Source organism: Girardinichthys multiradiatus, chromosome 14, assembly GCF_021462225.1.
Source record: "Girardinichthys multiradiatus isolate DD_20200921_A chromosome 14, DD_fGirMul_XY1, whole genome shotgun sequence".
Classification (NCBI taxonomy): domain Eukaryota; kingdom Metazoa; phylum Chordata; class Actinopteri; order Cyprinodontiformes; family Goodeidae; genus Girardinichthys; species Girardinichthys multiradiatus.
The window spans coordinates 7077864-7219786 of NC_061807.1; the positions used below are offsets into that span (position 1 = coordinate 7077864).

Genomic DNA, 141923 nt, shown 5'->3' on the forward strand with positions numbered 1-141923 from the left:
GAAGCCAAGTTTAAAAAAATCAGGTTTGCTTTGGTTGGAAGTTTGTTCTTCTACTGACTAAACAGTATGATTGTAAACTAGTTTTACACTGGATTTATTTTTCCTGGACTGGGTCTAACGTAGATGCTGAGCGAAGCTTTGAAACTTGTAACTTTGAACAAACAAATCAAGCATAAAATAAATCCTAACTGGGCTTTGAAGAAGCTGTTTCAGGGGAGGCATCCGGATCAGAGTCCAGAATCACCTCAACTGACTCCTTTCAATGCGGAGAAGCAGCGGCTCGTCTACTCGTCGGAGGAAACTCATTCTGCTGCGTGCATCTGGGATCTGGTTCTGTCAGCCGTGATCCGGAACACATGGCGATAATCTCAGGAAATGTTATTTTATGAATATTTCAGCAAATACAAAATGAACGCGTCTGATTTCTGTTTCTCCGTGGAGACCAAGTGATGAAAGAGTAGTTTCTTATAAAAGCTTGTGCAGGAACAAAACATGTTCTGTATTTTTCTCTCAGTTCGAGCTTTCAGGATGTTCTGAATTAGAACACGGATTCAACCTCTCCGACCTTCTGCAGAACCATGCAGGTCTTCTACGATTCATCACATAAACATTTATGAAAAAGAGGCCGTAGAAGAGTAGAAATGGACACGCCCAGCATAACGGACAGCTTTGTCCTCGTCTTCTGTTTCTTCTAACATGAGGATGTTCCTGCTCATGTTCTCCCTCAGGATGTTCATCACCTGAAGAGCAGAAACAGGTTCAGCAGCTTGACAGGGTTCCCTGACCTTTGACTTACTGCTGAGTATATTTACCTGAGACTGTGAGGTTGATAACGTGTCTCTGCTCAGAGTGACCTCCTGGGTTCCTGGTTTTAATCAGATGCTCGTATGTTCCTGCATCGTTGGTGCTGACATTCTGCAGAACCACAGAGAAGTCTCCGTCCTTCATAGAAGAAGATCTGATCACCTCCACTCATCCTCTGAGAGACTCATGCTGGTGGTGTTTATAGAAGCTGTTTCCTCTGTAGAAGATCAGTGTCCATCAGGCTGGAGATCAGCTCTTCTCCATAAGAAGCAGCGATTCTGGGCCCAGACGCTGCAGCGAGACATTTTGACCCGGTTTCACCTTCACCTCCTGCTGGTCTGACAGAAACAATAAGGAAAGACACCATTTGTGGAATTTCTGTCCTCAAAGACCACATCCAGCTTCCTGGGAAGGACTACCTACTGCTGCTCATTTGATGAAGATCAATCCGATCTGAAGCAGCGTTTTTCTGGTTCATTCTTCTTGTTTTACTAACATGGTTAGAAACAAGATCATCTTTAGCTTCAGGGTCGTGGTTCTGTGAAAGCTTCCCATGTTCTGCAGAGATCACACAGGCGATGATGATGATGAACGCAACAACAAGACTAAGCTACATATCAGTGGAAACAGCAGAAACCAACAGGAAGACCCGGCTGGATTATCTTCTGGTTCTTCAGGATGACTTCTCTACAGGGCTGTTCTGGGTCATGTTGGACCAGGAGCACTGAAGGTTCTGTGCTTTCATGGAGCCGCCGGAACGGTGCTGAAAAGCTCCTCCCCTAATTGAAGTCAAACAGGAAGTACTTGACAGTCCAGAGAGTGGAGGTTCAGAGGGAAAACAGAGGAGTGCTGCCGGGTCGGACCAGAGCTCAGACATGTCAGAGGAGAAGATGAAACTCAGACATTAATTGATACGACTTCATAATTATGTTTATGTATCAGAAAGTTGATCAGTTTCATTAATTACGTTTATTTTTCTAATTAGTCACTAACCATTCCTTAATCAGCGAGGTTTCTTTAGAGAAGGAACGAATAATTTTATGTCAATTCCTTATTTATAGAATACAATAATTACATTATTATTAACAGAACAAATAATCTTAGCAATAATTAATAAACAAAAAGTAAACAAACCAGAAACTAAATGACTTTATGGGAGATAAAAGGTCAAAGGTAGATACATGTTTCTCTTTCAGCTGAAAACTCAAACGTTCTGCAGAATATAAAGTTCTGAATATCTGATTTAACGTTCAACAGAAAGTCTGGAGAGGAAGAGAAGGACTCATAAGGAGGAAGGCCCCTGAGGTCCAGCAGGTTCTGATGCCACCAGCAGTCTTAAGGAAACACCTTGCTTTTGGTCTGGGTCTGTTGTGTCATTTTAAGCAAGCAGACTGGATCCCTGGACCTGTGGTTCTGAACGTCCTGCTCCTCAGTTCAGCGGGTGGAGAAATCTCAGGGTCGTCTCTCCATGGAAGCAGCGGCTGTTTTTAACTGGATCAGGCTGGTTCCGCTGTGTAAAATTCAGATACCAAAGATTAATCTGACTGGATTCGCTGGGTTGTGGTTCCTACTGTAGCGGATCGGTGGACGTAAATTTAAAGATTCAACACAAAATAAAGCGGTTAAGAAACTGACCTTTACCAAAATCAATCAGGCTTGATAAACTGGACTGGATTTGGACCACTGGGGCTGCCGTCCATTATAGATACGCTGACAACTAAAGTGTTCACTCAGGTAAACACATGGAAGTTTATCTCCTATCCTAAAGTTATCATGGGTTTTGAAAAGGTCTTTACTTCATCAACCACTTTGACATACCTTTTTATTTAACAGTTTATCATAAGAGCGTCTGGGTCATAAATATCCCACGTTCTGCCAGTGTCAGGCTCAATCTGTGGCGTGGAGAAAGTAATTAAACGTGCAAAACACTAAATTCTTTAGCATCCATATCTCTGCAGTTGGAAACTATAGTGAACCGTATTCCTAGACACAGTCCCAGTTCAGCTACACATGTAGGAGAAACAGGTGGATGAAGAATGAAAACACTTTGTTGGTGTTATGAAAGCTTCGTTGTAATGTTTCTGTGGTGGCATCAGCCATCTTCTATGATGTTGGAGCAGCAGCTTATCTACAGCTGAGAAGAAGTGGTTAGATAAGCTCATCAGGAAGGCCATCTCTGTCCTAGGATGCCTCTGTGGACACGGTGCAGATGGTGGGAGACAGAAGGACTCTAGCAAAAATAACATCACTGTTGGACCATGTATCCAACCCAATGCATGAAGCTGTTTCAGAACCGGAGAGGGCCTTCAGTGACAGACTGCTGCACCCTAGGTGCACAAACCAGCATTATCACAGGTCCTTCCTCCCAGCAGCTGTTAGACTGCTCCCAACAAGCTCAATAAATCCACCGCAGGGTAACACACAGGGCAAACAACCATGCACACACCCATTCACATACCTAAGGGGCAATTCATAGAGAAATTCAGAGAAAGGCCCGGCCCCCTTTGACTCCGGGTCTGCCTCCATCCAGGACCTATACAGGTCTAGGGTGAAGAAAAAGGCACCTAAAATCTCTGCAGATCCAACTCATCCTGCACATACACTGTTTAGATGACTTCATGAGGAGGACAAAATTAAGGCACGTGACGTCGCCCGGTACTGTGGAGCCGGGGTTGGCAAACCGCCCGGTGCCTCAGGAGGTGGAAGCAGTGCTTTGCTATCACTGTTTACAGCGGGGGTGGGGAGCTGCTGACCTTGGGGACATTATCGAGCGGTGGAAGTAGTACTTCGAGGACCTCCTCAATCCTGCTGTCACGCATTCTGTAGTTGGAGCAGAAGCTGGGGACTTGAAATCCCACTTATTAAACCTGACAGGGCACACCTGTGAAGAGGTAGTCACCTGAAAACCATTTCAGGTGACTACCTCTTGAAGCTCATCAACAGAATGTCAAGAGTGTGGAGCAGTAATCAAAGTAAAAGGTGGCTACTTTGAAGAACCTAGAATATAAGACATATTTTCAGTTGTTTTCCATTTTTTTGTTCAGTATATAATTCCACATGATTTAATTCATAGTTTTGATGCCTTCAGTGTGAAGCTACAATATCTATAGTCATGAAAATAAAGAGAAAACAGAACCGGGAACCTGCAGCCAGAGACACTTCAGACGGGAGAAAAACTGCTGTCATTTTTCATAGAAGGTTTCCAACTTTAAACAGAACATAACGTCATAAAAACAATGTCAGGTAAAAATGTGGGTCGACTTTATTAATATAAACTGGATAGAAACATAAAATCTGCTTTTTATCTTGAATGATTTTATTTTAGAACAAACGTTGAACCGCTGAATGTAAAAGTCTAAATATCTGCGCTTATAAATAAAATAAGACACAAAGGATTCTGAAATGGAAGATCGGGCTCGTCATCCGTCTAACTTGAGGTCCAGTAAGTCCGCTGACAGAGTAAAGTTCTGATGTGTGGAACTAAAACCACATTTAAACTTCCTGCATCTTCATCATTAACGTTTCTGTAGCTTTAAATCTTTCACTAGATTTATGTCGGTTGTGAATAAATGTTAAACGTCCAGGCAGAATATGGAGAATCTAAATCCCAGAAAGCTCCTGTAACCTTACAGAACCAGTTGGCTCCTACTGGAGCCAGGCCAACACCCGGCCCGCTCCAGCATTGGACTGAAGAGATGAACTTCATCTACTTGGATACAGTCTAGTCCAGAGGTCTGAGGAGATCCAGTTAACAGCAAGGCGGGTCGGACTCGTGTGGTGGTGCCATGGTCGCCTTCAGTAAAGAGTAGACGACGTCTGATTCTGGTTCTGCTGGGTGTTCTGGAGATAAACAGATGAAACAAGGTTTGGATCTTTAGGAATCACCTCCTTGGAGGTAAAATCCTGTTTCCTGGTTTCATCGTTCAGAGATCCAGATAATTAAATGTTTGGTTGTTATTGGCTGCTTGTAACAAACAGCCTAAAGATCCAGTTTTAAACGGGTTCTGTACTGTTTGACCACAGAACACGGGTTGATTCCTTCCCACACAGCAGCATTGTTTTGGCCCACATAGTGGACTCACACCTGGTCCAGATACCACAAGGAATGATGGTCCTTCAGCAGCCCGGGTCCGGATCGCCAGATTCTGCAGCTTTTATATGCATCACTGCTCCAACACATCTGAATCCAATGACTGCCTCAGTACCGGGCTTGGTACCAGGCCTCGGTACCGGGCTTGGTACCAGCCCTCGGTACCGGGCTTGTTACCAGGCCTCGGTACCGGGCTCGGTACCAGGCTTGTTACCAGGCCTCAGTACCGGGCTCGGTACCAGGCCTCGGTACCGGGCTCATTACCAGGCCTCGGTACCGGGCTCGTTACCAGGCCTCAGCACCGGGCTCGTTACCAGGCCTCGGTACCGGGCTCGGTACCGGGCTCGTTACCAGGCCTCGGTACCAGGCTTGTTACCAGGCCTCAGCACCGGGCTCGTTACCAGGCCTCGGTACCGGGCTCGGTACCGGGCTCGTTACCAGGCCTCGGTACCAGGCTTGTTACCAGGCCTCAGTACCGAGCCCGGTACCGAGGCCTGGTAACAAGCCTGGTACCGAGCCCGGTACCGAGGCCTCGGTACCGAGGCCTGGTACCGAGCCCGGTACCGAGCTCGTTACCAGGCCTCTGCAGAGCTGAATGACTGGATGCTGATGAGGGGATTCAGGAGATGGAGGAGAGATGCGTCTAAAAGCTCCAGGATGGTAGCTCTGGACATCTAGACGCCCCTGAATTAATCATCCAAAGCACTGAAAAAAATGAAAATCGACCCGACTTTTAAAAAAATGCAGTTTTTTGTTACATTTAAATGATCGATTTTACTCCAATTATTTTCAGTTTACTGGTTTTTACTTTAACATCACTTGATCTTTGTGAAAACTTCCACTTGTTACTTTTATTTGATCTCCAAGCAGGTTTCAAATGAATTTCCACAAACTGTCTCCAGTTTCTTTAAAGACGAGGTCCTGACCGGGTTCCTGTTCCTCAGCCAGGAAGGAGATGTAACGACAGTCTTATGGACTTCCATATGAACCCAAACTCAGAACTTATTTCTTCTAAAAGGTTGGTGAGAAGTCCCATCAGGCTGATTGCTGAAACTGGGTCACCTCAAGAAAACCAGATCTGGGCCACCAAAAGGGTCAGAATCCGGGACAAGCATGAGTGCGTGGTGTGGGCCAGAGCTGGGCCAGAACAATTCTGCCTTTAAGAGGCTTGAAGGAAGGAGAATGGTCAGGTACTGAACTGAGATGTAGACAGAAAGCCAAGAAGGACCTTCAGAAGGTCTGGAGGACCACAGATCCAGACCAGGTAAAAGTTACAGGAAAGTCCAGAACAAAGGAAGGACAACATATAGTGTCTGGATCAGAACTCAGACAGGATATCAACTTATTTCCAGTTAACACAGTGAATGATCAAATGTTCAGATGGTGGAGAACGTTGAGTAGAAAGGGACGATGTTATTTCTGGTCTGAACCTGTTAAATATTGTATGTTCTACACCTCCACCACACAGAAGCTGCTCTGACTCTGCAGTTAGAACCGATCATCTACAACATGAAGAAGAACGTCACATCTGAGGATTTCTGCTTGAGGTGCAGAGAGTAAACTCACCTCTCCTGCTCTTCATCCTGATGCTGACTGTCCCATACATGATGTCACTGTGTCTCCTCACTGAAGAGTAACCTGATCCTGGATCAGTTCCTGCAAGAGAAAACAGTTTGTCTCAGTTAACTGACTTCCTGTAACATGATGGAGGTTTCTGCTGCTGCTGCTGCTGCTGCTGCTGCTGCTGCTGCTGCTGCTGCTGCTGCTGCTGCTGCTGCTGCTGCTGCTGCTGCTGCTGCTGCTGCTGCTGCTGCTGCTGCTGCTGCTGCTGCTGCTGCTGCTGCTGCTGCTGCTGCTGCTGCTGCTGCTGCTGCTGCTGCTGCTGCTGCTGAACACCAAGCACTAAATCAGGTTTTTAATAACAGGAAACTGGATGACCTCAGAGCTGCTGCTTCAGTTAGAAGCCATGTGAGACTTTCACACGTTGCATCAGGGTGTGAAGAGCTCAGATAACGGGTCAAGGAGAACGTTTTAAAGCTGGGTTGTTGTCAGAGGCAGACGTGTTGCTTCCAGCCAAAGGATAAAAGACTTCTCCGATCATTGGGGGATTTGTTTGGTCCTCCTCAGGTGGCTCCTTTAAATGTGGAGGAGGAACGGCTCTTTTCGTCTTGTTCTGGATGGTACAGCCCGGCCGACCCACAGTGGAAACTTATTTCAGTTGTTTGGGGTCAGGATGTCCTTCCCTGTTATAACATATCTCTATGAGTAATAACAGGGAAGGAGTTGAAGGTTGGAGATGAGATGAAACAGTAAATCAACCTTTATTACTGCAGACAAAGGTCCAATCCATCTGTCCATCTCAGGCTAGGGAGGACATGCTTGAAGCTGAAGCTCCTGTCAGACAGGGATCTGGATCTGGGACCTTCCTGCTGCTAGGCAACAGGGTTACCACCTGCTCCACCTTTGTGAGGGTCATGGACAAATCTTCCCCCAAGGCAGGACTGTCATAATCTGCCTCTGTTAGGTTTTGAGTTTGAGCTTCTTGTCGGTTGTCTCCACTTCTGTTGCTGTTATTTCAGTTCATTCCTGTTTATTAGAGCCATCATTCATTCTTGAGTTTAGATGACATTGTAGGATTGCTGAGTTAAATGTTTTAGTTTGTATTTCCTTCTAGATTTATTCCTCCCTGTTTCATTGTTACTCATTTCTGTTCTCTTAGATGTTTTGTTGTTTCCATGGATTCTCTGCTCACCAGTGCTAATTAGCCTCCCTCCTTCAGTTGCCTTCAGCCTCTCTCTCCACCAGCTGCTCCTGATTCCCCTCTGATTAGCTCCCTGTATTCATTGGTCCATTCTCCACCGTTCCTCAGCATTTATGCTCTCTGGTAGTCTTTGTTCTTCACTGGTTCCTGCTGAAAACAGCCTGGCTCCATGTCTGTTTGTCTACCTGTGTTCCACATCCTGGTCTCCCTGTATGTTTTCTTGATTTATTTAATATCCTCATTTCTCCATTATGCTCTGCATTTGGGTCTTCATCCGCCTTAACATGACAGTAACACTGTGGTGGACATGGGAACCGGATTAAGGAGAACCTTCAGAGTACGTTCCTCTCCAAGCGCCAACCAAACAGTGTCTTGGAGGACCCTCCTTTCCTTATTATTCCTTGTATGATTCGACCAACATTTCTAAGGCAAAGAAAACCACCTTCTCCATAACCTGACTATTGACAAGCAGGCACATGATTAAATGATTAAAACGTTCTTCTGAGGGAGAGAAATATCTGGACTTCATTTGGTTACTGGAAAAGCTAACCTCATAAATTAGCTTATGACCATGAATTCTCATCTTCTCAGGAGACACCTGGGATACAGCGTCCACCATCAGTTTTTGGTTAGAAAAGCCGTGTTACAAAGTAAATGTACCTGCTTCAGGAACATCTGTTCTTCTTCGCATTGATGAATAAAGTGCTGCTGGGTCACTGTCTGCAAAGGGAGACAAAATCATCAGAAACAAAACTTTATTGTCCAGGTTTGTGAACAAGGAACCTGATGTGGGTCTCTATCGCTCACATCGTCTATCACCATCAGTCCAAACAACAACCACAATGTGTAGAAAGACAGAAATAAGGACAAAGAGAAGTGTGTGTTTTAATCTATATATAAGATGGAAGGCAGGTTGTTGGAGTGAAATGTTCTCATTTGTTCCCAGCAGAGGAGCTGAATACTCAGGCTGTGAGGTCTTCATGGTGTCCATCAGAGAAACAGTCTGGAGGAAGAAACTGTCTCTTTGGCTGGTTTTAGCAGACAGCGCTCTGCAGCGCCACCTGAAGGTCAAAGCCTAAATAGTCTGTGTGCAGGGTGTGTGGGGTCTGCAGAGATGTTAGCTGGCCTGTTCCTGACCCTTGACCTGTATAAGTCCTGGATGATTGTTGGTTGCAGTCTGGACCGGTCCTGTTTGGTGGATGATCCAAACCAGACTGAGATGGATGAAGACAGGACACACTGGATGATGGCAGTGGAGAAGATGACCAGCAGCTCCTGGGGAAGGTTGGACTTTTGAGTTGCCTCAGTCTCTGCTGGACCTTCTTCAGAACATTGTCGATGTGTGAGAACCATCTGAGGTCCAGAGAAAGGGAAACTAAAATCCAATGCATTAAACATCCAAACATGCTGAACATTATTAGACACGCAGCTTAAAGCAGAGAAGAACCAGCTGCTCCTCCTCAAAGCTTTCTTCCCAATCCAGTTCCTCCAGGTAAACACGTTACAAGGTCATTGAAGTCCGCCTTGACCTCCACAGAACCTCCAGATGACATTCCTTTCAGGACCCCATCCACAGGCTCAAAGAGGACTGCTGTTTAGTGCAGAAGCTCAGAGAACAATCAGAACCGTTCATCTTGCAACCCACGAGGCACTTAGCCGGGGGTGTATGACTATCTCCACAGCTACATGATCTACTTCAGTGAGGTCTTCAAGGCCCCTGGCCTTGACCACCAGCTTGCATCCTGATCCCGATGTTCCTCTTTACAGGCGTTGGGCCACATGGAGGGAGCTTCTGTTAGCTTCTTCTGCCATTTGTAGGTGTCCCACCAGAATGTGGCAGAGATGAAGTCATTCCCAACTGTTTCTACCAAATAATCTCCCATATAGTTAAATACCTGGTGGAGACCAACTCATCACCCAGGTTTCATCTTGTTTGCCTCCTGGTGACACGGTAGGTCCTCACCTCATAACCAAACAACCGACCCAGAACTATCTGAGCTGGATAAAAAACCTGCTGATGTTGAAGCACTGAAAGATTTGATCATAACCCATATTTGATTGGAAGCTCAAACCACCGTTTTATTGTAGAAAGTCCTCCTAACCTCTGATTGAAGAAAGAAAATGAAAACATCCTGTTTATGAGCAGCTGTCCTTAGGTTACCATAACCAGCTGAGGTGCACAGTAAATGTACCTGTTGCTTCAGTAATGTCTGCTGTTCTTCTCGTTGATGGGCAAAGTGCTGCTGGGTCGCCACCTGCAGATTAAACGTCGTCTGCTCTTAACGTACATATTTATGACATGTTTGAGGATTTCCTGAAACAGACCTACACGCTGTAACATAACGGTGAAGTGGAAACAAACTGGCATGTGGTCTCTTTACAATTAAAAGTGTGAGGTTATGGGTTATTAAATGTTTTACCACAAACATGTTGAAACCCAAAGCTTAGATAAAGCTGTGAAATGATGTTTTGTCCCAGAGGTCTGAGGTTCAAAGTGAAACTAGAACAGAAGACAGGAAACCGAGTGGCAGCAGACCTTCTTCTCATACGTAGACCACAATCTAGCACTAGAACCACTAGAAATACAACTAACATAAAAGAAACATGCAACATGACAGAGAAGAGATGAACATAGAAAGAGTTCGAGAAGCTGAACTAAATAAAAATTACAGAAATACGTTCAACATCGGTTCTGAAACATCAGGTTACCTGCAGCTTTCCTGCAGAGGCGTCTCACCAGAAGAACCAGTAAGAGCAGAAGAACTGAAACACCAACACATGCAAGAGGAAGGATCATGTAGAAATGAGACAGAGAGTCAGGTGGAGGAGAGGTGGATGCAGGTGGAGGAGAGGTGGATGTAGGTGGAGGAGTCATGGTGTTTTTCTCTGAAATGAACCAAAGATAATTATTTAGATCTTGTCTCATAATGAAGGTTGAAGCAGTCAGAGAAGCTGCTGACCTGAGACAGAGATCCAGCTGGATGGAGACTCTCCATGACCACTGATGTTACACTTGTAGAGACCTTCATCAGAGCTGGTCACATGGTGGAGGGTCATGTGACCTGCAGGCTCAGTCCTGATGAGGGAGCCATCTTTAATGAAAGCAGCTGGGAGGTTGGAGGAAGTCTTTGTTTGACAGCTCAGAGTGACGTCATCTCCCTCCATCACAGGGAGGACAGGACTCTGCAGGATCACTGATCCACCTCAACACAGAGACAAACTACAGCATTTCATCCATTTCCACACAGCTTCATCAACACTAACTCCACAGTCTGATCTTACCAGAGACAGTGAGCTGGATGCTGCTGCTGGCTGCTCCCTCTCTGGACTCACACCAGTACACTCCAGTGTCTAATGGGATGGTGCCAGTTAAGGAACAGAAGGAGTTAGCAGCTTGACCCCATTCATCACACTCAGCTCTGGTTTCTCTGGTTGTGTTTCTCCTCACAGTCCATCCAGCAGAGATGTTGTCCTCCTCACAGCTCAGAGACACAGATTCATCTTTAAAGAACTGAGATCTACTGGGACTCACAGTCAGACCAGCTGAAAAGTGTTTAAAATGTTAGGAAATATATCATTAAATTATTCCATGTAACAAAAACAGCACTCTTATTCCAAGACACAAGGGTGTGAGGTATTTGAACTTCAAATGAGACCATGAAGACCAAGAAGTCACTTTAAACATCTGACCTTGAGTATTAAAATGATTTAAATAACTAAGTATTTAGTGTTTATCTGAAGAGGCCTCCGTCTGACCCGTCTGACCCATCCATGTAGGCCGGGTCAGACATGGAGGAGGAGCACTAGACCTGGTTGTGTTTGAGGTCTGACAGGAGTGATTTGGGATGAATTTCCTAACCTTGGTTTGATGTCCAGAGAAGTTCTGATGTCAGCACTAAAAGGATTGATACATTTTATTCAGAAACAGGTCTGGACCACAGTGCCATAGATAACATGGAAGAAGAAGAAGTTTAATCATGCAGTGAACAGAATGTAACACTGAGAAAGACAAAAACTCTTCATATTGTATAAAACAGTAGAATGTTGAGGAAAAACATCAATTTATCATCACATTTAGTCAGAACATAAATATATTCTGCTTCTATCTGCAGCGTCGGTGGTCCAACCATGCACTCATACCTAACACACCAGTTAATCTAACAGTCATGGTTTAGGTCTGTAGGAGAACGCTGTAGTACCCAGAGAGAACCCCTGCATGCACAGGGAGAACATGAAACATTCATGCAGAAAGCCCCAAGCAGGGATTGGAACCCAGGACCTTCTAGCTGCAAGGCAACAGGTCTGCCCTCTCCTCCAAACTATGTGAATCATATTTGCTGATCTGAAGTTCATGATGTGAGCTTAGCTTTATAACAGTCTGGAGATGCTGCATTTTAAAGGCTTAAAACGTCATCAGGTGCTGCTGAACGACCGACTGTTTCCCAGAGCAACAAAAATGAGTCACAACTCAGAAAAAAGGGTTGAATTTTTCATTCTTCCAAATTGAATCTGTTTCCAGGTCTCCTGACGGCTGAGTTGCTACTTTAATGACCACCAATAATACAGTTGAATGAAAATGTTCTCCATCTAGTCTCATCTCAACCAGCCTGCTTTAAATAAAATAGTTCAGATATTAATAATACGTTTTACTCACACAGCAGCCATGTTCCTCTCATTGTTCCTCAGAGTTTCTGTGAAATCAAGATGAAGGTGGGTCCTCCCCTTCCTCTGTCCTGTGGTTAGTTTTTATGCTACTTAAACAGGAAATAAGACCTTCACCTGTTTAGCTCTTCAGCTCAGATTGTTACAACTATGGATTTAAGGTCAAGATCACACAGAAACTCAGGAACTCCTAACCATGAAACGTGGCTTCATTAACCACTTCTGACCATATCTCAGGTTGTAATCTTTTGAACTCATTCTTGGGGCCTCCACTGCCCCGTTGCTGCTCCTCATTTAGAGACATTTATGTAACAAACGTCTGAAATTTTACCCTAAAACACAGAAAAAACCAAATGAAGAATCAAAATGGGCTGGATGAAGGTAGCTAGGAGAAGACTGGAGGTGAAGCAGAAAGTTTGGTCGAGTTTAATTTAAACTTTCTTTTTATTAGGCAATAAATTTAGGATGGAAGGATTAGAGAGAAAGCTTCATTACTTCATGTTGTGCGCCCCCTGCTGACCTAAACAGAACATGACTGACTAGTTTTCCCTCTTAGTGGCCCTGTTTGGGTTTCTGTTTCTGTCAACAAGTGTTTTATTTTCAGCGTTAATAATCTGTGTGTGTTTCGTCCTGTGCTGTAGCGTCAGGGCTGACTAGCTAATATACCTGATGGTCATCGTGGTCTAGGATCCATATATTATTGCCATCGAGGTCTTGCCATACAGGTTGATTCCTTGGTGTTTAGTTTCTTCCTGTCTTCTTGTCTTCTGCTCTCTGGACATTTTAGTTTATTCTCTCATGTTTTTTAGACTTTTTCCTGTTTGATTTGTAGATGTTTTCAATATATCGAGCTGACAGACGCCTTCAGAGACGCTTTGAAGAAATGTTGCTTTTCACCCACAAAGAATATTTCTATTCTATTCTATATAACATGCAGGTTTATATGTCAGATTGTGTCTAAAATGTATTCTTCTGACTCCACCTTGCTGCCGCTAGGGGGCGTGCTGGAGGCGATGACGTGGTTTGTTTACAGCAGATCAACAGTTTCGGTTTCTCAGGTCTTGCAGCTGCTGACTCACTTCTGATGTTTCTGCTGCAGACATGATGTTTCTGCTGCAGACATGATGTTTCTGCTGCAGACATGATGTTTCTGCTGCAGACATGATGTTTCTGCAGTCCTTCGCATGTTTGCCGCTGATCCTGCAGATTTCTGCATCTGAAGGTGAGTTCTGTGGGTTCTGGTCGTTGGTGACGTCAGCATTGAGCTGCCAGTGTGTACAGGTACATCTCAGTATTAAAGTGACCCATGTCTCCTTACAGGAACACAGGAAGAAAATATGAAACATGTTTATTAAATGCCTTATTAGACGTTTTTACTGCTGCTTGCACACAGAATGAGGGTTCTTCAGACCTTCTGACCAGACTGTTGAAACCAGCTAGAACCGCGTCAGGCTTCACCTTTATCCTAATAACATTGTAGGCGTTTGCTCCACTCTCTGTAACGGGTGGAGCCGAGAGTAGGCTTCATTTCAGAAAGTGAAAGTTTATTTTATTGAGATCATTCCACATAGAGTCAAATATTTCCAGCTTTTATTCTTTGTAACAGTGAAGATTATGGCTTATAACCTCTTGTGCTGTCATCATATCTTTGTACTCCTTTTTTAAAAAGAAAATCAGGGCTTTTTCATTTTTCAACTGCTCATTGGGGTTGTAAGGGATTTTGTGGTAAAGATTGTGTTCTTGTCAATGGCAGTTTAGGACTCTAATACCCCTCTCTGTCACGGTGTGGTTTTGGTGTGGACCAAAGTGCAGACAAGGGCTTGGATGCAGCATTTCAAAGCAGTCTTCCGTTTTATTCAAAAGGATTTCAAAAACGTAGCAAAAACATTGCAGGTACAAACATGAGTGAATCCAAAAACGTACATGTGTACTCCTTGCAGGAACGAAGCAAACACAGAACTAAGTCCTGGTGTAGCAAACGGGCAGAACAGAGTGTGAACGAACAGAGGAACCAGCAGGGAACAAAGAGCACAGACCAACTAAAAGATTCCTGAGGCCTTTAAAACTCCCAGCCTGGTTCATCACTCAAAACTCCAATCATGGGTAAGACTGCCGACCTGACTGCTGTCCAGAAGGCCACTATTGACACCCTCAAGCAAGAGGGTAAGACACAGAAAGAAATTTCTGAACGAATAGGCTGTTCCCAGAGTGCTGTATCAAGGCACCTCAGTGGGAAGTCTGTGGGAAGGAAAAAGTGTGGCAGAAAACGCTGCACAACGAGAAGAGGTGACCGGACCCTGAGGAAGATTGTGGAGAAGGGCCGATTCCAGACCTTGGGGGACCTGCGGAAGCAGTGGACTGAGTCTGGAGTAGAAACATCCAGAGCCATCGTGCACAGGCGTGTGCAGGAAATGGGCTACAGGTGCCGCATTCCCCAGGTCAAGCCACTTTTGAACCAGAAACAGCGGCAGAAGCGCCTGACCTGGGCTACAGAGAAGCAGCACTGGACTGTTGCTCAATGGTCCAAAGTACTTTTTTCGGATGAAAGCAAATTCTGCATGTCATTCAGAAATCAAGGTGCCAGAGTCTGGAGGAAGACTGGGGAGAAGGAAATGCCAAAATGCCAGAAGTCCAGTGTCAAGTACCCACAGTCAGTGATGGTCTGGGGTGCCGTGTCAGCTGCTGGTGTTGGTCCACTGTGTTTTATCAAGGGCAGGGTCAATGCAGCTAGCTATCAGGAGATTTTGGAGCACTTCATGCTTCCATCTGCTGAAAAGCTTTATGGAGATGAAGATTTCATTTTTCAGCACGACCTGGCACCTGCTCACAGTGCCAAAACCACTGGTAAATGGTTTACTGACCATGGTATCACTGTGCTCAATTGACCTGCCAACTCTCCTGACCTGAACCCCATAGAGAATCTGTGGGATATTGTGAAGAGAACGTTGAGAGACTCAAGACCCAACACTCTGGATGAGCTAAAGGCCGCTATCGAAGCATCCTGGGCCTCCATAAGACCTCAGCAGTGCCACAGGCTGATTGCCTCCATGCCACGCCGCATTGAAGCAGTCATTTCTGCCAAAGGATTCCCGACCAAGTATTGAGTGCATAACTGTACATGATTATTTGAAGGTTGACGTTTTTTGTATTAAAAACACTTTTCTTTTATTGGTCGGATGAAATATGCTAATTTTGTGAGATAGGAATTTTGGGTTTTCATGAGCTGTATGCCAAAATCATCCGTATTAAGACAATAAAAGACCTGAAATATTTCAGTTAGTGTGCAATGAATCTAAAATATATGAATGTTAAATTTTCATCATTACATTATGGAAAATAATTAACTTTATCACAATATGCTAATATTTTGAGAAGGACCTGTAGGTCTTAGAAAACTAGAATATCACATTCGACCAATCAGAGAAGGAGGTTTGAACCCAAATCCCAGCTTTCTGAAAGTATCTTCATTGGTCCTCTTCTGCATCAATGCAGCGTGTCATGGAGGCGATCAACCTGTGGTTCTGTTGAGGTGTTCTGGAAGCCCAGGTTGCTTTGATAGCTGCCTTCAGGTCATCTGCCTTGTTGGTTCTGGTCTCTCATCTTCCTCTCGATAACAGCCCATAGACCTACTATGGGGTTCTGGGCACGGCCCGTTTGCTGGCCAGTCAAGAACAGGAACACCATGGTCACTGAATCAGCTTCTGGTACCTTTGGCAGTGTGGGCCGGTACCAAGTTCTGCTGGAAAATCAAATCAGCATCTCCATGCAGCTGGTCAGCAGAAAGAAACATGAGGTGCTCTAGAATGTCCATGGCTGCATTGACTGGACTTCAGAAAACCCAGTGGACCAGAACCACCATCACTGACTGTGGAAACACTGGACTTCAAGGTACGTGGATTCTGATCCTCTCCACTCTTCCTCCAGACTCTGGGACCTTGATCTCCAAAGGAAATGCAGAATTTACTCCATCTGAAAACAGGACTCTGGGCCACTCGGCAGCGGCCCAGTTCCTTTTCTCCTCAGCCCAGGTAAGACGGTTCTGACGTTGTCTCTGGTTCAGGAGTGGCTTGACACGAGGAATGTGGCATTTGTAGCCCATGTCTGGTATCCGTCTGTGTGTGGCGGTTCTTGATGTACCAACTCCAGCCTCGGGCCACTTTTTCTGAAGCTACCCCAAATTCTTGAATAGGATTTCGCTGGACAATCCTCTCCAGGCTACGGCTCTCCCTGTTGCTGGTGCACCTTTTCCTACCACACTTCTTCCTTCCACTCACTTTTCTGTTAATATTCTTGGATACAGAACTCTGAACAACCAGCTTCTGCAGCAATGACCTTTTGTAGCTTCCCCTTGTGGAGGGTGTCCATGACTGTATTCTGGACATCTGTCCAGTCAGAGGTCTTCCCCATGATTGTGTGACCTTTGACCCAGAGTGAGAGACCGTTTAAAGGCTCAGGAAACCTTTGCAGGTCTTCTAAGTTAATTAACTGATTAGACGGGGACACCATGAGTGTCCAATAATGGACTTTTTCACAGTATTCTAATTTTCTGAGACACTGACTTTTGGGTTCAACATGTTGTCCCTCAAGCAGCAACAAGCCCAACAGAACCAACAGGAAGCTGCACAGCTCAGGGTGGTGCTTGTTGGACCTGGCTGTACTTAAGACAGCCTGAGCTGATGAGACTTTAACAGGTCTGGACCGGGCTCTCATATTATCTGCAGACTCTTTAATGATCAGGCCTGGTTCTGTTGTTGCAGTGGAGGTGAAACCAGGAGAAGATGCTGTTCTGGAGTGCCGGGCTCCCAGCGGCGCCTCGGCCACGGTACTGGAGTGGACCAAAGCTGATCTGCCAGCAGATGAATGTTTCTTCTTCTACCGTAATGGCCGCTCATATGAAAAGTACCAGCATCCATCTTTCAGAGGTCGGGTTGTTCTACAGAACCCGTCTGGTGTTCAGAATGGAGACGTCTCTGTGGTCCTGAAGAACGTCTCTCTTGAGGACATGGGGACGTATAGGTGTCGGGTTCTGATGAGCAGCACATGGAGCGGGGCGAAGGAACACTCTGAGGTCATCCAGCTGAGAAACATGATGCATTCAGGTACGTTCAGAAAAAAACAGAAAGTTCAGACCCTGGAGGATTCTGTCCTGACCCGTCAGGAAGCTGATGTTAACTGCTGTGTCTGATCTGCAGGAACCGGAGGAGGACAGAGGACATGCTGAGAAAGTAGCTACAGAAGAAGAAACCGACCCGAACATTCCTGTCTGGGTCGGAGTCTTCGTGGCTTGTGTTGCTGTTGGTGGCGTTGGTTTGTTGTTGTTCAGGCGAAATAAAACGTCACGTCATCAACTGGCTGACCGAGCAGCAGAGATTTGAAACATCATGGTGCAGCAGAAACATACCCAACAAATCATTTTACTCCACCTAAAATAATCAGGAAGGATGGATGCGTTTAGATCTGAGATGTCCTGACCTTGTCCTCCTGAGTCCATGAAGACTCCCAGTTGGCTCCCCCCCTTCTTCTCGTTAGCTGGTTTATTTTCACGTTTCTGTTCTTCTGAGAATAAAACCAAAGCTGTTTAGTTGTTTTAGATCAAAGCTCAGAGGGTGGGTCCCCTCCCTATCCTCTGCAGGGCCGTCTTGTCTAACTTATGGCAACTGGACTACAAAAATCAACACTCAACCGCAGATTAGAAGCTAAAACTTAAGCTGACGATCACTTACTGGGAAGAGGGGCGTCCAGGACATGAGACGACCTTTGACCCCTGTTAGTGAGTTTCAGGTAGGTGGTCCAAACCATTTATGGATGCGTCTGTCTGATTTTACATTTAAAACCTCACAATCAGAGCCTCAGACGTGCAGAGCGTATTCACACGTATGTACAGGTGTCATCGGGGCGTGTCCAGGTAGGAGTCTGGTCTTCCCTCATGTCTAATGACGGGCTGCTTGGATCCGAGCCTGAACACAGGTTTAAACTGAAATGTGTTGTTGTTCGCTGTTCATATCAGCCTTTAAATGTTCCATGTGACCCTTTTACAGGTTAAAGGTCTTTGTGGATCCTTCATGAGCTTTGTGAGGGTGTGTAAACTAAACTTCCAGTTTCTGTCTTGATTAGGAGTGACTCAGCGGGTGCCGGCAGACTCGAGCTGCGGCTAAAATGCAACTTTGTGAAAGTTATGTTTGCAGATGCATGAAATGATTCTGTGTTAATGAAAAATGTCTTTATTTGTATGTCTGCATCTCCTTTTCTAATGCTAGTTGCTGTTGTGTTGCTGCACGTTTTCACATGAAACACTGAAGCAAGGACTAAACGCCTGAGTTGGACCCTTTATTGTTCTGATTCTACCACATGGTGGAGCTTCGAACCCAATAAAGGTCAGCAGTGATCAGCTGAAGGCCAGATTAAAAACTTCAGTCTGACCACTCGAGTGGTGATGCTAACAGAAAACGGTTTGCCAAACCACCGGATGTTGCTTTCCCAGGTATTGATGCGTTCATTTTATACGGAGCTGCAGTTAAAAAACAAATGAACATTTTACCAACAAAAATTGAGCATTTTTATTTGATTGGACTTGTGCATTTCTTGTATTTATTCTATATAGTTTTAGGCCAAAATATTTACATTGTGAATAACGTGCCAACTAAAATGTTGTAGGACGGACCCCAGAACCGAGCCAGTCTCGTCAGGTTCTAAAATCTGGCAAGCCTCCAGCTGTGGGGCTACTGGGTCTAGAGCCTGCAATGATGCTATGAATGTTCAAATGTCAACTGGATAACTGTTTAAACACGACTTGTAGCATCTTCAACGCTCACTCTGACTTACCTTTATTAGATTTATTGGATGGCATACAGCTATTTAGAAGAGTTCCAGACTCCTGGTCCAAATGACAGTAAGTGAACCCATATCGGTGTCCTTGTGAGGAGCTGTTTTTTAATCTGGCCTGAAGCAGAGCCTGAGATTAGTGATAAATATTCCTGTATTTATAATGTACTTTCTGATGGAAACGTTACGTTTTAATCCAACTTGTACTTCAACATTTGGGCTGTCCGGGCCCTGCAGGAGGAACCTTCTCCCAGATCAGAAGAGATAAAGTTCTGCTCGGTTCTGTGGAAGCTGCAGCTCCTCTGAGGCGGACAGGAAGCGTCCAGAACCAACAGAGTTTATTGTCCAGCTGCCGTAGTATTTCGGACACGAAGAGGAACCTCACTCTGTAGGAGGCAGAACAGAACCACCATCTGATCAGAACCAAAACCAGGTTTTCTCTGTGGTAGAGATGATTCAGTCCATCAGTAAAGTTAACCTCAGGATCCGTTCTGAACATTAAAGGTTGGGAGTTTTAATCCTTCAGGACACATTTAGTTTCAGCTGGAACTTGGTTCTGGACTCAGAACCAGGCTGTGAAACAACTGTTTCCAAACCATTTTTCTCTATAAAAAGATCTCACAATAACAGTATTTCAGAACAGTTCTGCTGAGAACATCCTGTGTTCAGAACCGAGCTCTCAGGCTGGAATGAGAGTTCCTGTTGATCAACAGTTTGTGCTCCTCTGCAGGATGTGATGTCACTTCCTGAACAACAACGACAGATTCAACAGGAGTGAAAACAGCAGCTCTCTGTTTTATTTACATGAACACTGCTGAAAACAGAACCGGGTCAAAGCTTTATTAAATCTGGAAAACATCTGAAGTTATACACATATTTCCATTGGTTATAAAAACAGCTCATCATCATCGGCTTAACTGGGAGTGAAAGTGAGAACTCACCATTTTCACATCAACGTTCTGCAGCAGACATGAAGGTTATAACATAAAACTAAAGGCTGTTCCTCAGATCCAGATCTGAGACCTCAGAGATTAAAACCAGGTCCCAGAAAACCTTTAAAACGGTTAAAAATGAAGTTAACCTAAAGAGTAGATTTCATTCCTGTTAGGCTGGGCTGGAATACATCGGGTCTGGATCTGATCCAATGGGAGCTACAGGAAAATAATTCATGTTAAAAACCTTTAATCTAAGTCTGGTTCTGACCCTGGTCCTGGTTCGGACCCTGGTCCTGACCCTGGTCCTGGTTCGGACCCTGGTCCTGACCCTGGTCCTGACTCTAGACCTGACCCTGGTTCTATGTCTGGTTTGGACCCTGGTCCTGACTCTAGTCCTGACCCTGGTCCTGACTCTAGTCCTGACCCTGGTTCTGACTCTAGTCCTGACCCTGGTCCTGACTCTAGTCCTGACCCTGGTCCTGACTCTAGTCCTGACCCTGGTCCTGACCCTGGTCCTGGTTCGGACCCTGGTCCTGACTCTAGTCCTGACCCTGGTCCTGACCCTGGTCCTGACCCTGGTTCAGACCCTGGTCCTGACCCTAGTCCTGACCTTGGTTCTGACCCTGGTCCTGGTTCGGACCCTGGTTCAGACCCTGGTCCTGACCCTAGTCCTGACCTTGGTTCTGACCCTGGTCCTGACCCTGGTCCTGGTTCGGACCCTGGTCCTGACCCTGGTCCTGGTTCGGACCCTGGTCCTGACCCTGGTCCTGACTCTAGACCTGACCCTGGTTCTATGTCTGGTTTGGACCCTGGTCCTGACTCTAGTCCTGACCCTGGTCCTGACTCTAGTCCTGACCCTGGTCCTGACCCTGGTCCTGGTTCGGACCCTGGTCCTGGTTCGGACCCTGGTCCTGACTCTAGTCCTGACCCTGGTCCTGACCCTGGTTCAGACCCTGGTCCTGACCCTAGTCCTGACCTTGGTTCTGACCCTGGTCCTGGTTCGGACCCTGGTTCAGACCCTGGTCCTGACCCTAGTCCTGACCTTGGTTCTGACCCTGGTCCTGACCCTGGTCCTGGTTCGGACCCTGGTCCTGACCCTGGTCCTGGTTCGGACCCTGGTTCTGACCCTGGTCCTGACCCTGGTTCTGACCCTGTAACCGTCTGAACCAGGTGAGCAGAGAGATCTAAGACTAGAATGATGGAGGCTTTGCTCCAAGCTACAGTAGAAGGTGCTCCGCGTTCATAAAGCAGCTCTAAATCATAGCAGCAATAAACGTTTCTACATTCAGACCATCGCTTGCTGGGCTTCAGGAGAACGTTTCTCTGAGAAGCTGCCAGATCTGAACCCTGCAGACTTTTTGAGAACCCAACAACCAATAATCAGAAGAACCACGATCAGACAGAATCCAACTCCAGCAAACAGGAACACATCAGTTCCATCGGTCATCCTCTGGTCTCCTCCAGCCTCCTCTCCTCTCTCCTTGGGTTGCTCCTCTTCGTTTCCTGCAGAACAGAAACAAGATGTTCATCTAACATCATGAAGTAGGTTCATCAACTGATCCTAATCCTCCACTCAGAGATGACCTGAAGGATCCCAGTGGATCTATAGTCTCTGTTCACTGGTCTGCAACATTGAACCGTTTTCTCTTCACACCAAGGAGATCTTCTCCGTTATAAAACAAGAACATCTCAGAAATGTTGTTACAACATAAACTAAGAAGGTCGTTTTCACGGCACCCAGATTCAAAGCAGCAGACCCGTCCACACCTGGACCCTCACCTGAGACCGTGAGGTTGATGGAGTTCTGAAACAGTCCATCTTCTCCTCCTGGGTTCCTGGTGACAATCCGACACTCGTAGGTTCCTGCATCCATCCTGCTGAGGTTCTGTAGAACCACTGAGAAGTCTCCATCCTTCAAGGATGAAGAGTGTGTCAGACCCACTCGTCCCCTGAAAGACTGGTGCTGGTGGGACGCGTATGAGCGATTGTTACGGTAGAAAAAAACGTAATCAGGGTCATGACCGTCTTTGGTCCAGGTGAAGACTTTGACGTCTGCATCTGTGGGTCCCCGACACCCCAGGGAGACGTTCTGTCCAAGTTTTCCTCTCACCTCCAGGCGAGCTGGAAGAACCAGATAACAGAACCGAGTTAGAACCTTCCTCTGCAGCTGCTACATACTGGACTACGATCTAACGCCTGAAATATATCTAATCAACGATGCCACCTCAGTCTAGTGCGCCAGAGCAGTCTAAGATTCTGCATGACGAGAGGGTCAGAGGTCACCGAGGTCTGGGAGTTCCAGGTCATCCCCGACTGAAGCAGAATGAAAGCCTTTCAGAGCCGTTTGTACTGAGAATCTCTTCAGAATCTCTTCAGATTCTCTTTCAATTATTTTAGCTTCAAAATGTAAAAATGTTCAATGAAATGGAAAACATGAAGAAGCACGAATAAGTTTAAAGGAAAGAGAAGAAGAAGAAGATGGAGTAGGAGGCCTTTCTGAGCAGCTAAAGGAGACTTTATTAAAACATGAAGAAGTACTAATAAGTTTAAAGGAAAGAGAAGAAGATGGAGTAGGAGGCCTTACTGAGCAGCTAAAGGAGACTTTATTAAAACATGAAGAAGTACTAATAAGTTTAAAGGAAAGAGAAGAAGATGGAGTAGGAGGCCTTACTGAGCAGCTAAAGGAGACTTTATTAAAACATGAAGAAGCACGAATAAGTTTAAAGGAAAGAGAAGAAGATGGAGTAGGAGGCCTTACTGAGCAGCTAAAGGAGACTTTATTAAAACATGAAGAAGTACTAATAAGTTTAAAAGAAAGAGAAGAAGAAGAAGATGGAGTAGGAGGCCTTTCTGAGCAGCTAAAGGAGACTTTATTAAAACATGAAGAAGTACTAATAAGTTTAAAGGAAAGAGAAGAAGAAGAAGATGGAGTAGGAGGCCTTTCTGAGCAGCTAAAGGAGACTTTATTAAAACATGAAGAAGTACTAAGTTTAAAGGAAAGAGAAGAAGAAGAAGATGGAGTAGGAGGCCTTTCTGAGCAGCTAAAGGAGACTTTATTAAAACATGAAGAAGTACTAATAAGTTTAAAAGAAAGAGAAGAAGAAGAAGATGGAGTAGGAGGCCTTTCTGAGCAGCTAAAGGACACTTTATTAAAACATGAAGAAGTACTAATAAGTTTAAAGGAAAGAGAAGAAGATGGAGTAGGAGGCCTTTCTGAGCAGCTAAAGGAGACTTTATTAAAACATGAAGAAGTACTAATAAGTTTAAAGGAAAGAGAAGAAGAAGAAGATGGAGTAGGAGGCCTTTCTGAGCAGCTAAAGGAGACTTTATGAAAACATGAAGAAGTACTAATAAGTTTAAAAGAAAGAGAAGAAGAAGAAGGTGGAGTAGGAGGCCTTTCTGAGCAGCTAAAGGACACTTTATTAAAACATGAAGAAGTACTAATAAGTTTAAAGGAAAGAGAAGAAGAAGAAGATGGAGTAGGAGGCCTTTCTGAGCAGCTAAAGGACACTTTATTAAAACATGAAGAAGTACTAATAAGTTTAAAGGAAAGAGAAGAAGAAGAAGATGGAGTAGGAGGCCTTTCTGAGCAGCTAAAGGACACTTTATTAAAACATGAAGAAGTACTAATAAGTTTAAAAGAAAGAGAAGAAGAAGAAGATGAAGTAGGAGGCCTTACTGAGCAGCTAAAGGAGACTTTATTAAAACATGAAGAAGTACTAATAAGTTTAAAGGAAAGAGAAGAAGAAGAAGATGGAGTAGGAGGCCTTTCTGAGCAGCTAAAGGAGACTTTATGAAAACATGAAGAAGTACTAATAAGTTTAAAGAAAGAGAAGAAGAAGAAGGTGGAGTAGGAGGCCTTTCTGAGCAGCTAAAGGACACTTTATTAAAACATGAAGAAGTACTAATAAGTTTAAAGGAAAGAGAAGAAGAAGAAGATGGAGTAGGAGGCCTTTCTGAGCAGCTAAAGGAGACTTTATTAAAACATGAAGAAGTACTAATAAGTTTAAAGGAAAGAGAAGAAGAAGAAGATGGAGTAGGAGGCCTTTCTGAGCAGCTAAAGGAGACTTTATTAAAACATGAAGAAGTACTAATAAGTTTAAAGGAAAGAGAAGAAGAAGAAGATGGAGTAGGAGGCCTTTCTGAGCAGCTAAAGGAGACTTTATGAAAACATGAAGAAGTACTAATAAGTTTAAAAGAAAGAGAAGAAGAAGAAGGTGGAGTAGGAGGCCTTTCTGAGCAGCTAAAGGACACTTTATTAAAACATGAAGAAGTACTAATAAGTTTAAAGGAAAGAGAAGAAGAAGAAGATGGAGTAGGAGGCCTTTCTGAGCAGCTAAAGGACACTTTATTAAAACATGAAGAAGTACTAATAAGTTTAAAAGAAAGAGAAGAAGAAGAAGATGGAGTAGGAGGCCTTTCTGAGCAGCTAAAGGAGACTTTATGAAAACATGAAGAAGTACTAATAAGTTTAAAAGAAAGAGAAGAAGAAGAAGGTGGAGTAGGAGGCCTTTCTGAGCAGCTAAAGGACACTTTATTAAAACATGAAGAAGTACTAATAAGTTTAAAGGAAAGAGAAGAAGAAGAAGATGGAGTAGGAGGCCTTTCTGAGCAGCTAAAGGAGACTTTATTAAAACATGAAGAAGTACTAAGTTTAAAGGAAAGAGAAGAAGAAGAAGATGGAGTAGGAGGCCTTTCTGAGCAGCTAAAGGAGACTTTATTAAAACATGAAGAAGTACTAATAAGTTTAAAGGAAAGAGAAGAAGAAGAAGATGGAGTAGGAGGCCTTTCTGAGCAGCTAAAGGAGACTTTATTAAAACATGAAGAAGTACTAATAAGTTTAAAAGAAAGAGAAGAAGAAGAAGATGGAGTAGGAGGCCTTACTGAGCAGCTAAAGGAGACTTTATGAAAACATGAAGAAGTACTAATAAGTTTAAAAGAAAGAGAAGAAGAAGAAGGTGGAGTAGGAGGCCTTTCTGAGCAGCTAAAGGAGACTTTATGAAAACATGAAGAAGTACTAATAAGTTTAAAGGAAAGAGAAGAAGAAGAAGATGGAGTAGGAGGCCTTTCTGAGCAGCTAAAGGAGACTTTATTAAAACATGAAGAAGTACTAATAAGTTTAAAAGAAAGAGAAGAAGAAGAAGATGGAGTAGGAGGCCTTTCTGAGCAGCTAAAGGAGACTTTATGAAAACATGAAGAAGTACTAATAAGTTTAAAAGAAAGAGAAGAAGAAGAAGGTGGAGTAGGAGGCCTTTCTGAGCAGCTAAAGGACACTTTATTAAAACATGAAGAAGTACTAATAAGTTTAAAGGAAAGAGAAGAAGAAGAAGATGGAGTAGGAGGCCTTTCTGAGCAGCTAAAGGAGACTTTATGAAAACATGAAGAAGTACTAATAAGTTTAAAAGAAAGAGAAGAAGAAGAAGGTGGAGTAGGAGGCCTTTCTGAGCAGCTAAAGGACACTTTATTAAAACATGAAGAAGTACTAATAAGTTTAAAGGAAAGAGAAGAAGAAGAAGATGGAGTAGGAGGCCTTTCTGAGCAGCTAAAGGACACTTTATTAAAACATGAAGAAGTACTAATAAGTTTAAAAGAAAGAGAAGAAGAAGAAGATGGAGTAGGAGGCCTTTCTGAGCAGCTAAAGGAGACTTTATGAAAACATGAAGAAGTACTAATAAGTTTAAAAGAAAGAGAAGAAGAAGAAGGTGGAGTAGGAGGCCTTTCTGAGCAGCTAAAGGACACTTTATTAAAACATGAAGAAGTACTAATAAGTTTAAAAGAAAGAGAAGAAGAAGAAGATGGAGTAGGAGGCCTTTCTGAGCAGCTAAAGGAGACTTTATGAAAACATGAAGAAGTACTAATAAGTTTAAAAGAAAGAGAAGAAGAAGAAGGTGGAGTAGGAGGCCTTTCTGAGCAGCTAAAGGAGACTTTATTAAAACATGAAGAAGTACTAATAAGTTTAAAGGAAAGAGAAGAAGAAGAAGATGGAGTAGGAGGCCTTTCTGAGCAGCTAAAGGAGACTTTATTAAAACATGAAGAAGTACTAATAAGTTTAAAGGAAAGAGAAGAAGAAGAAGATGGAGTAGGAGGCCTTTCTGAGCAGCTAAAGGAGACTTTATGAAAACATGAAGAAGTACTAATAAGTTTAAAGGAAAGAGAAGAAGAAGAAGATGGAGTAGGAGTCCTTTCTGAGCAGCTAAAGGAGACTTTATTAAAACATGAAGAAGTACTAATAAGTTTAAAGGAAAGAGAAGAAGAAGAAGATGGAGTAGGAGGCCTTTCTGAGCAGCTAAAGGAGACTTTATTAAAACATGAAGAAGTACTAATAAGTTTAAAAGAAAGAGAAGAAGAAGAAGATGGAGTAGGAGGCCTTACTGAGCAGCTAAAGGAGACTTTATTAAAACATGAAGAAGTACTAATAAGTTTAAAGGAAAGAGAAGAAGAAGAAGATGGAGTAGGAGGCCTTTCTGAGCAGCTAAAGGAGACTTTATTAAAACATGAAGAAGTACTAATAAGTTTAAAGGAAAGAGAAGAAGAAGAAGATGGAGTAGGAGGCCTTTCTGAGCAGCTAAAGGAGACTTTATTAAAACATGAAGAAGTACTAATAAGTTTAAAGGAAAGAGAAGAAGAAGAAGATGGAGTAGGAGGCCTTTCTGAGCAGCTAAAGGAGACTTTATTAAAACATGAAGAAGTACTAATAAGTTTAAAGGAAAGAGAAGAAGAAGAAGATGGAGTAGGAGGCCTTTCTGAGCAGCTAAAGGAGACTTTATTAAAACACGAAGAAGTACTAATAAGTTTAAAAGAAAGAGAAGAAGAAGAAGGTGGAGTAGGAGGCCTTACTGAGCAGCTAAAGGACACTTTATTAAAACATGAAGAAGTACTAATAAGTTTAAAGGAAAGAGAAGAAGATGGAGTAGGAGGCCTTTCTGAGCAGCTAAAGGAGACTTTATTAAAACATGAAGAAGTACTAATAAGTTTAAAAGAAAGAGAAGAAGAAGAAGATGGAGTAGGAGGCCTTTCTGAGCAGCTAAAGGAGACTTTATGAAAACATGAAGAAGTACTAATAAGTTTAAAGGAAAGAGAAGAAGAAGAAGATGGAGTAGGAGGCCTTTCTGAGCAGCTAAAGGAGACTTTATTAAAACATGAAGAAGTACTAATAAGTTTAAAGGAAAGAGAAGAAGAAGAAGATGGAGTAGGAGGCCTTTCTGAGCAGCTAAAGGAGACTTTATTAAAACATGAAGAAGTACTAATAAGTTTAAAGGAAAGAGAAGAAGAAGAAGATGGAGTAGGAGGCCTTTCTGAGCAGCTAAAGGAGACTTTATTAAAACATGAAGAAGTACTAATAAGTTTAAAGAAAAGAGAAGAAGAAGATGGAGTAGGAGGCCTTTCTGAGCAGCTAAAGGAGACTTTATTAAAACATGAAGAAGTACTAATAAGTTTAAAGGAAAGAGAAGAAGAAGAAGATGGAGTAGGAGGCCTTTCTGAGCAGCTAAAGGAGACTTTATTAAAACATGAAGAAGTACTAATAAGTTTAAAGGAAAGAGAAGAAGAAGAAGATGGAGTAGGAGGCCTTTCTGAGCAGCTAAAGGAGACTTTATGAAAACATGAAGAAGTACTAATAAGTTTAAAAGAAAGAGAAGAAGAAGAAGATGGAGTAGGAGGCCTTTCTGAGCAGCTAAAGGACACTTTATGAAAACATGAAGAAGTACTAATAAGTTTAAAAGAAAGAGAAGAAGAAGAAGATGGAGTAGGAGGCCTTTCTGAGCAGCTAAAGGAGACTTTATGAAAACATGAAGAAGTACTAATAAGTTTAAAGGAAAGAGAAGAAGAAGAAGATGGAGTAGGAGGCCTTACTGAGCAGCTAAAGGAGACTTTATTAAAACATGAAGAAGTACTAATAAGTTTAAAGGAAAGAGAAGAAGAAGAAGATGGAGTAGGAGGCCTTACTGAGCAGCTAAAGGAGACTTTATTAAAACATGAAGAAGTACTAATAAGTTTAAAAGAAAGAGAAGAAGAAGAAGATGGAGTAGGAGGCCTTTCTGAGCAGCTAAAGGACACTTTATGAAAACATGAAGAAGTACTAATAAGTTTAAAGGAAAGAGAAGAAGAAGAAGATGGAGTAGGAGGCCTTTCTGAGCAGCTAAAGGAGACTTTATTAAAACATGAAGAAGTACTAATAAGTTTAAAAGAAAGAGAAGAAGAAGAAGATGGAGTAGGAGGCCTTTCTGAGCAGCTAAAGGAGACTTTATTAAAACATGAAGAAGTACTAATAAGTTTAAAGGAAAGAGAAGAAGAAGAAGATGGAGTAGGAGGCCTTTCTGAGCAGCTAAAGGAGACTTTATTAAAACATGAAGAAGTACTAATAAGTTTAAAAGAAAGAGAAGAAGAAGAAGATGGAGTAGGAGGCCTTTCTGAGCAGCTAAAGGAGACTTTATTAAAACATGAAGAAGTACTAATAAGTTTAAAGGAAAGAGAAGAAGAAGAAGATGGAGTAGGAGGCCTTTCTGAGCAGCTAAAGGAGACTTTATGAAAACATGAAGAAGTACTAATAAGTTTAAAGGAAAGAGAAGAAGAAGAAGGTGGAGTAGGAGGCCTTTCTGAGCAGCTAAAGGAGACTTTATGAAAACATGAAGAAGTACTAATAAGTTTAAAGGAAAGAGAAGAAGAAAAAGATGGAGTAGGAGGCCTTTCTGAGCAGCTAAAGGAGACTTTATTAAAACATGAAGAAGTACTAATAAGTTTAAAGGAAAGAGAAGAAGAAAAAGATGGAGTAGGAGGCCTTTCTGAGCAGCTAAAGGAGACTTTATTAAAACATGAAGAAGTACTAATAAGTTTAAAGGAAAGAGAAGAAGAAGAAGGTGGAGTAGGAGGCCTTTCTGAGCAGCTAAAGGAGACTTTATGAAAACATGAAGAAGTACTAATAAGTTTAAAGGAAAGAGAAGAAGAAGAAGGTGGAGTAGGAGGCCTTTCTGAGCAGCTAAAGGACACTTTATTAAAACATGAAGAAGTACTAATAAGTTTAAAGGAAAGAGAAGAAGAAGATGATGGAGTAGGAGGCCTTTCTGAGCAGCTAAAGGAGACTTTATTAAAACATGAAGAAGTACTAATAAGTTTAAAGGAAAGAGAAGAAGAAGAAGATGGAGTAGGAGGCCTTTCTGAGCAGCTAAAGGAGACTTTATTAAAACATGAAGAAGTACTAATAAGTTTAAAAGAAAGAGAAGAAGATGGAGTAGGAGGCCTTTCTGAGCAGCTAAAGGAGACTTTATTAAAACATGAAGAAGTACTAATAAGTTTAAAGGAAAGAGAAGAAGAAGAAGATGGAGTAGGAGGCCTTACTGAGCAGCTAAAGGAGACTTTATTAAAACATGAAGAAGTACTAATAAGTTTAAAAGAAAGAGAAGAAGAAGAAGATGGAGTAGGAGGCCTTTCTGAGCAGCTAAAGGACACTTTATTAAAACATGAAGTACTAATAAGTTTAAAGGAAAGAGAAGAAGAAGAAGATGGAGTAGGAGGCCTTTCTGAGCAGCCAAAGGAGACTTTATTAAAACATGAAGAAGTACTAATAAGTTTAAAAGAAAGAGAAGAAGAAGAAGATGGAGTAGGAGGCCTTTCTGAGCAGCTAAAGGACACTTTATGAAAACATGAAGAAGTACTAATAAGTTTAAAAGAAAGAGAAGAAGAAGAAGATGGAGTAGGAGGCCTTTCTGAGCAGCTAAAGGACACTTTATTAAAACATGAAGAAGTACTAATAAGTTTAAAAGAAAGAGAAGAAGAAGAAGATGGAGTAGGAGGCCTTTCTGAGCAGCTAAAGGAGACTTTATTAAAACATGAAGAAGTACTAATAAGTTTAAAAGAAAGAGAAGAAGAAGAAGATGGAGTAGGAGGCCTTTCTGAGCAGCTAAAGGAGACTTTATTAAAACATGAAGAAGTACTAATAAGTTTAAAGGAAAGAGAAGAAGAAGAAGATGGAGTAGGAGGCCTTTCTGAGCAGCTAAAGGAGACTTTATTAAAACATGAAGAAGTACTAATAAGTTTAAAAGAAAGAGAAGAAGAAGAAGATGGAGTAGGAGGCCTTTCTGAGCAGCTAAAGGAGACTTTATTAAAACATGAAGAAGTACTAATAAGTTTAAAGGAAAGAGAAGAAGAAGAAGATGGAGTAGGAGGCCTTTCTGAGCAGCTAAAGGAGACTTTATTAAAACATGAAGAAGTACTAATAAGTTTAAAGGAAAGAGAAGAAGAAGAAGATGGAGTAGGAGGCCTTACTGAGCAGCTAAAGGACACTTTATTAAAACATGAAGAAGTACTAATAAGTTTAAAAGAAAGAGAAGAAGAAGAAGATGGAGTAGGAGGCCTTTCTGAGCAGCTAAAGGAGACTTTATTAAAACATGAAGAAGTACTAATAAGTTTAAAGGAAAGAGAAGAAGAAGAAGATGGAGTAGGAGGCCTTACTGAGCAGCTAAAGGACACTTTATTAAAACATGAAGAAGTACTAATAAGTTTAAAAGAAAGAGAAGAAGAAGAAGATGGAGTAGGAGGCCTTTCTGAGCAGCTAAAGGAGACTTTATTAAAACATGAAGAAGTACTAATAAGTTTAAAAGAAAGAGAAGAAGAAGAAGATGGAGTAGGAGGCCTTTCTGAGCAGCTAAAGGACACTTTATTAAAACATGAAGAAGTACTAATAAGTTTAAAAGAAAGAGAAGAAGAAGAAGATGGAGTAGGAGGCCTTACTGAGCAGCTAAAGGACACTTTATTAAAACATGAAGAAGTACTAATAAGTTTAAAAGAAAGAGAAGAAGAAGAAGATGGAGTAGGAGGCCTTTCTGAGCAGCTAAAGGACACTTTATTAAAACATGAAGAAGTACTAATAAGTTTAAAGGAAAGAGAAGAAGAAGAAGATGGAGTAGGAGGCCTTTCTGAGCAGCTAAAGGACACTTTATTAAAACATGAAGAAGTACTAATAAGTTTAAAAGAAAGAGAAGAAGAAGAAGATGGAGTAGGAGGCCTTTCTGAGCAGCTAAAGGACACTTTATTAAAACATGAAGAAGTACTAATAAGTTTAAAAGAAAGAGAAGAAGAAGAAGATGGAGTAGGAGGCCTTTCTGAGCAGCTAAAGGAGACTTTATTAAAACATGAAGAAGTACTAATAAGTTTAAAGGAAAGAGAAGAAGAAGAAGATGGAGTAGGAGGCCTTTCTGAGCAGCTAAAGGACACTTTATGAAAACATGAAGAAGTACTAATAAGTTTAAAGGAAAGAGAAGAAGAAGAAGATGGAGTAGGAGGCCTTTCTGAGCAGCTAAAGGACACTTTATTAAAACATGAAGAAGTACTAATAAGTTTAAAAGAAAGAGAAGAAGAAGAAGATGGAGTAGGAAGCCTTTCTGAGCAGCTAAAGGACACTTTATTAAAACATGAAGAAGTACTAATAAGTTTAAAGGAAAGAGAAGAAGAAGAAGATGGAGTAGGAGGCCTTTCTGAGCAGCTAAAGGAGACTTTATTAAAACATGGAAGTGAAAAAATGACATGAGACCCTGAACTGCTTCTGGTCGTCTGTAGGAGACGCTCGAGGTCAAGTGGTTCCTACCATCTTTCTACTTTCCTACTATCTTTCTACCACATTGAAATGATTTTTTTCATCCCGCCATCATCCTTTTTCTGATTTGCGCCCCTGATAACTTGGTTTTCTGCTGCTCCATCTTCTTGTCCAGTGCACTACGAGGTAGTCTAAGATTTAAAATAAAAAGACACACCTGAGAGGTTCTCCTGGGGGCATGTCCCCAAGTCACCTGTGTGGGAAGGGAGAGGATAGGAGGGGAGGTGAAGGAGCAGAGGGGCGTCTAATCAGTGCCACTTTGTTATTGATCATTTCATGCTGTTAAATATAGAAAACTAGAAAAACATTTCTTCTATTGGGGGTTCGGACGCCCTCTCTGGTGCAGCCTCTATGTGTTGCAAACAGCGCACACCCACTTTCTGCGCCACTGGGGCAGAAAAACGACATAAACAACCAAGGTTCTGATGGTTCCGAGCGGCTGAACGGTCTTAAAACGAGTCTTTTCCTCCCCCTAAAGAATCGCTCCGGGACTTAAGATCCCAGATGAAACCGGTCCATTTCGAGGAGGAACACCGAACCTGATCTCAAACAGAACCTGATCTCACACAGAACCTGTTCTGACTGCGCAGCATCGGCCTCTTCATGCATGTTTACATTTCAACTGTCATGGAAACCAGCGGACTGGTCCCAGGAGGTTCGGGGTCCATTTTACCTTGCAGCGCGCAGTAAGCTGAAGACAGGAGGACGAGAAAAACCCGGAGAAAAACCCTCATTTCTGCAGCTTCTGGACCTGCAGGCGGCTCGGTTTGTTTGTTTGGGTTTCTTGGTGACGCAATTCTGCCTTTGCACACGGAACTGTTTTATGGGCCGTGTGCAAAACCAGAACCGCTCCAGCAGCGTTCATTTATATGTCCAACGTGTCATAGCAGCTGGTGGTCAATCAGAACCCATTAGATCCATTTCAGGCAGGTCCAGAATGCATCGGTTTGATCAAGAAACACAGAACTGATTCACGTTCAGACCGAACCTGTTCTAGGACGCAGAACCATCACACAGACTCAACATGTTTCCATCTAGAACCCAACATTAAACCCACACAGAAAGAACTGCAGCAACCCGTTGGACGGTACCACACCTCGCTCTGCGCATGTCTGCTTCTTAGACGCTTCTTGGAGCCGCAGCAACTGATGGTTCCGTTTCCAGAGCTGCAGCCGGACCGAGGAAGGTGGACCCGCCCAGAACAGAGTAAACCCGCTATGGACCGAGGAGAACCGAACACCAGTGATGAGTCCAGTGATGAGTCCAGTGATGAGTCCAGTGATGAGTCCAGTGATGAGTCCAGTGATGAGTCCAGTGGACCTATGGTTCGGCGCGTGGGTCCAGGCAGACCTTCTGTGAAGCACGAGCCTCGTGTTAATGACGTATGAGGTGATCTTATTGGCCGGCCCTACCACGTGATTCAGGGTCAAACAGTGACGGCGCTCCGGTGCTGGTTCCCATTCAGCTGAACTGGGCCAATCTGTTACAGCGTCTGGTTCCTTTGGGCCCAGAAAGAAAGAGCTTCAGGAGGCTTCATCTCGCCATCACTGCCGAACACTCTGACCGAACCAGCGCGGGCTTCTTGGATGGAGGTCCGCCTTTTCAGCTTCTGGATTCTCCAAACTTCTAGTTCTTAATTACGGATCGCAAACAACAACCTGATAGATGCACAGCGCCACCTACTGTACATGAGTTTGTTACGTCATAGCCTCCACCTACTGAACTCAGTTTTTAGTGTTAAGAATAAAAACCAAACTTTGTTTCTAATCCTGATGACCTCAAGGTCGTCCTCTGTTCCCAACATTCCTGTTAGGAGAAGCAGAGATGCTGCTGTCTGGATGCTGAAGCTCCAAAGTGTCCCTGAAGAAGTTAACATTTTGGGCTTTTTGAGAAAGTTCTTGTCTCCTCCATGGCAATCAGGACAACCAGGACTTTACAGACCAGAACCATGGACCTAAGACCGCGGTGAAGTTAATTTTAGGTTGGATGTTGGATCTTCGTGCTCTTTGGATTCAGCAGGTCTTCCTCCAGTTTGACCCGATGCAGACAGTCTGATTAGAGGCAGCTGCTCTCTGCCTGCTGCCTCCTCCTGCAGACGCTGGTTCTCTGGAGGACCGTCATTAAATGTCAGAACCAAACCCGCTGGGTCATGCTGGTTTTGTGTGTTTTGGAGGAAATGTTTGTGTGTCTGAACAGCTGATTTTATGTGTGATCAGCTGGTTTAGGATGTTATTAACTACAGCGCCCCCTACCTGCATGTCATTCATTTTCTTTTCTTTCAGCCTGCAGGCTGAATTATGGTCACTAAATGGTTAAATTACATTTGGGTTTGACCCGGTCCAGCCACTGTGGTTCTTAATATTATTGTAGTTGCTCTTAGTTTCATTAACTTCTCCCTGCAGTGACCCCAACGAAAACCTTCTCATGTCTCCTGGACCCACAGCCAATCAGTGAACAGCAGTCTGTTCACGTCACATGTGGTCCGGACCCGGTCTCGGTCGGACCTGCTCAGGAGCAGAGACCAAAATTCTTTGTTACTGTTTTTACATTTGGTATAATTTTCTTCCTTTCTCATCTTTGGTGGTTTTCGGCTGATGATTGCTGCTGGGAACACTGACGGTTGATCCGACAGGGTTGGACATGCGTGTTTGGACCTCTGGGATGTAAAGTTCTGTTCCCACATACTCCTCTGTATTTCTAGAGCCGTCTGTGTCAATTTTAAGACAAGTATAATAAGAATGTCTGTCTGTTTGTCTGTTACTAAAAAGCCAGAAAGTACACCTGACCCAGACATATTTATTCTTGGTGAAAAGATTACAGTTTAAATGCCTGGATTTGTTTTCTACAGATTTAACTTTTAAACATCCCGTTAGGAAGAGAACAGAAACACCTTTTTTCACCTTGAAATTTTAAGGTTTACTGCATGTCTGAATGTTGCAAAAATCCTGATGAATGCTGCGATTTCTTTGCTCACATGTTGAACAAGTTGGGGACAGGCTACCATTCCACCTGAAGCCTGTGGAGATACTGTCCCAACAGATGATAAAGATCAACATGTAAGGAATCATTTCTGGAAGATTTCAACCAGACATCTTCTTCATCTTCATTTGAGTTGGGAGAATAAGATCATGCTTGCCATCTCTGGTCTTTAAAACCTTGAAGCAGAGCTACTGTGAGGGGGGACCTTACCGTACCTTTGAGACGGACTACGTTTGGTCAGTGAAAGCCTCTCATGACTGGAATAAATGACCAGAAAATAGAAGAACATTTGTGTCTCTTAAATCATTCTCCAGTAACTAACTTATAATCAGTTGTGCAGCCACTGGTTATTTGATTCTTATATCTGTTTTAATGTATTGTAATGAATTATTGTTCATGTGTTTCATGTGTTTTTATTTAAACAGATTTATTATTTAAATGGAGCTGCTTTTGTGTGTATTTGAATGCATCAGACGTATATTTACGGTGTTTTATTTGCTCACCTATAGATGAAAACTAGTCTTCATGACTAATTCTTTTTAATAAACATCATTCATTCATTCAGCTCTGCTCCATGAAGTTTCCAGTCTCTTTCATTTCCATGGAGACGCATCTCTGACCCGATTATTGTTGAAGAACTCAGTTTGGGTCTTTCATTTCCTGTCCACTCAAACCCAATCCTTTAAAACTTGGAACATTCTTGTGTGACAGAAGTTATCTGCAGTGGCTTTCAATAATAAAACGGTTGTTTCAGTTTAAATACGTTTGTTGGCTTTCTTGGCACCAATGAAATGGACTTTTATAGATACATTTTGATGGCCCAGTTTATGAACAGTTAGAGGCTGATGGAGCGTCTGCAGCTGACCCCCCCAGTTAAATACTGCATTAATACATATTTCATACATGCTTCCTCTGCAGAGGCTGAAGCTTCACCTGCAGGAGACACACCTGCTGAACCTGATCACCTCATCCAGAACGGAGAGGATGCAGAGGAGGCAGTCGCTACGGAAACCATCAGTAAAGAGGAAGCCGCTGAGAGACTGATGGTAGGACATGAATTAAAAGCTTTATTTCATCTGTAAACTCTGAGCTTTGGAGCTTCTCAGACCTGAAGAATCCTGGTGTCTGTTTCAGGAAACGGAGAAAATCATCGCTGAGCTGAACGAGACCTGGGAGGAGAAACTGAGGAAGACAGAATCCATCCGTCTGGAGAGGTAACATCTCTCACCTCTGGGTTTATCGCCTTTCAGTGGTTCATTTAGTCTCTTTATGAAGAATATGTGGGAAACTGTGTGTGTCCTTCAGAGAGTCGCTGCTGGCAGAGATGGGCGTGTCCATAAAGGAGGATGGAGGAACTCTGGGAGTTTTCTCTCCTAAAGGAGTGAGTTTATCCCTCTAATATCCATCCATTCCCCTCAGTCAGAACCGGTCCTGTTCTTCCAGAGGTGGGCCGTACCAGAACTGGGACTGTTGTGGTGGGATGGAGCTAATAAGATGGACGGCGTTATTCCTGCAACATAATAAGATGATTAATCTTTGCTGCTGGTCATAGAAGACATTCAAACAAAGACAAAGATCTGAACAAGTCATGCTGGGATTGTTGTAAAAAGACCTCATTGCCTCTAGAGTTTGGATCAGAAAGTTCTGCTGATGTTCCTCAGTGGTGAAGGTCTTGTTTCTCTGCAGGTTTAGTCAGATGCAACGATGATGTTTTGGTCCTTAACCTGTTCTCCACAAACTAAGCAGTAAATGAATCAGTAGAAATCCATGAAATATAACAGATTCATTTAATATTAATAAACACATTTTAATCAAGTTCATGAAAAATAAATAGAAGAACATCATTTAACAAAACTAGAGTTATTCTACTAAAACTATGTTTATTAGAGACGAATGATGGGATGGTGTTAATATCTCCTGACCTGTTGACCTCTGCTGACCTTTCATTGTTGTCTGAACCTTTTACTTCTAGAACTTCTTACTTTGTTCCTTTCATTTTAAACAACCTCTGAACAGATTTCTGCAGTCAAGTATTTGAAGTTTTGTACTTTAAGTTTGACTAAAACAGTTGAATAATGAATCCTACCAGCTTAGCGTTGGTTTTCCATATATTCCTTCATACATCCACACCAAGTCCTGTGTGGGACACTTAGAGACGACTAGAACGAGTTTCATGGGTTTTTCTTCTAAAATGTCTGGTTTTATCAACTATTACAGTCGGTTCTACCTCCCAGAAACTTGTTTCAGTCTTTTAACCTGAACATTGTTCATCCCAGAATAATCTCTGTTAAGATTTGATCATTACTGAATATCATGAAATCATTTATGTTCATTTATTCCAGATTAATATCTTGTGCTGCTGCATTGAAACACCTATAGATTAGTGACTTGTTTGATTTCTGCACTGACCTCATTGGGCCAATCTGGGTCGCTTACAGAACCACCTGGGGACCGGTTCTGTGAGTCCCAAGCAGTCAGACTTCTCTGCGGTCTGTAAACGGACTCTGCTGCTTCCTGTCTGGGACATGAAACGGGTCCATGGGACGTTAATAATGAAATGACTTCAGGGCAAATTAAACAGAGAAATGATGAAATAAAGTCATATTCATGTGTTTCAGACGCCTCACCTGGTCAACCTGAATGAAGACCCTCTGATGTCTGAGTGTCTCCTCTACTACATCAAGGAAGGAGTCACCAGGTCAGAGACGTCAGAGCTCGGTCTTTCTACCTGTTGCTGTCTGAATGATAAAGGTCAAAGGTCTCCAGATGAACTGAATATGAACAGTCAGAAGCTCTAAGCTGTAATTCACCTGATCGGTCGTCTTTTAAACTGCCTGTTTTGTTCGAGTGCATCATTGTTGCTCACTGTTTACTGTGTGTGTCTCAGGGTTGGACAGCAGGACGTGGACATCAAACTTTCAGGTCAATTCATTAAAGAGATCCACTGTGTTTTTGTCAGTGAGACCAACGAGCAGGGAGAAGGTGAGACTCCATCTGTCTCTCTGTTTGTCTCAGGGTCAAACCTGATTGGACAGGTTCTCTGTGTGGATCAGTACTAACAGCTCTTTTCTGTGTCGGAGCGCCCTCTGCTGGTTGAACTTTCTCAAAGATTTCATGAATCTCACAGGAACTTGAACTTTTTCATATAGTTTTATGTTAATAGACTTTCATAAAGGTCAGTCATTGTTTCAAAGTATCATTTAAATAAAGTTCTTTATTTGTTTTGATCCTTTCTAGCTCGTGCTTTTTAAATATCCATCATTCTCTCTAAACTTAGCTCCTTATCTGTGACAGCAGCCAAATAAAACTCCTGAAACTCTTCCTTTAGTTTTTTTTTGGTGAGATTATCAGTGGGCCCCATCTGGCCCCCCTCTGAGCCTTCTCTGGCTGTGACCTTGTTGGCTTCAGGATGGAGGTTCTTATATGAAGCCTGGGGCAGGAGCTTCAGTCTGAATCAGTGGGAAAGCTTCTGTGTGTCTGTTTTCACTGGGTGACTCTCTCTTCTTCTCTTTCTGTCAAAGCTGCCTGGAGGTCTGTCAGGTATCGTCTAACAGATAATACAGATAATAATGACCATGTGACCTCTGTACCCCATCACCCGACCCTCGTCATCCTCCCTACTGGGTCCCTGTACCCCTGTCATCCTCAGCTTCCTCTCTCTGCTGCAGCAGCTTCAAACTGCATCCATACGAAAGCAACTGTTTGGGTTTTTTCTTAAATAAATGAAAATAAGAAAGAAGCTCCTGATGTGGAGAAGTTTCCTCATCAGATGTTTCAGCTGCAGATAAACAGTTAGTTTCTCTTCAGGCTGTAACTGGAGCTACTTAACAGGAGGTTTGATCATGTTAGAAAGACATCATTATTGTTGGAGCTCGTGTTTCTTCTCGTTCTGTAAAAGCTTCTTCATTATTGATCTTCAGACGGATGGTTCTGCAGGTTCTGAAACATGTTCTGATGAAACAATCAATCCTGGATATGTTCTCTAATGAACAAAGGTGAACTGGATGTGAAAGCTCTTCTTCTTTCTGCAGTGGAGGTCATTCTGGAGCCGTTAGTGGGAGCTGAGACGTACGTGAACGGGAAGCAGATCACGGAGGCTGTCATTCTGAAGCAAGGTCAGATTTACTGAGCATCAGCATCGGTTTCATGAAACGGCAACATGTTCCACCTGCCTCTGCACACTTCCTGTGTACCTGTACGTTGCTAGGAAACCGCATTGTGATGGGGAAGAATCACGTGTTCAGGTTCAACCATCCGGAGCAGGCGAGGCTGGAGAGGGAGCGCAGCGCCACAGCCGAGCAGCAGGAGGAGCCGGAGGACTGGAACTACGCTCAGAAGGAGCTGCTGGAGAAACAAGGCATCGACATCAAACTGGAGATGGAGAAGAGGTATGGGGAAACCTGAGGTGCAAGGAGAAGGAATGAAGATTTTATTTTCATTGCTTGTCTTGCAGTTTATGAGAGCAAAACAGTTTTTAAATAAGATATCTGAGCTGCATCCTGATACAAATCTGTTCTGAGTGCCTGGTGTGCTGCAGATTACAGGATGTGGAGACTCAGTACCGTAAGGAGAAGGAGGAGGCTGACCTGCTGCTGGAGCAGCACAGACTGGTAGGTTTATCTCAGTTTTTCTCCTAACAAACAGCTGATAATCAGCTCCAGCAGCTCAACTCTGTGGTTCTGTGCTCAGTACGCAGACAGCGACAGCGGAGACGACTCTGACAAACGCTCCTGTGAGGAGAGCTGGAGGCTGATCTCCTCCCTGAGAGAGAAGCTACCAGCCAACAAGGTAGGAGAACACCATCCAGATCAGTCAGTTTAACCGAGGAACGTTTTAACAAAGCAGGTTTGATCCCATCCCATTCCAACTGCATCGTGTTCAGAAAGTCTTTACCATCATCAGAACTCTGCAGGACTGCAGGATGAGACTGATTACTGAGTTTGCAGCTGTATCGATGTGCAGAACAAATGTTCAAAATCAGGCGGGTCACTTAGGGACCACTAACTGTGTGTTTGTGTCCAGGTGCAGACCATCGTGAAGCGCTGTGGTCTCCCCAGCAGCGGGAAGAGGAGGGAACCTCTCCGGGTCTATCAGATCCCGCAGAGGAGGAGGATCAGCAAAGACCCCAAACGGGTCACCATGGAGGATCTGAGGATGCAGGCCGTCAAGGAAATCTGTTACGAGGTCTCAGACACACCACATGATCTCTTCTTCTCAGGAACAAACACATCTTCTCATTATGTGCAAAGCTTGAACCCGTTTCACAGCCTGTGTCTGTGTGTGACGCCCCCCTCAGGTGGCTCTGGGAGACTTCCGTCACTCCCGTCAGGAAATCGAGGCACTGTCCATCGTCAAGATGAAGGAGCTCTGCCGCATGTACGCCAAGAAGGACTCCAACGAGAAGGAGAGCTGGAAGGCCGTGGCCCAGGACGTCTGCGACACCGTGGGCATTGGGGAAGAGAGGAGCCCTCCCACTGAGGAGGGAGGAGGAGAAACGAGCGAGGGAGGACAGAAGGGAAAAGTGTACGACCTGAAGGCTCACATCGATAAGCTGACGGATATCCTGGAGGTAGGTTTTTACTGCAGCTTCATCTGCAGCTGCTGCCTGCTGCAGTGGAGCTAATGAAGAACCTTCTGTGACTCCTGCAGGAGGTGAAGCTCCAGAACAACATGAAGGATGAGGAGATCAAAGCTCTGAGAGACAGAATGATCAAGATGGAGAGCATCATACCGGTTCAGGTTGGTTCCCACCTTCTCAGGTCCCTCTCTGTCAGCAGATCCTCAGCGTTCTAGCTGAATCCTCATTGGTCCGACTCGTTTCCAGGACGACGACATGAATGGGGAAGGAGGCGAGTCTCTGCAGAGAGAGGGAGGAGGTGGTCTTGATGACAGCAATGACCTGCCGGAGGTCAGAGTTCAGCGTCTTATGGAGGAGGACCCAGCTTTCAGGAGAGGGCGCCTCCGCTGGCTGAAGCAGGAACAGCAGCGAATCCAGAACCTCCAGAAGCAGAACATCACCAAGAAACTGAGAGGACAGAACCAGAGCCAAGGTTTGTGAGGGAGGGGGTACGGTACAGTTCTTGATAAAAGTATTCATACCCCTCATACTTCTGTACAGTTTGGTGGTTTATCAGGTTTTTATGTAACAGGAAGATGATGCATGATATTCAACGTTATTGACGAGTCCAATTTAATGTCAGCATACAACTTCTTTAAGGGCGTCAGAGGTAGAGAACATTACAGAACAAACAGCATCATGAAGACCAAGGAACACAGCAGACAGGTCAGGGAGAAAGTTCTGGTTTAGCTTAAGGCAGGGTTAGGTTCTACAACATCCCAAGCTGGGAACATCTCTCAGAAATCCAGCATCTGGACATGGAGAGAACCTTTTGGACTACATTGATGATGTGAAAACCTAACACTGAACATCATGCTAAACACACCACCCCCACAGTGAAACATGGTGGTGGCAGCATCATGCTGTGGGGATCTAGAAGCTGGTAGGAGTTAATGCAAAGATGGATGGAGCTAAATCCAGGACAATCCTGGAGTAAAACCTGTTCGAAGCTGCAGAAGACCTGAGACTAGGGTGGAGGTTCACCTTCCAGCAGGACAACCACCCTAAACATACAGAGACATGATGGGATGGTTTAGACTTGAACAGATGCACGTGTTGGAATGGCTTAGTCAAAGTCTAGACCTAAATTCAACTATGAATCTGTGGCAGGACATTTTTAATTTCCATCCAGTCTTTGAAGTATTTTGCAAAGGAGTTTGAGTCTAGTGATGTTCAAAGCTGGAAGAGACAAAAAACCTTTTTTTTTGTGAAATAAATGACTTTCAGTTTGTGGTTTTAATGTGACAACATGTGAAAATGTCTTGAGGACAGAACATAGTCTGGCGTACTGTGAGCGCGCTGTCTGCGGCCGTTCGAGGCTTCAAAGTTGAGCGTACCAATTTCCTACATACTTTCCCACACTTCCTGCCATGGCGTCCCCAGACGGGAAAGCAGAGCTAATTTTCCTTGTTGATTTGGAAAAACGAGAAGAAAAGGTGGTGTTAAAGTCTTCAAACCAGATTAGGGAGGAAGAAGAGGAAACCGGCTGTCAGTGCGAGGCAGAGAGTGGCCGTGATGCTGCGCGACCAGTGTGTCACATTTTAAACGGTTCGATGTGGAGACTTTTTCCCGCTGAGCAGTTTATTACGTGACACCGCGTACGTGGTTGTGAAAATTGAGCTTTGCGCGGACATGTCCGGTGGACGTCCGTGGAGATAAGGATGTGTTTTTGTACATGATGAGAACCATGCCTGACCTGGGGGGAACGTACTCTACATACATGAAGATTACAACATGTGTGAGGAGCAGAATAAGGTCATAGTGTGCGTCTCCTTCCCTGCAGGTCCGAGCACCCCCATCGTTCCCGTTCATCTTCCTGGGACCGGCCGCTTCATCCCTCCCCAGGAATGCAAACTGAAGTTCCCCTTCAAAAGTAACCCCGCCCACCGGTTGTCATGGGGACCAGCCAGCGAGGCCCTGCAGGCACTGGGTCTGGGAGGAGAGGGAGGAGGAGAAGAAGATGGTGAGGAGCAGGAGAACAGAGGAGGTTCCCTCACACCTCCGCCTCCTCCTCAGGGTCAGCCTCCGCCCCTCCTACCCCTCCCCTTCCCTGCTACACCCCCACGCATGCGCACACCCAGCCCTCATCGTGCTTGGCAACAACGTAACCAAGGCAACCAGGGTGGCTTCCACCTCAACCAGCAGGGTAACAACCAAAACTTCCAGCGGCGTCAACGCCGCAACTCCCTGGACAGCTCCACCCACAACAGTGACCAGCAGTACGGTGGGGGTAACAGCGGTCACCAGGGGCGACTGAGACAGAGGAGGGGGGAGTCCCCTAGTGGAGGCGGGGAGAGGGGAGTGAGAGGAGGAGGAGGAGGGAGCTTCTACTATAATCAGCACCAGCACCATCAGTTCCACCCCCACCCATACTACAACATCCACAATGCACCATTCCAGCCTCACCCCAACTACCACAGCCTGCCTCGCTCCGGACCCCTGCCTCTCCCCCCCGACATGCTTATTGGGGTGGGGCCTCCACCTGCTGGGTGGGGCTTCACCACCCCGCCCAGAATGAGACGGCAGTTCAGCGCCCCGGACCTGAAGAACAACAAGGAGAATAATGTCATGTGACACAGAGGCCTCTGATTGGCTGCGGGATCCTCATGCTGTAAAGAACAGACCGTGTGAGTGTGTGTTTTCAGCACTTTTTCAGCAGAACTAAATGGAAAGTAAGGTCACGCACATCCACAGTCGTCTGTCCTGCTGTGTGTGTTTGAGTTTTAATGGTCGCACAGTTTAGGTTTTTATTTTATTCTCAGTTGTTCGTCGTCTGTCGTTTCATATTCACTTATTTACTTTGATTCATCTGAGATCTGCTGATGTTCTGATCCTGATCAGCTGTTTGTAACCTGGAGCCTTAAAGTCTGCAGGTGAAGATGGTTCATAAAGATGGAGCACGTAGTTCAGTTCACAGGCAGGGTGGTGAGTTTATGGGTCTACTGCAAGTTCAGCCTGAACAGCGCTTCCTAATGTTAGAGCTAAACCTCTCTAATGAGAGCTTATTCATGTCATGTAATTAAGGCACATTTTTAATATTCAGATTTTTCTAATGTGCAAGCTCACAACCTGATCATTGCGCTGAAGAATAGCTGCTAGATTTGCATTCATTTTAAATAAATTCAAACGCAGTCGTCGTTTTTCATTACTGAAGCACCGTTTGAACCTTTCAGCCAGTTTCTCTGAAGACATGAGGCTGATATTTCCTATTTCACCTGAATGCTGCATACTCAACAGCTGCAAACCAAAGAATACGCTCTGTGGCGACTCCTGCAGGCCCCAGAGGGTATGGCATATTTTAGGAGGAGGCGTGTAGGATGTTTTTACCTGACAGGTGAGCATGGTAAAGAGCTGTGTGTATATCTGAAGTTTATCTGTTCTTCTTTATGTTTCAACGGAGATGAATTTAAAAAATATCATTATATGTGCTGACAGTGCCTTCAAAGTTACAGGCAATCATGGGAAAATGAGAGTAAATTGTCTTACATAATGGGAGAGGAAAACAATGGAAGAATCCAGGTAATGTAGGGTTTGTTGGAGGGAATTCTGGGAGATGTAGTGATACATATACAGAAGGCGGTGGATGTGTGATAAATGTGTGTTACGGAGTAATAGTTGATGTTTCGTGGAGTTTAAATCCTGCTGTAAGGATCAGGTCCACTCAGAGCAAAGCATTCTGGGAGAAGACGACAGGAATGCCAAACTGTTTGGAGACTTTAGGGATGTATTCATTTTAAGGAAATGGTTAAACTAACCAATAGGAGCGCTCCCTCCTGCAGGAAGGGGATTGATGATGACACAAACAAAACAGTGTTTTGTTCTGGTAGCTCCATAGAGCATCTAGTTTCTGCCTTAAATCCACCAATCACAGGACAATTCTGAAACCCACTTGTAGCGCCAGGCCTGATGGGAAATGTAGTTTTCTCCTTCGGCCTTTCTAACAGTTTCTGATTATTTCCAGTTTGAGCCTCTGATTGGCTGTTTTACTTCGTGTAGTCATTCGCTTTTTGTGCTGCATATTTTAGCCCCTCCCACATCCTCGGCCAATGGTTAATGATGTCATCATGTATCATGGTTATAATTATTATGAAGCTATAAGTGTCATCATTAATATTTGGTTCTTCTGGATGCTGCTAAAGGAGCTTGGTCGCTGTCTTGTATCTTCCTCTCTGTGTGGATGTGATGGAGGTGTGAGAGTTTCAAGATGAACTCTTTTTATTTTAAATTTGTTTTTATTTCTTTATAAAGCTGATTGTTATTTGCTGTTTGGGAATGATGAGGGGACCCTGATTCCGGAACATTCTTGAATTCTCCTCACGGACTGCCCCGCCCACTCACCCCATACCTTTGCACCAATCACATCCTCTGAGTCTATGATGTCACAGAAGAGGGTGGATGTCATCCAGGATTTAAACATGATATAAACTATATCGTTTTGGCTCAGAGCTCCTCGGGTTTTTTCTGTCTGTCTTGGGTTGTTGTTTCAGGAACCAATCTCAGGATCTACCTGCAGACAACACGATGGCAATAAACTGTCAAGAATCAAAGCAAACCGCCTCCTGTTTCACTGTGTGTGGTTCTTTCAGTGGTATGGTGGCTGAAAGGGATCAATCCTCTGTAAACAGCCATACAGACAAAACAACCAATGCTGCACAGGGGCTTTATTAAAGTACCGACACCATACTGTTACAAATAAACACTTTATTTAAAGTCAAAGTGGCAGAAATGATTTGTTTTCTGTCAGTCTTTCATAGTTATTCACTCAGTAACTCTGAGAAAGATTGTTTTAATATAATTCTTCATAAAAAGTCTGTTTCAGGAAGCAGGGATAACGAACTCTGAGTAGAAAGCACATACCCTGAGTAGACCTACTCAGCTCTGTGATACTCAGGGTTGTCGGTTTCAGAACACGAGGAACAGTTAGGTTACTCAACTCTGAGTCAAATTAACCTTGAGTTCAGCACGAGTAAATAAGAAGTCCTGATCAATGGAAGGCAGATAACACGATTCACCATGGCAACGGGAGGAAATAAGGAAGTACATATTTCTCACAGATGCAATTAGAAATATTGATATGGCATATGGAGAACATCAGCACATATTTAAGCAGAAAATAAATAATGTTGCTGCTGCAAAGTAGCGAGAGTCGGCGAGGCAGAGACCAGGTCAATGCGTGAGTGTTATTTGATGGAGAATTAAAGTTGAATCATCAACACTACACTTATTCAACGTCCAGAAAATTATAAAGTGTGTCTAGGTGCAAACCAGCAGGCACAGGAAGGACGTGGCAGCAAATCAATATGAAATATAAAAACCCAGTTAAATCAGGTCGGGTCCAGTTAGAAGCTAATGTTCTGTTTAACCTTTACCAGCTGAATTACACAGCATTTACTGGATATATTCTATGGAAGCAGATTGTTACCATATTTCAAATGAAAAAGCATTTTCAGAAATGCTTTTTCATTTTAAGAATGTGGCTGCATTATTTGACCCATAAATAAAATTAGTAATCAATCATCCTATTTGCATTTGCATTTTCTTCTTCATGACTGCACATTTTATGCCATAATCAAAAAGAAAACAAAGCAGACATTGCTTTTTCGTTTTCGTGATCTGCCCTCAAAGTACTGCCCAGAACTCGAAAACGAAAAAGCATTCTGAGCTGCGGGCGCAGAAGAGTGACGTCAGCAGCCGCTCTTCCTCAGCTCCCTGCTGACCGAGCTACCCATCTTGTTCGGTAGGGGGCGCTGTGCACGTCTGCAGTGCATTACATTGCAAACGTGCCGAGAAATTGATTGAATTGCAGCAGGACCGAGCTCAGTTTGTAGCAGTGGCAGGAAGAACTGGTAGTTCTGGTGGCAGGAAGAACTGGTAGTTCTGGTGGCAGGAAGAACTGGTAGTTCTGGTGGCAGGAAGAACTGGTAGTTCTGGTGGCAGGAAGAACTGGTAGTTCTGGTGGCAGGAAGAACTGGTAGTTCTGGTGGCAGGAAGAACTGGTAGTTCTGGTGGCAGGAAGAACTGGTAGTTCTGGTGGCAGGAAGAACTGGTAGTTCTGGTGGCAGGAAGAACTGGTAGTTCTGGTGGCAGGAAGAACTGGTAGTTCCGGTGGCAGGAAGAACTGGTAGTTCTGGTGGCAGGAAGAACTGGTAGTTCCGGTGGCAGGAAGAACTGGTAGTTCTGGTGGCAGGAAGAACTGGTAGTTCCGGTGGCAGGAAGAACTGGTAGTTCTGGTGGCAGGAAGAACTGGTAGTTCTGGTGGCAGGAAGAACTGGTAGTTCTGGTGGCAGGAAGAACTGGTAGTTCTGGTGGCAGGAAGAACTGGTAGTTCTGGTGGCAGGAAGAACTGGTAGTTCTGGTGGCAGGAAGAACTGGTAGTTCCGGTGGCAGGAAGAACTGGTAGTTCTGGTGGCAGGAAGAACTGGTAGTTCTGGTGGCAGGAAGAACTGGTAGTTCTGGTGGAAGGAAGAACTGGTAGTTCTGGTGGCATCCTCATGGCCTGAGACATCCAGCGTCTACCGAACAAGATGGGTAGCTCGGTCAGCAGGGAGCTAAGGAAGAGTGGCTGCTGACGTCACTCCGCTGCACCCGCCGTTCAGAATGCTTTTTTGTTTTCGAGTTCTGGGCAGTACTTTGAGGGCAGACCACAAAAACGAAAAAGCAATGTCTGCTTTGTTTTCTTTTTGATTATGGAATAAAATGTGAAGTCATGAAGAAGAAAATGCAAATGCAAATAGGATGATTGATTACTAATTTCATTTATGAGTCAAATAATGCAGCCACATTCTTAAAATGAAAAAGTATTTCTGAAAATAATTTTTCATTTGAAATATGGTAACAATCTGCTTCCATAATATTCAACATGTGCCATTATGTGTAAGAAGTTAAAGGTTAGCTCATGACTTAATATGATAAACAGCAGACATGCAAGTGAAGCTGAGATATTTTCTGTCCCTAAAGCTCCCTGTGAAACAGCTGTACGAGGTGTACTTTCAAGAAAACATAGAAATATGTTTAATCAGAAAGGAAGTCCTAAAAATGTAGCTACAGAAAACACTGAATCCAGCTGCTGGAGCATCAGTTAAAAGTGGGTGAGATCCCCACAGAGGTGGAAGATTTTATTAGTTTAAATAAATATCAATAACTGCTGGATTTCACCTGCAGGGAATAAAGAACACTGAATAAAATGAAAGGACCATCTAGCTGGTGATTGTTAAATCAGACATTATTATAAGATGCTGCATCTCTGCTGCTGGCCAGGTTGAGACCAGGGCCATATATAAACCCAGGATAATGACATTTATTGTTGAACATACTGGGTGGTCATCAACAAGGTGACTCTGATTCATTAAATTAGAGATGCAGCATCAAACTGTGCAATATAATATAAAACAAATCAAATATAATCTCCTTTATTTAGTGAAGCAGCAGTGAATGTAACTGTCATGTATGCAGCCTGGAAACCCAGAAATATATGAATAGATGATGCTTGAGTTTCAAAATGACTGATTTCACTGATACCTGCGGTTCTGATATTCTTCTTTTATTAGTCTTGTGGGTCCATGACTAGAGATCACCACTAAACTGAACAACAGGGGGCAACAGTTTTCAGATTGTGACGTAGAAATGTCCAAGGTGTTTAGATTCAGGTGTTAACAGAAACACAAATGTTCTATATTGAGCCACATTTACCACTAAATACATCTTGCATTCATAAGGACCGTGCACGTCGGTAAGAAAGCTGGTAATATGAACGTTTCTGCAGGTGTAGAAGCAAGCAGGTGTTATCTTGTATTCTCTTCATCCTTCTTTCTTTCCTTCATTCTTTTCTCCTCTCCTCTTTTCCTTTCTGCCACCCTCTCTCTCTTTCATGCTTCTTATTTTTCTTTCCATTTCAGTCTCCATGTTCGTAACAACTGAAATAATCCCAAAGCAGTTTCTAATAAAGTTTCTTTTATAAATATCAAGCAGAGCTTTAAAGCGTTAGCCGTAACGCTCCACTTGTGAAAGTAAATCTGTTGGGCTTTTTCTTGGCACTCAGACAACAGTTCTGAGCTTTACTCTGCCGGACCGGACACGGTTAAAAACAAAAAAGAAATGTCTAAGTCACAAAGATCTGCAGTTTGATGGTGGGGAAGGAGGCTCCTGTCTAAAAGCTCCGTTTTCAAATAAAATGTAACTAACCCTAAACTATTTGTGTCTGATAATAACAGAAAAATAACCAAACTATGATGTCTGTTGGGGGTGGAAGCCCGGTATCCTGCGTGAGAGGCAGCAACAGACCAGTCTGCTATGGAGGACAAACTAACTTTAATAAATGTTTTAGACTGACATCATGGAGCGAAGTGCTGCCATAACATTCCTGACCACCACCAACAGCTGCCTTTGAAGGATTTCCTATGTTCTACACAAATCTGCAGTTATGTTACTGAGATAAATTATTGACTGTGGTGAAACATATTCATCCATGATAAAGCATCTAATCATGGTCTGATCAGCCTCTGCTGAAACATCTCTCCATTTCTAACACTTTCCCTGTTCCAGATCTCAGGTAGAAAGTAGACCAAACCCTGGGTTAGTTCAGTAAAACCCTGATACTGAGCAGGGTTGGTTGATGGAGTGAGCTGCAGGGTAACTTGACTCAGGATAACTGCTACCTGGCTTTCTGAAACCAAAAACTCAAAGTATGTACATACTTACCCCAGAAAGTACTCTGAGTTCTCACTGACAGACCTTAGATATTCTACATGAAAGCAACACCTGTGGACAGGTAAGAAAACGCCCCAGGTCGTATATTATTGAGCTCCATAAACTGGGCTCTTCTTCTAGAACAGCACCAGTGGTACCAGTGGTACCAGTGAGTCTAATGATTTCAACCTGACCGACTGACTGATAGGACAAGTTATTTACCAGTAAAGGAAGTCAGAGTCAAAGTTGAATTAAGTTTTGAGCAACAAAACACCTCAAAAAGATGAATAAGACAAAGACTTTAATATCTGGGAACATATGAGATAGAATATCTGAATAAATTATATTCAATAAATTAGAACATTGTTAAAAAGTTTATTTGAGTAACTCCATCACAAAATGAAACCTAATAAATAGACTAATTTCACACAGACTGATGTTTTCAAGCCTTTATTTCTATTTAATATGATTTTCTGCCTACAGTTACTAAAAACATTCAGATTTAAGCTCAGAATATTACATCAGAGCAATAAAAAACATTTTCATACAGAAATGTGGGATGAATTAAAAGTATGTTTAATACCTGCAGAAAGGATCTTTTTAAAGTTTCTTTTAATCTGACAAACAAGCCTTGTTGGAACACATTTGTTAATTATAAGAGTTTCTTGGAGAGGAGCAGCTGGTGAGCAACATCATCTCAGCTCAGATGGGACCAAGAAAAGTTGCTTCTTTCCTCTTTAGAGAAACGTGTCCAGGAGTCGTCAGCTTCTCCTGTTTGCTGCTCCTGGACCTCCAGTTATGGGTTCTGTGGTGAGAACAGCAGGAAGTTTGGTTCTCCAGATAACTGAGACCAACAACACGCTGATGAAGCTTCTCAGGACAGAAAGTAAATCTATATAAACTCAGCTGAAGACGGGGAGACTTATCTGACTTCCTGCTGTAGCAGCAGCTGTCGCTCAAACTGCTGCTCAGAAATAAGACAGAGACTCTGCTGAGGTTCTCCTCCTTCAGTTCCTCCAGTTCTCCTCAGACTCACAGAGACCTGCTCTCCCTGAGGATCTCATCCAACATGCAGCTCTTCCTCCTGCTCTTCCTCCTGATCCGTGAAGCCGTGGCCTCCTCGGTGCCTGGCTGCCGTGGCGACAGGGATAAGGACCACCGGTCCAGGGAGAACTGCACTGGAGCCGGGTTCACAGACATCCCAGCAGGACTGGAACACAAGACGCAGGTACCATGACCCAGTTCTGGCATTAAGATCTGGACATCTGGAGAAGGAAACATCTTAAAAAACATGTCAGACAGAGATGTTGGTGAGCTAGAACTGGGCCTCTATAAACCATGTTGTTGGCATAACGTTGATTTATGTTCTAATATCTATGGAGGAGCTGCAACCTTTAATGAAATGAAGTTATTTTTAGAATATAGTTTGTTTTAAAGCTTTTAAAGTTTGAACGTTTCTGTGAGTAAAACGTTTGATCTGAGCTGCAGAGTTTTATCTGTAAAAAGACCTCAAACTAACCTTCCTGAGGAGATCTCCATGCTGTCCAAAGTTAAACCATCATGAAACCAACAGGAAGGAGTGTTTCAGCGTTGGGAGGTGATGGCAGATGTTCTGTTTGGGGACGATAACAAGACTGTGCTGCAGAAAACAACCAAAGCTCATGATGTTAATATTTTATAATTATTTTTTCTTTCAGGTTCTGTTGTTTCCATACAACCTGTTCTCCACTCTGTCCTGGACCTCCTTCCAGATCTTTACAGAAATCTATGAGATTGACCTTACGGCCAACAAGGTGTCTGGTTCTGGATGAATATAGTTAAATATTATACCCGAGAGACGTTTTAAGTGATTCATGTCTGGTTCTCCAGGTTCCAGAGGTGAGCCCCGGTTCTGGTCCTATCCTGCCCGGTCTCAGTGTCCTCCGGCTGGGATCGAACCGCCTGACGTTCCTCCATGACGGCTCCTTCACAGCATGTCCTGCTCTGACTGAACTTTACCTGGAGAACAACTCCATCACATCTCTGACTGACCAGACCTTCTCTGGGCTCAGCAAGCTGGAGGTCAGCATGCCAGCATGGCGCCATGATCCGGTCCAGAAACACACAAACAGGAGAGGAACTGAGCTGAGATCATTAAAAACAGCTGATATGGTCCAACTCTTTAAAGCACAGTCAGATCTGTATCTCTGCAGGTGAAACCAAAACCAAATACAGGCAGAAGTTGTGGAGGTAACCTGGACAAGGTTGGATCCACCAAGAAAGCTTCAAAACGTCAGAACTTTTCCTGTTGTTGACTTTAGAACCAATGAAACAGCAGCTCTAAGGGCTGCCAGTGAAAACCTGCATGAACAGGGAGTCAAGTAGGAACATAAACCAGTAAATTAGAGAGACAGTAGATAGATATGAAGACAGAATCTAGTTTGGATCCATGTTTGGGTTCATTGTCCTGCTGGAACAACACTGAGTCCAAACGGTCTCCCTCAGTTAACAGGAAATCAGTTCGTAGATTCAGATCAACTCCAGCCTAAAATGAACTGGAATCTACTGGAACACCAGTGAACCCAGTTTAACATGAACATGGACTGGGAAGGTGCCGACACTGAGAACCTTTCTGGAGGAGCTTCAGACCTGAGAACTTAACTGTCCAGCATGGTGGAGATGGTACCATGCTGTGGGTTTGTTCTGCTACCAGTAGTACTGGTGCATTAAACACAGTGGGTGGTTTAATGAAGGTGGAGGAGGAGGAGGACCACCAAACTCTTCATCTTCACCTCCAGTAAACAGCTGGATGGTTGAAACTGGGATACAGTTGGTTGTTCCAACAGGAAAATGATCCCAAGCTCATCCAAACTGGTTTTGGACTGGGTAGAGTGGGCTGACATTAAGCTTCTAAGTTTTGACCTGGACTCTATGAATTCATGGACTATACCTAAAAGCCTGGTCAGTCTGAAGAAACCAAGTTCAATGATCTGCATCAATTCATATCAGAGGAATGATCAAATATCCAGCAGGAATCATGTCAGAAGCTGGTTGATGGATTCAAGAAGGACAGAGAGAGAAAGTGTGAAGAGATGTGTGAAGGATGATGTGGTGGTGGGAAGCTCAAAGACAATAACTGGAGACTTGAACATGATGAACCTCGTTGAGATGATGGAAAACTAAAACCTGTCTCCATCTTGTAGATTCTAGACCTGACCAGCAACCATATCTCAATACTTCCTGGTCTCATGCTTCACCCTCTGCCAGCCATAGAAACTCTCTACTTGGAGACAAACCAGGTGAGACGTTAAAGGCTGCTGATTCTGACTGTAGGGGGCAGTGGTGGGCACATCTCACTCTGTAGGACCTTTCTCCCTTCCTTCTCAGATCAAGGTGATGCCAGATGGTTGGTTCAGCCAGAAGGAGGAGGTGCCATACCTCTACCTCTCAGAAAACCCCTGGACCTGCTCCTGTTCCCTTGGTTACTTACGCAGATATCTGGAGGACTATGAAGCCAACGTCTACGTCAGAGATGGCCTGATCATCAGCAGCGATGTAGACAGTGTGGTAATGTAGATGTTTCTCCAGCTTTTCTTGAATCTGTTGAGAGCTAGAAGAGAGAGCTCTGGATGACGTTGCTTCTATTGTAGACTTTGGGTCCTTTTTGTGATGAAATTTACTGCATGTTGGCTTCCTGGTGGCCAGTTGGCCAGAGCTCCAACAAACAACAACTAAATAAACGGCAGGAGGCAGGTCTGAACACGAGACAAGCGCAGCTGGTGCAGGAATGTTAGATGGTAGAGATCATCATTCAGAATCATAAATAGAGCCTTTATTTAGCCAGGATGCTCCTACTGAGATCCAGCATCTATTCCTCCAGGGAGACCTGCTCATGGCGCCATCACCAGTTTGTTTTACTGGTGAAACCCACAGACTGTGTCTCAGTCCTGCTGAGAAGATGAAGGAACCCTGAAAATAACTCAACTAGATGATTGACTTGTTTGAACTTCTGTCCCTCCAAGGATCAGGAGAAAAACACTAAATGACACATTTCTAAAAAACTAGAATTCAGAGACAGAACTGAAGATTTACTGATTTTTTTCTGTTATATTTATTTTATGATGAAATTCGTTTTTTTTAAACCCAAATCTGTCCCACGATAGACTAGATGATTTATTTAGGACCTCCTATTTCCAGGTTTGCAGACGTTGACCTTACCACTCAGAGCAAAGAGTCGTGCTGAAATATTCCTTTACCAGAAAGCTCCATGATATATTACTAAATATAATATATAGATATATAATTAGTGAAATTAAAGCCTTCTAAGAAAGAAAGAAGAAGCTGTTTTACATCCTTGTGTCTGTATTAACAGTGGAACCAAACAAGATACATTAAATTATATGAAACTACACATTAGGGTGGATCTAACAATAACTTGATAAATGAATCCATGATGAGGATTTAGTCTCACAAACACCGGGTCGCCCTTTGCACCGCTCTAATGGAGGGCTGGGCCGGCTGAAAATAACCTGAGTGGATGTAAAACGATAGAGAAACCTGTAGAGATCCGAGTCTCTGCCTCCAAACTTTCATATTTCATTTCATAATTAGTTTGTTGCTGTTAGCTGTCAGAGTCTTTATTCCTGATGATAAGAACTGTATATTTCAGGCCCCACAGCTAATGGTGGCAGCCATGTTGGATTTTCCAGACAGTTCTCTCAGAGAACGTAGACATACGTAACTCAGACGTCTGGTCAGGTTGTTTGGTGGTTCTTATTGACACATCTGTAAATGAACAGCTGCTTCATTGTCATGTTTGTCTGCTTCCAGGTCTGTGACTCTCCACAGCGGCACCAGGGGAAACCTGTGATAACCTTAGAAGAGTCTGATCTATGCTCACCTTCAGCAGCAGAACCAGAACCACCTGGAGACGTCTACCAGCCAATGACCAAAGTTTTTCTAGACGAGATGACTTCAGTACCTTCAGTCGACCTTTCAACTCCAGAACCTACGCTACATACAAGTTCTGTTGCTCCAACCGCTCCTTCTACTCCTGAACCCACAACCACTGAACACATGACCTCTGCATTTCCAGAGCTGCCAGCCCAGTTCAGAGTGGTGACACGGTCCTGGTACCAAACCTTCACCAGTCTCCTGGAATGGTCGTATCGTTCCAGGTCTGAGATAAAAACAGAAAGATCATTTGTTGGGTTGTTTGTTCAGACCACACATCCGATTCCTATGACTTCCAGACCTTCAACAACACCGTTCACAACAACTACAAACGTTCCTTCAACCGGAACATCAGCGACGCTCCAGATGATCCCAGCAGCTGCAACAACTGGGACAACGAGCACAACGGGGACTGCACTGGTTTCAAACCAGTCTGTCGGCATCAGGCAGCTTTTTAAAGTGACTTCTGCAGGAGGTGGAGCGGTGTTCTGTGTCTGGCTGTTTGCAGGATGTCTGCTGCTCTGCATGTCTTCAGCAGCGTTGGTCCTGGTGACCGTGGTGAGGCTGATCATCTGGTACAAGAAGGTCTACAAGCCGCTGAGTCTCACAGTAGCAAGGAGGAAGAAAGGCGGGGAAGGTGTAGCTCTGTTGCTGAAGAATAAGAGGGAAGAGAACGCAGTGGCAGGAGATGGAGGGGTGGTGGCGCTGTATCGCTCTTTGCTGTTTGTCAACAGAGAGGGAGGAGACATGGTGGAGGGGGAGGAGAGAAACAAAGGACAGATTATTACTCTGAAGCTGACAGGAGGAGAAGAAACAGGAGACAGAAGAGGGCCGGAGGACGGAGGAGTTCACAGGAAGACCATGTACCGACTGTTTAGCAGAGAGGAAGAGATCGAGGGGTGGAGGGAGGTTGTAGAGGAGTGTCGGGTCTCTGCAGAGGATGGAGGCAGGAAGAGAGAAATCAGGAGGCATGAGGAGCCGACAGGTGGTGCAGGTGGAGTCACTAAAAAACGCTACAGCGTGATTCTACGTGAGGAGAGGGAGGAGGCGGGGGGAGGGGTGGAGGAGCTGGACTGGGTGGTGGGAGGATGGGAGGTGAAAAGAGGAGCAGAGGGGGGTCCAAGGAGCAGCTGGGGGCGGTGGCTAGCTGAAAATGTACCCAGCATGCCGTGGGGGCTCAGTGCACCTTCTGAGGAGGAGGCAGCAGCAGAGTGATGCTGCAAAGATGGAGGCGTTTTACTCGGCTGTTTGGTTTGTTGTTTCTGATTATTTTAAAGGACACCAGGAGTAATAATTCATTACTTTATTTCAGCCATGTTCACATTTACACACCATGATACATATTTATTCTTTGAACTGGTTTATGTTTTACTGTTTTTATTCTCCTGTTAGATTCTTCCATAATTTAACTCCTTATTGAAATGCACAAACCTTTTAACATCCTTCTAACACCATGAATGTTTAATTCAGTTTCCCTCTTAGATTATATCCTCCGTCTCGCTATGCAAACTGTTTCAATATTGTTTTAGGAAGTAAATCATTTCTCACTTTAATATTATTTATGCTGTTTTAAACTGAATAAAAGATTGAAATTTCAAAGCTCCTGTTTTTATTAAAAGTTGGATTCTCTGGTCTTTGTAACTTACTTGATTAAGTATTTTCTTTTACAAGTTCTTATTATATTTGTCAATTTATTTGTATATTTTTTCTATTTCTGTGGTTTTCTTCTTTATGAATTTATAATATAAACTGTTTAGTTTTTACAGGCATGTATTATTTAGTCATTCACGGTCTTCCTGAGTAATTCTGATTTCAATGATCTTTTTCTTTTACTACTGGGCAGTTTTAATCAAATAATCTTTTAAATATCCTCAAGAATGTCTCATTTGCTTTATTCACATAATTTTCCTCATAGAAGATATTACAGTTTTGCTGTAATAGTTCATTTTTGAAGCTATCTAATGTGTTCTAATTATTCAAAGCATAATCTTACTTTCATCCATGTTATCTTTATAGTTACACCTGTAAACTGCATGAACTGGCAGAAACCTAAACCCATTTCTGCTAACCAGTATCTGTAGATCCAAAGCTGGGATGGAGAAAGAAAGTTAAGATGGTTTTCTAGGGTCAAAAAGACAGTGGGAGAACTGGAAGAAGGAGCAGAACAAGGAAGAATATTAACTAGACTAAGATTTGGACATACAGAACTTAATTAAACGCTTTTTAAAATACAAAAGCATAATACGGATAAATGTGACCTGGGGAAACAGAAATGTTTCCATACCTGTGATATGAATTGTGTGCCTCGGTCCGAGATGATTTCTGTTGGGAATCCATGAATTCTGAAGACGTGGCGCAGGAAGATCTTAGCGGCGATGGCAGCAGAGGGCAATTTGGTCAGGGCGATGAGGTGACAGGCTTTAGAGATGTCATCGTTTTGTTGACGGACTTGACCCACATGCAGAAAATCACTCAGGAGGCAGAGAAAACGTTTAACAAGTTTATTTTTGAACAGAAATGGGTTATGGTGTGAGGCCCGGGACTGAGGCACGTCACTGCACAGAGAAGGAAGATCGGGTAAGTATGGAGATGATCTGGGTAATGATAGTAATTGGAATTTAGAGTGCTTCGAGGTGACCGGCTGGGGCTCAATGCAGGTTTTTATTGCGGGAACAGATGGGGCATGCGTTAATGAACACCACTACATCCTGATTGACCGTGGGCCACAAGAGGTATTTACGAATGAAGGCAATGGTGCAACTGGAACCGGGATGACCAGAGAAACGGTAAAAGGACCAGGTGATTGACAGGACATAGAGGCAATTGGGGGACCCTCTTCCAGGATCAGGTTCATTGGCTTAAGCTTGCGAGACACAATCCTTGATTCCCCAAGTGAGGGAAACGATGACACAGTTAAGAGGAACGATGGTTTTGGGTCCTCTTCAGAGGAAAATGGGAAAGTGAATCTGGTTTTGTGTTCTTAGAGCCAGGTCTGTAAGTTAAAGTGAAGTGGAATCTGGAGAAGAACGGTGGCCAGCAGGCAGGACGGGAATTTAGGTGTTTGGTAGATTGGAGGTAGGCCAGATTCTCATGGTCGGTCCAGATAATTATGGGATGAGACGTGGCCTCCAACTTGTGTCGCCACTTTTCTAGGGCCAGTTTTATGGCAAGCAGTTCGCGATCCGGCCAAGGTCCAAGGTCCATGGGTTCAATCTGAGGGGAGAGAACAACAGGTTTTACTTTCATTTTTGGAGATTTCAAGGTTGACTGATAAGTTACAGATTCCGTTTTGGTTTGGTTCCTCTTTTCTTTTGTCTTTCTCTCAGGCAATTATCAATACAGATGAACAGGTTCACCAAATAAGATCCTCTGAATCCTTTAGCTGAATTCATATAAATTTTATCAATGTCTTCTAGCAGATTATTTTTAAGTTTCCCATGGCCCCCAATACTTGATTGCTCCTTAAGTCCTTTTAGTTGAAGACTTCTTAATGTATGATCAGTTAATGGAGCATGAGAATGAGACATATCTGTGACATATTGTGTTCCCTGTGTTGACATTAACCAAAGACATATTTATGACTGGGAGCTCCTGCTAGAACCTGTCCAGGTATTTTGTAAAACATCAGGGTTCGTATATCTCCACACATCTGTGAGGAGATATTTTGTACTCAAGAATACAGTAGGTTTGAAACTTGATGATGTTGATGTAAATCTTGGAGGCTGTCGATCCAAAATATGGTCTGAAACATCATTAAAATCCGCACCTATGATGATAATAGATTCACTATATTTTGCTTTCAAAACATCAAGTTTTAGGGAGAGATTGTAAAAAACGTTTTTTGTCTGAGTCGTGTTATTTGGCCCATAAACATTAACGATAGTAAATTGTACATTTTCCAACCTCACAACTAGTATTACCCAGCATCCTTCATTTGACACTACAGGCTCCAGAATATCTCCGTCTAATCTGTTTAGCAACATTGCATTGCCAGCAGACTGAATAGACCTATGGGAAAAAATATCTTATCTCCCCATTGTGACGTCCACAAACGTTTATCATCTTTGGACGAATGAGTATAAATTTAGTGCCTTAAAACTAAAACTTACCATATTGAACCATTTGCTAATGCCTAGAAAACAACTTCACAAATATAAAAAAAGTATTACTTGCAAATCTGTATCCTCAACCATAAGTACCATGCCTTTAGATTGCATTATAAACCTTGTCCATGTATTAACTTTAAACACAGTCCCTGTCATCCATCGTTGCATAGAAGGAACCCTACATCCTAATAAGTCTCTTTTTCCTTTCAGCGTAGGCGTGACGGCCCCTGAAACCAGCTCGTTTTCCTTGTTTCCTGGCCGGGTCCACCAGTGGCCATCACCGACTCCTTTCCATCCAGTCAGCCTGTGTCAGATCTTCTTTAAGCAGCAACTTCTGTATCACTGTATCACAGAGAAGTGATTTAAAGACACGAGTGTTAAAGACTGCAGCTTCTTTTCTTTTTATGTTTGCTAAAAGCAGGAATCTATTTACAGATGAAGTTAAATACAGAGCATGATGTGAGACCAGTGGTTCTTTTTACACTGAGTCCCTCTTTAAAAGGAACGGCATTCAGTTTAAATCTTTATTAATCAATACAGTTTTCTAATGCACTCCATCTCTTAGTTGCAGTGAGGATGAAACAAACCTGCTAAACTGGTTCTGATGGAGTTCAGTGAATCATGAATGAATGATTTCTGCAGCTCCTCACAGATTAATCAGACCAACATCAGTAATGAAGAGGAGGAGTATGTCCAGATGTCAGGCTGAGTATTCTAGTTACTGTCAGTCAGTTAGGCTCAGATTCAGCATTAATCCTCTACTAAAACTGTAATATTGAGACTGTTAATGAGAATCCTCCTCCTCCCAGTTAACACGGGTTCTACTGACTGAAAAAAACAAGTTGGTCTAATCATGTAAAAATGTAAAAGCTGTCAGCTACCTGGAACCAAACAGGTGTGTCCTCTACCTTCACGTTTCACTGACCTAAACAGGTTTGAGTTAACTGAACAATCTGCTCTGCTCTCTGAGATCAGTAGATCTGGTGCTTCTGTGAAGGTGGTGGTACAGTTCCCTGGCAGAGAAATGAAGTGTGAGGACCTGCTTGTTGCTCTCTGACAGGAAGATAAAGATGTTGGTGGTGTTTGGGATCCTCCTGCACGGTAAGATCAGCGTCTTGGAGCCTCTGTAAGATTATTCTGTGATCGACTGGATCAGGTGCAGCACTGAGATCTAACAGGATCCATTATCTGAGACCAGGAGCAGATCATTAGTGACTTTCAGCAGAGCTGTTTCAGTGCTATGATGAGCTCTGAAACCTGACTGAACCTCTTCAAACCGATCGCTACTCTTCATGTTCTGTTTCCTGTGTTTGTAGGTGAGGGACGTAACAATGAATAATGTCTGAGAAAGAAGAACCAGGACAGCTGGAGAAATTTAGATAAAGTCATAATTCATGATCACATTTAACAAACCAACCTCCTTATAGATAAAGTAACAGTTGACCTCCTGGCTAACAGTACGCCACAACCCTGTCGCTAACAGGATGTGTGTATAAAATCAGATAATTTTGACCAGGACTTGCACAAGTTCAGGAAATGGACCGCTAACATCTGTGCAGAAACCAAACATCCTGGACAAACTGTTCAGACTTACACAGAGATGTGAAAGAGTGTTTGCTTCCTTCCTGGTTTCCTAATTTTTGATTGTTTGTCACATTTAAATGTTTCAGATCAAATAAATTTACAGATTAGAAAAAGAAAATACAATTGAACACAAAATGCAGTGAAAGAATAATCAAAACTGCATCAAAGGTTTGTGATTCCTGGCAATGAGTTTTTTACAGCCCTGTGGAGGAATATTGGCCCACTCTGCTTTGCAGAATTGTTGTAATTCAGCCACATTGGAGGGTTTTCTGGCTGGAATCGCCTGAGTCATGCCACGGCATCTAATTGGATTCAGGTCTTGACTTTGACTAGGCCACTCTAAAGTCTTCACTTTGTTTGTTTTAAGCCATTCAGAGGTGGACTTGCAGGTTTGATGTCTGCAGAACCCAAGTTTTCTTTAGCTTGAGATCACAAAGCGGTGGTCAGACATCCTCCTTCAGGAGTGCAGCTAAAGAACTTGATTTACAGGTCCTTCTCAAAATATTAGCATATTGTGATAAAGTTCATTATTTTCCATAATGTAATGATGAAAATTTAACATTCATATATTTTAGATTCATTGCACACTAACTGAAATATTTCAGGTCTTTTATTGTCTTAATACGGATGATTTTGGCATACAGCTCATGAAAACCCAAAATTCCTATCTCACAAAATTAGCATATTTCATCCGACCAATAAAAGAAAAGTGTTTTTAATACAAAAAACATCAACCTTCAAATAATCATGTACAGTTATGCACTCAATACTTGGTCGGGAATCCTTTGGCAGAAATGACTGCTTCAATGCGGCGTGGCATGGAGGCAATCAGCCTGTGGCACTGCTGAGGTCTTATGGAGGCCCAGGATGCTTCGATAGCGGCCTTTAGCTCATCCAGAGTGTTGGGTCTTGAGTCTCTCAACGTTCTCTTCACAATATCCCACAGATTCTCTATGGGGTTCAGGTCAGGAGAGTTGGCAGGCCAATTGAGCACAGTGATACCATGGTCAGTAAACCATTTACCAGTGGTTTTGGCACTGTGAGCAGGTGCCAGGTCGTGCTGAAAAATGAAATCTTCATCTCCATAAAGCTTTTCAGCAGATGGAAGCATGAAGTGCTCCAAAATCTCCTGATAGCTAGCTGCATTGACCCTGCCCTTGATAAAACACAGTGTACCAACACCAGCAGCTGACACGGCACCCCAGACCATCACTGACTGTGGGTACTTGACACTGGACTTCTGGCATTTTGGCATTTCCTTCTCCCCAGTCTTCCTCCAGACTCTGGCACCTTGATTTCCGAATGACATGCAGAATTTGTTTTCATCCGAAAAAAGTACTTTGGACCACTGAGCAACAGTCCAGTGCTGCTTCTCTGTAGCCCAGGTCAGGCGCTTCTGCCGCTGTTTCTGGTTCAAAAGTAGCTTGACCTGGGGAATGCGGCACCTGTAGCCCATTTCCTGCACACGCCTGTGCACGGTGGCTCTGGATGTTTCTACTCCAGACTCAGTCCACTGCTTCCGCAGGTCCCCCAAGGTCTGGAATCGGCCCTTCTCCACAATCTTCCTCAGGGTCTGGTCACCTCTTCTCGTTGTGCAGCGTTTTCTGCCACACTTTTTCCTTCCCACAGACTTCCCACTGAGGTGCCTTGATACAGCACTCTGGGAACAGCCTATTGGTTCAGAAATTTCTTTCTGTGTCTTACCCTCTTGCTTGAGGGTGTCAATAGTGGCCTTCTGGACAGCAGTCAGGTCGGCAGTCTTACCCATGATTGGGGTTTTGAGTGATGAACCAGGCTGGGAGTTTTAAAGGCCTCAGGAATCTTTTGCAGGTGTTTAGAGTTAACTCGTTGATTCAGATGATTAGGTTCATAGCTCGTTTAGAGACCCTTTTAATGATATGCTAATTTTGTGAGATATGAATTTTGGGTTTTCATGAGCTGTATGCCAAAATCATCCGTATTAAGACAATAAAAGACCTGAAATATTTCAGTTAGTGTGCAATGAATCTAAAATATATGAATGTTAAATTTTCATCATTACATTATGGAAAATAATGAACTTTATCACAATATGCTAATATTTTGAGAAGGACCTGTACAACCATGGAAGAAATCATTGTTGCCATGAGAAGCTTGCAGAGTAATCAATCTCCTGGTTGAATTTTTAAAAACATTTCAGGATAAATTGTCCCCATTGCTACATATGTTATAAAAGGAATCATTGCATCCTTTTTGTCCCACTGTCTCCCACTTTTCCTACAAAAACCTTTTTACTAAATAATTCATCAAACTATTTCTGACTTCCTATGGAATGGAAAGTCCCCCAGGATCCCCAAATCCACACTTCAGAGATGCAAATTCAGCATCAGATTGTCACTTCTTAATTTCCAGTTTATTATTGGGCCGCATTCATTTCATTTCATTCAGCACCTACGTTGTCTCCTTTATTGAGGAATCATCTGTTTCAACCTGCGCTTACTGATCATCTCCCTTTCTCATCTTTTTATGTACCTTTAGATTAGACACTGTGCCAAAGTTTTATTCACATTTTCCCTCCACACCACCAACCTGCAGTGGGAGGAGTTTTGAACCATGACCCTCTTCAAAAGTCATTCATCTCTAAGGTTTATAATGAAATTTTGTCTTTTTATTCCTTACCAGCTACCAAAGTCATAGCTGCTTGGGAATGTGAACTGGGGAGCGACTGGTGGGACAATGCTCTCCAAAAATGATGCACACCAGTTCAGTCTGTGCTCAGCCTTCACTTCTGCAGTTTACAGTTTTGTTCAGAATTCATTTTTCTAAAGCTAAACTGTCACAAACCTATTCTGGTGTCACTGACAATTGTGACAAATATCATGCTTCATCCTACAACTTTACCCATGTTTTCCTGTTGCTCGCTGCTCATTCGCTTTTGGCAGAATTATTTTGATACCATGTCCATCATTCTGTATTTATTCCTGTTATGTTGGTCTTATAATTACATGTGTTTTCTCTGTGTGCTGTTAGTGTCCCTTCATAGCCAAGCTGCAGTCCTGGAGGTGTATGAGGGGGCGGAGTCTGTCCTGCTGCCCTGCTTTTATGGAGGAATAATTCCTGAAGAAGATCCATCAGTTGTATGGACTCGTAATGATGGCAACCTCAACGTTTTCCTCCTGCGACAAGGAGGAGATGACCCCAGAGGACAAAACCAGATCTACAGAGGAAGGACATCAATGAGTCCTGATGCTCTGGAAACTGGTGACTACAGCCTCACTTTTAGAAACCCTCAACTGTCTGACAGTGGAAACTACATCTGCAGCATCAGTGATGGAATAAAGGAGTTAAAACTGACCGAGGTTCAGCTGAATGTCAAAGGTCAGCTAATATTTCACACATGTTAACATGTTGATGTCCAAATTATTTAAAGGCTGCTGGTGAGCCAAGAAGCTGGCACCTCCGGGTGGCATAAATACCAGATATCCTTTCATTACAGAGCAGACGAACCCCATTATGAGCACATCACTTACAGACATTAACATGTTGTCTCAATGACAAGACAAATGAGTTGTGATATTTATTTTGCTCTGGGACAATATTTTAGTTTTACATGAACTGAACTGTGTTGAAGCAAAGATACCCAACCATTAAATTGTTCATTTCAGCTTCTATCACAGCAGTTGGCTTTAATAGAAACACTGTTTTATAGAAATAAGGAACATATTCAGATATGAGGTAAATGTGTCCAGGTTTAGCTTGTTTACCACATTTCTACAGGGCTGCTGTCAAGGCTCACTGAGATTTTCTCAGACTTCCTGTCTTTGATGGGTTGTCGATTCGAACCCCTGCTGTGTCTGTCCCAGTCGTTGTGTCCTTGGGCAAGACACTTCACCCACCTTGCCTGCTGTGGGGAGTGGGGGCCTAGTGGGTAGAGAGCAGAGTGTTTGTCTCACGGAGAGGCCACAAGCACCCTGGTTTGAATCCCACAGCCTGCCACTCTGGCTCCCTGAGCATGACCCTTAGCCCCAGAATGCTCCCCAGCCACCGCACAGTGCCGCCCACTGCTCCCTAAGGGACGGATTAAATGCAGAGGACAATTTGTTTGGAATGTACAACTGCAATGACAAATAAAAATGATAAAAAAATATTTAAAAAATCTATGAAGTCGGAACTCTTGAATGTAAAAGGTTCTGGTTCTAGATTCTGAAGAATACCTGTTGCTGCTTCTTTCTGGATCATTGTAACGGTTTGTCTTCTCAGATGTTCAAGTGGAGGTGGAGGTGAATAAAGAAGCAGAGTTTGTCGTCCTGCCCTGCAAAACATCTGCTAATTTGCCAAAGGACACCACAGTGGAGTGGACCCGATCAGAACCAGAATTTATGTTTGTTCATATGTATCCAAACACAAGCAAGCGGCACACAGAACAGGATGACCTTTATCGTGGCCGTACTAGAATGAATGAAGAGCTGCTGAGAACTGGAGACCTCAGCCTGACCCTGAGGTTCCCCTCAGACGGAGACATTGGACGGTACATCTGCACCGTCTACAGAGACAAGGACATCCTGAGACAGAGAGTGGTTCTGCAGCAAGTTTACCCAAAACCTCCGGATTCAGGTAAAAAGTCAGATCTGCAGGGAAAGGTCAGAGTTCACAGCTTTAGACCAGAGGTGGCCAACCAGTTCAGCATCAAGAGCTAGAATAAGATTCAGCAGCCGCTCAACAAAATATCTACAGATTTTTAATAACTCAAATCTCTTATAACACAAACCTCAACATTTTCTTGTCAGAGTTTCCTGCTTCCTATCTGATTACTTTAAAATAAAAACTGCTGAAGTCACAAATGTCCTCAGGATCTCTAGATCCAGGTCAAAGGTCAGAATATCAGTAGTCTTTTTCTCTTCACAGAAGGTCTACCAACCTGGGCCACAGTTCTCCTGGTACTGGTGGTTCTCCTGATTCTTATGGTGTTTACAGGTGTTTTGTATTATTTCCGGCACTATTTCATGTCAGGTAAGTTTGTATTTAGATGCTTTAGTGAATATCGTGTGTGAAGAACGTATAGTTCTGTAGCTTAGCAGGTCAGAGGGAGGGTATACTTGGGTTCTGGTAGTCCTCCTACCTGGAGGGGTGTATAGTAAACGGTGGAGAGGTGGCAGGCAGGTGTGTCTCAATTGTTTGCTGGAGGAGAATCACTGTTACCTCTTATTTTTATTCTACTCAGACAGAATTTAAAGAGTTTTACCCAAACATTGGGTAAAAAATATGACCTGGGTTTAGAAACAAAACCAGGAGTCTCATCAGACCTGATGAAACGTCTGTGAACCTCTTGCACTCGATTAAGAAAGAAACTGGTAAAATGATGCTGTATAAAAGGCCTAGTAATAAACTCGGAGACTTTTGTTAATAACATTAGTTCACAATGGAGAATACGTTTATTCACTGGAGATAATTTTAGCCCTTGACCTGCTATATAACAGTTATTGGTAGCTTTGTTCATCTAAAGTTATTATAGAAGTGATGAAAATTCCTTCACAATAATGGAACGACTGTGTACCATTTATAACCTGTGTTTGATGGCAGCTGTTGGTACCGTCGGTGGAACCAGATATAAGGGTTAGGGGTCACTTACCTTTAACATAGAGACAGGTTGGTTTGGAGACTAAAAGAAATCATCGTTTTAAACCAGTTTTTGTTTATTTACTGAGGTTATCTTTGTCTGACTTTAACATCATATTGATGATCTGTGAGCTGTGAGAAAAGTCATAGAAATCTGATTTACTGCACTGGACTTGACCCAGAACCAGTCCAGGAAAATGTTTAGGAGTTTAAAATAATCTGGTGTAGAAACTAACTTACCAGCAGTTGAGCTGAAGTCATGTGATCATCAGACCTCCTGCTGCTGTCTGTCCAACTCATCTTGTCCTTTGTTGTCCTCTCAGTCCAACAGGTGGAGGTGGATTCAGGGGTGGAGTCGGTCCTGCTGCCCTGCAGAACCATAGTTCACCTGCCTGGAGATGCTAGAGTGGAGTGGAGGGACAGAAACAGAGATAAGGTCCATGTGTATAAGAACGGTTCTGATCATCCTGAAGAACAGAACCAGTTCTACAGAACCAGAACCAAGATGAATGAAGACCTGCTGAGAACTGGAGACCTCAGTCTGACTCTGAAACATCCCACAGATGGAGACAGTAACATCTACACCTGCATCGTCTCCAGCAGGAAGGGAAACATCCTGATGAAGAAACAAGTTCATCTCCAGGTCAAAGGTCAGTGGTTTAAAATCTGATGTTGTTGTATTTTTCCAATCAGCTGATTAGTTGTGATCAATAGTGATCAGAGGCTCATTAGAAGGTGGAAGAGTCAAAGTAAATGTGATGTAATGAGTGCAGCATGTTTCCATAGCAACACATTAGAATGATGAAGATGAGGAACCAGTGCAGGAGGCAGAGGTCCAGTTTCCAGCTCCAGGTTTTCATGACAAACACTAATCTGATCAATGGAAGTTTCGGTGGGACTGAATGATTTCTGCCACAAACACTTTTCTATTTTGACTTTGCAAAAACATTTTATTATTATTTCCATTTCCATAAAATACATTGTGAAAAAAATCTGTTCATCATCAATAGTACAAAGAATATTCTTATAACGCCAGATGTTTTAAAAACAGTCTAAATCACCCAAGAACTTCTAACATTTAAAGTCTAGCCTCAGTCTGCACCTGGCAGCCTCACCTGGAGGCTGCATCCTGACCTTTGTTGTCTAATCTAGTTCTTCAGGTCACATTAAGGGTAAATGGTTGTTAGGTATTATTTAGTCAACTCAGAGGTAAGAACGATACAGTCAGAGTTACTTGTGACAAGGGTAGCCCACTTTGCAGTGAAACTACAAAGTTTTGACACCCTATCTCTTTATTTATATACACAGTTCAACAGACAGTTCAGACAGGGTGTGTGTGTGTGAGACGGAAAGGAGGCTGGTTCACACAGAGATAACAATGATCTCACACACACAGGGAGGAAGGCATAGTGCAGGTGCCTTCCAACCCAAGGTTTTTACATGAGTGATAACAAGTTTTTGCACCCATCCAACAGTCCCTCCTTTTATCACAAGTAAAAACATTTAATATAAAAACGAGTAAGAAAAATACTTTGTATGAGCGAAAACCCACGGACGGTAAACAGATTATATTTTGTGGGAAATACTCATACGGCCCCGCCGCCCTCGGCAACCATTAAAAGTTAAATGTTGATTAATACTTGAAATCATAAAAATAAAATGATACTTGAAATCATAAAAATAAAATAATGATACTTGAAATCATAAAAATAAAAGAATGATAAATCATAAAAATAAAAGAATGATACTTGAAATCATAAAAATAAAAGAATAATACTTGAAATCATAAAAATAAAAGAATAATACTTGAAATCATAAAAATAAAAGAATAATACTTGAAATCATAAAAATAAAAGAATAATACTTGAAATCATAAAAATAAAAGAATAATACTTGAAATCATAAAAATAAAAGAATAATACTTGAAATCATAAAAATAAAAGAATAATACTTGAAATCATAAAAATAAAAGAATAATACTTGAAATCATAAAAATAAAAGAATAATACTTGAAATCATAAAAATAAAAGAATAATACTTGAAATCATAAAAATAAAAGAATAATACTTGAAATCATAAAAATAAAAGAATAATACTTGAAATCATAAAAATAAAAGAATTAAAAAATCTGCCCTGTTTATGTCATCATTGTACTTTTTCTCATTTCACTTAAGCAACAACTTCTTTCAATTTTCTGCTGTAAGGTCATTTTATGAAATACAATGTATGAGTACACTCAGGCTTTTGATGTGATTTATTTACAACATGTCATCATAATCGTCCCCTTCATTTTCGTGCATTTCTACCTGGTTCAGTGTTGCATATCCCACCATGAACAATACCAGAAATTCTGTAGGAATGGATGTGCGTCATGTTCTTCCGTCAGTGTTCTGAGATGGGTCCCGTCTGATGTCCATCTCTTCTGGTTCGGTATCACCTCCTGTGGATCCTGCTTTAGATAGAGAAAGAGTCCTGCTACCAGAATTAAGCTCAGGCTTATCAGTCCTGTCCACATGTTACAGAGAGCCATTTTATAATTGGGCGCAGATCAGCTGTTTTCTTCACCGGTTTGAGACGCTGGGCCATCTTTGAACCCGGACTTCCTCTGCTACCCCGTCGGTTGATCTGGCTCCTGTAATGGCAAAACTGGCTTACAGTGGCTTTTATGGATCCAGGAAGGCCTCTCTGCTATTTTCAGAGCTGTGGGCGTTGTCAAGATTACTTGAAACGGCCCTTTCCACCGAGGAGTGCTCCAATCCTTCCGGTGGAGTGTCTTAATCAGGACCAGGTCTCCAGGCCTCAGGTCGTTCTGTGGGATAGGAGCAGAGATTATCGGCAGACCACTGGACATTTGTTCTTCTTTTGTCTGCAACATTTTATTCATCCACTCAGCTAATGAAGGTTCCTGTTGTGCTTTCTCTATTTCATTCATGTCAGAGGGCAGAGAAAACGGTCTGCCATGTACTATTTCTTTGAGAATACAAATTTATATCAGCAACTTGGTGTCACGTGATCTCAGACTCAGAATATAGTGGGTGGAGTTATACAATGATGTACAGTAGGTGGCAAATGGAGTAAGACCAGTTTGATTTGGAGTTATTCTCATCCATAATTAACCAGGGATAGGCATTCGGGCCATGGCCTCCCTGTTTCTTCCATTGTTTTCCTTAATCTTTAACTGAAACCCTAATGCATTAGAACTTAGTTCTATTAATTTATTTACAAAATGAGTTCCATTATCTGACCTTATAATCTGTGGGATACCATATGTGGGGAAGAAATGTGTCACTAGGTTCATCTATTACAACTAGGCAATATTTCTTCCCCCGTGTTTGCAACAAATTATGCATGATCTGCAAAAATGATTTGCATAGTCAGAAATATTTATAGTGTAGCATTAATGCTTTACCAGATGTGACATATTCCCCCCTTGACACGTGGGTCTTCCCAATGTGTCACTGTAGCCGCTGTGTTGTATAACTTTTTTGGGAGGATTGGTTTATCTTCTATCTGATAGATGTCATCTTTTCTCTGTGCTCCTCTCTTTAGCCAGGCCTTTATTTCTGTCTTGGGTGCTGACTGTTGGGCGTCTTTCAGCACGTCTGTGTCTATAAATAGCAGATCTGACATTTTCTCTTTAATAGGTTGAAATGAGTTAGTTCTGTCCCTGATGATGTTTTAAAACCTCTATTTTGCCAAATCTTAGCATGGTGATGTACTGATCCGAAAACGTATTGGCTGTCTGTGTATATAGTAAGTATTTGTCCCTCATGTAATTCACATGCTCTTACTACAGCATATAATTCTGCTGTTTGGGCTGAGCATGTATTGGGTAGAGATTTAGCTTCTATTATCCTATCGATGGTTGTTACTGCATAACCAACTCTATTCTTTCCATATTCATCTTTAGATGCTGAGCCATCTACAAACACAACACATGAATCTGGTATAAGGGTTTGAGAAATGTCTTGTCTGGGTTTGGTGTCTTCTTCAACTTTTGCTTTATAAGAATGTGGTTTTCCATCTTCTGCAGTAGGTATTAGAGTACTTGGATTTAAAGGGCACATCTTTTTAGAGTTATGTTTGACTGTGATAATAATAGTGATGTCAGTGTGATATGTCTTGCATGTAGCGTCAGGTGCTTCTCTTAATATTCCTGACTTCAACATATCTTGTATTACTGGCTTAGTATCTTCTTCAGCTTCTGGCTTTAAGGGGTATTGACGGACTAATGGCCTTTTTTCAGATATTAGTTTAACCTTGTATGGTGGGAACCCCTTTATAAGTCCTACATCAGTTGATGATTGGGACCACAGTTCAGGTGGGACAGCAGCTAGGGCAGGATGCATGTTGCTCTCTTTGCTCTCAGCTAAGCCCTGTATTTGTCCCTCTGCCTCATCTAAATGTGTCCTTGGATGGACTTTGACTATCCACGCCAGAATGAGCTTCCAGATTCCTGTATTAGGATCTACCTTTGACAGTGTCAGTGCTGTTCCTGCAGAGGTTTAAAGCCTCTGTTTTTCCAAATTCTTAGTATTCTTTTTTACCATATTTTATAAAGTAAGTCCTTATTACATTTAAAAATGAGATCAATATTTTTGGTAGTTGCTATTATTATAAATAATGCTTGGTTTAGTTCTTATTAAAAATAAAAATAAAAACTCACTCACTGATGAACACAAAAAATGAAGGGCATATTATATTTTATAATCTTAGTTTGTTTTACCCAGTTTTATAGATACAACATACAGTTTCAGTCAGCTTTGTATTTAGTTCAAGTAACTAAAGTTTGTTTCAATTAACTAAAGTTTTATCTATTTCAGTCCAGTCCAGTAATTCTGTTAAGGTTCATTTCATCTTATGTTAAGTTTGAGTCTAGTTCAATCATTTTGAACCTGACTGGAAAAAGTCTAAACATCTGTTAAAATCTTTTTGTTTTACCATAGAGAACTGACCTAATATTATTATGGTAATGTTGAGGACTCTAATTTTTACATAACATGAAACAAACATTTATTTCACAAAAACAGAAAGTCAAATACAGACATTTGGCCACATGAAAGTTTAAATAACCTGTTTGTAAAATAATTATGAAAAATTGAAGACAGATCTATGAACTTTCTTATGGTTATCAGTATTTTCAATACAGGTAGAACCTTTGCTATCTTTATATGATTTTTCGAAAAAGATTCTGGAAACCTTATTAAGATATAAGTTTGGCAAAGATCATCAGAACATCAGACCTTTATTAGTGCTTTTAAGGTCCCTCAAAGATGCATTACAATGAAATCAGTCATTCCCATTCACACACATTCACACACTACTTACTTATTTCTCTGTCAGAGTCATTTTATTTGCAAAAATTTGAACATAATTTGACTTCTATTATTCTTAAAATGCACATCGTTTCCTCATAACCCCTTTTGTTTCCACAAGGTCTGTTTTGAACGCTTCAATTCTTTTTTTTTTTTTTATTCACCAAGAATCAATAAGGTGGTCTTAGTGGGTCCACCTTAAAGGTGTTATCTGTTGGGTGTCATGTTATCATTGTCAGGTCAGTGAGGTTCATAGGTCAGTCAGAACCTTGGTCATTTGTTCTGTGCACATAATGTTTCATAGATCCAGTCTATGATTAGTCAGCAAAACTTCCACCTATAGGAGAAAAATTGATTGTTAATGAATGAGCTGCATTTCCTAGGAACACTGTCTTCCTCCTGGATGAGCATCACCTGTTGAAAAACTGTCATCATTGTTTGTTTCACATATTCAATCAGATCTTTATATTATATCAGTAGGTGAAGTTGTTAGTATCTCATGTAGACTGACATATACTGTTGCATTTGGAGAAGATCTCAGATTAAATAAACATAGTTAGAGCTTCAATCCAGGTTCATTTTGTGTCTGCAGACTTTAGCCAATTTTTCTTTTCTTTCTTTTTTTTTTTATACATAAAGAGCAAGATTCAAAACATTTTCAAAAGGCAGATTGTGGCAGAATGTAGACAAAACTGCTTATTGATTGACAAAATAACATTCAAGCACACAATCACCATATTAAAAGGCTCTACTTCTAGAGAATCACTAAACTTTTGGGGTCCGGTTTTGGCCCGCGGACCTTGAGTTTGACACATGCAGGGTAGAGTTACAATTTTTTTCAGACCTTTCAGCAGAGACAGGCTTCTGCTGTTTGCAGAAGTTTTATCTTTGTTTTCAGGCAGCTGCATCTCTTTGTCAAGGTCGTTTCACAGAGCTGAAATTTAACTTCTCTCAAAGAGAAAAAATCAAGAATGCACAAAATCTGAGCCAAATATGGAATTATTTCCCTGTAAAATGAATCTTTTGCATTTTATCATGATATTGTTAGTAGTATAACACCATAGAATGATTTTTAAAGCACCTGTTTCTCACTAATGCTTGCCTACAAAATCTTTTACTCTCAGATTACTTCTTTAACAACTCTAGTCATTGTTCACTGGGTTGTCCAGTTGGACAGTTTCCATGTTGTCCACATTGTCACCTCCTCTTTTAACTTATTTTACCACGTCCTCTAAAACCATCTCTTAGTCTTTATAATCTAACCTGGGATGGGTGGCAGTCCGCCCCCCCCTTTATTTGTTTTCAGTTAAGCTGAAAGTTTTTTCCTGTGCTTTTCTTAAGGCCTCAGTATTATGGCTATGTCAGTTAAAAGCTGCTCTTATTGTTGTTTTTTTAATTCATCTTTTTGTTTTAATCTGTTTATCAACTGTGAGCACTCAGGGACTGAAAAGTCCCCTTTGAAATTATAATCTGGCAAGGTTTTTTATTGTCTCTTGAATCTTTTGAATGCATAATCTCCAGTTTAAGATCCCCGTGTAGTTTTAGGATTTCAGTGATAATTAAGTTACCTGAAAATCCGTATTTTTATGCCATCGTGCACATATTTCTGTTAAATCAGAGCTTTTTCTCTGTTCTTTCCCCATTGTTCTTTGTTATTTTTCTCTTTTTAGTTTTCATTATTGCTAATTTTAGATCCCCTTGTAATTTTAAGACATCCTTTGTATCTAATTTGCCCAAAAACCCATGTTTTTTATTTTTTATTCCATCTATGACAGATCATACCTGCTCCTTTTACATAGTTCTCCATAAACTTTACCTCCCCTTCTAAGTCAATTAGTTTACTTTGTTTGTTCCCCATTATGTTTTATGTTAGTTTAATTATAGTATAAATGTCCCAGATAAAAGGTCACTGGCATGAGACTTTAAGGAGAGGACATTAACACGGCCTTCTACTGCGACTAATTCGCAGCGGTGTTAATTTTCTGGAATGAAATCCGACCTGAATCTCCAAAGTCACCAGTACGTAGTTTTAATCTGGGCAAAAGAAAACACAGGACTAGCAGAATCCTGCTATGATTCTATTAAAATGCTTAGTCCTCCATACACACACAACACACTCACACAGTTAGTTTCAGGTACCTTGTAATTTTTCTAAGTTAACTTGGTGTTATTTTATGAGCTCAATTTACTCCGTTCTTTTTACTTTTATAGCGCTTATTCTATTCCCTCGCAGGGGAATAACCCTTAGTCGTTTTATTTGGCCCCCTTCTTGGCGGGGCCCTACCTTAATTTGTCACTATTCCTTTCACGGTGGAATAAAACCATCCCAATGCAGCGTCCTTACCGGCGACGCACTACCAACGACTGTTAAGTACTTTTCCTATGAACTGTATTTTAAAACTGTCTCACCTCGGAGTTGACTTCTTGGTGACTCTTTGGACCCTGTGAGAGTCACCCCGCGCAGAGGAAGGCCATAACCCACTGGCCAGGTGTGAATTCACACACACCGGGACTTTCAGCCACTCCGGCTAATGGAGGCTGTGCAGCGGTGCTTCACTCGACGTCAGGCTTCCCCCACGGATCCCAGAGTCACTGTTAAAGCAAAGAGAAATAAGGTTATTGAATTAATCCGGCTTCGAAGGACCAATAAATGTTAGGTATTATTTAGTCAACTCAGAGGTAAGAACGATACAGTCAGAGTTACTTGTGACAAGGGTAGCCCACTTTGCAGTGAAACTACAAAGTTTTGACACCCTATCTCTTTATTTATATGCACAGTTCAACAGACAGTTCAGACAGGGTGTATGTGTGTGAGACGGAAAGGAGGCTGGTTCACACAGAGATAACAATGATCTCACACACACAGGGAGGAAGGCATAGTGCAGGTGCCTTGCAACCCAAGGTTTTTACATGAGTGATAACAAGTCCTCACACCCATCCAACAATGGTAAATAGCCAGTTTAGTTCAACTGAAATAAAAATGTAGAGGTTTCCATTTCGTATGACTTGTTTTCGTGTGCCCACCCCATAAATAAATGTCTGGATACTAAAAACCCTCATTAAGCAGATTAAACACATCTGTTAAAAGAGTGAAAAGCCCTGTGAGTCTCTTACACTCGCTAACAAAATGAAAAGGTGTTTGATGCAGGGGGCAGAAAAGGCACTGGTTGAACACAGCAGGATGAAGAACAGAGATAAAAGCATTTGAGGCGATGACACTGTGTGAAATCCTCCACTGAAGGTGGGCAGGTCTTTTCTTCAGGAGTGGCTTGTAGGTAACTGCCCCCTCCGGACCCACTCTACCTGCCAGTCAATGTAGGGGGCGCTCTGTCACAAAGTTCAGTTTTTACAGCTTTTGTAGTGTTTCTTATCAGCTGTGTGTGAGCTGAACCTCTTAAAGTCTTTAAGTTGAGGTCCACCGAACTCTCCAAACTGAGGACTTCTTTAAACCTCTGGGAAAAGATCATGTAAATTAGGTCCCGCATCTTGATTGTAGTCCATGAGGAGGCGTCTCTCTTTCCCAGAGAGGCTCTGCCTCCAAAACTCCAAACCTTTTCAACACTCTGGTGGAACGGATGCCCAGAAGAGAGCCCACAGCTTCGTCTGTCAGCGCCAGCCGCTATGGCCCACCACTGCCTTAGACAAAGAAACTCAGCTTTCCTGTGTCTAAAATGGGTCCAAAAATAGTTTAAAGCTTCTTTAAAACCTTTGTCAAATGTTAGAACTGAATTAAAATGTCAACATGCACTCTTGGCTAAAGTACTTTAATAACAACATGACTTAAAACCAAAGAATGATCCATAAAACCAGATGGCATGATTTTACAACCCTTAAAAAACATTACATTTATGTTTGAAACAATAAAAACCATCAAGCCTGGATAAGGAGATCTCATTCTGTTCCAGGTGGGACCATGTGTCCTGTGTGTATCCTTCTCCACACGTCCACTAGGCCATAAAAAGTTGAACTGAATTGAATTCCGTTCAATTCAATAAAATCTTATCTGTCCCCAAAGGGCAATTTAAGGGCACAATGAAGCTAGCGTGTTTGTAGAAACATTAAAAATGTTAAAATGTCAGTATGTTGGGAGGCAGGATGGGGCTCTGCATGATGACGGTGTGATGGCTTTAAAACACTTGTCCTCTTTATTCCAATCTGCCTCATTGCTTTTGTAACATACAGGTCCTTCTCAAAATATTAGCATATTGTGATAAAGTTCATTATTTTCCATAATGTCATGATGAAAATGTAACATTCATATATTTTAGATTCATTGCACACTAACTGAAATATTTCAGGTCTTTTATTGTCTTAATACAGATGATTTTGGCATACAGCTCATGAAAACCCAAAATTCCTATCTCACAAAATTAGCATATTTCATCCGACCAATAAAAGAAAAGTGTTTTTAATACAAAAAACGTCAACCTTCAAATAATCATGTACAGTTATGCACTCAATACTTGGTCAGGAATCCTTTTGCAGAAATGACTGCTTCAATGCGGCGTGGCATGGAGGCAATCAGCCTGTGGCACTGCTGAGGTCTTATGGAGGCCCAGGATGCTTCGATAGCGGCCTTTAGCTCATCCAGAGTGTTGGGTCTTGAGTCTCTCAACGTTCTCTTCACAATATCCCACAGATTCTCTATGGGGTTCAGGTCAGGAGAGTTGGCAGGCCAATTGAGCACAGTGATACCATGGTCAGTAAACCATTTACCAGTGGTTTTGGCACTGTGAGCAGGTGCCAGGTCGTGCTGAAAAATGAAATCTTCATCTCCATAAAGCTTTTCAGCAGATGGAAGCATGAAGTGCTCCAAAATCTCCTGATAGCTAGCTGCATTGACCCTGCCCTTGATAAAACACAGTGGACCAACACCAGCAGCTGACACGGCACCCCAGACCATCACTGACTGTGGGTACTTGACACTGGACTTCTGGCATTTTGGCATTTCCTTCTCCCCAGTCTTCCTCCAGACTCTGGCACCTTGATTTCCGAATGACATGCAGAATTTGCTTTCATCCGAAAAAAGTACTTTGGACCACTGAGCAACAGTCCAGTGCTGCTTCTCTGTAGCCCAGGTCTGGGGAATGCGGCACCTGTAGCCCATTTCCTGCACACGCCTGTGCACGGTGGTTCTGGATGTTTCTACTCCAGACTCAGTCCACTGCTTCCGCAGGTCCCCCAAGGTCTGGAATCGGCCCTTCTCCACAATCTTCCTCAGGGTCCAGTCACCTCTTCTCGTTGTGCAGCGTTTTCTGCCACACTTTTTCCTTCCCACAGACTTCCCACTGAGGTGCCTTGATACAGCACTCTGGGAACAGCCTATTCGTTCAGAAATGTCTTTCTGTGTCTTACCCTCTTGCTTGAGGGTGTCAATAGTGGCCTTCTGGACAGCAGTCAGGTCGGCAGTCTTACCCATGATTGGGGTTTTGAGTGATGAACCAGGCTGGGAGTTTTAAAGGCCTCAGGAATCTTTTGCAGGTGTTTAGAGTTAACTCGTTGATTCAGATGATTAGGTTCATAGCTCGTTTAGAGACCCTTTTAATGATATGCTAATTTTGTGAGATAGGAATTTTGGGTTTTCATGAGCTGTATGCCAAAATCATCCGTATTAAGACAATAAAAGACCTGAAATATTTCAGTTAGTGTGCAATGAATCTAAAATATATGAATGTTAAATTTTCATCATGACATTATGGAAAATAATGAACTTCATCACAATATGCTAATATTTTGAGAAGGTCCTGTAGGTATCCGAAATATTATTTATATGAGTTCATTAATAATGAAGCTAAATCAGAAGATTCTCGGTTTGGCTACTGGAGTTTGAAGTGGTACCTTGTAAACACACACTGACAATATAGTGATTTGTATTTAGCAAATATTTACAAAACAATATATATACAGTCAAGTACTTGAAAATTTAACTTCATGCATCCCCGCAAATCCTTTTTTTGTCTTGTGAAGGCAAAAAGTTCATCAGTTCAACACCCAGAGGGGAGAAAAAATAAAAAGTTATTGGCAGGATCCAGTTGAGTCCAGAGTGAAAATGAATATGTTGTGGCCTTGCACGCCTCCGACCGCACTGGAAGGAGTGGTGGGGATTTAACAGATCTACTGGTTCTGACTGGGGTCAGCTCACCATCAGTCTGGTCAGTTCAGCAACAGACAGGAATCAGGAACTCAGGAACCTGGCCTGTGTAAAACAGACCTAATACTAATAACCCTGAGTTTTATCAATATCTAAATTATTATATAAATATAATCAGTACATGTACTTTTCTTATCATCATTATTTACTATAGTAAATAAATTCATAATATAAACAAAATAAATTTCACTTTTCACGTATTATAATGCTCAATATTCCACCTTAGCACATAAAAACGAAATAGCATTTCACCCTTTCAATATATCTTTCAATTAAATGCTTAAAGGTAAAAATAATACAGAATATTTAGTTACTTATTACAGTAACATCAATGCCATACAGAATATAAACGTTTGAGCATATTCAAATGGCGTTTGTTAGCAATAGCATTGATCTAACAGAATCCAATCAATCACCTGGAGGCTCACGCTAGCAAGCTAACTCCAGAACAACAAAACACCTCTCCAGAAGAAGAAAAAAATACTCAAATTAATAATAAAAAGTGAATGTAATGGAAATGGGAAAAATGACCCTGGTTATACTTTCATTACTCAGAGTTTCTTGTAGAAAAAGTAGATCAATGTTTTCATCCATGTCATAAACCAAAGCTCTTTCCTTAGCCTCACTGGCTCCATTTCCATTTAACGTCTGAAGCAAGTCAATGTGAAAGAGATGTTAAAGCGAAACCAGTAAAAACCTGTTATTTAACAACCAAGTTGCTTTCTAACTTGAATCATCTCTTTTCTCATCCTGTGCATCTCTTGATGGGTGAGACCTGAATTTGCTCTGTGTTTCACAAGACGTTTTTTTGAATTATAAAATATGAGCTTATTTGGAAAATGGTTCATCGCCTTTGTGCAGCAGGAGCGGCTCTGACAATTCTTTGTTTTAGCGGTAATATCACTTTTCCATGTCTGGAAAGCTCTTTGATCAGAAACTCATCAATAATAAATGGAGGCACATTGGAAAGTGGGATTTTGGAAGCTGGCTGCATCAGCAGCAGCACTGGACTCAAAGAGTCCATTCACAGTGATTCCAGTCTCCACAAACTGCTTTGCTGGGGAAATGAGATGAGTCGAGGTATCTTGGTTATAGACAGAGAGAAATATGAAATGACAAGAGCAAAAGATCCATTATCTGAATTTCATCAGCAGAGCAGTTGGAGGGGGTTAGGCCAGAAAAACAGATTAAGTCCAGAGTATCTCCTTTTATGACTGTGGGAAAGTCAGTGATCTGGTTAGATGCAACATTTTCCAGGCATGATATGAAGTCTTTGGTAAGTGGAAGATTATCATTGTCCAGATGTCTTTTGAAATCTCCCACTAATATAACATTGGAAGTGAGAGAGGACAGGTGAGTGAATAGATCAGCCAGGTTATTTAGAAAGTCAGTGTTTGGTTTAGTGGCCGCTAGACAGCAGCGACGATGCTGGGAGTAGTTCCAGGGAGTTTACATCTTATTCCATAGATGCCCGAAGTTGACCATGGTGTTGTCATGTTTAACCGGAGGGTTAGCTGACCTAGCTAGGCTGGCTAGCATGCTGTGATCAACAGTCCGAAGTGGATGACCAGAAGGATTTGATGCTTTTGGAGTTGTCAAAATGGAGATTCTGGTGGCAGGAAAGCGACATCCGGATGAAGGCGCAGCGTTTGTAGCGGAGGCTCAGTCAGCAGGTAGCGGATCTGAAGAAGCTCGGCCACGATGTACTGAAGAAGGCCCAACCAAGGTTGGAGAAGGAGCAGCAGAAGAGTCCAGAGTATTGCAGACCAGATATAAAGTTGGGAAGCCCACATCGTTTACAATTATAGCTGTGTGAGGAAGCAACGCTGAGGAAAATGATGCCGGTGCTGATACAGAACGACAGGCAAGGATTTACATGGAAGCTGGGCTGGAAGATGGAAGACCTGAAAAATAGGTTTTCAGGTCTTTGTTCTACAGTTTCTACTCTAACAAGAGCTGCTGCTGCTAATTATACCGTTCATCTTCTTCTTTGTTGTCTTCTTAGTCCAACAACGAGTGGAGGCGGATGCAGGGTTGAAGTCTGTCCAACTGCCTTTCAGAACCACAGTTCACCTGCCTGAAAACTCCAAAGTACAGTGGAGCAACAGATACAAGAAGGTCCATGTGTACGAGAATGGCTCTGATCAGCCTGAAAGCCAAAGTCAGTTCTACAGAAACAGAACCACGATGAAAACAGACCCGTTGAAAACTGGAGACCTCAGTCTGACTCTGAAACATCCCACTGATGGAGACAGCGAGACCTACACCTGCAGTGTCTACAACAGGGACGGAGACATCCTGGTGAAGAAACAAGTTTGTCTCCAGGTCAAAGGTCAGTGGTTTAAATCTGATGTTGTATTTACCAATCAACTTAGTTGTGTTATTTCCTGTTTTTCATTAAGCATAACAACACAGAATGAGATGGGATGTGGAAACACTGCAGGGTGCAGTGTTTAGGCACTGCAAAAAATAAGCACACCCTCTTTTCATTTGGGGGTTTATATATTTATTATTCCTCAGTTAGAAAGATGATTCAATGATGACATATTTGCAGAAATTACATTTGTCAATTCAGTTCTATTCAAAAACATTTATTAGGCCGAAAGAGAAATTAAATGTTGTTATAACTCATATTATCCAAGTTCTTTAAAAAGTTGTTGTAGATGGTGATGCTGTGGGCAGGAGGGATGTCCTGTAGTGGTCTGTATTACAGTAAATTTGAAGAAGCCTCTGACAGAAGACATGTTGTTCTTATATAATGTTCTTCTTAATTTTATGAAGATTTACTGTTTGCACAATCATCTCCAGACCCTGCCAAAGTATGAACAGTTTGTTCAGGTATTTTTTGATCAGCTGCTTCTAGTTACAATAGAAAAAAATCCCCAAAAAACAAAACACCTTGTTTAAGTGGTAAGACTTCATGTTGGATGTCCAAAAGTAAATCAAAAGTGCTTTGAGTTGCACAAAATCCACATCTGAAAAAGCAATATCTCAACCAGATAAATGAGAAATACATTTAAAAAAAGAATAGGTCAGAATTAATGTAACCAAACTACTTCAACATGATGCCTCATTGAGCGCCACAGATCTAGTGAAAAGAAATGTCTCATAATGCAAAGTTCTCAAATGAAACTTGGCACAGAAAAAGACCACTGAATGTGTTGGAAGGCCCTGGTCCAAGTCCAGACGTCAAACTGATAGATATGCTGTGATGGGACAAGTCAAATGCTGCATCCGTCAATAAACAGAGGCTAAGCACTTCTGATTGTAAGCGTTGTATGGTCCACCAGGTCCGCATTATGAAGCTTTAGGTCAGTTATCAAATGTATTGTCTGTTTTACCATTAAATACTGATAAGGTTATTATAGTGGATAATATGAGTATTTGTGTTGACATTGAGGGGCTGCACAGTGGTGCTTTCCACACTAATAGAAGGCAATAAAGAGTAAACTGTCTTACCTTTTTACAAGTTTTTACGTCTGGTCTTTGTAGCAGAAAAAGCCCTGATTATGTCCTTACAATTCAAATCATGACGAAAGTCATGCTCGATGTACATCAGTGTGAGGTTACTGACCCAAATATCAAAAACTTTATATAGTGTTTGGAAACAGTTTCAATAACTGTACTGCAGACATGCGGGTCATCTTCTCTTCTTCTACAAACTCTGTGAGCTGTACCACCTCCTCCATAAAGTCCTCTTCCAAGTCACTGTTAAATGTCCTTTGTAGGCTCAATGCTGCTGACCGGAGGTCTTTGGGGGACAGCTCTAACTCCACTGCTTGTAGTGCAGTACTCACACCCTAAAAACACTGAAGGATGACATAATTGCACATAAATGCGATTTCTAGTTTGTTCATCTTTTTGTGCAGAATCCTCGCTTCTTCTCTTCAGCTCAAATTCTGGTGCTCATCATCAGCTATGTTGCCCAAAGACTGCTGGATTCCTGCGTAAATCTGGCACAGGGCTTTGGTTGCAACAGCATCTTGTCCCAGAAAGCAATTTTAAATCATCTGCCACCATGAGGTGCTCTTTGATGAAAGGTTTAGCAGAGCTTGAATAAAACTGAAAAACTGCTCACAGTTCACACTGTTAACTCCCACCAGGTTTCAGGTATGTGCTGCACAGGGGACCCATTCGGCCAACGAGCTGATCTGCTTGATGCAGGGCTGCACACCTTTGTAGGTTCCTGACATATTGCCACCATCGTGATAACTCTGCCCTCTACAGTTGTTAATGTCAGTACCCATCTCCTCTAAAACATACATTACCCTGTTGAACAGTGCTTCTCCTGTATGCATTTCAATGTGGAGGAATTTTACAAAGCGCTCCTTTATACAGCCTTCTCGTAGGATGACAGTCAGCTGGCCCATGTGTGTGATATTTGGTGCGGAGTCCTCAATGATAGCTAAATATTTAGCAAGTTTCACTCTGCTGATGATTTCATCAAGCACATTCTGTCCCATCAGCTGGATGAGTTCGTCACACATTCAAAGAGAGGTAAAATGGAGTTCCTCTGCCAGCATTTCCATATTTTTCAATATGAGCTTTTAAAAAAGGATCATACTGACTAATTGGTTCCAAGTGTTACACCCCTGAACATAGGGGAGAAAGAATCACGCGAGTGATTACTTGTTGCTTCTCTCTTGCAGTAGTTTAATGCAATGGAGGAGAGAGCCCCATAGTGGAGAATGGAGCCACTACCAATCGATCCCAGGAAAGGCTTACTAGCTGATTCCTGATGCACACATCGCCATTCCCTTGAATGAAATTACATTAATTCAACATGAAACCTCACTTTTTAACACTTTGTTTTACTGTATTTACATTGTTGTTTAGGCTTATGCTTATTAATATGAATGAATATTTATGTAACCCTTTTTACTGTCAACTCTTAAGTATGAAATCAATGTATGAGTACAGCTATATAAAATCTTTTAGTACCACATTGGGGGTACAATAGTAGTCTTTCCAACCTGTCACACATGCAGCCCAAATAATTACCATTATTGATGTCTCCAAACCTGTGGCGTTCACCCCAAAAGCAAGTCCCCGTTCGATCAAATATTTCACAACTGAAACAACCTTCTGTAGAACCTGTGTCCAATATTTACCCTCCTCATGGAAAGGTGTGTTAGTTCTGAGTCTACTGTCCCAGGATAGCTGCTTGACTGTCGTAGTAAATCATGGCTTTCCTGTGTCCTAACCTTCATGTTCTGCTATATGGTTCCTGGGAAGTTTCCAGTCTGAGTAACCTTCACTGACAAATGCTAATTTTTCCTTCCTCTCACCAAATATCTTCCATGCAAAAAAGAACACGCGACCTTTTAAAGGTGAATAGCAAAGCCTTTCTCTGGGTACCAACTCTCCATTGCTTAGTTTGTGACTGTGAAAGATTTTGGAAAAAAAAATCTTTACTGTGTTTTATACTGTCATTCAGATGCAGAAAAATCGTTATCGTTGTTTTGACACAACTGTGGCCTAGTTTTCGCCCAGTAGGAGTGTATTGCTCATTAAAGTTGTTGCCCCAGCCGCCTGGATCATTGCTGAAGGGGTCTTCTGTCTGCTTTGCTGCCTCCTCTCCCAGGCCACTTGCCTGCTGCTCCTCTGCAGCATCCAGTAGCATCCTGACTGAAGGAGCAAACTCCTGTGGGTTCAACTTCTGTATTTGCTGATCTGAAAAAATCTATCAGCTTTGGTTATTTTTTTGGAGCAGTTCTTTCTCATGAAACTCTTTCACACAATTCGCTTTTCGTTTTTGGGCACCGCTTTGAAATTTCTTTGCCATTTTCCAAACTCAATTAAAGGGACACTCCCTAAAACCATCAATATGCATTCTGATTGGTCAGCCCATTGTCCAATAAGCCTAAGATGTTGGGGTCACTTGCATTTTGGATCAATCAGCGGCCACAAATGAACAAATAACATCAATGGCTGAACACCTGACAAATAACAAAACAATATGATATTTTTCACCTCATCATGACCCCAAATTGATACGCCCCGTAGCCTTGTAGGCCCCTGTGCTGCAGCCCAGGTAAACCTGTGCATTAAGGCGACCTTGGGTGAGGATAGAATAGAGACCCAGAGAGCAGATCCACAAGAAAGTGTACAGCTTGTCTTGTTGTTTTGAAGGTTAAAGTTTGGAGGAGCCCTTTAACATTAGACAGGCTTCAGTTTAGGTTGTCTCAATATTTTATTCTTCTGTGTTCTTTGCTTTTTTTTAAGTTTGTTTTTAAATTATTTCTCAGTCTGTCAGGTGGAGGTGGAAGAGGGGGCGGAGTCTGTCCTGCTGCCATTCACCACAACACCTGAGCTGCCAGGAGATGTTGAATTGGAGTGGAGATATGGAAACTATGTGACGGTCCATGTGTATCAGAACAACTCTGACCTGCCTGAGAAACAGAACCAGCTTTACCCAGACAGAACACAGATGAATGAAGACCTGGTAAAAACTGGAGACATCAGCCTGACTCTGAGACGTCCCACAGTGAGAGACAGCGGACGGTACAGATGTGAAGTTTACAGCTACAAGGAGAACCTTCTGAGAGAGAAAATGGTTCTGCTCAAAGTTAAAGGTTTGTTTGTTTCTCAGCTTGTTTTCTTGTCTTTGTGTCTGTTTGTCTGACTGTGTTCTGCCTGTTCTGCAGAGAGAAGACCGGTCCATGAAGGTGCTCCATTGATCCAATCTGAAGTTTGATCAGAGAGAACATCTCAGTGAAGGATCTGATGGATGAAGAGGACACGACTCCTTCCTCCAGACTCAGTATTGATCAGTCCAACCTCTGCAGCTGTTTTATTCATAAAGCATCAGTTTATAGTGGATGTGTTGGTATTTGTCATGGAGTGACCATCTGTGTGGGCTTATGCATATAAACATGTGTCCACAATCTGGGACAGGATTAAGGACACCACAGTCAGTGTGAGATAAGCTCAGGGAGAACAACTAGACTGTTGGACATCTGGACAGAAGCAGATTTTATCTCAATGATGAAAACTTTTGGACCTCAGTGATTTATTGGCCTTTTATCTGTTTATCGTGTAATAAATATTTATATTGCTTAATCTCATACGTCCAGCAGCAACATTAAGCTAAACTAATGTCATAAACATGATGAAAACTAGTCAGTCATAACTCCATCTTCATTATGCAAACCAACTATTAGCTGGTGGCTGACAGAAGGGAGTACCACTGTCTTATGTCCTTGTCTGCTTACCTGTCAGGAGCCGGTGGCTCAGGTGAGAATCTCTCTGCAGTCGATTCCTCATCAGGACCAGCCTTTACCTTCATCAGGCCCATTTTTCACATGGTGCCTAACCTGCTACTGCTTAGTTTTCATCTTTAAAGAGTAAATGACTGCTGTAACTAAGACTATCCACACGCCGTCTCTGATCCACCCCACAACTGCAGAGTCATCAGAGTGTTTCTTTCTTAGGGTTGTACAGGAAGTCTGAAGACTGAAGACTGAAAAGGACTGGTAAGAGTACAGTCCCCTGTGGTGCTCCAGTGCTGCTGGACACACAACCCTTTATTCTCAAAATCTATGGCCTGTTTGTCAGGTATTCATTAATCCAGGTGATTGCTGAGGCCTCCACCTGAGTTCTGACAAGGTTAATCAGGCTGAATTATTTTAAATGCATTGGAGAAATCATCTTGGTCCTCATGGTGCTGCCTGCTTTGTCCCGATGACAGTGGGTTTGTTAAGGCAGGTGTATGATAATGCTTTCAACTCAAACTCCACTCAGGTGTGTCAACAAAGGTCTCTCACACCTTCATGATGTGGGATGTGAGGGCAACAAGGTCTATAGTCACCGAAGAGCGATAGAGGAGTTTCTTTGGTATTAGAACCAGGTTCTGTAGCGCAGACCATTCATGAACAGGTTTCCAATGCAACTATTTATTTGACCTTTATTTAACCAGAAAAAACTCACTTCAGATTTACAATCTTGTCTCTGAGCAGCCTGAACATTAACACTCAAACACAGGAGAAATAAATGTTCTCATCATATAAGTTCAGCAGAAAGTAGAATGATGGATTAAGATGCGACATTGACCTGGAATAAAATTAAGTATTTAGTTTCACATTTACAGCATGTTAACCCACCTGAATAATAAAGTTTGGAATTCAGTTTCTCTTTATTATCCATTTTCTATAATTCTGTAAAAATCAAAGTCCTGGTTTGAAAATGAATGAATGAATTTATTGTGTGTTTTTACGCCTGTTGTTGTTCATGCATGAAGGATCATGTTCCAACAGATGTTTCATTTAGAAAAAGGGAGACAGAGTTGAGTCTTTGTTTGGTTTCTGGATCATTTCTCTGGATGTTGATGCTTTAAAGACAGTTTGATGAGGAGCTCCTCAGATGATGCTTCCTCCTCTGTAACAACTCATTCTTATTTAATATGTGTATCTTTCTTGGAACATCTGGGTTACTAATTCTCTCATTTAAATTATTTATGGTAGTTATATTAATTGTACTGATGGGGATGTTTGGGTGCAAAGCAGGTTTATTTATAACACATTTCAGTAGAAAGACAATTCAAAGGGCTGTACAAAAAAAAGAAAAAGTCATAAAAAGTACATTACAGTGGCATAAAGGTAATTAAATAAGGATAGTAAAAAATTCATTATTAAAAAGATGATAGTTAAAAATAAATGAAACAAAAAATGTATGATAAAATGATTGAAAGGAAAACAAACAAATAAGTTTTTAATCTTGATTTCGGTCCTTTCTGGTACTTTTATGGAAAAGCTTCACAGATCACAGAGAAAAATAATCCAGTTCAGATGTGGTCAGGACTCATATTCCAGGTCTTTATTGAACCGATCCAGAACAGTCCAGAGCTGCTGGGAAATGTTCCTTTAGCTAACACCAGTATGAGCCAACTTCCTCGCCTTATAGGTGAAGTCAGACAGTTTTATGCAGCCATAAGATGCTTTATTTATTGTTTCCTGCTGTCGGGAATCTTGACTCACGTTTAAATAAAATAGTTAAATTATGGCTTTAAGAAGACAAACAGGAAACCCACAGAGGTCTGCAGAGCCTCCCTGTCTACCTCCTTCACACACACAGACCTGAACTTTACTGAACAACGTTGAACGTCCAGCAACTACAGCAGATCTGCACATAAAGACTGTGAGAGCTGAACTCACCCAGACATACCAGGAACCCTTCTTGGATTAGATGAACAAACATGTTTTAATGGGGCTACAAGAACATCAGTGATCTTTCCTCTTGAGATCCTCCTCTGTTCTCCATATGACTCGGGATGGGAGGGACCAGCTTGGCTGCTGCTCCTCACACGTCTGCTTTCCTTTGACTGAAGTCAAGATGGTGGAGCAGAAACTTCCAGATCTCTAGTTGGATGGATGATGAACTGATGCATGTCTGAGGAGCTGGGGAGATATTTAGTTTGGAAAACTGACTCTTTGCACAAATGTTCAACTGCTGTGAGATTAGAGTAAATGAAGGTGAAGAACTCATTAATTCAGGACAACCTGGATCTTCTCAGCACTCTGCTGCAGTTTTTCATTGGTTCATTTTCATATTTGAAAGCTGACAAGACTAAACTGAGATCAGTGGTTTGGTGGTTATTACTTTAATATGAAAAAATAATGTGCAGCAAAAGCCAGCAGGTGGCAGCACATAGTTACCTTGAGTTTCCTCCAGTTATTATTGTAAATTATAGATTTGATCTGAATAATAAAAATCATTTTTCATGACTTTTAAAAGAGAGACTCGAAGACTCGAAGCGTCGCTGAAGAACTTGTTCCTTCAGATCAGAACCGTCAACTGATCCAATCAGACTCATGATGCTGAAAAAAAACTAAATTATGCTTCCTGACTCCAACTGCAAGCTGTCTGCATGAAATGGAGACAAAGCCCATTTAAACGTGACTTAAGGTGCAGCCAGAGGTCCAGTTAAGCCAGAACCTTCAGTTTAACCTTTCATTAATTGTTGGATGTTTGATGGTTTCTTTGTTCTCAGGCAGGAACCTGATCGTCTTTTAGTCGACACCGACGTCTTCCTTGTGAAGACTTCAGCTCTTCTTGACCCATATTGGAGTCTTTAGAGAATCCTACAGAACCTCAGTGGAGCCCAGATCTCAGAATAATTGTGTGCATGAAACAACGAACAGAACCGAAGTCAACTCCAGCAAAGAATAAAAAATATCACAGATTCATGACCCTCCACCATGTGACCAGCTCTGATGAAGGTCTCTACAAGTGTAACATCAGGGGTCATGGAGAGTCTCCATCCAGCTGGATCTCTGTCTCAGGTCAGCAGCTTCTCTGTCATTTCAGCACTGGTTGTTTACATCACCTGACCAGGTGGGGTTCTCTCTGCAGCTCCACCCACATCAACCTCCTACCATATTGGTCTTCATCTTTTTATCCACCTGGTGGTGTTCTATCCATAATGCATCTCCACCCTCCTCATAGTGTCTTTATGCCGATGAGCGACAGGTAACACTCAGCGACGATCAATCAATCATACCTGTCCATCATTTGATGCCTCTTTCAGTTCAACCTTCTCTAAGTTCAGGAACCTCCTCCATGGTGATGACCCGGTCCTCCCAGGCTGAGTCAGGATTGGATGATATCTGATGATGTCATCACTGTTGTTATCTAGAAATATCACTTCTGAACCTGGTTTCTTGGGGTTTCTTCTTAAATGAGGAAAAACTGGACCAGCAGAGAACTGACAACACATCCCTGAGGATCTCCATGTGTCAGAGTGAACTGTTTAAAGATTTCCCTCCGACTGGAGGATCCAGCGTTGTGAGTCTAACCAGGTCTGGAAAAGGTTGCAGGGTGTTGTGAAAAAAATACAGAAGTATTCTTGTTACCTGACCAGGTGAGATTCTCTCAACAGTTGTAGCCTCACCTCCTGCTTCAGCCTCCATTCATATCCACCTCTTGATGTTCTGGAAGGGGAGTTTTCCTTTTCATTGTCTCTACATGCTCATCTAGGAGGAGTGAATGCTGCAAGTCTCTGACTGGATGAAATCTGCTGGGTTTCCTTAGATAGAAGAACTTTTAACCAGTTTGAATAAATAAGTAAATCTGACTGTTTGATGGGATCAACTGGAATGAATGTATTTCACTTAGAATCTGTATGAGTTGACTGAATTTACGTAAAGAGCTTTGAGGTGACGTGTTGTGAATTGGTGCTATATAAATAAAGTGAATTGAAACTGAATTGGAGAAACTTCTAAAACATGCAGGACCTCAGGCCCTGAGGAACTAAACGCTTCTGGTCTGGAGAATCTTTGTGGATCAGTTCTAATATCTGCTAAAGATGGTTCCAGTAACTCTTTGGGTCCTAATGTGTTCTTAGATGCCTCATCTTTATAATAAATAATAGCACTATCAATATAAGAGAAGTTCAGTCAGTAGCAGAGAGCTGTCCATCTCCAGTCCTCAATTTCTGGAAGTTTCCCTGGTCCAACACGCCTGAATCAGATGGCTGAACTGTATGCTGTCAAGTTCTGCAGAGTTCTGTTAATGATCTGATTATTTCACCATGAGTGTTGAAGCAGGAACACATCTGAAGGAGGCAGGAGACATTTGAAACCTCAAAGTTCATCAGAACTTCTGTCTAATGTTGAGCATCGATCCAACAACCAGCAGGGGGCGGCAAAGTCCTCTCCACAAGACCAAGAGATGCTCGGTCAGCTGGGAGCTCTTTGGAAAAAACTCCTAAAACTTGAATATTAAATAAGAACAGATCCCTGAACACTAGAAGTTTTATGATTAGTTATGAATACAGACACAATTAGTCAATAAAAGCTGTTAGAAAGAGGAATTTCAGCTTTTTGTGTGACATATTTACCTGTAAAAGAAGGTTTAAAAGGTGAGGTCAGCCAAGTTAGAAGCTGGAAGTTCTGTTGAGCAAACCTTCAGCTACAGGTTCATTGAGGTGCTTCTCTGCAGCCGTCATTAGAGGAGAAGCTGGGTCCAAACTGGACAGGTTAGCGGTTCATCACAGCCGTTTCATTATTTCTCTACCTAGAATCAAAGCTTTGATGAGTGTGTTGCTGTGATTGGTCAGAGTGGATCTCTGGTTTAATACGAGACAACGGAGCCAGGAGGTTTTCACAGAGAAATGATTGAGATTCATCCCTGACTTTCTCCTCTTCCTAAATCAGGAGGTGATTCCCTTCTAACTACTGAGATGTGATCATTAGCAGAACAGGTTCGGTTCGCTCCATAAATTAGTTCTTATCCTGTTAACTTCTTCTTGCAACTTCATAAATCCAACTCTGTGGGTCCTGACGTTTGTGTGGTTTGAGTTGAACTGAACAGCAACATCTTTAGTCAGTGGAGAAGAAGAAGTTTTAAACTCAATGTTCCTTTGATTAGATGCAACGAACCCTGCAGGTATATTCATTCCTGCTGCTGGACACAATCATTTCACTCAGCTTATTTCTCAGGACTCAGAAGAGACCCTCATCAAAACTCATGATGGAAACTGGTCCTCTAGAGCTTCTGTCCTGCAACGTTTAGAGAAATTCCTGCTTCAACACCTGACCAGTTTAATGTAATTTCATGTTAGAGGCTGGATAAAACCTCATACATTAGACGGCTTCTAAAGATCTTCTTTTATTCATCTTTGTAACTCTTTTAGTTTGTTGAATGAAAACATTAAAACCCAAAGTCAGGAAGCCTGACTGGGTTCATCGGCGAAACCAGTCCTTCAGTCAGACTGGGAGGGACTGGGGTTAAAATAACTCTTCCATCAGCAGCTCCTCCCTGCAGCTTTCTGCTGTTTCTTTGTCACATAAATTCACTGAACTCATAAATAAACGTTGTTGTGAAAGCAGAAGGTCAGAGGTCAGCTGTAACTGATGTAAAACCTGTTACTGTTTTTTATTATCCACTAAATGCTGAGCTAACACAATGAATGTTGTTTTGACTTCCTTCATATTTCTCTGAATGGGAGTGGTTCCTCTTTAGAACCGGTTCAAACCGGATCAGCTGCTGGACGGAACACCTTTAACCTTTGGCTCCACTCGTCTCTATTGTCTCTGGGACAAAGGAAGTCCATTAGAAGAGCTCCAGAGCTGAGCTGCACAGACAGATGGGTGTTTTAGTTCAGCAAATGTTTGCAGAATAGTTGACACATTTATGACTTGCTGTAGGAAAATGATAAAGATCTTGTTTCTGCAACAACTTTGGTTTTTATTCAACATGCATCTGATGGATGTTCAGATGTGGCGGTTTAAAGGTGCTTCTGATGTCCTGCTCCCCACACTAAAGCCCCACTGTGTGTACATGTGAGTAGCCATGTGACTCCTCTCCTTGGACCTGTGTGTTCTGCAGAGCAAACAGAACTTCAGGATCCTTTGAGTTCTGTAACTCCTCCAAATGTTCTGGAGTTCTGATTGACAGCTTAAAAATAACATCTTTAGCATCACTAGAAGTTACAGGTCAGCGTTAAAGGCTTAGTGGACCTGGGCTGCAGCTGATGTTTGAAGCTCTGACTGACAGAAGACTTTTCTTCAAACATCTCCGTCTTTTCTGCTGCTAATAAAACCAACTAACAAAAGGCATGATGGGAATTCCTCTGCTTTCAGAAGTCAGTGAACGCAGCACAAACTAGCAGACAGGTAATAAGTCTAATTTATCCTTGACTGTCCTCCAGTCTGTGCAGGTAATGGGTTTATGTGGGTTTAGAAGAAGTGGATCCATTAATAAATACAGCATCAGAAACTGAACCATGCAAAAGTATTTCTACACCAGAACTTTTCACAAACTTGGACCAAGGGTTGCATAACTCCAATGTGGAAATAAAATGAAACATAGTTTTAAAATTATTTTACAAATAAAAATCTAAAAAATATGGCATTCATATGTATTCACCCCCTGCTCTGTGATACCCCTCAATAAAATCCAGCACCACCAGTTGCCTTTAGAAGCTACCAGTAACCAGAGAGTCCAGCTGTGTGTGATTGAATCCGAGTCTAACTGCAGATGTTCTGTTTCTGGCCTCAGAGGTTCTTTAGAGAACCTTAGAGAACAACCAGCTTCATGAAGACCAAGGAAGCCAGCAGACAGGTCAGGGAGAAGCTGTGGAGAAGTTTAATGCAGGGTTCAAATCAATCAAATCAGTTTTATGTATATAGCAGATATAAAATCAACCGGCCACTAAAACAACATATTACAACAATATTAGGTTAAAAACACCAAGAGACAAAATAAAACCATGAGTCAGCCTTATGCTCTATTAAAAGAGTTGAAGTCTGTCTGATCTGAAGGTGGAGCTGGTTCTGCAAAGATCTGATCACCTCTGTGGAGCAGTCTGGACCTTGGGACCACTAGAAGCAAATGATCATTATATCTAAGGGATCTAGAGGTCACATAAGGCTGCAGGAGGTCAGCCAGGTATACAGGAGCCTGTTCATTCAGGGCCTTAAAGGTAATCAATAAAACTTTAAAATCAATTCCAGGGAAGGGAGAACTGAGGAGATATGTTCATGCTTTGTTGTTCATGATCAGAAACAAGCTGCAGTATTCTGATCCAGTCATGACAACATACAGGGAGGTCCAGTAATCCTGCTGGGAGCTAACGAAGGAGAGAAACAACCGTTCAGAACCATTAAAAGGTAAGGATGGTTCCACTTTAGATAAAACTGTTTAAAATAGGTTCTACAACAATATGCCAAACTCTGAACATCTCCCAGAGTTCTGTTCAATCCATCATTTGAACATGGAGAGAGGATGAACCTACCAAGACATGGAGGTCCACCTAAACTGACAGGCTGGGCAAGGAGACCATTAATCAGAGAAGCAGTTAAGAGGCCCATGGTAACTCTGGAGGAGCTGCAGAGATCCACAGCTCCTGCAGGTAAATCTCTCTATGGAACAACAGTTTGTCATGTAATGTTGTTATTGTTGTTGACATAGTGGACAATGAGGGAGCAGAAGTTCTGTTTGCAGTCAGAGCATGCGGAACAAGGTTCTAAGCTCAGATCGGACCAAACAGGAAACCATTGGTCTACATCCAAAATGCTAACACCCTAACCACGTCATCGCCACAGTGACACATGGTGGCGGCAGCGTCATGCTGTGGGGATGCTTTTCTTCAGCAGCGCCAGAGAAGCTAGTCAGAGTTGGTGGAACTAAATCTAGGACAATCCTGGATCACCGTGTGTCATTTGGGTCCTTCAACCCAGATCAGACACGTCAGGCTGAAGCACACTGATACAGAACGGGTTCCTCAGCTCCAGTTCTGGAGAGGTTAACCAGGTCTGGTCTCCAAAGGTCGCAGGGTGCTGCAACGAGGAGCGTCTGCAGTCAGCCAGATGATGCTCCAATGAGCTTGAAGCAGGGTGGAGCTTCAGCTTCCAGCAGTAAAACAACTTTAAGCTGAAGGCCAGAACTACAGAGGAACCGTGAGTTCCTGAGCTCCTTCTCTGTCATCCAGACTCTGTGATGCAACAGAGAACATGTGGCGGCTGGTTTGTCCCTTTAAATACCTTCAATTTTTACAGTTTTTATGAAGAAATAAAACTGTTTAACCTTCAGTTTAACATGAACAAAGCTTCTCCCACTAAGATAAAAATGAAACAGAAGACGTCACATTGGAACATGAGAGGAGAAGAAAACATCAGACCCTGCAGAGTCAAGTCCATAGATTCATCAATAGGTGGCGCTGTCTTTGTCTCTAATCTGGAACCCTGACCTATTCTAGAGCATGTCAGGGTTCCAGGATATGTTGCCATGGTGACAGACCTAGGTAAGAAGGGACCCAGCTGAAGAACCTGAACTGAACCTGAAGTTACCTTAATTGATCAGAACTCCTGTCTGTAGAAACAGGTCCCCGCTGCGCTGGCTGAGGAGCAGGGCCCAACTTCAATGTTGCGTTCACAAGCAGCTACGGAAAAAAGACTTTTACCTTCTGACCAAGATACAACAACGTGCACCAAACATTGTCCAGTTCATATGCCAGCAGAAAACATTCAATTGGCTTTAAATAATGACTCTGAAACCAGGAAGGTGACTACATGGGACTTATACATTGGGCCGGCTCAAGGTTTCACAGGAACTCCTCGTGAGGCTCTGACTACCATTTTAACCTTCTTTTAAGCATCATCTCTCTGAAGATCTTTGGTCTGACACAACGAACTCTAACAATGAGAAAAGCTACAGTGAAGATGAGGATCATGAAGAAAACTGGCAGAACAATGGATCCTTCCTTCACTCCTTCCTTGTTCCCTTCATCCTTGTTCTCTTCATCCTTGTTCCCTTCATCCTTGTTCCCTTCATCCTTGTTCCCTTCATCCAGGTTCTCTTCATCCTTGTTCCCTTCATCCAGGTTCTCTTCATCCTTGTTCCCTTCATCCTTGTTCCCTTCATCCTTGTTCCCTTCATCCTTGTTCCCTTCATCCAGGTTCTCTTCATCCTTGTTCCCTTCATCCAGGTTCTCTTCATCCTTGTTCCCTTCATCCTTGTTCCCTTCATCCTTGTTCCCTTCATCCAGGTTCTCTTCATCCTCTTTGTTTCCATCTTTGTTCCCTGCAGAACAGAACCAGGTGTTAGTCTGATCTGTCAGGTAGGAGATGACTGAAGAACATCATCTACTGCTCTCAGACCAGCTTCTTTCTACAGAGTCTCATGAACAACAGGTTTAGAAAACACCAACATCTGGTCTGAGATGTTTCACTCTACCATCGAGAACCAGGAAGCTTCTGGAAGTTCTGATCCAGAGACTCACCTGGAGGAGGAGGAGCTACATCCAAGTGGATGGTGCAGACGGGACCATTATTCAATTTAGCTTCACTTAAGCCACTGTGGACCACTCTGCACTCATATGTTCCTGTATCATAAGTTCTCACGTCCTGCAGAACCAAAGAAACGCCTCCATCCTCCATAAGTCTGTCCTGAAGATCCACCCGGTCCGAGAAAGACGGCTCCTGATAGGATTTATCCATCTGCTGGTCTCGATAGAGAAGGACGTATTTATCCCCCAGATCAGTTCTGCTCCACTCTACAGCTATGAGGGTGTAGTTGTCAGGATGCTGACATGGCAGAGTGACGCTCTGTCCAGGTTCAGCTGAGATGTTTCTCCGATCTGCAGGAGAGGAGACAGCAGATAGGGTAAAGGTCAAGTTGGAGCTCTGCTCCTCCACAGCTTCATCAGAGACAAACAGGGACGCCAGGAGACAACGATCATACGAATTAAACCTGCCAATATAAAAAGAAGATTATTTTACTGTAATAATCAGCATATTATTTCAAACGCAGGATCAGGTTTTATTTTCAAGTGGAGATGCAACATTACTGCGGTCCTCTAAACAAGCTGAACCAAGCCTGCAGTGAACATCTCAGATATGGTCTGCTGGCAATGATTTTATAAAAATACTTCTTCAGTAGTAACTCTAATGAAGTTTGGAACCAAAGTGTCTGAAGTCCTGCTTCTAGAAAACTGAGTTCTGCTCTTCTTCATGTAAAAAATCCAACAGATTCAAAGACACTGAAACATCTGGAGTCACTCAACGTTTTCATTTCCCAGCAGATTTTATATATTTATGTTTAAACTGTTTGTTGGTTGAAAGCAAAGTGGAACCAGAGTTAAATTCTCTGTCTGTGTGCAGAAGCTTGACTAATGAAGCTGGTTCTGATTCTGGTTCTTTACTGCTGTTTCTAAACATCTCAGACAGGCAGGTTTCATTTGTCCCACCTATCACTGCATTAAATGATTCAGTAACATTTAATCTGAATCATCTGCCTCCATAATGTTACCTGCTGAACAATCAGTGAAAGGAACCAGAACAACTGGTTCCAGCTTTAAGCTGCTCTTCAGCATGATGCAGGACCTCTTAACTTTTCTTTCATTACTGCAGTGTTGTTCTAGCAAAGATGTAGAACAAGTAGAGATGAACTCACATTCAGACCAACAGAAGAAGGCTTCTGACAGTAAGATCCAGCCGATGAACCAAGATGAAGCAGACATGATGTTCCTCTGACCTGCTGGAGGCAGCAATGACAGAGACGAATGATTGTCACTCAGAATCAGCTTTATTTTAATCTTGTAAGAGAGAAAGATTTTACAGCTCAGTAGTGCTGCCAAATGGTTCTGACCAGACAAAGTAAAAGTTCTCCTAGAAGCTACAACAGTTTTCAAGGTGCCTCTCATGAGACCTGTTGTTCTAGATATAATCTTAACAGTGTGGCGTACATATTATCTCACACAGCTGCAAGGAGAAGGCTGAGAAACCATTACTCTAAGACTAAATAAGAGAAGAATGGATCAACACTGAGGGGTTCTAATACTTTTGTCAGTTCCTGTAGAGAATCAAGGAGCAAATCAAGCAAGACACTAAAAATGTCCATAACATAAATAAAGTCAACCAAGCTGTCAGAGCCTCTGAACTCCATAAAACTGCAAACTGACTCTTACCGTGTCACGTGCCTCTGTGTTTTATGACTTAATGAACTGAACTCTATGCTGATAAAATTCTCAGTATGGAAACATGCAAAATGATATAATAACGACACCTTTTCCTGTGTTGTTGTTCTTCCATTCAGCAACGTTCTCCTCTGTTCATATTCAGCAACGACTGAGTGATTGAAATAGGACCTTTGGTTTTCAAACCTGACAGACGCACTTCTTGTCAAACCGGCTGTGAGACGTTACTGGTCTCTGTGACACATCCTTCTCTGTAGCTGAACAACCTGTTCAACATTCCTCACCAATGAGGGAAAATCTATCTATCTATCTATCTATCTATCTATCTATCTATCTATCTATCTATCTATCTATCTATCTATCTATCTATCTATCTATCTATCTATCTATCTATCTATCTATCTATCTATCTATCTATCTATCTATCTATCTATCTATCTATCTATCTATCTATCTATCTATCTATCTATCTATCTATCTATCTATCTATCTATCTATCTATCTATCTATCTATCTATCTATCTATCTATCTATCTATCTATCTATCTATCTATCTATCTATCTATCTATCTATCTATCTATCTATCTATCTATCTATCTATCTATCTATCTATCTATCTATCTATCTATCTATCTATCTATCTATCATCTATCTATCTATCTATCTATCTATCTATCTATCTATCTATCTATCTATCTATCTATCGAACTTTTACTTGAATATTATTTCATTTAAATATTCCTCTCTGTTGTTTGAAATAAAAAACAAAAACCCACCGGAAGCAACGGCGGTGATCCATGGTTCTGGTTCTGGAATCAGATCACAACATGTAGGAACATCAATCGGACACTAGAGGCGCCATAAAACCATCAAGGCACTATTTTAACAGTTAAAATGGTACTTATTATTATATTTCATATTGTCTAAAGCTGAAAACAAAGGATTAGGTGCTTTTTTTGGAGTCAGGTATTTAGAACCGTTAGATATGAGGGAGACAAAGGATGGATGAAGATCAGAACTGTGAGGTTCTGAGGAGAACCACAGAGAAGCTTCATAGATGTAGTGAAGGATGTAGAGGACCCGGTGAGACAGAGAAGATGCTGAGATGGAGGAGATGATCAGCTGAAGACAGCAGATGACAGAAGAAAATTGTGAATTTATGTTTAGACGTATTAACCTCCAAAATATTCATGATGTCAGATGTTTTATTTTTCTGTTGCATTTTCATTTATGAAGCAGCTCCTTTAAGTCCAGAAACTCTGTGGCTTTGTTATAGTTTACCTTCTAGGATAAATATGTATTCATAGATATTATTGCTGTAAATTATATCGACCATCTGAGAATAAAAACATTAGCACTGTAACTATGTGTGTATATATATTTATAGGCTTATATTTTTCATGAAATATTTAACCCAGCAGTTGAAAGTGGGCCAGTCTGTCAGGAACTCCTGGGCTCTCTAAATATTATTTCACCTTATTGTGAAATATTTAGATTATATGGAAGTTGAGTTGTTAAGAAACGGAGGAGTGAGAAAGTATTACTGTGTGACTTTGACTGGGTAAAAATAACTGAAATGGAAAACAGGATTTCTGCACCGATGGACAATAAGAAGGTCGATTATTTTCTCCAACATTTTGTTCTTTGGATATTTTACTTTTTTGTAACATTTTAGTTGATTTTTAAAGGTCTGATTCCAGGTTGTGTTTTTTAGAGCTTGTTTTATTGTCTTGTTTTCATCTTCATTTACATTTTAGTAGGAATAGATTCAGTTAATCCAACTGATCCAATCTGTGCTTCTGGGCCCAGAGCTGCCTGCTTCACCTCAGAACCACGAGCTGTAAACCTGGGATGTTTTTTCTTCTTCAGTCTTCAGCAGCCTTAGGATCAGGCCAAATAATGTCCAGGATGTTGTGCATGGTTGCACTGTGGTGAGATCAGCGCCGTGTGACGTTTCATTTCCTAGCATCGCCCTCTAGTGGTCATGTGATGTACCTGAAGAGTCCAGAGGAACCATGCTTCTCCTTGCATTATTATAATTTATCACCTCATCAGTTTACAATATTGGGCTTTAGCTGACAGAAGGATTCAGGTTTTATCAAAAAGACCAAATGTTACTGAAACTATTGGAAATGCAGAAAGAAAGAAAGAAATGATGGAAGAAAGAGAAATCATCTTCAAGAATGTCTGACTATGATTCATGTGTTGAAAATAAATGTTTGGAACAAAACCAGACGAGACCCAGCGGACCTTCCACCACCAACAGGAAGACATGCTGACAGGAAGAGGCGGGGCTTCACAGGCAGCTGCCAACCAAGCATGAGAGGTCCTCTAATCATCTGAAGGAACAATGAAGGAACCATCTCTGCTGAGTCTGCTCTGTCAGTCGAACACTTGTTTCAGCACATAGGTTCATAACTGATGGAGGAAACACTGAAAGCCTGACTTTATTTAACCCTCACAGGAACCACATGCTTGAAACTGAAATGTTAACAGAAATAACTGGAGAAATAAGTAGGAGTCACTATAATAATGCCCCAGTAATGTTACTGGAAATATGTCTTTACTTTAACCTGGTAGGATAAATATGTTGCCTTTTTAATGTGGTCCAGATCCATTCATGGCAAACCTGCAGCTCAGACACTTTTTACTCTTCTTGTCCCACTTCAGGGTTTCTGGAGACAAACTAAATAATTTATCTCAGTAGAGACATCACTGCTGTGGAGTTTGACTCTATAAGGTCATTAAACATCTACATTAAACAAACCAAGGTCCTAAATCAATGATTAGTAATAAGAAAACATATCTTAAACATTTATAAATCAGTTCATTTAGATATTATAGTCTGAGACAAAAACTAATTATAAAATGTTCTTTTTTTATCTAATGTCGATTGCTACTAAAGGAATATGATGCATATATTCTTATTTGTAAATGTTTAACCTCTAGAAGATTTTTTAAACCAGCTGGTCTGACTTTGAGTCCCAGAAGATCTCAGTTCTTCATGAGAGACTCTGTGTCTCTGAGCTGTGAGGAGGACAACATCTCTGCTGGATGGACTGTGAGGAGAAACACAACCAGAGGAACTCAGTGTGGAGATGGATGGGGAGAACCAGCTGGTTCTTCCTGTACCATCAGCATCCTCTTCATAGAGGACACTGGAGTGTACTGGTGTGAGTCCAGAGAGGGAGCAGCCAGCAGCAGCATCAACCTCACTGTCTCTGGTAAGATCAGACTGTGGAGTTAGTGTTGATGAAGCTGTGTGGAAATGGATGAAATGCTGTAGTTTGTCTCTGTGTTGAGGTGGATCAGTGATCCTGCAGAGTCCTGTCCTCCCTGTGATGGAGGAAGATGACGTCACTCTGAGCTGTCAAACAAAGACTTCCTCCAACCTCCCAGCTGCTTTCATTAAAGATGGCTCCCTCATCAGGACTGAGTCTGCAGGTCACATGACCCTCCACCATGTGACCAGCTCTGATGAAGGTCTCTACAAGTGTAACATCAGTGGTCATGGAGAGTCTCCATCCAGCTGGATCTCTGTCTCAGGTCAGGAGCTTCTCTGTCATTTCAGCACTGGTTGTTTGCATCACCTGACCAGGTGGGGTTCTCTCTGCATGTAAACCTACAGCCATAACTCCACCCACATCTACCTCCTCCCATGTTGGTCTTCATCTTTTGAAGACCAACATGGTGGATGGTGGTGTTCTATCCAACTGCATCTCCACCCTCCTCATAGTGTCTTTATGTCAACGAGCGACAAGCAACACTTCGATCAATCAATCAGTCATAACTGTCCATCATTTGATGCCTCTTTCAGTTCAACCTCCTCTAAGTTCTGCAGAGCCAATGATCTGCATGTTTTCAGAAGCTGTGCCTGGAGACTTTCTGTTTGCTCCTCCACATCGCAGTGAAGAGGAGAAGTTCAAAGTTTTAAACATGTTTTACATTTTGCACATCAGCTGTAAGAAGAAAAGTGTTAAATAAATAAATAAATGGTGGAATCAGAAGTGATTAAAATTAAAGTTACATTCTGATGTAACCACCAGAGGGCACCATCTTGTTCTCCCAGCATTAGATGAACACAGGACCAGAAGAAGGACAGGGTCAGCAGCAGGTCTGAAGAAGGTTTCTGTCAGGAGATCAAGGAGGAGATGTTCCTCTCTGTGTCTGTCCCTCTGAACAGGATCACAGTTCATTTCTCATGGATTGGTAGTGCTCAGATTAGATCACTAGGGGGCGCAGTTGTGTAGGTTAATGTTTTGAGGCCTTTCAGCAGCAGGTCTTCTGACCAGGGTCAGATGCTGCTCACCTTAGATGATTGTGTTGTTATGGGGCCCTAAATGTCCTGATTATACCACTGATGAAAAGCAGAGTTTCTGGTCTGTAAAAAATGTTTGAGATTCTTCTGACTGTCTAAAATATCTGCTTATTAAACACATTGAAAGCAACAAAGCTTTTGTGCCGCTACTTTTCACTGCAACGAGTAACTCAAACATTTCAACATAATATTTTAAACATTTTAAATGTTTTTATAAAGTCCAACAGAGGGTCTGCAGAGAGGCTGCAGCTCTTGTGGACAGATTTCAATCCTAAAAACAGAAAATAATAATTTTCTGCTTCCTTTCCTGAGGTATAAACCCACAGTCCAAAGACATGTCTGTTAGGTTAATTGGTCTCTCTAAATTGACCTTAGGTGTATGAATGAGTGTGTACATGGTTGTTTGTGTGTTGCCCTGCGATGGACTGGTGATCTGTCCAGGGTGAACCCTGCCTCTCGCCCACAGACTGTTGGAGATAGGCACCATCTCCCCCGTGACCCATTATGGAATAAACTGTAGAAAATGATTGACTGACATTTATTTTTATGGCTGCATCAACTGGTGACTGAATTGTGGATAATTCATTAAAATAGTTATTTTTATTTTGATATAGTTTTAAATGTATAAAGGGCATCAACATTTCCCATTGTTCCTACTGTGAAGTAAGGCAGTTACTGCCCCCTACTGGTAAACAGTCAAATTAACAGAGATACTTTCTGTGGACCCAGAAGATTTAAAACAGTTTAAAACCAATTTACACAACCTTGTCGTGTTGAATATTGTTTATTGTACAAAATCAAAGATTTAAAAAACAAATATAAATACAGTTCAACTCAGAATTATTCATACCCTGACAGATTTAGACTTTGTGATGATGACAGATAATAAGACAACGTCCAGGAAACAGCAAAGAATTGAGCGTTCTTCATTGATTATTTTCTCATTTTCTTCCTGATGTTTCAGTTTTCATCCATAAATCAAACTTTTCTCATGCAGGACCTTCCAGAAGCTTCCACACAGTTCTGCTCTGATTTCTGACCCGTTGATCTCTGGACTCTTTGCTTTGTAACAGATTTTCTTTCCTTATGATTAGAAGTTATGAAAGTTAATTCTGGGTATTTATTAGCTGCCTGTGCTGCAGAGTCCTCACACCTACAACCAGAGATGGCAGTTTGCCCTTTGACCTTTACTAGAGTCACACCTAAGTAGCAGAAACAAAGACTTGGACTTGCACTCTAAAGACTTGACTTGGATTAATTGCTGGGATTAGACCATCAGAACTTAACTTGGACTCGCAAACAATGACTTGTGAACATCTCTGCCTACAACATGAGGGTTGTCATGGCAACAGAGCCTGACATACTTTAAATTGGTCCATACTCCTAGTGTCCTGTAGGTGTCAGACGTGAGTTAATCAGACCTGAGTTTTGTTTTCAGGGAAATGCTGGTTCTGGTTGTGCTTTCAGGTCCAGTTTCCATTCCTTCTTGGAAACAGACGACTTCCTGTTTTGTTCTAACTTTGTTTTCATTGGTTCAGTTTCACAGCCTGTCTGCACTGACTTCCCAGTTTGTGTTTGACCTGTTTTTAAATATTCATTAACAAGCATTAAAATGAGAGACGGTACCAAACACAGAGAAACCCGGTAGACTCTTCTCTGCTCCCGTCCAGACGGAATCAGAACCTCATCTATATTAGTGAAACATGTTGAAATAGGAAAAAGATCATTAAAATAAAAATGTATTTAAAATACCTGAAAATAAAAGCTGAGATCAACTCCTTCAATCGGTGAGCTGAGTGATACTGGAAACCAGTCCTTCCAGTGGTTTGGACCGGTTCAATATGAAACCTGAACAGATGTTCTGCTGATCCGGTAACTGACTGCAGGAATGACCTGGAGCCATGCAGGAGTTAATATCTCTGCAGCACATCGAGGACAGCAGGTATGGACCAAGCTGCTTCATCTGAGACATTAATAATAGAAAACATTCATAAAATCATCTTCACTTGGTTTCACCATCAGATGAAGGTTTTAAACCTCCTCAAACAAACAGAAACAATTTGTTCTGTTCAGTTTCCAACCCACAGTACGATGCCGCCTCAGTCTGAGGTTTGTTCTTGTTCTCCTCTGAAGATAAATGAACATCGGTTCACCACATCCAGATGTTCCATCTGATGTTCGTATTAAACCCACAGAACCACACCACAAACTCCTGGGTGACCCAACAGTCACTGGTCTGACTGGTGATCTATCTGAGTGAGGAGTAGACAACGTCTGGTTCTGGTTTCAGTTCTGAAAACAACAACAAAAGTCCAAACATGAGAAAAAACTGTTTCCTTCTGAATATATTCAGAATATTCTCTGATTATAGTAAATGATACATGTAGAAAATGTTAATGAAAAATTACTTGCAGTGCAGAAGTTTTCATACACACTGATCTTTCTCACATATTATGACATCACAACAACAAATAGTTGGGATTTCATTTGACAGAACAGCCTAAAGTAGAGCAGAACCATGAAAGGAAAGTTGTAATCAGCCCCCTTTACTTTGATACCCCTATAAAAGATCCAACCACCAGATCACTGAGTTCTGCAGAGTTCTGATCTTGACCTTCTACAACACCTTTGGGATGAATTAGAGAGCAGACTGAAGTTCTGGTTTTCTCATCTAACAATGAACACAGAATAGTTAAAGTTGCTTTTTCTGGCAATGATGGGTCCATCAACAAACTGGACCTTATGGATCAAGTTCATGTACATGTAGAAGTAGACAGACAAATACTTTTGGCAATATAGGGCCTGATCTACCAAAGATTTGCGTGTATGAAGCTGGATTACATGCAAGGAACAGTGGCACAAACTTTTCAGCGTGTTTTTCTTCATAAATATTCAAAATATATGATAATGACCCAAATTTATGGGAGGAGGATGTGCAAATGTAACTCTTTACCCGCAACACGATGTTTTAAACCCGAAACCGATCGCGGTGCTGTTCCTGCGTCTATGTTTAGCATGAATGAAATGCAGGTGCTAATCTGAACGCAAAATGTTGCTCCATGTTATGAACATTAACAGCCACCAGAGACCAGAAAACCACTGAAGCCAAAGGAACATGTTAGGACTGGTCCTTCGCCTGAAGTAGGACACCAGAAAGTGCTCCCAGTGTCTTCCTCGGTTATCCTGCATGTTTATGTTGGCCAGAAAATCTCTTACATCATGTTTATAGAGTCCCTGAATTTAAAATGGAGAGGGGCATCGTCCGAGCTTCTGCTGACAACAACTTAATGCTCACCTTCTACAGATGATCCACATAGCCCTGTCTTTTAGTGTTTAACCCTTTCTCTCTCCTAGACATGGCTACTGACTGAGCTTCTACTGTAACTAACTCTATGTGCTCTCTTTCAGACTCTAACCTTGAAAACTGGCTCAGAGTTTATCTGTTCTTTCTTTCTAGGTGAAACGACTAAAGGAGCTACATCCATTAACATTTACTTTTCCTTCCCATAGAAAGTACTCCTGGATCAGTGCTTCTTTGTTCTCTTTGTGTCTCTGCTCTGTTCTCTTAAACCCCCAGTGGGTCGTGGCAGATGGCCGCTCACACTGAACCTGGTTCTGGTTCTGGTTTCTGTCAATCTCTGAGTTCAAATGTGGACAATTAAACATGAATAAATAAACTCCAGAGAGAAACTAGGTAGATATTTAATAAAAGTTGGACCTTCAGTCAGCTTTGATAACATTTTTATGCTGATTTCTTACTCATAAATCTCCTATCATTCTTCTTTAGAAGCTTAGAGTTAAGGTTTTGTTTAATTCATCTCTGCTTGTTCTCATTAAATGTGTCATCTGGAAACGTACCTCAGTGTGACTGAATGTAGATTCAGTCCTTATTGTGTGTTTTCATTTGACTGATGAAATGAACCCTAATTTTGCTGAATAACAAGAGCTTCTTCTTCATGTCTTTAATGTGTGATTGAACTGGTCCCTGAGATGAGAAGATTTCATCCTCCAGAGCTGAACTTTAAAAGTTGTTTCTCTAAGTTCAGCTCCTCTTTAAAACCCAGGAGTTACTGAAATGTAGTTTTTATTTTATAAAAACTGATCCTGTGAAATGTATCCAGAAGTGAAGGACTTTGACATGAGACGAAGATCTCTCCATCTTCCACCTCCTCGCCCTCGTCAGTTTAAAGAGACAGTTCACCTTTTCATCTGACAGACATGTTGACCTTCGGTCTGCAATAAAACTCAGATATGATGGAGATGAAGCGGTACCTCTGGTCCTCTTGGGTCTGATGATGATCTGTCCATAGCTGATGTCTTCTGTCCTCACTGCAGAGTAAACTGAAGCTGCATCTCTCTCTGAGGAATAACACAGGAACATTTAACTTTACTGCAGGTATAGCTGGTTCTGTTGGGCTTCAGACGGTCACTTTAGTTCAGAAAGCAGAACTAATAAACTTAACATGAGCATCAGATTAACAGGTTTTTAATTCTGTTGCTGTTCTTGTCAAACATCTAAATAAATGAATGTTTGTGTGAATCAGAAACCACAGAACTGCTCACTTCTGCTAAAACAAAGGTAAACGGACCAGATGGTCTCGCTATGTTCAGGCATGCATTCTGACACCTTCAGACCACACGGAGGTGGAAACTGTGACGTCCAGCTTGGACCAACGTCGGTGTTATTTTAAAACAACGTTCTGTGGTGTCATCAGGATTCACTAGAACCAAAGGCAGGAAGTTCTGTGGTTTTAACTGAGCAAAAAACAAAGAGCTTCACGTTGTTAAAGAGGAGCTTAAAAGATAAAACTGAGTTTGACTTCATAAAAAACTAACAATGCAGTGAGAACCATGACTGCATTTTGGTTCCTGTTTATAAAAAGGATTTGAATTAAAGTCAAAGAAATGAAATCCCAGATTTTAAACTATTTCTGTACTGAGAAGAAAATTCAGATTGATATAAAGAAGATCTGTCCTACCTCTGATCCTCTGTTTGTCTCCAGCTTCTCTGATGATGATCTGTCCATAACTGATGTCTTCTGTCCTCGCTGCAGAGTAAACTGAAGCTGCATCTCTCTCTGAGGAATAACACAGGAACATTTAACTTTACTGCAGGTAGAAAAAGGCTGCAGATATGAATATTTAAAGCGGTTTTCTAGTAACATTAAGAGGTTGTTGGTAGTGCAGTGGTTTCCAGCTGTTTTGTTTAATATAGAAATCAGACAACCTCCACAGAGAGTTGCCTTTTAACATCATTCCAAGATATTTGTTGGATGGCACCAGTTCAATGGTTTCCCCTTCAATCATGGCTGACTTGTGAATATCTGAAATAACTATCGATGACTGATGGCCAATGGACCTCTGTTTTTGAGTTGTTGATTTGCAGACATCAGCGTTTACACCACGATGAACATGTTGTAACCATGATAAAGTTCCCTTCATTGACACAGTCATTGCTTTTCTCTTTGTTTGTCAGCAATCAAAAAATAAGGTTGTGGTTGAACCATAAAAATGTGAAAAAGGGACATTCATATTTTTAACAGGTACTGTATAACACTAAATGTAGTTAATAATAATGAGTTATTTAGGATGATGAATTATGTTTGTCTGGGAACAAACATCAGTCCTAACTGGAAATCTTCATCCAGATGAGAGAAGGAAAATATAAAGTTAGAAAAGAACTAAACTGTGGATTCAAACTGGGAAGCAACACAGGAAAGATTAGGACAAAAGAGTTCAAAATGAACCTTTCAAAATGTTGGAGTGCAATAAAAACTATATTTTCGTTGTATATTATATTATACAGTACAGACCTCCTGCACAACACAACTGATGGTCCTAACCCCATTTATAAGGCTTAAAATCCCACTTATTAAACCTGACAGGGCACACCTGTGAAGTGAAAACCATTTCAGGTGACTACCTCTTGAAGCTCATCAACAGAATACCAAGAGTGTGTGGAGCAGTAATTAAAGTAAAAGGTGGCTACTTTGAAGAACCTAGAATATAAGACATATTTTCAGTTGTTTCACACTTTTTTGTTCAGTATATAATTCCACATGTGTTAATTCATAGTTTTGATGCCTTCAGTGTGAAGCTACAATATTCATAGTCATGATAATAAAGAAAAGTCTTTGAATGAGAAGGTGTGTCCAAACTTTTGGTCTGTACTGTATATGAGGGATGAGGGATATATTATATATATATATATATATATATATATATATAGCCTATAATAACGATTAATAACATTTACTGTTTAAAAAGTCTTAAAAAGACCTTCACACTGAGTGTTTAAAGTTCCTAGAAACTCAGGAATCAACATGGTTATTTTTTTAAAGTCCTGCAGTGAAATGTGTGCAGGTCCTCTTTCACCTTCAATAACAGGAAGCTGGACGACCACAGAGCTGTTAGCCTGTTAACTGAATAACCACAGGCTGCAGAGATGCAGCACGTCTAGGAAACAACAACCAGAATCTTCTAAGTAATGTGACAAAAATAACAGATGAAAAATAGTCTTTTTCTACCAAAAAACACGGCTACAAAAAAGAAAAGCTTGAGCTTTTCTACTGAGTTAAGCTGCAAAAGGTGAATAAAACAATAGTTAGCAAAGATTTATCTTCAAAAATAAAAAACAGAGAATATAAGGAGCCAGTTATGCTGAAGGAATATAATCTGATGGTTGAGAATAAATGATAGAATAAATATAAACGTTGGATGATTCAGGCTGACAAAGTAAGGAATATGAAAAAATTTTCTTCTTTATAGAGAATAACAAATACGTTCTCTTTACAAACGAGTCAAATATTGTGTCTGGAATGAGCAGTTAATAGATTAAACTAAAGTGTTTACTATCAAGCAGAAAATGGAAAACCTGCCATGTTTGTTTTGGTCTTTGAAGAAGTTCTAACTTAGTTTAGCAGCTGAAGGATGTGAGGTTTTACCTCTGCTGCTTCTGATTGGCTGCTGCTGATTATTGAGGATTTTCAGGTCGCTGTATGTGATGTCTTTTTCTCCACCTGTCCTTCCTTCAGCTGGAGTACAGGACAACAAACATGAGAGCTCATTAGAGTAACTTTGGTTAAATGTGTCTTTAAAACAAGGACAACATGTGAAGAAAATGAAGAGTAATAAACTGAATGCTTGGTTGTAATGTGTGAAAATAATCCTAATTCTCTAAAATATGAATTGCTCACCTTCAGATTTCCTGCAGGCACTTTGTCTCACCCACAGAACCAGAAGGATTAACAAGATTAAAACCAAGAAGAAGATAATCATGGCAGCAAGTAGTGTAGTATGAGAGCTGGATGCAGGTGGAGGAGAGGTGGATGTAGGTGGAGGAGAGGTGGATGCAGGTGGAGGAGTCATGGTGGGTTTCTCTGAAATGAACCAAAGATAATTATTTAGATCTTGTCTCATAATGAAGGTTGAAGCAGTCAGAGAAGCTGCTGACCTGAGACAGAGATCCAGCTGGATGGAGACTCTCCATGACCACTGATGTTACACTTGTAGAGACCTTCATCAGAGCTGGTCACATGGTGGAGGGTCATGTGACCTGCAGGCTCAGTCCTGATGAGGGAGCCATCTTTAATGAAAGCAGCTGGGAGGTTGGAGGAAGTCTTTGTTTGACAGCTCAGAGTGACATCATCTCCCTCCATCACAGGGAGGACAGGACTCTGCAGGATCACTGATCCACCTCAACACAGAGACAAACTACAGCATTTCATCCATTTCCACACAGCTTCATCAACACTAACTCCACAGTCTGATCTTACCAGAGACAGTGAGCTGGATGCTGCTGCTGGCTGCTCCCTCTCTGGACTCACACCAGTACACTCCAGTATCCAGTATGAACAAGTGGCTCATGTTACAAGAAGAACCAGCTGGTTCTCCCCATCCATCTCCACACTGAGTTCTGGTTTCTCTGGTTGTGTTTCTCCTCACAGTCCATCCAGTAGAGATGTTGTCCTCCTCACAGCTCAGAGACACAGAGTCTCTCATGAAGAACTGGGATCTACTGGGACTCACAGTCAGACCAGCTGGGAGGACTGGAATAAAAAACTGCTGCTTGGTTTTCAAATCAAATATCCAAAGTTCTGCAATAATAAAAATCTGAAATCACATTTTTTACTTTTTCTATAAAAAGCAAAGCAAATAAAGCAAAATATAATTTTATGAAGAGCAACAGATGGAGACTTTCCAGAGCTCACAATTGGCTTTACTTTGAATATTCATAACATTTCTTTGTAAAAATAAAAATAAATACATCGCCATTAAAATTCTGTTTTAGTCTTTAATAGTGAAATGCAGTTTCTAAAACTTAACATAACTGACCTGTAGTTCTTACAAACATTTTGATGAGAGCTTTCCAGAAAAGCTTTTAGCTTTATCGGTACTGAATATGCCCATCATCTTTATAATCGTCAAACTATCTGCTGTTAAATTATGAAGGGCCTTAACATCCTTGTTAGAAATTCTATTGTAGGAAAGCCTTGACACAAGAATTTATCCTGAACATAAAAATCACAAATATTTGAGTGTACAAGAGGAAGTTTACAAACCTGAGTGTGTTGCGTAGCAGAACACTGAGGATAGAACTGCAAAGGGAGAAGAAAGATCACTTTCAATGAGTAATTTATCATCTGATCTCAGTTGGGTCTATCTGGAGAGCAAAAGAGTCTGATTGCTAACCCACCCTGTTCAAACTATGGACTTCATGGTCTCTGAATGGTAAAATGGTAAATGGCCTGAACTTGTATAGCGCCTAATCAAGTCCGCGGAATCCAAAGCGGTTTACACTACAATCACTCATCCAACCATTTACACACTGACAGCGGTGAGCTACATTGTAGCCACAGCTGCCCTGAGGCAGACTGACAGAGGTAGGGTTGCCATACAATCAGCCCCACCAAGCCCTCTGACCACCGTCAGCAGGCAAGGTAGGTGAAGTGTCCTGCCTGAGGACACGACTGAGTCTGACAGAGTAGGGGTTTGAGCTGGCAACCCACCAGATACTAGACAAATCCCTACCACCTTTGCCTCTAGTTTTATTTGAAAGCATACATTTAAAATGTCAACTGTGAATTCAGTATTCAACTGATCACGTGGTTGCTATTATAATGAGCTATCTCTGTAGTTATGCTGCTTTAGACTTAAGCTGTGGCGGGACACACACTTTCCTCACTCTGCTACATTCTCCCACTACTCTCCAATTCTGTATTATTTGCTGTTATTTCAGCTTTTAACTTTGCTCTCTCTTTCTTTTCTTGTATCTCTGCTCTGTTCTCTCAAACCCCCAGTCGGTCGTGGCAGATGGCCGCTCACACTGAGCCTGGTTCTGGTTCTGCTGGAGGTTTCTTCCTGTTAAAAGGGAGTTTTTCCTCTCCACTGTCGCTACATGCATGCTCAGTATGAGGGATTGCTGCAAAGTCAACACCAGTGACTGTCCACTGTCTCTACATGCTCATCCAGGAGGAGTGAATGCTGCAAGTCACTGACTGGATGCAATCTGCTGGGTTTCCTTAGATAGAAAAACTTTTTATCCAATTTGAATAAATAACTGAATCTGACTGAACTGTTCAATGATTAGGATTAATTGGAATGTATGAACCTGACTTGAAATCTCTATGATTCAATTGAATTAACTTTGTAAAGAGCATTGAGACGACATGTGTTGTGAATTGGCGCTGTATAAATAACACTGAATTGAACTGAATTGCTGTTATTTGAAAAAATAATTTACTCGTAAGACCTACCATGACTAGACCTGAATTTAAAGTGTGAAACTTTAATGTTTTTTTCTAAAAGGAGAACTCCACATCACCCACTGAGGTCCCATCCTTTAGTGGCGCATAAAACAGTATTACAGTGAAACATCTTTCTTCCTCTTTCTGTCATAGGTCAGGGATGTCTGCAACAACCTCGTATTGTTTCAATAATACGCCTCACATTAGATGTGTATTAATCTCTCTGTTGAATGCCCAGGTATGCATCTGTTGTACCGAACAGAAGAAATCCATGATCACTCAGGTTAGCTGACCAGACATTTTACATTCAAACATTTAGCTATTAAAAACTGAGTCAAACCTCTAAATAAAAATCAGGTAATTATGAGGAGTTTGCCTGGTAGTCGACATTAATGCTGTTCACAGAATGTTTGTATCCGTTTTTTAATTCAAAGTGGTTGATAAATAGAAAAAGTCCTCATAAAACATGTTACAAAAATGGAAACAAAATAGTACATTCTGATGGAGCAATATAATAGCTCAGGTATTCAAATCATTATTTGTTCTGTGAAAAAAATCCATCCATCCATGTCTTTTTCTCCAATTTTAAAGTTATTTGAAAATATGTTTCCTGTTAAATGTCGCTGCAGTTCCAAATTAAATGTGAAAGTATCATTTCTTCATAGAAAGCAAATGAAAGAATTCCTGCTTACAGAGCAGATATCTGGCAGAGGTCCTCATCATTTGTTTCTCTCAGAGAACTTACTGCTTCCTTCTCAGTTATTGTCAAAGACCCTGAGTAAAACCCGCCCTCTTCCTCTTCTTCCTCTGAGAAGACATGATTACAAAGTTCATCATACCCATAAAAACATGATAGCCTACGTACAAAATGTTCTCACAAAAATGTAATAAAAAATACTTTATGACATTTAATCTTCCTCTGCGTGTGTTGATGTTTGTAGTTAATCAATTCATTAATGAAACACAGATCAGAAGAACAATTAGTAAAAACATATTTAAATATGGCTTAGAGTGGCATCACACAATACTTTATAACCTACACAGAATAATTTAATCTGAAAGCAACAATAGATTGAGACTCATAATATGTTGGTGAATGAAAGAGCAATCTGCAAAATAAAATTCTCTTCACTTCAAAAACTATATTGACCCCAATAATCATCTCTGATACTAAACGTAATGTCTTCTTAGTCCAGTAGGGGATGCTGTTTACTCAGCAGCACTACTGATGGCTGTAAACAGACATTGCACTTGCTTGATCAAATTTAAGCAAGACATGTTAATTTCAGTAACAAGACAATTCAAAGCGCTTTACATGAATAGAAAACGAGAAAAGAAAGAAACAGAGAAAAGAAGATATCAGTGTCATAATAAATGCAAGTAAATAACAGTTGGACTACAGACTGAAATGAATGATGTTTCAGTTAATAATTTAAATAAAAGAATCAGATGAAACTCTGGTTTTTATCCTTAGTTTAAAGGATCTCAGGGATTCAACATCTCTGCAGTTTTCTGGAAGTTTGTTCCAGATCAGTGGAGCATCACAACTGAATGCTGCTTCTCCATGTTTGGTTCTGGTTCTGGGGATGCAGAGCAGACTGGGACCAGAAGACCTGAGAGGTCTGGAAGGTTGATACAAAAGCAACAGATCTTTAATATATTTTGGTGCTAAGCCATTCAATGATTTATAGACTAACAGGAGGGTTTTAAAGTCTTTTCTCTGAGCTAGAGAGAACCAGTGGAAGGACGTTAGAACTGGGCTGATGTTCTCTAGTTTCTAGGTTCTAGTGAGGACCAGGCAGCAGCGTTCTGGATCAGCTCCAGCTGTCTGGTGGACGTTTAGCCAGACCTGTGAAGACACTGATGCAGGAATCAATTCCACTAAAGATGAACCCATGGATGAGTTTTTCCAGTTATTCCTGAGACAGTAGTCGTTTCTAGCTGTGTGCAACCTGTTCATCACTCCATTGGTCCAAAAATGACTTCAGTCTTGTTTTTATTCAGCTGGAGAAAATTCATTGATTTGTTTTATGCAGCTGCCCAACTTTATCTCTTTTTACAGAAAACTTTCAAAAACTACGAGCTAAAATAAGAGAAGATCTTCAAAAATGTCCACATGTTCACATAATATTAGAAGGCGGACATTTCCTCCCCAAACTTCCTTTTTATTCCAATATATTCCCACTTGTATTAAGCTTTTTTCATAACGTAGATAGGTCTCAGAATTTATTTGGACTAACAAACAGCCTAGATTAAGCATAGCTTTCTTAAAGAGGCCACAATGAACAGGTCTGTATGGGGATACAAAATTTTAAAATGTATTACTATGCAGTCAACATTAGCGCGCTGTTCCCTCTGCCCAGTTCCTCTGGGGACCTGTGTGGAGAGGTCAGTTTGTTGCAAAAGCAGGGTTTTTATTCGGACAGTGACGTCATGGGAAGTCCGCTGTTATTTCCTGCTTCTGGTTGTGCTGGAAGTAGGTTAATGCGATTTATTTTGAAAGTTCCAGAAAGGTTCATACTGGCCTTTTATTTTGTACCCATGGCTGGGGTCCCAACACTACAAACATCCCTCATGGTGTGTAGACAGTCTCTCTTAGCGTTTTTCCAAAGAAAGGACTGTCACAGCACCGTTGCCATGGTTATTTGGACACGTGGTGGTTGTCTTCCAGATATTTATACTAATTTGCCCAAGCATCACATGCAGCTACACCTAATTTACAGACAGAAGCTGTATGGTAAGTAGAGAAGTAGATTTAATACTAACAAACGACGAACTTACAGATAGGCAGGACAAGACACAAGGCAGGGTAGGAACAAGATTACATTCAGGGCTGGTAACAGTAGTAAACGGAGTAAACCAAAGAGCTTAAATACCAATGGAGAGTGGACCAAGGAACTGGGAGGGGAGTTAATCAGGAGGAACGTGAGACAACTGGGAAGATGGAGCGAAAAAATACAGGGAAAAATCAACAAATTAACATGACTTCTTTCGACAATGTTCGGAAGAAGAGACTGAGGCAACCCTAGGATCTGCTAGTCATCTTCTCCACTGCCATCATTCAGTCTGTCCTGTCTTCATCCATCTCAGTGTGGTTTGGATCATCCACCAAACAGGACAGGTCCAGACTGCAACGAATAATCAGGACTGCAGAGAGATTCACCATGGCTGAACTTCCCTCCATCCAGGACTTATACAGGTCTAGGGTCAGCAAAAGAGCTGCTAACATCTCTGCAGACCCCACACACCCTGCACATAAACTGTTTAGAGTTTTACCTTCAGGTGGCGCTACAGAGCACTGTTCACTAAAACCAGCCAGATAAACAGTTCCCCCTCCAGGCTGTTTCACTGATGAACACTTGAAAGTCAGAGCTCCAGAACAACACCATGCATACTTGGATTGTACTTGATTACTTGATGTGAGCAAAGTGTACCAAAGTCAAATTCCTTGTTTGTTGTGTGCACAAACTTGGCAATAAAGCTGATTCTGTAGAGCAGGGAGTGCAGGAAAGTAACCAGAAAACGTAAAAAAAAAGGAAACAATGAGTAGACTGAACAACCTAAACATGAGGGAATCAGATCTAGAAGGATATACAAACTAAACACGTCTAACAAGAATCCAGGAAGTAACAAAAACTAAACAGAAGAAATCTAATAACCTGAGATGAACAGAGAGGAACCTGGGTGTGCAGAGAAAGTAAACAAACACAAAACCTAACACAGGCCGATTATAACACAGGTTCATTTTTCTTAATGCAACCTGTTCACTTTGATGTCAGATGTAGCATTGATGTAATAAAGTCAATCAAACACCGAGAACACCATCCCTAGATATCCTTTGTGGAGAGCAAAGCTGCCCTCTCACATGAAGACAACCTTATGGGGTATACTTGTAAGGCTGCAACAAGACATGAAAAAAAGAAATACTTGACAAAAATTGACAGGAACGGGAATATCTTTTATCCAGTGAGTCTGACTATGGTGTCAGATGACAGATCGAATGCCCTTTCAAGTAAAGGCCAATTTTCAAGTTGTGACTCCAGTTGCATCGACAGATCTTAGTGCAACATGTCACGTTGCTCTCTTACAGCCAGCGTACAAACCATAACTACACACAGAACCACATGGACACAGGTTATCTTCCTGGTTCACTCTCTGTATCTGTTTATTACTTAGAACATAGTTAGTTACATAAACCAGTGGCCTGGACCCTCTACTAGTTGTAACATGCATAACACACACATTTAGCTTTAAACATAACACTACAAATTATCAAAGCCTCAGAAAATCCAAAACATTCGCTATACTTTACTTTCCATTAAAAAAATATTTTCACGATCCACACAGAACCTTAATTTCATCTAACGCTTGAGGCACAGACACAAAGAAAAAGCTTAACAAATCTTTAAGATCTAGCTTTATGAGCACCCGGAAGATCTTCTTAATTATCTCGGCCGGAAAACTGGTTATTAGCAGTTTGTAATGACAGTTTGCAGCTCTCTGGTAAGAAGATGGAAGCATTTTTGTGAAGGCCAGAGCTACCGTTCCAGACAGAAGACATCGATCCTGCTCACAAGAAGACATTCTTCAAGTAAGGCTTATGTGTCTTGTCAGAGATAAAACTTAGATTAAGAATAGACCCAGCAACTACTCTGAGTTTCATACTTATATGACAACTTTTGTGCTGAAAAAAGGGCTATCCTGTTTAGTTAGCCACTGTATTTAATATACCATATAATGGCCTACATTGCAGAGTTTTGCAATAATGATTTGTATCTACAGGGGTTGGACAATGAAACTGAAACACCTGGTTTTAGACCACAATAATTTATTAATATGGTGTAGGGCCTCCTTTTGCAGCCAATACAGCTTCAATTCATCTTGGGAATGACATATACAAGTCCTGCACAGTGGTCAGAGGGATTTTAAGCCATTCTTCTTGCAGGATAGTGGCCAGGTCACTACGTGATACTGGTGGAGGAAAATGTTTCCTGACTCGCTCCTCCAAAACACCCCAAAGTGGCTCAATAATATTTAGATCTGGTGACTGTGCAGGCCATGGGAGATGTTCAACTTCACTTTCATGTTCATCAAACCAATCTTTCACCAGTCTTGCTGTGTGTATTGGTGCATTGTCATCCTGATACACGGCACCACCTTCAGGATACAATGTTTGAACCATTGGATGCACATGGTCCTCAAGAATGGTTCGGTTAGTCCTTGGCAGTGACGCGCCCATCTAGCACAAGTATTGGGCCAAGGGAATGCCATGATATGGCAGCCCAAACCATCACTGATCCACCCCCATGCTTCACTCTGGGCATGCAACAGTCTGGGTGGTACGCTTCTTTGGGGCTTCTCCACACCGTAACTCCCCTGGATGTGAGGAAAACAGTAAAGGTGGACTATTCAGAGAACAATACATGTTTCACATTGTCCTCAGCCCAAGATTTGCGCTCCTTGCACCATTGAAACCGACGTTTGGCATTGGCATGAGTGACCAAAGGTTTGGCTATAGCAGCCTGGCCGTGTATATTGACCCTGTGGAGCTCCTGATGGACAGTTCTTATTATTATGCTTTGGTAAATAAATGCTAGCCAGGCTATTTTATACTTTTAAAAATTAGCTAAACAACGACAGACAGAGTACAACTTCATGTTAGCAAGTGATGTGCTGATGGAAATTAGCCAAAATACAGTAGTACAATGGCACTATGTAATGGTTTAAAGATTTAAGTTTAAAGTTTTACCTGCCACTCCAGTCTCCTCACTGACTCTTCTCCAGGCCAGGTCCTTTCTATACTTGTCTCAATAATTATAGTTGGTTAAGTCATACAACTCAGGCGTACCGCAAACCGCCACTATTATCTGGTACTCCATCTTCAATGAAAACAGCTTCTTCCCCGCTGCGGTCCTTCATCCTACATCACAGCCACATCCAGTCCCTGATTGGTTGTCACGACGCGAATTTACAGAAAAATTTAGATTTTCCAACTGCAGCAAAATTCGCGGCGCGTCCATCGCATCGCTTCGATCCTGAACGTGCCTCTATAGGGATAACATCTCCTCTCGTGTCATTCACGTACGGTCTGAACGCATTAAAACCTTAATGAATGATGAGTCTATACCATCCTATATTTCTAAATGGGTGTTTATGAATTACAAAATCTGTTAACTCTCTATTAAACTTGGAAAATCTCGAAATAAGGCTTCCAAAACTATCAAACAAAATCCAAAAAACAATATAAACGTCCTCCACAACAAAACTATTCCATCTGATAATAACAAACAAAAGCTCCAAACATTATCAACTAAATTAAATATCTACCTGAAGAAAGCTGAGGGGGCTTAAGCAAGACCCAGGGCTAAATGGATCGAGGAGGAAGAAAGAAGTTCTGCCCATTTTTGTTGTTTGGAAAAAAAGAGACAGAAACAGATTAGAGTTAATCCCTCTCAGATTACCAAATAATTGTATTCTTTAACTTCCAACTATACTTCTCAACTTTCTCTTCTAATGACTCTAAAACCCTCATTGATTTAATACATCGTTTAATTCCCATATTGACAGTGACTTCTCTGTGATGCAGATATTAATATCAGTGAACTGGACAGAGCAGTAGAAGATTTACCCTTTAATAATTCCCCTGGCTGTGACGGCATAACGGCCGATGTTTATAAACATTTTTGGGATGCTCTAATGGTCCGTTCACACTGAACGTGGATTCTGCGATAGGAGCGATAGGAGCATTTACATGTTATCCCTATGTAGAGGCGCATTCAGGAGCGACGCGGTGCGGAGCGAGAGCGATGGACAAGTTGAAAAATCGGAACTTTTTCCTAAATTCACGTCGCGTCAACCAATCAGGGACTGAATGTGACTGTGACGTAGGGTGAAAGACCGCAGCGGAGAAGAAGCAGTTGTCAATGATGGAGGACCAGATCATAGTGGCGGTGTGCGACAAGCCAGAGTTGTATGACTCAACTAATTACTTTTACCGAGACAAGTACAGAAAGGACCTGGTTATGTTTAGGCACAAATATCTTATATTTAGGAGATGTGGACATTAAAAATCGGCAGTTTGTTTACTGAGCTGAGATTTATTTACTCACCGAAGACAGATGGACAGGCGTTCAGCAGCGGGGATACAGCGCCGGTAGTTGGTGTCCTGGAGGCCGATCCGTCTCCCAACGCGGGACAGCAGATCTTCAAACTGGGTTCTGGATAGACGGAAGTACCGCTGAAATTGACCGTCATCCAGACGCAACTCCTGGAGTAGGTGGTGGTACTCTCCGAACTGTTCCCATTCCTGAAGAATCTGGTGAACCCAGAGACTTTGACATCGGCGGCAATTTTCGGCTCTCCACAGGTAAAACACCGTAATTATTGTTGTAGCTCATTATGTTGGACCACTTGTTGCTGAATATTGGACTACTTGCACAGACACCAGGCCTCCTGATGCTTTCGGCCATTTTGTATCCAGGACAGTCCGCTCCTCCATATCCCGTCAAGCATCACGACTGATATGACGGGGCGTCCCAAGTCTGACGTCACGAGACGCTATATAGGAAGGCGGACATTTTGAAAACTCGCTTTCAGCTGGAAATCTTGACACGGTTACCACGCAACTGGAGCATCCTCTGGAGAAGAAGAGATCCCACGTGAAGTCTTCAGTTATTTCTCTCTCTCGTTGGCCAACGAACAATTCATAACTGAGGTTTCTGGACTAGGAAGGCCAGAAATTTCACTTTGCCAATCGAAGACGTGAGTTTAACACGTAACTAAAAACACGGAGTTCGAGGAAACGAACCGCCATCGTGTTTCATCCCTAGTCGACTGCTAATGGTCAGATCCTATTTTTTCCTTTTCGTCAAGAAGACCAAAGGACGGGACTGACCGCTCTCTTGGAGTGTAACTGCGGACGTGCACAACGCTTCAACCCCCCCCCCCCCCCCTTTTTCCCTCTCACTCGCTGCCCCAGAAGGAAACTTCACCAAGTAAAACCCATCTTTTATTTAATCTTTTACTTCTTTATTAGAAGGCCTGGGCAGGGTCAGAGGTTGTAGAGCGATCAGAATCGCTAGTTAGGATCTCATGTGTTCTGAATGATATGTGCATGTAACCTTGCTTATTGAGACTTTGATGTGTTGTGTTGATATCTGGAGCCGCCGCGTTCCTAGCTTTGTGCGTGTTTTACCATCTAGGAGTCAACGCGGGTGTGTTGTAAGACTTGACTGTTAAAATAACCTCATGGTAAAATTCTCCATTTCCCTTTTGTCTTCAACCTCACTGTTTGCTAGCTTGCCGCCAAAAGCTTTATAACCCTTTGTCTGCTCAAGAGTTGGGGGAGGTTTTATGAGCAGAACATCACTGAGTACAGCCGGAGTGGCGCCCCCCCACTCTCCACTCACCACCACACCTCTTCGTCATATTCTCAATTTTGCCATAAATGCTGGTTGATTCAACACCCACTGCTGTTTTCTTTATTTTTGCTTAGTTAGATGTGTTACCCTTGTTATGTAGAATTTTGCATGTTGAGTAGGTGAAGATTAATAAATATTCACATAGATAAAGAGAGAGCGTTTTGTGTTCATTGTGTGCGAAAGTGATTCGTCAGTCAAGATAAGGTTAAAGTTCCACACATTTCGGCAGAAACGGTCGATTAAACAGTGACATCTCCGGCAATAGTTGTTGGAATAATTGAATATAGATTTATCTTATATTTTCTCCTATTCTTTAACTTGACTATTTTATCTTATAATCATTCAAGATGTGTGTGAGAAAGGATGTGTGAGTTTGTCTGCAGGCAAAGATCATAAATAGGAGCTGAACTAGCAGAGAAGGAAGCAGTCCAGTTGAGGAGGTCATAAAGATGAAGGCTGATTACACTCAACAAAAGACACAACTGACCCTACCAGTTGTAGGAGACTGTGGGAAATGTGTTGTTAATGTATAAAGCTGTTTATGACCTGTTTACGATGCAGTTGTTGTTTTCCTCCATCCTTTAGAGAACAATGTTTTTGTAAACTAGGGACCCCCGAAAGACAATAAAAAGAGGAAGCGGTCGGATAGGCTTCAGAGCGGTGCGAGATCTGTAACTGAGCAAATCTTGACCGTTTCTCCTCGCAAAGAGAGTAAAAGGAACTAATTCTTTGTCTCTCTTTTCTTTTTGTGTTGTTATAAGTATTGTTAAGTTGGTTAAACCTGACAGTAGTTATTAATTATTACGGAGTATTCAACGGTTGTAATTGTCAGAGGCGTTGAGCCGCAATTACAACACCAGAAACATCTCTGGTCTCGATTCATAAATGAGGATTTTGGTTAAGAAGTTGATTTTGTCAAATTATGATTTGTAATTATACTTATTGATCAAGATTAACCAATCAATAATCATAACCCCCAACGATTATGAGGGTTTCTTCAAAGAGCCGTTGTAGATGCTGATGGCTGTGGGATCTCCTGTAGCACAGCAGATCTGAAGAAGCCTCTGACTGAGGACACTCTGTTGTTGTAGGACAGTCTGATGAAGAGGATGCTCAGGGTTCTCCATAATGTTCTTCATTTTATGAAGAATCCGTCTTTCCACAATGATCTCTAGAGGTTCCAGAGGAGTCCCCAGAACAGAACCAGCCTTCTTTATCAGCTTGTTGAGCTTTTTTAAGTCCCTGGTTCTGATGCTGCTTCCCCAGCAGATGATGGCAGAAGAGATCACACTTTCCACAACAGACTTATAGAAGATCTGCAGCATCATGCTGCAAACACCAAAGGTCCTAAGCTTCCTCAAGAAGTACAGTCTGCTCTGTCCCTTCTTGTAGACGGCTTCACAGTTGCATCTCCACTCTAGTCTGTTGTCCAGATGAACACCGAGGTATTTATACTCCTCCACCACCTCCACTTCTTCTCCCATGATAGAAATAGTTTTTGACTTATTCCTGTTTCTCTTAAAATCTACAATCATCTCCTTTGTTTTAGTCACGTTCAAAATGAGATGATTGTTTCCACACCATGCCACAAAGTGGTCCACCACCTTCCTGTACTCAGCTTCTTGTCCATCTCTGATCCACCAACAACTCCAGAATCATCTGAGTATTTCTGCAGATGACAGGAGTCTGTCTTGTACTGGAAGTCTGAGGTGTACAGAGTGAAAAGGAATGGTGAGAGTACCGTCCCCTGTGGTGCTCCTGTGCTGCTGACTACCTGGTTAGACTCACAACCCTTCAGTCTCACAAACTGTGGTCTGTTTGTCAGGTAGTCTTTGATCCAGGAGATTGTTGAGGCCTCCACCTGAGTCTTCTGGAGTTTCTGACAAAGCAAATCAGGTTGGATTGTATTAAATGCACTGGAGAAATCAAAGAACATGATCCTCACAGTGCTGCTGGCTTTGTCCAGATGACAGTGGGTTTGTTGAAGCAGGTGTATGATGGCATCTTCAACTCCAACTCCACAGCGATAAGCAAACTGAAGGGGGTCCTGATGGTTTACTGTTTGCTTACTCAGGTGGGCCAACAGGAGTCTCTCTAGGACCTTCATGATGTGAGATGTCAGGTCAACAGGTCTATAGTCATTGAGGACTGATGGGTGAGTTTTCTTTGGTACCGGAACAAGACAGGAGGTCTTCCACAACACCGGAACCTTCTTCTGGGCCAGGCTGAGGTTGAAGATGTGCTGCAGAATCCCACAGAGCTGCTCTGCACAGGCCTTCAGGACTCTAGGGCTGACATGATCTGGACCTGCAGCCTTATTCTGGTCCAGTCTCTACAGTTGCATCTTCACTTGACTTCTTGAGACACACAGGTGGAAGGGGGAAGCAAAGGAAGCATCAGCATCTTCTGATATGGTTGAAGGCAAACATGTAGAAGGGTCTAGGGCTGAGGTGGAAGATAAAACATGTGAGGTGTTACTGGACAGCTGTGGATCCTGTGGGTCAAAGGAGGGTGGAATGTTTATTTGGCTGTGAGCAGGAGAGGAGGATGCTGAGCTTGTTTCTGAACTGAACCTATTGAAGAAAGTATTCAGTTCATTGGCTCTGTCCAGACCTCCATCGGTCTGATCATCTTTCTGCTTGAAGCCTGTGATCTTCTTCATCCCTGTCCACACATCTTTGATATTGTATTGCTGGAGCTTGCTCTCCAGCTTCTTCTTGTACACCTCCTTGCTGTCTCTTATCTTGACTTTACGTTGCTTCTGTAAATTCCTCAATAATTCTCTGTCTCTCTCTTTGAAGGCTCTTTTTTCTTGTTAAGCAGGTCCTTATTTATTATTTAGATCTTATTTAGGTCTGATTTGCCTAGAGGAGGTCTTGCTGTAGAGATGTATGAGTCTTTGACATTTGCATAAAACAAATCCAATGTTTTGTTTTCTCTGGTAGAGCAGCTGACAAACTGTTGAAATGTTGGAAGTGTAGCAGAGAGTGAAGCATGGTTAAAATCACCAGAAAACAAATCACCAATTGCCACAACAGCATTGGGGTTTTGTGTCTGTAGCTTAGCAACAACTGAGCTGATGGCATCACATGCAGTGTCGGCAACAGCGGAAGGTGGAATGTAAACTGTTGCCAAAATAACACTGGTGAACTCTGGGTAAATAATATGGACGAACATTTACTGCCAACAGTTCAATATCTGGACTGCAGGGATGACACTTCACAGTAACATGTCCTGGATTACACCATCTGTTGTTCACAAGTACTGCCAGTCCACCTCCTTTACATTTGCCGCTCCTCTTTAAATCTCTGTCTGCTCGTATGTAGCCCGGCAGAGAGACGGGTTAGTTATCATAGATAACTTAAGACAGATTACATTACTAAAAACTGATCATAAAAGTATTACTTTGATTTTTGCAAACAGACTAAAAACAAACATGCATCAGATTATTAGTGACACACAATCTAGTTTTTTGACAGGAACATCCTGTCGGAAACTGCCAGTTCGGGCTTTGTTTTTGTTTTGTTTTTTGCTGTCAAGTGTTTTTGGTTCTTTATGGTTGAGCAGTTTACCTAAGTTTAATTACTCCCGCTTTGTGCTTCTTAGTTTTGGTTATAGTTCTGTCTGCACAGACCGGCTCAGTTATGGTTGAGGTCCAAACACACCCTCCATTTCTGCTACCTGTATGACCCCTTCTCTTTTCCAATGGTTATAATCAGTCTGACAGAGAGAGGTATCCCAATCCTTGTGGTTTTTAGTATAACAATGACCATCAGTGGGACCCTTTGTGGGGTTCCTTGAGCTTTTTTCAGCTTTTAACCTTGTTCTCTCTTTTCTCTTCCTAGAAGCTACACCTGGACTGGCTGTGTGTCTACCTGTGACACCTTTCTGGAGAGGGGAATCGTCCGAGCTTCTGCTGGCAACAACTTAATGCTCACCTTCTACAGATGATCCACATGGCCCTGTCTTTCAGTGTTTAACCCTTTCTCTCTCCTAGACATAGCTACTGACTGAGCTTCTACTGTAACTAACTCTATGTGCTCTCTTTCAGACTCTAACCTTGAAAACTGGCTCAGAGTTTATCTGTTCTTTCTTTCTAGATGAAACGACTAAAGGAGCTACATCCATTAACATTTACTTTTCCTTCCCATAGAAAGTACTCCTGGATCAGTTCTTCTTTGTTCTCTTTGTGTCTCTGCTCTGTTCTCTCAAACCCCCAGTCGGTCGTGGCAGATGGCCGCTCACACTGAGCCTGGTTCTGGTTCTGCTGGAGGTTTCTTCCTGTTAAAAGGGAGTTTTTCCTCTCCACTGTCTCTACATGCATGCTCAGTATGAGGGATTGCTGCAAAGTCAACACCAGTGACTGTCCACTGTCTCTACATGCTCATCCAGGAGGAGTGAATGCTGCAAGTCACTGACTGGATGCAATCTGCTGGGTTTCCTTAGATAGAAAAACTTTTTATCCAATTTGAATAAATAACTGAATCTGACTGAACTGTTCAATGATTACAATTAACTGGAATGTATGAACCTGACTGTTGAGAAGAACCTTGAGACGACATGTGTTGTGAATTGGTGCTATATAAATAAAACTGAATTGAATTGAATAGGTCTAGCGGTTCGTCCTCCCCTAGTCCTTATATTCCTTTGGTTATTGTTTGCTCATTTGTTTATTCCTTAGAAACGTTTCTTCCTCAGGTTTATTATTATTATTATTTGTACAGTTCTCTTTGTTTATTTCCCTTCTTTGGTTTTATCTAGTTTTAGTTTCTCGCTTAGTATTCTTCGTACTCGTACTCGTACCCGTCGTCTTCCGCTTATCCGGGACCGGGTCGTGGGGGCAGCAGAATCAGCAGAGACGCCCAGACGTCCCTCTCTCCAGACACCTCCTACAGCTCCAACGGGGGGAGCCCAAGGCGTTCCCAGACCAGCTGAGAGACATAGTCCCTCCAGCATGTCCTGGGACGTCCCCTGGGCCTCCTCCCGGTGGGACATGCCTGGAACACCTCCCGAGGAAGGCGTCCAGGAGGCATCCGGTATAGATGCCCGAGCCACCTCAACTGGCTCCTCTCGATGTGGAGGAGCAGCAGCTCTACTCCGAGCCCCTCCCGGATGGCCGAGCTCCTCACCCTATCTCTAAGGGAGTGCCCGGCCACCCTACAGAAGAAGCTCATTTCAGACGCTTGTATCCGGCATCTCGTTCTTTTGGTCATGACCCAACGTTCATGGCCATAGGTGAGGGTAGGAACGTAGACCGACCAGTAAATTGAGAGCTTTGCTTTTCGGCTCAGCTCTTTCTTCACCACAACGGACCGGCACAGCGCCCCATTACTGTGGCAGCCGCACCGATCTGTCTGTCGATCTCCCGCTCCATTCTTCCCTCACTCGTGAACAAGACCCCAAGATACTTAAACTCCTCCACTTGAGGCAGGAACTCCCCTCCAACCTGAAGAGGACAAGCCACCCTTTTCCGGTCGAGAACCATGGCCTCGGACTTGGAGGAGCTGATCTTCATCCCAGCCGCTTCACACTCGGCTGCGAACCGCCACAGCGCATGCTGTAGGTCTTGGCTAGAGGGGGCCAGCAGGACGACATCATCTGCAAAAAGAAGAGACAAAATCCATTGGTCCCCAAACCAGACCCCCTCCGGCCCTTGGCTGCGTCTAGAAATCCTGTCCATAAAAGTTATGAACAGGCCTGGTTGGAAAAACTCCCATGAACCCTCGAGTACCCTGTAGAGGGTATAGAGCTGGTCCAGTGTTCCACGGCCGGGACGAAAACCACACTGCTCCTCCTGAAGGCAAGGTTCGACTATCAGCCAGACTCTCCTCTCCAATACCCTGGCGTAGGCCTTACCAGGGAGGCTGAGGAGTGTGATCCCCCTGTAGTTGGAACACACCCTCAGGGGGACCACCACCCAGTCTGCCAGTCCAGAGGTACTGTCCCCGACCGCCACGCAATGTTGAAGAGGCGTGTCAACCATGACAGCCCAATAACATCCAGAGATTTGAGGTATTCAGGGCGGATCTCATCCACCCACGAAGCCCTGCCAGCAGGGAGCTTTTTAACCACCTCGGTGACTTCAGCCTTGGTGATGAAAGAGTCCAACCCCGAGTCCCCAACCTCTGTTTCCACCACGGAATGCGTGATGGCAGGATTGAGGAGATCCTCGAAGTACTCCTTCCACCGCCCGATAATGTCCCCAGTCGAGGTCAGCAGCTCCCCACCCCCACTATAAACAGTGTTGGCAAAGCACTGCTTCCCCCTTCTGAGGCGCCGGACGGTTTTCCAGAATCGCTTCGAGGCCAACCAGTAGTCCTTCTCCATGGCCTCACCGAACTCCTCCCAGGCCCGAGTTTTTGCCTCTGCCACAGCCCGGGCCGCAGCACGCTTGGCCTCACGGTACCAGTCAGCTGCCTCAGGAGTCCCACAAGCCAACCACAGCCGATAGGACTCCTTCTTCAGCTTAACAGCATCCCTTACTGCCGGTGTCCACCACCGGGTTCTGGGATTGCCGCTGCGAAAGGCACCGCAGACCTTACGGCCGCAGCTACAGGCAGCAGCATCGACAATAGATGCGGAGAACATGGTCCACTCGGACTCTATGTCTCCAACATCCCACAGGATCTGGTCAAAGCTCTCCTGGAGGTGGGAGTTGAATACATCCCTGGCCGAGGGCTCCGCCAGGCATTCCCAGCAGACCCTCACTATGCGCTTGGGCCTGCCAAGTCTGTCCGGCTTTCTCCTCCTCCAGCGGATCCAACTCACCACCAGGTGGTGATCAGTGGACAGCTCAGCCCCTCTCTTCACCCGAGTGTCCAAAACATGCGGCCGAAGGTCTGATGATACGACAACAAAGTCGATCATCGACCTCCTGCCTAGGGTGTCCTGGTGCCAAGTCCACTGATGGACACCCTTATGTTTGAACATGGTGTTCATTATGGACAATCTGTGACTAGCACAGAAGTCCAATAACAAAACACCGCTCGGATTCAGATCGGGGAGGCCATTCCTCCCGATCACGCCTCTCCAGGTTTCACTGTCGTTTCCCACGTGGGCGTTGAAGTCCCCCAGCAGAATAATGGAGTCCCCGGGAGGGGCACTATCCAGCACCCCCGACAGGGACGCCAAGAAGGCCGGGTACTCCGCACTACCACTCGGCCCGTAGGCCGAGACGACAGTCAGAGACCTGTCCCCAACCTGAAGGCGCAGGGATACGACCCTCTCATCCACTGGGGTAAACCCCAACACGAGACGGCTGAGCTGGGGGGCAACAAGCAAACCCACACCAGCTCGCCGCCTCTCCCCGTGGGCCACTCCAGAGTAGAAGAAAGTCCAATCCCTCTCAAGGAGATGGGTTCCAGAGCCCACACTGTGCGTGGAGGCGAGCCCGACTATTTCTAGTCGATATCTCTTGACCTCCCGCACAGGCTCAGGCTCCTTCCCCCCAGCGAGGTGACATTCCACGTCCCTAGGGCCAGCCTAAGCATCCGGGGATCGGGCTGCTGAGGTCTCCACCTTCGTCCGCCACCCAATCCTCTTTGCACCGGTCCCTCACGGTTCCCCCTGCAGGTGGTGGGCCCACTGGGGGATGGCCTCGCCTCTCTCGTTCGGGCTTGGTCTGGCCAGGTCCTGCGAGGAGCAACACGGCCACCAGGCGCTCTCCGACGAGTCCCGACCCCAGCCCTGGCTCCAGGGTGGGACCCCGGCTCCGCCGTAATGGGCGACGTCACGTGGCTCAATATTTTGTTCTTCATGAGGGATTCTTGAACCACTCTTTGTCTGACCCATCACCTAGAGCCTGTTTGCCATGGGAGACCCTACCAGGGGCATTTAGGCCCCAGACAACATAGCCTCTAGGATCATTTGAGCACTCAAACCCCTCCACCACGTTAAGGTGGCGGTTCAAGGAGGCTTAGTATTCTTGTGCTTGTTTACTGTTAGTTAGGTTATTTATTCTTGCTGCGTTCTTCTTTATGAGTTCTTCTGCTCTTCCAACCCACTAGTTTGTTAGTCCCTAGATCACCTTTTGCTTTTGTTTTTATCAGTTGTTCTTCCCCAGCCTTGCTTGTGGGTTTAGCTGCCCCTCGCTTTAGTCATTATGTTTAGTTTTCCCAGGTTAGTTGTTGTAGTTTTTGGTTAGTTCCTCTTGTCTCATTTGTGTCTGCAGTCAGTTATATTCTGTTTCTTGTTTTCCTCCAGACTTGGTTATGTTAAATTATTTATGTTTCGGATTTTTTTGTGTGTCCCGGTTTCGCCCAGTTAGTATTCTTATGTGTTTTATGTTTAGGTTTATTTATAGTTTTCCTTAGGTCTGTTTTCCCCCCTCAGCCTAGTTTTCCCTGTGGCATCTAGGTTTAGTTTCTCTTGAGTTTGTTTCTATTTCAGGTTACACTTATGTTTTGATTTATTTATTATTGTTCCTAGCTTCATTGTTCTTAGATTTATTACTTTCAGATTTGTTTCAGTTGTAGGTTTGTGTCTAGTCCAGCTCTTTCCCATGTCTCTGTGTTTCCCTTCTTCCAGCCCTCATCGGTAACCATAGTAACCTCCTTTCCCACAGTTCTTTCCACCTGGCACTGAACACCTGTAAGCAATCCCCTGATTACCTCTCTTTCTTCCCCCATTGTTCCTCCATTCTCTTCCCTCTGTATATATACCCACTGGTTCCTTTTGTTCCCCGTCGCCTTCCCCTGCAATATTCCCGATTCTCAGCCAGTGTATCTCCTGCTATGTTCTCCTGGTTTCCTGTTAATCCTGTCTTGAAGGTTTTCTACTTCTATCTCCATTAAACGACGATGTTCTCATCCACCATCTGTCTCTTTGCATCCTGGTCCGACTACAACAAACACCCTGACACATCCACCTCATACAGGACATCATAGATGACAACCATTTTATTGAGGGTGATAGGCTTATTCTTTCTTTTGATTTTTACAAGGCTTTCGAGTCCATCAAGGATCTTTTTATATTTCATAGTTTTAAATAGTTCAGTTTTGGGACTCGCTTTCAAAATATCACTGAATATTTATATGAAAACACAACCTCTTCTTCCCCACTGCCAGGAGGAACCTCCCCGTGGTTCTGCATAGAACGTTGATTTAAACAAGGATGTTCCATTTCTCTGTTTCTTTTTCTAATGGCTGCTGAGATGCTCTCTATTTTTTATTAAAAACTCTTATAATCCCTCTCTTATTATATCAGGAAAACAATTTATCATCACTCAATTAGCCGATGATACTAATATTTTTATGAGAGATATAAATGAGACCCCTAAAATTAATTTATTCATAAATTTTTTTTTTTTGGAGAGCCTCTGGTCTTAAATGGAATAAATGTGAACTGATGTCAGTCCATCCCACTCATCTAACTGAGGCTCATAAAATCCCAATCAAAAATTCTGTCAAGTATTTTGGTGTACTCGTACTCATCGTCTTTAGCTTTATCCGAGACGCGGACGCAGCAGACTCAGCAGAGGCGCCCAGACGTTCCTCTCCCCAGACACCTCCTCCAGCTCCTCCAGGGTGAGTCCAAGGCGTTCCCAGGCCAGCCGAGAGACATAGTCCCTCTATTGTGTCTTGGACCTCCCCTCGGTGGGACGTGCCTGGAACACCTCCCAAGGAAGACGTCCAGGAGACATCCGGTATAGATGCCCAAGCCACCTCAACTGGCTCCTCTGGAGGTGGAGGATCAGCTATATTATGCTTGATTATCTCACTATTCCATTTAGCAATTCAATATGTCAATTCTACCAGCTACAATCAATTCATAAATTGTGCACCAAATATGTGAAATTTAGCACAGTCTTGCCTAGTCAGGCTCAGCGTAATCTACGCCTTGTCAGGCACAGTCCATCCCTCTCTATGCCCGCCATTCAGATTTTCTTCAGCCTTCCTAAATTCCCATCTGTTCTCATTTCAAGCCTCGGCCCATTTTTGGGGGAAAGGCTTCTCTAATTCTAACCCTAAGATGTCCATTCAAGCTCATGACATCCTCAGCATTCCACTGTGGTTCGAGCACCATAGAAATAAACATTCACTAATAAACTTTCTAATTGTCATCTCTGTGTTTCTCTTATTTTTGTGTCTTTCCAGGTTGAAATGTTTTGATGCAGTGCTGATGATAAGAGCACTTTAAATTTTCCATATACATAAAAAATACACATTTCCCTAAGAATTTTTCATGTAAACCTAACTTATTGGATTATGAACTCTTCAATATTTTTAATTTTTCATAGTTTTATGCAGACAGCTCTGCAGGAGGAGAGACCACAGATCCAGATTTGGATGCAGTTTCTCAGAAGCTCCCAGTGATCCCCTTTATGTCCTGCCATCCTCTACTCCACGGTCAAACCATCGTCTACTTTATATAAATATTTTGCCTATGAATAGACAGTCATGGTATCAATTCCATGTGCTTCTGGACTGATTATCAGTTTTTTTTATTCAAATAAATATAATTATTTATGTAGTTATCTGATATGAGTTTACCTGATGATAAAAGGAAAATAAGTGTGTTAATCAGTTTTTAGTAATTATTGCAGTTGTAAAGCAACAACTTTGCAGATTGGTAAAAAATTACATGTTTAATAATGATTTTAACATTTCCTGCTTATGGATCCAGCGCAATTTAAGGAATAATGAAAGGAATTATTCAACTATACAGGTCCTTCTCAAACAATTAGCATATTGTGATAAAGTTCATTATTTTCCATAATGTCATGATGAAAATTTAACATTCATATATTTTAGATTCATTGCACACTAACTGAAATATTTCAGGTCTTTTATTGTCTTAATACGGATGATTTTGGCATACAGCTCATGAAAACCCAAAATTCCTATCTCACAAAATTAGCATATTATTAAAAGGGTCTCTAAACGAGCTATGAACCTAATCATCTGAATCAACGAGTTAACTCTAAACACCTGCAAAACATTCCTGAGGCCTTTAAAACTCCCAGCTTGGTTCATCACTCAAAACCCCAATCATGGGTAAGACTGCCGACCTGACTGCTGTCCAGAAGGCCACTATTGATACCCTCAAGCAAGAGGGTAAGACACAGAAATAAATTTCTGAACAAATAGGCTGTTCCCAGAGTGCTGTATCAAGGCACCTCAGTGGGAAGTCTGTGGGAAGGAAAAAGTGTGGCAGAAAATGCTGCACAACGAGAAGAGGTGACCGGACCCTGAGGAAGATTGTGGAGAAGGGCCGATTCCAGACCTTGGTGGACCTGCGGAAGCAGTGGACTGAGTCTGGAGTAGAAACATCCAGAGCCACCGTGCACAGGCGTGTGCAGGAAATGGGCTACAGGTGCCGCATTCCCCAGGTCAAGCCACTTTTGAACCAGAAACAGCAGCAGAAGCGCCTGACCTGGGCTACAGAGAAGCAGCACTGGACTGTTGCTCAGTGGTCCAAAGTACTTTTTTCGGATGAAAGCAAATTCTGCATGTCATTCGGAAATCAAGGTGCCAGAGTCTGGAGGAAGACTGGGGAGAAGGAAATGCCAAAATGCCAGAAGTCCAGTGTCAAGTACCCACAGTCAGTGATGGTCTGGGGTGCCGTGTCAGCTGCTGGTGTTGGTCCACTGTGTTTTATCAAGGGCAGGGTCAATGCAGCTAGCTATCAGGAGATTTTGGAGCACTTCATGCTTCCATCTGCTGAAAAGCTTTATGGAGATGAAGATGTCATTTTTCAGCACGACCTGGCACCTGCTCACAGTGCCAAAACCACTGGTAAATGGTTTACTGACCATGGTATCACTGTGATCAATTGGCCTGCCAACTCTCCTGACCTGAACCCCATAGAGAATCTGTGGGATATTGTGAAGAGAACGTTGAGAGACTCAAGACCCAACACTTTGGATGAGCTAAAGGCCGCTATCGAAGCATCCTGGACCTCCATAAGACCTCAGCAGTGCCACAGGCTGATTGCCTCCATGCCACGCCGCATTGAAGCAGTCATTTCTGCCAAAGGATTCCCGACCAAGTATTGAGTGCATAACTGTACATGATTATTTGAAGGTTGACGTTTTTTGTATTAAAAACACTTTTCTTTTATTGGTCGGATGAAATATGCTAATTTTGTGAGATAGGAATTTTGGGTTTTCATGAGCTGTATGCCAAAATCATCCGTATTAAGACAATAAAAGACCTGAAATATTTCAGTTAGTGTACAATGAATCTAAAATATATGAATGTTAAATTTTCATCATTACATTATGGAAAATAAGGAACTTTATCACAATATGCTAATATTTTGAGAAGGACCTGTATACTAAAGAGCAAGGCTGGGAAAGAACAACTAATCATAAGGGAAACAAGCAACTGGATAAAAATCAACAAAAAGGGGTCTTAGGCCAAAGGGAAAAGGGGAATTAATAAACTAGAAGAATGCAGCAAGAACAAATAACCTAACAGTAAACAAGTTTAACTGAGAAACTAAACTAGTAAACCCAGAGAAGCTAAGAGAACTGTTCTACTAATACTACTACTAATAATAATTATAATAATTATAATAACAACAACCAGAGGAAAAAAACATTCTAAGTAATAAATAAACGAGAAAGCAACCACCAAGGGAACTATGGGTGAGGGGAGAAAGACCTACTAAAACTAGGAGGCTGGAGAGAGAACAAAACTATCAGGATGACAGAAGGAATAAAAAAGCATAACTACTAAACCCAAAGGAATAGAAACACCTAACTGAGAAGTAAACAAACACAAAACCGAAACAACGTCCACAATGGCAGATCCTGACAATACTTTACAGTCTTATTATGGACAATCACAAGAGTGACCTTCCCAAAAATAATGTGATTTTTCTGGTGAAATATATTGTCCACAGATCCAAATACCTCCAAATCCAACTAAAGTTAGATGTGTTTCACAATGCCTTTCTGTTAGATTGCAAAGCTCTTAGTAGAGACTGCGGGGAACACTGTGAGAGTTCTTTGACATTTCCAGTGCTTTCAACACCATCAGACCGACGCCGCTGCGGAGGAAGCTGGAGGACGCAGGAGTGGATGGACACTTGCTGCCTGGACCATTGATTACCTCACTGACCGGCCACAGTATATGAGGCTGCACAGCTGTGAGTCAGAGGTGGTAGTCTACAGCTCTGGGACCCTGCAGGGAACTGTTCTGTCACCATTTCTTTTCACCGTTTACACCACTGACTTCACCTACAACAAGGACAGCTGTCATCTCCAGACGTTCTCGGGAAACGAGCTAGAGTACCGGTCGGTCATCATGGACACTGTGGACTGACATGAGCGCAACCACCTGTGCTTGAACACCAGTAAGACAAAGGAGATGGTGATCGATTTCAGGAGGAGGACACCACCTCACTCACCAATAAATATCCAGGAGGAGGACATTGAGACAGTGGACAGTTTTAGGTACCTGGATGTTCACCTCAACAACAAACTGGACTGGTCCCATAACACCAACGCCCTGTACAAGAAGGTTCAGAGTCTCTTCCACCTTCTGAGGAGACTGAGGTTCTTCTAAGTGTGCAGGCCTTTACTCAGGACTTTCTATGACTCTGTGGTAGCCTCTGCCAGCTGTCATCTGCTGGGCCCCAGGCAGCACAGAGTGGGACAGGAAGAGACTGAACAAGCTGGTTAGGAGGTCCAGCTCTGTCCTGGGCGGCCCACTTGTATCTGTGGAGGTGGTGGGTGAGAGAAGGATGTTAGCCAAGCTCACATCCATCATGAATGTTGGAATTATGAATCTGAGAATATTATTTAATATTAATATTTTATCAAATAATATTATGGTCTGTTAAGGGTTGTCCTGTGAATACCAGCCCAGTAAGGCGATGGTTTTAGGACAAAATAGAAAGGTGTGAGACGAGCTCTGACATTATTGAACACCATAAACTCTGCACATATATGGAATAAATTCACACAATTTCTTAAAATACAAGAATTTATTAACAAAAATAAGTCAACTCAAAGTCAAACATATTTCAATCAACAAACTCTTTACTTTGCTAAAACAATCCAACTAAACTACCAAGCAGAATTAAAGAATAATGAAGATTAATGGACTATGTACAATATAAACAAGTTGATTAAAGATGATTGATAATTATGACCAAAAGAGTGATGCAACATTACCATGCAATGTTTATGTTTGAGAACCAAGGATTATCTTGAAGAATCTGGAAATGAAGTTAAATTAGTCTCGGAACCAACTTAGACAATAATCAGCAAACGTTTAGACAACCATTCACAATGTAAGATCAGATAAAATATTATTTTAATAAAATGATGTTTTAAAGAATGATCTGTTGAATAAAACCAACCTTCTGGATGACTAATTCTCAACGGTGTCTCATTAGCTGCCTTTATTTATTAAAATAATATTTGAAGAAATATTATTTTGAATAAGAACCAAATCTTTCTGGAGAAACAGGGCTTAATGGTGTTTACTTAGTTATCAAATCTAGTAAATGATGTTTAGGGATTATTATTTACTGGATTGAAGGTCGGCTTGTTGGAGAGGGGGTGCTCTTATTCAGACAGTGGCATCATGGGAAGTCTGCTGCTACCCCCCTTTCCTCAGTTGCTGGAAGTCAGTTAAATGCAATTTATTTAGAAAATTCCAGAAAAGTCCGTACCAGAGTTTAATGTTGAAATCCATGGCTGTAGGTCCCAACATCCCCCCTTTTAGTTCTGAAGAATGGGATGAAGTCCACAGTCTTTGGGGCTAAACATCCGTCCTCAGCCATGAGAAAAGAGTCACTGGGTTCCTGTAGGTAGGCAGAGTTCAACAGTTCATTTTTGGTTCAGAGGTTAGTGTTTGGACAGGAGTGAGGCAGGTTTGGGCAGAGACTAACACTAATAAAATGTTTTAAAGAGAAAAAAAAACAACAACAAAAAAACAACAAAAGTCATATAATAATTTTCACACCATAACTATACTGCATTTAAACCTTAATTCCTAAAGTTCAAAACCATAAAAAGGAAAAGATTAAAACTGTCGGGATCTGGGAGCCTGTCGGTTTTTTGCTTTCTGCTAACCTTATTTGTCCAGCAGAGGGTGTCGAAGCTACAGGAGGAACGTGGACAGGTGTTTTCCATCTTCTGATTGCTGTGTACGCTACTTAAGCCATGGCTGCCTGCTACTCGTCTCCTGAGTGTTGAGCCTATGTGGTAACCAGCTCAAGCCAGCTTTCTGGTTTGTAATCAGTTCTGTTTTTGGTCTTTTCTGACACATGTGTTTCTCCTTAGGTATCTGTAACCTGTGTGTGCGACGACCCTCGAAGATCAATGTCACCGGAGAAGTTCTCCGGTGACATTGATCTCTGTAAGGGTTTTTTGTTGTAATGTACTCTCGTCTTTAACCGTTCTCCTGATAGTTTTCCCAATGATGATGCTAAGATTTCTTATACACTTGGATTACTTACTGGAAGGGCCTTACGTTGGGCTGAGGCTCGTTTTTCTAACTGTAATCAGTTTGGCTGCTCTTTTGATGACTTCATCCTTGAGTTCAAGCTGAATTTCTCCTCTGAGACTGACCAGACTAGCGACTCTCGCCAGTTATGGGCTTTGAACCAGAGGAACAGACCTGTCTCTGAATTAGCCTTAGAATTTCGTACTCTTGCAGCTGCCTCTGGCTGGAATGATAGTGCTCTTAGAACAGCTTTTTTCCAGTCTTTAGATGAGCCTCTGAAGGATGAATTAGCTTTGATTGATGAGCCTAAGACCCTTAATGGGCTAATTTTGTTAGCTACACGGATTGACAGTCGTATGCGTGAGAGAAGAATAGCTCGTTCTGAGCATTTCATGGCTCGTTCTTTGCTTCTTGCAAACTCACAACCCAATGCTAGATCTCTCCCTCAAGTAGTCCTGCTTGAACCTGAACCCATGCAGGTAGGCCGCACTCACCTGACCCCTGAGGAGAGACAACGGCGTAGACAGGGTATCCAGTGCTTTTACTGTGGCTCATCTTATTGCTGCTTGTCCAACCTGTCCTACCCGGCCAAAAGACAGGGTCCGCTAGTTTTTTCGGGGGAGCTAACAGACCAGTTTAATGATTATGAAGCCCCTAGGTTTTCCCTACCAGCCACCTTGATTGGTAGTCAGCAGACTAGGAATCTATTAGCACTCGTTGATTCCGGCAGTGAGCAGAACTTAATCGATCGCGAGTTGGTAGAACAGGCCCAGATTGAGATTGAGCCTCTGGATACGCCACGATTAGTTTCTGCCTTAGATGGACGGAGGTTGCATAGGATTACTCACAAGACTATACCTATTGAACTGGTTCTCTCCAGAAATCATAAGGAGATGATTTATTTTTATGTATTTCCGGTTTCTCAGACTTCTTTAGTTCTTGGTTTTCCTTGGCTGCAAAGACACAACCCTCATTTAAACTGGTCCGAGCTCCGCATTGAAGCCTGGTCTAATTACTGTCATTCCAATTGCCGGCCTTACCTGTTATGAACTCCACTGAGTCTAGTCCTCTTAGTGATGACATTCCCGACCTTTCCAGGGTCCCCGCAGTGTACCATGATTTAAGACTAGCCTTAAGACTAGCAAGAGTAGGGCTCTCACTCTGCCCCCCCATAGGCCCTATGAATGGGCCATTGACCTCCTTCCTGGAGCTCCGCTCCCCACCAGTAGGTTGTATCCCATCTCTGGACCTGAACGACAGGCCTTGGAGGATTACATTAATGATTCCCTAGCTGCTGGTATTATTCGTCCCTCTTCCTCCCCTGTGGGTGCTGTTTTGTTTTTTGTTGGGAAGAAGGATGGTTCCCTTCGTCCTTGTATTGATTATCGGGGTTTGAACCAAATTACAGTTAAGAATAGGTACCCACTTCCTTTACTTTCCTCTGCGTTCGAACCAGTTCAGGGTTCTACTGTCTTTACCAAGCTTGATCTTAGGAGTGCTTATCTAGTTCATCTAGTTCATCTACTTAGAATCCGCCAGGGGGACGAGTGGAAGACAGCTTTTTAGACTCCTTTGGGTCATTTTGAGTATTTAGTCATGCCTTTTGGACTTTGCAACGCCCCAGCAGTCTTCCAGTCGCTGATTAATGATGTGTTAAGAGATTTTTTGAACATCTTTGTTTTTGTGTACCTCGACGATATTCTGATCTACTCCAGAGACCTTGAAGAACACCATCATCACGTTCGACTAGTCCTTCAGCGGCTGCTGGAGAACCGATTATTTATTAAGGCTGAGAAATGTGTTTCACCAGTCCTCTGTTACCTTCCTGGGCCTCATCTTAGAGGGTGGACAGGTTCGTTCTGATCCTGATAAGATCAAGGCAGTCCTTGAGTGGCCAATTCCTGAGACAAGAAGACAACTTCAACGCTTCCTGGGGTTTGCTAATTTTTACAGGCGGTTTATACAGAATTACAGCCAGACCACAGCACCTCTGACTGCTCTGACCTCCACTAAATTGCACTACACCTGGACCCCGGAGGCAGATTCAGCTTTTCAGGCTCTAAAGATGAAGTTTTCCCAAGCACCAATCCTTATCTACCCTGACACTACCAGACAGTTTTACCATGGAGGTTGATGCTTCTGATTTAGGGGTTGGAGCAGTTCTGTCCCAGACCTCTGCTTCTGATGGAAAATTACATCCTTGCGCTTTTTTTTCCCGTAGACTAAATGATGCGGAGCGCAATTATGATGTAGGAGACAAGGAACTTTTAGCCATTAAATTGGCTCTGGAGGAGTGGCGTCATTGGCTTGAGGGAACCTATCTTCCTGTCATTGTGTGGACTGATCATAAGAACCTAGCCTACTTACAAGCTGCTAAGCGACTCAATCCCCGTCAGTCCCGCTGGTCCTTATTCTTCTCCCGCTTCAATCTGGCCATTTCCTATCGCCCCGGTTCTAAGAATACTAAACCTGACGCTCTGTCCCGTCAGTTTTCTGCTGATGAAGCTGAACAGAGACCTGTCTCCATTCTGCCTCCTAGTTGGACGGTGGGTTCTCTTAGGTGGGAGATTGAGGACTTTGTTACCCGCACTCAGCGGGAGGAACCTGATCCAGGCACTGGTCCACAAGACAAGATTTTTGTTCCCACTATTGCCCGTTCTCGTGTCATCCATTGGCACCATTCTGCTAAATTTTCTGCCCATCCAGGTACTAGTAGAACTGTGGCCCTTATTTCTAGAAGGTTCTGGTGGCCTACTGTCCACAAGGATGTGAAGGAGTACGTTCACGCCTGTATTGTCTGCGCTCGAAATAAACATTGTAACCAACCACCTGCTGGCCTTTAAGCATCCCTGGTCATCCTTGGTCTCATCTTGCCTTAGACTTTGTTACTGGCCTCCCTACCTCTCAAGGAATGACTACCATTTTGACTATTGTGGACCGATTCTCCAAAGCCTGCCATCTGATCCCACTGAAGAAATTGCCAGCTGTTGATCAAACGTGTCTTCCGGCTCCATGGCATTCCTCAGGATATTCTGTCCGATCAAGGTCCTCAGTTCACTTCCCAAATTTGGAAACAGTTTGCTTTAGCCCTTGGAGCTAAAGTTTCCTTGACTTCTGGATTTCATCCCCAGTCCAATGGCCAGATGGAACGAATGAACCAACAACTCGAATCCACTCTCCGTTGCCTTTTGTCCTCCAACCCTGCTGACTGGTGTAAACACTTACCTTGGGTTGAGTATGCGATTAATGCTCACAAGTCCTATGCTACTGGCTTTTCTCCTTTTGAGGTTTCAGTTGGCTATCAGCCTCCCATTTTTCCTGCCGACCAAGGTGAGGTTTCTGTCTCCTCTGTTCGACATCATATTCGCCGTTACAGGGCCATCTGGAACTCCACCATCCGGGCCCTTCAGCGGACTGCTGAGCTCAACAAACGGTTTGCTGATCAAAAACGCCGGTCGGCTCCTGTTTACCGCCCGGGGCAACAAGTCTGGTTATCCTCCCGAGACATTCCCCTTAAATCTATTTCTAAGAAACTTTCTCCTCGTTTTATTGGACCCTATGTGATTGACTCCATTGTCAGTCCCACTGCAGTTCGTCTTCGGCTGCCTCCTAGTCTTCGCATCCACCCCACTTTTCATGTCTCCCAGGTTAAGCCTGTGTTCACCAGTGCTTTGAGCCCTCCTGCAAAACCCCCACCACCCGCCCAGGATCACTTGGGCGGCCCGATCTATCAGGTTAGACGCATCCTGGACTCCCGTCGACGAGGTCGTGGTTGGCAGTACCTCGTCGATTGGGAGGGTTACGGTCCTGAGGATCGCTCTTGGGTGCCTCAATCCTTCATTTGTGATCCTTATCTTATTTTGGATTTTCGTGCTTCCTTGCCTTCAACTTCCTCTGGACCGCCAGGCGGCGGTCATTGAGGGGGGGTAATGTCGGGATCTGGGAGCCTGTCGGTTTTTTGCTTTCTGCTAACCTTATTTGTCCAGCAGAGGGTGTCGAAGCTACAGGAGGAACGTGGACAGGTGTTTTCCATCTTCTGATTGCTGTGTACGCTACTTAAGCCATGGCTGCCTGCTACTCGTCTCCTGAGTGTTGAGCCTATGTGGTAACCAGCTCAAGCCAGCTTTCTGGTTTGTAATCAGTTCTGTTTTTGGTCTTTTCTGACACATGTGTTTCTCCTTAGGTATCTGTAACCTGTGTGTGCGACGACCCTCGAAGATCAATGTCACCGGAGAAGTTCTCCGGTGACATTGATTTCTTATATACTTGGATTACTTACTGGAAGGGCCTTACGTTGGGCTGAGGCTCGTTTTTCTAACTGTAATCAGTTAGAAAAAGCTTTTCCAGGAAACCACTGGAGACCATCTGACTTCTAACACTTCTGTTAAGGTCTGTGGAAGTAAGTTGAACACTTGGATTAAATTTAGGAGGGGAGACTCTGACCTAGGTGCTGGATGCCTGCTGTCTGAGTCTGCCCCCTGCTGTGGCTGCTGCAGCTGCTGTCACTGAAAATGCAAATCAGGTACCTGAGAGGTGGGAGTCTGTTCCTGCTTTTGGGATGAAGCTTTCTTGAGCTCATCTGCTTTCAGGTCCACTAACTTTGCTTCAGCTTTCTCCATCCTCTCCTCAGCTTTTGAGAGCTCAAGCTTTGCAGCATTCTCTCTTTGAAGAGTCATCTGATGGTCAGTCTGTAACTGAGAATATCTTTTAGCTTCCAGTTGTGATTTCTGCTGATACAACAAGGTAAGCTGACAAAGAACATCTAAAATCAGAGCCTCTTTAGTTGGATTTCCAATTAGGTCACGTAATTCTTGAATCTTTTTATCACATGTGGCAAGGTCAAATTGATTTAAAACACCCCGCTCATCTGGAGACAAACGGATGAGATCAGCAACCACCAACTTCTGCATCTCCACGTCTGCTGGATTCATAATGGAGTGTGATTCCATCATTCTGGCAGACACAAAACAACAACAAAGTTATGAGAATGTTGCTAAAAACAACAACATCTAACAAATGTATGTCCAGCTATATATGTATATCTGAATATACATATATTGGAAACATTTGATTTTTAATTTTTCACCTTTCTTTGGGAGAACTAGTGATCAGACACTAAATTTGGGATTTAATCTAGCAATAAATCCTTTCTTTCAAACCATAAAACAAACTATAAAGTTCCTGAATGGATACATGCATCAAATTAGGTCAGATACTAAACTAACTGCAAAGCTAATTCAGTTTCAAATTGTGGTCTTACACAAACACAGCCTCTGGATACAGATGTGCAGCTACTGTCTGGACAGTGAGGTTAAGTGAAGTTAAACCAAGTCTCAAGTTATTGCTTACACAGAAGAAACCAGACTGAGTCAGAACATCAAAAATGTTGCTTATGTAGCAGAGTTGATTGTTACTAGCACGGAGATATTGGAGTTATTAATTTTGCCGAAAGTCTAAAATTGTGAACTCTTGGAGTTGTCACGAGTTATAATGTTCTCCTAAATATAATCAGTGACATCTGATGTTAGAATTGTGACCAGTGACAGCTGGTTTTAAGCTCGTCACTTGGTACATCAATAATGTGCAGTTGTGGTTTATTCATTCGCATTTATGTACAGTGCAAGCTGTTCATGATAATGTCCACCGGACAGGGACGCCATATGTAAAATATTAATATTAAATATTAAATAATATTCTCAGATTCATAATTCTAACATGAACATAACCTCTGACCCACTCCACCAGACTGTAGAGCAGCTGAGCAGCTCCTTCAGTGGCCGACTGAGATGCCTTCAGTGCAGGAAGGAGCTCTACTGCAGCTCCTTCATCCCCACTGTTCAGTTCTACCACATAATAACTAGTGTAATAATCTCTGTATTTATAAACACCTGCAATCATTGTCACTGTAGCACAAATGACCCCCACCTTTTACTGTACATAAATTATTTTTATTTTTATCTCTTTCTATTATGAATTCCTGTTTTTGCACATTTACCTAGTTTCCTATTTGATTGAACCTTTTTTCATAACTATCTGCTCCGTACTTGTGTTTTACTAAGAGAGGCCGTACCAAGTTAATTTCTCCATTATGAGGTCGATAATGTCAATCTTATACTATCTTATCTTAAAATTAGTTGTCATTATAACGACATTATGTCTCTTTACTATATATATGCTTCCAATAGGTCAAATTATCAGGCAGCGTAGGATAAATTTTCACTGTTACGCTGATGATACTCAGCTTTACTTATCCATAAATCCTGATGAACCCAACCAGTTAGATAGACTACAAGCATGTCTTGAAGATATATAAACTTGGATGACTTTAAATTTTCTGCTTCTAAATTCAGACAAGACAGAAGTTGTCGTCTTTGGACCGGAGTCTTTAAAAAAGAAACTGCTTAGTCAATCACTTAACCTGGATGGCATTAAATTGACCTCTGATAATAAAGTAAAAAACCTTGGTGTTAACTTTGACTAGGACATGTCATTTAAATCCCATATTAAACAGGTTTCTAGGATTTCCTTCTTTCATCTCCGGAACATTGCCAAAATTAGAAATATCCTGTCCAGGAGTGATGCTGAAAAACTAGTCCATGCATTTGTTACTTCAAGGCTGGACTATTGTAATTCTTTACTATCAGGATGTCCACAAAATGCAGTTAAAAACCTTCAGCTGATTCAAAATGCTGCAGCAAGAGTTCTGATGAAAATTAAAAAGAGAGATCATATTTCTCCTATTTTAGCTTCCCTTCATTGGCTCCCTGTTAAATCCAGAATATAATTTAAAATTCTCCTCCTCACATATAAAGCCCTTAATGATCTAGCTCCATCATACATCAGAGATCTGATTGGTCCATATGTTCCTAACAGAGCACTTTGTTCTCAGACTGCAGGTTTACTGGTGGTTCCTAGAGTCTCTAGAAGTAGAATGGGAGGCAGATCCTTTAGTTATCAGGCTCCTCTCCTGTGGAACCAGCTCCCAGTTTTAGTCCGTGAGGCAGACACCCTGTCTACTTTTAAGGCTAGGCTTAAAACTTTCCTTTTTGATAAAGCTTATAGTTAGAGTGGCTTAGTTTATCCTGAGCTATCTTCCTTATTTTTTACCTCCGCCTTCCTCCCTCCCTGTTGGATGGAGTAAGGGGGAGTCAGGTTTAGCCTAAACCGGCTCAGTTATGGTTGAGGTGCAAACACACCCTCCATTTCTGCTACCTGTATGACCCCTTCTCTTTTCCAATGGTTATAATCAGTCTGACAGAGAGAGGTATCCCAATCCTTGTGGTTTTTAGTAGAACAATGACCATCAGTGGGAACCTTTGTGAGGTTCCTTGAGACGACATTGTTGTAAATAAGCACCGTTTAACTAAATAATCTGAACTGAAACTATCTGTGTAGTTATGCTGCTATAGGCTTAGGCTGCTGGAGGACATAATGACCACTTTCACCCTCTTCGCTACATTCTCATACTACTCTCCAATTTTGCATTATTTGATGTTATTTCAGCTTTTAACTTTATGTTCTCTCTTTTCTCTTCCTAGAAGCTACACCTGGCCTGACTCTGTGTCTACCTGTGACACCTTTCTGGAGAGAGGAATCGTCCGAGCTTCTGCTGGCAACAACTTAATGCTCACCTTCTACAGATGATCCACATGGCCCTGTCTTTTAGTGTTTAACCCTTTCTCTCTCCTAGACATGGCTACTGACTGAGCTTCTACTGTAACTAACTCTATGTGCTCTCTTTCAGACTCTAACCTTGAAAACTGGCTCAGAGTTTATCTGTTCTTTCTTTCTAGGTGAAACGACTAAAGGAGCTACATCCATTAACATTTACTTTTCCTTCCCATAGAAAGTACTCCTGGATCAGTGCTTCTTTGTTCTCTTTGTGTCTCTGCTCTGTTCTCTCAAACCCCAGTCGGTCGTGGCAGATGGCCGCTCACACTGAGCCTGGTTCTGGTTCTGCTGGAGGTTTCTTCCTGTTAAAAGGGAGTTTTTCCTCTCCACTGTCGCTACATGCATGCTCAGTATGAGGGATTGCTGCAAAGTCAACGCCAGTGACTGTCCACTGTCTCTACATGCTCATCCAGGAGGAGTGAATGCTGCAAGTCACTGACTGGATGTAATCTGCTGGGTTTCCTTAGATAGAAAAACTTTTTATCCAATTTGAATAAATAACTGAATCTGACTGAACTGTTCAATGGTTACGATTAATTGGAATGTATGAACCTGACTGTTGTGAAGAACCTTGAGACAACATGTGTTGTGAATCGGTGCTATAGAAATAAATAAATAAATAAAATAAACATAAACTCAACAAGCGATCGTAATATGAACCTGTGTCTGTACATGTACACAGCACACGAGTGACATGTCATCATACTGTGCAAAATGTGCAAATGAATTTTGCACATTTTGCACAGGTCATACTTGTCTTGACATCGTCAGGTGGCCTGCCAACCTGGCACCTCTTCCTCTTTCCTTTCTGCACATCAGCAACCTAGAAACTAGAGGACCATGAATACTTTAAAAAGGTTTCTTTTTGCTGATTCCAAGACACACAACAATACACTCTCATACACTTATACACACACATGCTCACACACCCACCCCATTGGATCTTCCTCACCGTGGCTGGAGCGGCCGGGGCCTTGGCAGGTGCGGCCTCTGTTGGATATGCGGTGTCACAAGCGCCTTCCCCACCTCCTCGAGAAAGATGCGCCTCTTGTACAGCTTTGACACATTCCAGTCAGGAAAGATCTCAGTCCAGATGACAAATGCATTGTAAGCCGATACAGCTATCATGTTATAAAAGATGACCAAAGGCCAGTGCACAGTCATTTGTTTGGTGCTGTTACCAAGTTGGTGTCATTGTGATAAAGGATCCTGCTTGGTTTCTGCTCCACTCTTGTGCTGATTTCAGCATTTTTGTGCAGAGTACTCATGAGCACAACATTTTCTCCCTTTTTGGGGTAGTAAGACACCAGGGCTGTGGTGTCTGTG

The 141923-nt window shown here is 42.3% G+C and overlaps 8 protein-coding genes and 1 long non-coding RNA gene across 10 annotated transcripts; 5 read left to right on the forward strand and 4 right to left on the reverse strand.

Moving 5' to 3' along the window:
* Window positions 1-4043: 4043 nt before the first annotated feature.
* LOC124880606 lies at window positions 4044-12319 on the reverse strand. Its single transcript, XM_047385879.1, has 9 exons — window positions 12310-12319; window positions 11515-11550; window positions 10938-11198; window positions 10616-10858; window positions 10365-10541; window positions 9848-9910; window positions 8316-8375; window positions 6461-6550; window positions 4044-4644 (listed from the first exon to the last, which is right to left on the reverse strand). Exons 4-9 carry the CDS (start codon window positions 10818-10820, stop codon window positions 4553-4555), a joined length of 687 nt encoding a protein of 228 aa, XP_047241835.1. The 5' UTR covers window positions 10821-10858; window positions 10938-11198; window positions 11515-11550; window positions 12310-12319; the 3' UTR covers window positions 4044-4552.
* A 1086-nt stretch (window positions 12320-13405) lies between these two features.
* On the forward strand, window positions 13406-17508 carry LOC124880624 (myelin-oligodendrocyte glycoprotein-like). The gene is made up of 2 exons (XM_047385902.1): window positions 13406-13539; window positions 17075-17508. The coding sequence occupies exons 1-2, from the start codon at window positions 13479-13481 to the stop codon at window positions 17500-17502; spliced, it is 489 nt and encodes a 162-aa protein (XP_047241858.1). The 5' UTR covers window positions 13406-13478; the 3' UTR covers window positions 17503-17508.
* Window positions 17509-21211: 3703 nt separating this feature from the next.
* Window positions 21212-32750, reverse strand: LOC124880607. 2 transcript variants are annotated; one of them, XM_047385880.1, is made up of 4 exons: window positions 32335-32750; window positions 31819-31854; window positions 21854-22195; window positions 21212-21577 (listed from the first exon to the last, which is right to left on the reverse strand). In XM_047385880.1, exons 1-4 carry the CDS (start codon window positions 32393-32395, stop codon window positions 21360-21362), a joined length of 657 nt encoding a protein of 218 aa, XP_047241836.1. In that variant the 5' UTR covers window positions 32396-32750; the 3' UTR covers window positions 21212-21359. The 2 variants fall into 2 exon arrangements, with proteins under 2 accessions (XP_047241836.1, XP_047241837.1); XM_047385881.1 differs by lacking the exon at window positions 31819-31854.
* si:ch73-375g18.1 (kinesin-like protein KIF1C) lies at window positions 22092-44809 on the forward strand. The gene is made up of 16 exons (XM_047386456.1): window positions 22092-22221; window positions 31625-31636; window positions 35559-35686; window positions 35775-35854; window positions 35946-36021; window positions 37259-37338; window positions 37528-37622; window positions 38672-38755; window positions 38848-39028; window positions 39178-39250; window positions 39330-39428; window positions 39663-39824; window positions 39937-40209; window positions 40290-40379; window positions 40465-40690; window positions 42041-44809. Exons 1-16 carry the CDS (start codon window positions 22092-22094, stop codon window positions 42829-42831), a joined length of 2580 nt encoding a protein of 859 aa, XP_047242412.1. The 3' UTR covers window positions 42832-44809.
* A 4573-nt stretch (window positions 44810-49382) lies between these two features.
* On the forward strand, window positions 49383-55473 carry LOC124880563 (platelet glycoprotein Ib alpha chain-like). Its single transcript, XM_047385804.1, has 6 exons — window positions 49383-50170; window positions 50640-50735; window positions 50812-51003; window positions 52125-52220; window positions 52309-52488; window positions 53752-55473. The coding sequence occupies exons 1-6, from the start codon at window positions 50012-50014 to the stop codon at window positions 55087-55089; spliced, it is 2061 nt and encodes a 686-aa protein (XP_047241760.1). The 5' UTR covers window positions 49383-50011; the 3' UTR covers window positions 55090-55473.
* A 3500-nt stretch (window positions 55474-58973) lies between these two features.
* LOC124880596 (butyrophilin subfamily 1 member A1-like) lies at window positions 58974-64594 on the forward strand. The gene is made up of 4 exons (XM_047385866.1): window positions 58974-59081; window positions 62574-62921; window positions 63804-64157; window positions 64449-64594. The coding sequence occupies exons 1-4, from the start codon at window positions 59051-59053 to the stop codon at window positions 64592-64594; spliced, it is 879 nt and encodes a 292-aa protein (XP_047241822.1). The 5' UTR covers window positions 58974-59050.
* Window positions 64595-90687: 26093 nt separating this feature from the next.
* On the reverse strand, window positions 90688-95825 carry LOC124880597 (midasin-like). The gene is made up of 4 exons (XM_047385867.1): window positions 95818-95825; window positions 94518-94601; window positions 93346-93702; window positions 90688-93146 (listed from the first exon to the last, which is right to left on the reverse strand). Exons 2-4 carry the CDS (start codon window positions 94582-94584, stop codon window positions 92695-92697), a joined length of 876 nt encoding a protein of 291 aa, XP_047241823.1. The 5' UTR covers window positions 94585-94601; window positions 95818-95825; the 3' UTR covers window positions 90688-92694.
* A 2363-nt stretch (window positions 95826-98188) lies between these two features.
* On the forward strand, window positions 98189-98587 carry LOC124880664. The gene is made up of 2 exons (XR_007041424.1): window positions 98189-98265; window positions 98345-98587. It is a non-coding gene; the product is annotated as an uncharacterized LOC124880664 (long non-coding RNA).
* Window positions 98588-100127: 1540 nt separating this feature from the next.
* Window positions 100128-107403, reverse strand: LOC124880585 (Fc receptor-like protein 5). The gene is made up of 7 exons (XM_047385851.1): window positions 107135-107403; window positions 106813-107055; window positions 106556-106738; window positions 106304-106393; window positions 104339-104437; window positions 103632-103718; window positions 100128-101651 (listed from the first exon to the last, which is right to left on the reverse strand). Exons 1-7 carry the CDS (start codon window positions 107358-107360, stop codon window positions 101608-101610), a joined length of 972 nt encoding a protein of 323 aa, XP_047241807.1. The 5' UTR covers window positions 107361-107403; the 3' UTR covers window positions 100128-101607.
* Window positions 107404-141923: the final 34520 nt, after the last annotated feature.

Bases quoted from the DNA above. Each gene is read 5' to 3' on its own strand.
- LOC124880606 (XM_047385879.1), bottom strand. From the start codon at position 10,820: ATGGAGGGAGATGACGTCACTCTGAGCTGTCAAACAAAGACTTCCTCC. The intron at 10,542-10,615 runs GTCAGCAGCTTC...GGTTCATTTCAG, and splicing joins CAGCTGGATCTCTGTCTCAG to AGAAAAACACCATGACTCCT. The intron at 9,911-10,364 runs GTAACCTGATGT...TTTAATCTGCAG, and splicing joins CCTCTGCAGGAAAGCTGCAG to GTGGCGACCCAGCAGCACTT.
- LOC124880624 (XM_047385902.1), top strand. From the start codon at position 13,479: ATGATGTTTCTGCAGTCCTTCGCATGTTTGCCGCTGATCCTGCAGATT. The intron at 13,540-17,074 runs GTGAGTTCTGTG...CTGTTGTTGCAG, and splicing joins GCAGATTTCTGCATCTGAAG to TGGAGGTGAAACCAGGAGAA.
- si:ch73-375g18.1 (XM_047386456.1), top strand. From the start codon at position 22,092: ATGACCGTCTTTGGTCCAGGTGAAGACTTTGACGTCTGCATCTGTGGG. The intron at 36,022-37,258 runs GTGAGTTTATCC...CATGTGTTTCAG, and splicing joins GAGTTTTCTCTCCTAAAGGA to ACGCCTCACCTGGTCAACCT. The intron at 37,339-37,527 runs GTCAGAGACGTC...TGTGTGTCTCAG, and splicing joins ATCAAGGAAGGAGTCACCAG to GGTTGGACAGCAGGACGTGG.
- LOC124880607 (XM_047385880.1), bottom strand. From the start codon at position 32,395: ATGAGGGTTTTTCTCCGGGTTTTTCTCGTCCTCCTGTCTTCAGCTTAC. The intron at 22,196-31,818 runs GTGTGTCTTTTT...TGGTTCTTCCAG, and splicing joins CCCCCAGGAGAACCTCTCAG to CTCGCCTGGAGGTGAGAGGA. The intron at 21,578-21,853 runs GTGAGGGTCCAG...TCTGTTCTGCAG, and splicing joins CATCAACCTCACGGTCTCAG to GAAACGAAGAGGAGCAACCC.
- LOC124880563 (XM_047385804.1), top strand. From the start codon at position 50,012: ATGCAGCTCTTCCTCCTGCTCTTCCTCCTGATCCGTGAAGCCGTGGCC. The intron at 50,171-50,639 runs GTACCATGACCC...TTTTTCTTTCAG, and splicing joins GACTGGAACACAAGACGCAG to GTTCTGTTGTTTCCATACAA. The intron at 51,004-52,124 runs GTCAGCATGCCA...TCCATCTTGTAG, and splicing joins CTGGGCTCAGCAAGCTGGAG to ATTCTAGACCTGACCAGCAA.
- LOC124880596 (XM_047385866.1), top strand. From the start codon at position 59,051: ATGTTGGTGGTGTTTGGGATCCTCCTGCACG. The intron at 59,082-62,573 runs GTAAGATCAGCG...GTGTGCTGTTAG, and splicing joins GTTTGGGATCCTCCTGCACG to TGTCCCTTCATAGCCAAGCT. The intron at 62,922-63,803 runs GTCAGCTAATAT...TTGTCTTCTCAG, and splicing joins GGTTCAGCTGAATGTCAAAG to ATGTTCAAGTGGAGGTGGAG.
- LOC124880597 (XM_047385867.1), bottom strand. From the start codon at position 94,584: ATGTCTGCTTCATCTTGGTTCATCGGCTGGATCTTACTGTCAGAAGCC. The intron at 93,703-94,517 runs GTGAGTTCATCT...CCTCTCCTGCAG, and splicing joins CTTCTTCTGTTGGTCTGAAT to ATCGGAGAAACATCTCAGCT. The intron at 93,147-93,345 runs GTGAGTCTCTGG...TCTGTTCTGCAG, and splicing joins TGTAGCTCCTCCTCCTCCAG to GGAACAAAGATGGAAACAAA.
- LOC124880585 (XM_047385851.1), bottom strand. From the start codon at position 107,360: ATGAGAGACTCTGTGTCTCTGAGCTGTGAGGAGGACAACATCTCTACT. The intron at 107,056-107,134 runs GTAAGATCAGAC...CTCTGTGTTGAG, and splicing joins CATCCAGCTCACTGTCTCTG to GTGGATCAGTGATCCTGCAG. The intron at 106,394-106,555 runs GTGAGCAATTCA...CCTGTACTCCAG, and splicing joins TGCCTGCAGGAAATCTGAAG to CTGAAGGAAGGACAGGTGGA.